General features: G+C 44.1%; 13 protein-coding genes across 16 annotated transcripts; 10 read left to right on the top strand and 3 right to left on the bottom strand.

Moving 5' to 3' along the window:
- The first annotated feature begins 16,147 nt into the window (after positions 1-16,147).
- On the top strand, positions 16,148-16,985 carry LOC121102942 (olfactory receptor 52H1-like). The gene is made up of 2 exons (XM_040631307.1): positions 16,148-16,226; positions 16,516-16,985. The coding sequence occupies exon 2, from the start codon at positions 16,530-16,532 to the stop codon at positions 16,983-16,985; it is 456 nt and encodes a 151-aa protein (XP_040487241.1). The 5' UTR covers positions 16,148-16,226; positions 16,516-16,529.
- Positions 16,986-36,692: 19,707 nt separating this feature from the next.
- Positions 36,693-37,745, top strand: LOC103680105 (olfactory receptor 52H1-like). Its single transcript, XM_008709642.2, has one exon. It carries the CDS (start codon positions 36,795-36,797, stop codon positions 37,743-37,745), a length of 951 nt encoding a protein of 316 aa, XP_008707864.2. The 5' UTR covers positions 36,693-36,794.
- An 8,563-nt stretch (positions 37,746-46,308) lies between these two features.
- LOC103680053 (olfactory receptor 52H1) lies at positions 46,309-50,628 on the top strand. Of its 3 annotated transcripts, XM_040630712.1 has the most exons (3): positions 46,309-46,557; positions 47,644-47,721; positions 48,011-50,628. In XM_040630712.1, exon 3 carries the CDS (start codon positions 48,025-48,027, stop codon positions 48,616-48,618), a length of 594 nt encoding a protein of 197 aa, XP_040486646.1. In that variant the 5' UTR covers positions 46,309-46,557; positions 47,644-47,721; positions 48,011-48,024; the 3' UTR covers positions 48,619-50,628. The 3 variants fall into 3 exon arrangements, with proteins under 3 accessions (XP_040486646.1, XP_040486645.1, XP_008707812.2); XM_040630711.1 differs by lacking the exon at positions 47,644-47,721; XM_008709590.2 differs by lacking the exons at positions 46,309-46,557; positions 47,644-47,721 and having other exon boundaries at positions 47,730-50,628.
- A 7,159-nt stretch (positions 50,629-57,787) lies between these two features.
- LOC103680107 (olfactory receptor 52Z1-like) lies at positions 57,788-58,801 on the top strand. The gene has a single exon (XM_008709643.1). The coding sequence runs from the start codon at positions 57,788-57,790 to the stop codon at positions 58,799-58,801; it is 1,014 nt and encodes a 337-aa protein (XP_008707865.1).
- Positions 58,802-60,805: 2,004 nt separating this feature from the next.
- Positions 60,806-66,607, top strand: LOC103680108 (olfactomedin-4). 2 transcript variants are annotated; one of them, XM_008709644.2, is made up of 7 exons: positions 60,806-60,975; positions 61,785-61,847; positions 62,094-62,246; positions 63,140-63,262; positions 63,445-63,598; positions 63,987-64,146; positions 65,698-66,607. In XM_008709644.2, the coding sequence occupies exons 1-7, from the start codon at positions 60,907-60,909 to the stop codon at positions 66,419-66,421; spliced, it is 1,446 nt and encodes a 481-aa protein (XP_008707866.1). In that variant the 5' UTR covers positions 60,806-60,906; the 3' UTR covers positions 66,422-66,607. The 2 variants fall into 2 exon arrangements, with proteins under 2 accessions (XP_008707866.1, XP_040486604.1); XM_040630670.1 differs by lacking the exon at positions 61,785-61,847.
- Positions 66,608-68,831: 2,224 nt separating this feature from the next.
- Positions 68,832-70,657, top strand: UBQLNL (ubiquilin like). The gene is given in 2 exon segments (XM_008709645.2): positions 68,832-70,215; positions 70,218-70,657. Coding segments are annotated over 2 exon segments (1,824 nt in total).
- A 4,498-nt stretch (positions 70,658-75,155) lies between these two features.
- Positions 75,156-77,146, top strand: UBQLN3 (ubiquilin 3). Its single transcript, XM_008709591.2, has one exon. The coding sequence runs from the start codon at positions 75,156-75,158 to the stop codon at positions 77,121-77,123; it is 1,968 nt and encodes a 655-aa protein (XP_008707813.2). The 3' UTR covers positions 77,124-77,146.
- Positions 77,147-87,725: 10,579 nt separating this feature from the next.
- On the top strand, positions 87,726-90,100 carry LOC103680055 (ubiquilin-3-like). The gene has a single exon (XM_008709592.1). The coding sequence runs from the start codon at positions 87,800-87,802 to the stop codon at positions 89,444-89,446; it is 1,647 nt and encodes a 548-aa protein (XP_008707814.1). The 5' UTR covers positions 87,726-87,799; the 3' UTR covers positions 89,447-90,100.
- A 3,311-nt stretch (positions 90,101-93,411) lies between these two features.
- On the bottom strand, positions 93,412-94,900 carry LOC103680056 (olfactory receptor 52D1-like). The gene has a single exon (XM_008709594.2). It carries the CDS (start codon positions 94,828-94,830, stop codon positions 93,832-93,834), a length of 999 nt encoding a protein of 332 aa, XP_008707816.2. The 5' UTR covers positions 94,831-94,900; the 3' UTR covers positions 93,412-93,831.
- A 12,455-nt stretch (positions 94,901-107,355) lies between these two features.
- On the bottom strand, positions 107,356-108,318 carry LOC103680057 (olfactory receptor 52D1-like). Its single transcript, XM_008709595.2, has one exon. The coding sequence runs from the start codon at positions 108,310-108,312 to the stop codon at positions 107,356-107,358; it is 957 nt and encodes a 318-aa protein (XP_008707817.1). The 5' UTR covers positions 108,313-108,318.
- Positions 108,319-113,017: 4,699 nt separating this feature from the next.
- On the bottom strand, positions 113,018-114,025 carry LOC103680058 (olfactory receptor 52D1). The gene has a single exon (XM_008709596.2). The coding sequence runs from the start codon at positions 113,972-113,974 to the stop codon at positions 113,018-113,020; it is 957 nt and encodes a 318-aa protein (XP_008707818.2). The 5' UTR covers positions 113,975-114,025.
- A 10,871-nt stretch (positions 114,026-124,896) lies between these two features.
- LOC103680110 (olfactory receptor 51I2-like) lies at positions 124,897-125,844 on the top strand. The gene has a single exon (XM_008709646.1). The coding sequence runs from the start codon at positions 124,897-124,899 to the stop codon at positions 125,842-125,844; it is 948 nt and encodes a 315-aa protein (XP_008707868.1).
- An 8,221-nt stretch (positions 125,845-134,065) lies between these two features.
- On the top strand, positions 134,066-135,010 carry LOC103680059 (olfactory receptor 51I2-like). The gene has a single exon (XM_008709597.2). The coding sequence runs from the start codon at positions 134,066-134,068 to the stop codon at positions 135,008-135,010; it is 945 nt and encodes a 314-aa protein (XP_008707819.2).
- The last annotated feature ends 7,189 nt before the right edge of the window (positions 135,011-142,199 follow it).

Raw genomic sequence — 142,199 nt, 5'->3', positions numbered from 1 at the left:
AGAGCGTGAAGTGAAGAAGGGCCATGCATACCGCCCCCAATGTTCATATAACAATGTTCCACAATAATAAGGTGTGGAAGGAAGCCAAGACCTCAACAGATGGCTGGATTATAGAAGATGTGATTAGGGGCACCTGGGTGGCCTGCGGTTAAGCATCTGCCTTCGGCTCCAGGGTGTGATCCGTAGTCCGGGATGCGGGCCCCACATCAGGCTCACCACTGCTGAGCCGCCTGCTTCCTCTCCCTCCCCTGCTGTGTTCCCTCTCTGCATGGCTGTCTCTGTCCAAAATAAATAAATAAAATCTTTAAAAAAAAAAAAGATCTTGATTCACATATATACAATGGAATATTGAATAGCCAACAGAAAGAAACGATTTTACAGCATGGATGGGACTGGAGGGTATCACTGGTAAAATGTCAAGCAGAGAAGAATAAATATCCATACAGATTTTCACTTTCATTTGTGGAACATAAGAGAAATAGAGGAAGATAGGTAGGAGAAGGAAGAGGGAAGAATGAAGGGGGCGGAAAAGAGAGAATGAATTATGGACACTGGACCTGGGAGGCGAGGTGTGAGGGCTTCAGAGAGGGTGGGCGAATGGGACAGGCAGGTGATGACTGTTAAAAGTGCGTATTATGGTGCACTGATTATTTATACCAAATAATAGAATCAATGGTTATTGTGCATCCAAAACTGGGGATCTTACTATTTAGCTAATAACAAAATAAAAATTAAAAAAATCAACTAATAACATGTCTGTGTAGTGATAGCATATCATAATAAAATAATAATTAAGATAAATTACAAAAACAAACAAAACAACCTCTATAACATAAAAACCTTAATATTTTTAGGAAATGTGGCTTTTTTTTTACATAGGCTAAATCTCCTTGAAATAATTTCTACAATCCTCTGCCAAAATCCTATGAGATGAATTCGATAATGTTTGCCTACACACGGTGAAAGATGATGTGAAAGCGGAGGCACAAAAGAAGTTAACTAATGTGCCAAAAAGCTGCATGACAAGTAAATGTTAGGAAGCTGGGAATAAGCACTCTGGGTATGTTCCATGACTCTCATGTGATACAAAGGAAGATTATCTATAAAGGTGTAGGCAAATGGCAGGTCCTACGATATCTATTTTTTAGCAGAAGGCGTAAAAATTACAAATTATGAGAGAAAAGCAGACCAAATCCCTTGTAGAACCTACAGACAAATGCTGTGTGTGCAAATCATACCACAAACACACGGTAACATAGAAGCATGAACTCCAGCTGCAGAACAGGTTGGTAATTGACAGAGGAATTGGGAGGGGTTGAGGCTGGTAAAGGTGGTCAAATGTACAAAATTTCAATTCTCAAAATAAATGAGTCCTGGGAATAGATCTATACGACATGGTAACTCAGGTTCAATGACATATTGTATATTTCGGCTACTACTAAAAAGAATAGATCTTCAAAAATTCTTATCACAAAAGAATTTGCAACTATGCACGGTGATATGTGTAAAAATGGGCGATCTTGTGAAGTAATAAGTACACACACAACAAGTTTAACATCCTAGTCCGATTACATACACCCAGCCTTTTTCCTCAAAGTATGATAACATCATCTTGAATAGCTATTTTGTTCCTGAAAGGGTCAGGTACCCTCTTCTAGGACTCCATCTTGAAGAACTGTAACTTACAGGATTGACTGGCCTGTTATTACCGTCTACTACCTAAACTAACCGTGTATTTTTCGCTGTGGTTCAGGACTATCAATTGTTCTAGTAATAACCTTATGAGCCCCTCCGGGGCGTGACTATCTCACCGCACCATTACTTATCCTGATTATCTTTGCATTCTTTGCTTTTTAAAGACCAGAATTCTGGAAGGTCAGCGATCTGCCATCGCCCACTCCTCTTACATATTTTTCTGTACGCTCATGACCTCTGTCATGTATGCAGAACTGAACTCTACAAAATTCTACAGAAACTAGTAAGTCCTTGGTCAGAGATGGAAAGGCACTAACTAGGTATATTTGTTTTTACATAATTTCATGATGTAACCTTGAGCTTTACCACAACACTGCTAATAAGCGTAACAATGTGATCTTTTCAAACTCAATGTCAAGAGATAGTTTTTCTAACTTTCTCCAAGCATATCTAATACCAACTCCTCTTTCAACAAGATAATCTTTCATTTTGCTTACGGAAATTTGAAAACATTGGATATGAAATCATGTAAGACAGTCATCACATCACATATATATGTATATACATATGGAAACACACACACATGTACTCTTTTTTTTTTTTCTTGTTATAATTGGAAAAATATCCCTTTGTATCTGGGCCCAAAAGCCAACCCATTCTCACTCTCTCAAATCACCCTATATTCTAATCATTCATTCACTTCTCGTCTTTGTGTCTTCCAACCTAGGTTTTAATTTCTATAAGCAGCATTTAAAAGCTAATTCAAAATGACTTTCAAATATTTTCCTATGATCTACGATGCTCCACCAAGAGACATGATTAGATATGTAGTTGTACCACACCACATTACCTGCTTCTCATGTCTACTCTGCTTGCAGCAGCCATAATCTCATTTCTGTCCTCACGCTCCACCAGCTTAGCTTGTGCTCCATTACCAATGAAGTCCAGTGTCCCACCCTGGTCCTTGCACAGGAGAACTTCTCAGCAGCGTCTGACACTGATCACTATCCCCTCCATCTGTGAGCTGTCTATCAAGGTTTTCACAACCTTTGGGTTTTTCTTCCAAATATCGCGTCTCCATCTCTGTCTTTGCCTGTTCTTCCCTATTCTACGATATCATCGCCTTGAAAGTCTAGGGCTCCCTCAGGCTCTGTAAGAAGCCCTGTTCTTCTCTTGCTTTTTCCTGGTCTAGCTCATCACTCCTAAAAGATCCAATTAGCCCCAGCTATAAGTGCGACATCTCCCAATTCTTTACACCTCTCTTTGCAACTTACGAGACACATATATTCCAACTCCTTTCTGGATAATATATGGATCTCATAAGGCACACCATATAATTTTCAACAATGAATCAAACTCCTACATATATCATCCTGAGCTGTTAGTTCATACTGTGTCCAACAATTCCAGGGTAAAAACATCCTTAAGTGGACTCAATAAGAAGCCACAGCTGAAGCTATATCTTCTAGATCCACCACTGTTTTTCTACTCAGGGAGATGTTTTATTTCTCACTCAGCAGTAAATATATTTGCACAGGCAGGAAGATATACCATATTCCACACAGTCTGGCTCTATCCAAACCTGGGTTCACTCCCACCTCTGGGAGTCCTCTTTGACTCCATTCACACATTCTAGGACTTCTTCTGGCATGAGTCTACGAGGTCCGGGGGGCACCTGGGCTGTGATTTCAACCACAGACTGAGACTCACCTCCTCATCTTCTTTGCCTAAGTCCCCATGGCTTCAAGCGAGCCCGTGTCCTCCTCTTCCTGCCCGTATGATCCTTCTCAGAGACTGCCACTTCGTTCTCCTCAGAGTGGCTACGGACAGTGTCCTGCCTCAGGCGAGGGACAAATATTCCCTCAGGAAGAGCAGAACGAGGAACATTCCATGCAGCTAGAAACGGTGACAAGGAAGGCAGAGTGGAAGAGTCAAGGGCGAACTCCAGGCAGCAGTTAATCCCACAGCTCACCATAGGTATGATTTAGGGAAACTGATCTAATGCTTTGGCGCATGGTTTTATTCAAGTTTGTGATCCCCATGCTCCCAGTGTGGAGGAATTGGGGGTGAGGAGGAAGCTTAGAAACACAACGTTTCTTTTCTTTTCTTTTCTTTTCTTTTACTGTTTTCTGCTATTTTCCTCTTTTCTTTTTCTTTTTCTTTCTTTTTTTGCCCTTTCAACTGATGGTTAAGAATCTAAGGCAGACTCTGAGGCCATAATCTGGAGGACAGACCTAGTTATTTAAAGAATGCTAAACTGTCTATGCCTTCTTCCTTTCCCTAAATAGGATAAGGGGCTGTGAGATAAATAAGAACAAAAATATTATGTAAGGGAAAAAATAAAATATATATGTAAAGCAGTTGCAGACTTCTGGACAGGTGGTGGAGTAGGAAGATTCTGAGCTCACATGTGCCCTCATAACCTAGACAACCAAAAATTATCAGTTTATAACTTCCCAGAAAATGACCCAAAAGACATGTAGATAGGAAACCCACAGTAATTAAGGGACACCATCAAGGGGTTTTGATCCAGCACTATGAGCTTGAACTGAAATATTTTCATAAAAGCCCATAATGAAAATGAATAATGAATACATGAACCCTACACCAGAAACACAGCAGCCCAAAGTATGTTAAATGAAATTTATTTATTATTGTTTTCGCATTTGTATTATTCCTGAAATAGTCCTGTGGACCTTTTTCCACTTCATTCTTGGTTCTTATTTCATAATCATTGACCATCCTGTGAATATACCTTAAAAGCAATAAAGAGAGGAAGGAATAGAGACTAAACTAATGATATTTGAAAGCAGAATGGTCCTAAAGGTTTGGAAGAAGCTTAAAAATGCATTTTCTTAAGGCTGAAGCTAAGAATAATTACGACAATTTAAACTAAGAACCTTCATCTTTTGCCACAGATGGAGCAGCTGGAAGAAAAAGCGGGTTGAATACAAGACTGCTCCAAATAAAATAGAGAAGGTGATTGTTTGATAAAGCTAATCACCACGTCTACCTAGTCCAAAGTAAATTTACCCTTTCACGATTTTCCTGAGCCAGGGAAGAGTGAGAAGAGAGTGAACATATCAGCCCCCAGTTCTCAACTTGGGCAGTCACACACGGCCCTCCAACACGGCTGTCCCTTGACATCACAAAGGTATTTCTCTGAAAGGTGTAGACAACACGTTTCCATCGAGGACAAAGAAATATGGATTTTTCCGGCTGGGATTGGAACCTCTAACGGGGCCGTTCACTGCTTGGTTCACTGTGGCATTACATCCGCGTGGGCTTTCAGGGAGGAAGCTTCTCAGAGTCCCAGACCCTGTCTTGGGGTGACTGATCTGAGCTGAAATTCGTGCCAGGGGGTCCAGAGCTCTACTATCTGCTGGGAGTTGGGATTAAAAGATGAGGAAGGGAGCATCCCAGCCTCACATCACTGCCCAGGCTGCTCAGTCCTGCTGCTCCCACTTGGCCATTCAGTAGTCAGTGCACAGACCTCATAGGACTCTGAAGGTGCTCAAGGAGGGCAAAAACCTGAGGGAGACAGGGTGTGAGTGTGGGAGTGATTTATAAGAGGTCTCTTCTCTGGCCATCAGGGGAGCACGGACTCTCGTCCCTGGTAGGATTGAGGCTCCACGAGTGCAGCTGTATTGCCGCCTGGTAGCAAAGAGGGATTGCCAGCAGAGGTCTGCAGAGGCCACATCTCTGCTGGCTCCTGGTCCCAGGTTTCCAACCTGATGCACTCCAGATCCCAGGAAAGGGAGACACTGAGCAGGAGGTCTCTGCAGAACCCTGGCTGGGGGCGCCTTTCCTCAGATGGAGGCGTTAGCCACATCCACAAATAATAAGGCAACCCCTAGACATGGACGAGTCCTCATTGCTTAGCATTGTTTTATCGCACTTAGCTGACACAGACAAAGCAGCGTGGTGCAGGAAGAGCCTGGGCTTATTGAATTCGTATACAGGCAGAACATGGGGTTGAATAGGTTCCGCTACCCAGACTGGAGCAGGGTCTTACTCTGCAGCCCCGTGTTTTTCCACTTTCTAGCCAAACCAAATCACGTAAGACCTTCTTCCCCAGGAGGTGGTGTGAAGACTAGAGCAGCAGTCTAGACACCAACAGGTCTCAGATAGGGAGAGCCAAGCCAACAGCTGCTCAAGAGGCGTGTGAAAGCACACGCAAAAGAGTCAACTTAGGGTTCCCCACTGTGGTTCTCACTCGAAACCTACTGGGGACTACAACCATCTGAGTAACTTCAATGGACCCTCCACATGGAACGTAATGGTTTCACACAACTCTCCCCTTTCTCGAAAATGACCACAGGCTCCACCATCGGGGTATAAGAGGATGTGGTAACACCAGATATTTAATCATGTCCCCACACTTGGTATTTGTTTTTAGACCTAGCACCATGAGTTCTGTTGTGTTGATACTGTCCTAGAAGACAAACTTGCGGCTTACAAAAAACAACAAAATGTTTACCATCATTGTTATCCTGTGTTTTAATATTCTGAATAGTCGATAATCTCTTCTCATGTCAGACTTTCCCTTGTGAAGTATGTGTGCGGATACACTGGAACTGAACATGTGAGGAAACGGATGTCCGTCGACCTGCAGACGAAAAAAACCAGCCACACTCTGCAAACGCCAAGCTGATTTATTCCAGGAGAGCTAAGTAAGGAGTCCACCTGCACTGCTGTTAGGTAGTCATGCCAGGCAGGCTGCCCATTTACAAGGACCCACGTCATCACACGTGCAAGGGAGTAGTTGGGGAGACAGAAATGACTCACCCAAGAACAACTAAGGGTGGCAAATATCTATTTTATTTTCATCATCATAATATAAATTCTCTGGTAAATACAACTCTGCACACTTTTAGAGAAACAGTATGTATATTTCTGCAAGTCCTTCATTTGTTTCCATCCTTTATCCGAGTAAACCTAATATAATCGTTTCATGCATACAGGCCACAATCATATGATATATAAGTTATGCGTTACATAGTTATTTAAATTTTCTTTTTCTAAGAATTTATTTGTCACCACAAACACAGCATATAGTTTTTGGAAATTAAAAAAAAAAAACTCTTCTTTATGCTATTAGTTTGGAAGAGCTTTTCTACGAGAAGCCTCTATGTAGTCCTGTGAGTGCTTGCCCACCTTGGTGAGTCAGTGCTATTCTTCAGCCGAGAAGAATGAACTATGGTGATAGCTTGGTGGATCTTGACTCACTTCTTGGATGTGTCCTCCCCCGGTTTACTTGGAGTAAAAATAATAAGAAGGCAACCTGAATACACCTCCCATATCATATTCTTGACTTTGGCTTTACTGGAAATAAATGCTTATATTTGTGTATCAATTTGTCTGACTCTTATGCCTATCACTCGATACTTTCAAGAGGAAGTAAAGAATGTGATAATTACATTAACTTTTGAATGTCGACAATAGCATCAAGTTATGAGATAGTTTACAGCGAAACCTCATCTGCTGCTGTTCAACCAGCTTCTAAATCTACCCAAGACAGTTTATGAATCCTCCTACTTCTCACTGCCCAGCACCCTACAAATCCCCTAAGACAGCTACATCATCCATCTTTAGAATGATTCCCTCCACATCAACCTAGATCAGGAGGCAAGCAGATTTTTTAAACCATACTTTCTCCATGAAACAAGACAATCCCTTAGGCTAGTAGGAGGTCCTGTCCTTATTGTAGGATCAACTGTTTTCTGTGGTCTTCTAGGTATCTTTCAGAAATGAGCACACCAAAAAGCTGTCCTTGCCTCTGAGGAGGCCCGGTTGGGTGTAGTAACTTCTTTTTGCTTCCTAACTTTTATCCATGCTACTAAAATTTGCAGAATGCGTACGATTAGCTGAGCAGTGTCTATGTAGGTGATATATTCCTTTTTGCCAACCTGAAGCTTTCTAATTGTAAGAAGCATGGTTGGTGTCATATACATATTGGTAGTGCCAATTTCTATGCACATTTTTGTTACCTAACCTATACTTTTGTGAAGCGAATACCTAAACTGAAATTATGACCTATAAATCATTTACATTTACATTTTAACATCCCCATATAGGATTCCAGAATGACAGATTCTGAGAGCATTAAATCTCCAACTGCCTTCTTTCTTCAAAAGAGAAGATCATTATAAATCCATTCATCACTCGTTTTTATACAGCCACGCCTTATCCGACATAATAGCATAATACAATTTGCCATTGGCTTATAAAAAATGAAACTTACAACCAGCGTGAGGGGTAAAACAGGATGATGGAGTGAGTAGCACTAAAATGAGAAGACACAACAAATGAATCCCCAAACACCTAAACAATGGCGGTGACATGTGAAATTCAGAAAGACAGGGTTTGAGAAGACGCACATTAGGTGAATACCTACTATACATAGGATACAGCTCTATAAACTCTGAGGATGGAAAAATAAACCCTTGTTCCCCTAATGAAATGGTTTTAATATACATAACTAATACTAAACGATGAATTTACATAAAAAGAAAAAAAGGTAATGGGATGTATACAACTTATATGTGACAAGCTAATGCTGATATTTGTATAAACATTTCTTTTACATACGATTGAGACCATGGAATGTAATCCGCTGGTCTCACGACCTGGGCTGAATGTTTGCAATAGTCTCATCACAAAAGAACCAATGGCAGCTGGGGGCACCAGACTTGACCAACTTCAAGAGAGAGAGAGACCTGAAACACAATATGTTTTCAACTTCCATAAACACTAAAGTAGAGGGGATTTTATTTTATTTTTAATTATTATTTATTTGCAAATCAGCCAATTTAGTTAACATCATACCAGCAGTATTAGTTTGGGGGTACCAAATTTAGTGATTCATCATTGCATATAACACCCAGTGCTATGACACATCAGAAGTGCCCTCCTTAATCCCCATCCTCAATTAGCCATCCACCCACTCCAGCAGCCTCAGTCAGGTCCACCATTACTCCTCCCTTATGGTTTGCCTCCCTCTCTATTTTCATCTTATTTTATTTTCCCTACCCTTACTCTGTGTCCATCTCTTTTCTTTCTTAAATTCCCACATATAAAGGTGAAATCCTGTGATATTTATCTCTCTCTGACTGACTTATTTCGCCAGCATAACCTTTTCCCAGGGAGGAGGTTACTAAATGACAACGATGAGCTCAGAGGTAAACAATGATGAGCTTCTCCTCCCAGATGAGAATGGCGGTGGTAAGTAGTAGAATATTAACCTATTAGCTAACATTAGATGGAGTATTTTTACGAAATCTGCATTACAGCACATTCCATCCCTATACTGGCCTCTTGGGTAGGAATGCAAACACTAGGTTCATCCCAGGGAGAGATCATATACGAACTCTCTCAGGATATCGAGCTACCAACAAAGAATAGTCGCAAGAAATAAATGAACCCATTGGAGAGAATACTGGAAACCTATAACCAACAGATCACTAGGCTTTAAAGATAGGTGGTGGAATGAGGTTTATTGCAGGAGGCAGATCCATAAGCACATTCTAGATGGTTAAGCTTTATAGAATATCACTATGCGTCATTGATGAATCATGAGCTGGTTTGACTCCACCACGATAAAAATGATTCGCACCTACCGGCCACCTCAGAATATATCTACTTGAATTCCTTCAGCTCTTGTAGCTGTCCATGTTCTCAACAGGATGGGAATAATCAGAAGAGAATAAAGAGGTACATCTTTACTGATATTCGTGAGCACATTACCAAGCTGGTACACTTTAGAACTTCTGGACCCCTCCTTTTTAGTGGTTAGTGAACTGGCAAACTAATTAAGATCACCAAAGCAGGAGAAAAACAGGCTCTGATCAATTCTACATATTTTCTTCCTACTGGAGTTGTTTTTCCTGTGAGGTTATTTCAAGTTGGAAGCCTCTGAACTGGGGATTGGCAGATTTGTCCACAGCTCCAGCTTTTTGACTACCTTGCTGTGTGCCACTTGGAAAAGAATCGCTCTGCAGGCTCACGGTCTGTCACTCCTCCTAGAATGAAGTTGGAATGATTCCAGTCCCACAGGACCTGGCCGCTCCTCCTGCTCCCTGCTCTTACTGTCCCCATCTGCTGTGCTCGGTTTTGACCTCTTCTGCCCACCCAGGCATGTCACATAATGTCCAACCGGGACCTTTTCTTTGTGCTACATCTCTCACCACTGTCCTGCGTCCCCACTTGTGTGCATCACTGTATTCACTTCCATTTCTCTATAAGGATTACATTACCCTTTAAAAAGTAAAAATTCGTTTTGTTTGTTTTTAAGTATTTTTAACTATATTATGTTAGTCACCATACATTTACATCCCTAAGTTTTTGATGTAAAGTTCGATGATTCATTACTTGTAGCACGCTTACCAGTGCACCATGCAATCATGTTTTCCCTCCTTTTTACCCATCACTGGTCTATCCCATTCCCCACCCACCTCTCCCCTCCTGAAGCCCACACTCAGTTTGTTTCTCAGAGTCCACAGTCTCTCATGCTTTTCCACTCTTCCCCCTTCTGATAACCCTCCTTTCTTTTTATCGTTCTTCTCTAGATCTTCTAGAATTTGTTTTCTTATTTCATATGAATCTCTCTCTCAGAATATGAGGCTCCATAGGAGCTCCTTGGCAGCCATCGTAACCTTATTAACCTTCACATATCCCAAATGCTAGAACCTTTTATTTGTAATACAATTGGATATTCAACAAATAATTCCAAATCAGTGGATAATGAAAAAGGTTTGTATTGGAACTTTGAATATTTCCTCAAAATCGACATATGCGGTGTTTGTCTCGATTGTAATCCTTGTGCAATCGAATTGCATCTTACCACGCGAGGACTTACTTGCCTATAGCGTTCCTCTGCTCATTTACCTATACTGCACTGACGTGTCTGGTAATTGATTCTCTCACAGTCCAGGAAACCACACTCTATGATAAGGGCCCACAGGCCCCTGGCCAAGTGGAGTTAAATGTTTACTTACTGTCCTGATGAACTGGTTAAGATCTCCCGAGGCCAAAATCCTCCTTGCCAAAGCTCACGCTCACTCAGTATCTCGAAGAGTCTGGCTTCCTTTCTCTTACAGCACCAGAGCCAAGCTAGCTGGGTTAAGAAATCTACATTTCTCCCCTCCTCATTGCAGCACTGCTGGTAGACCGCGCTGCTCACAGCGCTGGTACTGAAAGACTTCACCTTGTGTTTGGGGTAATGTACAATAAAACTACGAAGAGCAGACACCATAGATGTAATTAGTATTGAACTCATTACCATGCATTTCTTTAATCCATCTACAAATCCTAATAATGAATTATTAATTGGTATTTTCACTTTTGTGTCTCTTCTTCTGGGGTTTCTGCCTTACTTGACACACATTTTCTCTTGATAGTTGCAAATCTCAATTTTTCAAAATTTGTATCAAACTTTGTTCTTTAAGTAAGTCAATTCTCTGTTTTTACTTATAACTTCCCTAATCATATCCCTATGCAACTTTATATCCTACAAAAACAGTCATAAGAATTTTTTTTATACATTTGAACAATCTCACCTTCATACAGAGAAAATGCACATTTTCTGGTATGCAAAAACACCGTAAACAGGTCTTTCCACTGAATATTATAAACACTTCTTCTCTTGCATTATTATATAAAATAATGTTGCCTTTTCACTGTACGCTGAACATCATAATTCTGAGCAGCTTAACGAAGAGCGAGAGTATGACTTTATCTCTGGTGTCTGCTTGGTCTTTGCTCCATAGACCGCGGGGTTGATCACGGGTGGGATAACAACGTGAGGTTAGCATAAAGCATGATGTGGAAGTGGTGAAATATTGCGTCAAGCGATGGGCAGGGATGGAGAAAAAAAATAGGTGTGTAAACAGGGGATGTGCAGAACTGCTGGGAACCACAGGTCTGGGAGCCTTCTAGCGAGAGCATCCGGGAGGAGGCGGAAGGGAACCGCACAGAGGATGAAGGGTGGCAAAGGAAGCAACAATGAGAATCACATCTGAGATGACCGTCTTGATGGGAACACAAAGCCATACCAGATATTGATGGAATGTCGCACAGGCGAGCAGGGCAACACCCATGTGCTCCTGTGCGGTGTGCGGGATGATCGTGTCAGAAAGGCAGGTGTGTGGCAAGAATACAACTGGCAAGGTGATGCTGAAGCACCAGAGGAGATACTACCACAATCTTAATAAATGGTCTTGAAGATTGGGGAGAAAATAGTAGTGCATCTCAGAGGAGCAGATGGCCACGTAGCGGTCAAAAGCACATGGCGAGGTATGTCGCGAGTCCAGGATGAAAACTGTAGTGCAGAAAGAATAACTGGGTGAAACAACCAGGAAAACCGATTTTCTGGGGACCAGCCGAAGATGGTAAAGTTTTGGGGACACATAAATGGTGGATAAAGATCAGATCTGTCATAGGCTAGCATGGAAAGGAAGCGCCAACTGGATGTGAACAAAGCTCCGGCAATGAGGTGAGGATACGGAGTGCCGCGGTGTGGCCACAAGATAGACGCAAAGCAGAAGGGGATGCTGATCCAGGCGGTGGTACTGCTTGAGCCGGGGAGATGCCCAAAGGGTCAAGTCACCTGGTTGGAGCTGCTCCAGGGTTGTGCATGGCCCGTGTGGTCTGAGAATGGATTCTGTATCTGAAAAACAAAAATGCAGTGGTAACCAGCCCTCAGTAGAATTGTATGGTAATTCTTCCTCCCTCTCTTTCCTTCAAGGGTTGGATTTTCCTCTTTCCTCTCTTGCGAGAACAACCTCCTATGGTATTAAGGAACCCAACATTCACCATGTCTTTGAAAGCGATTCCATTAAAAATGAAAAAGAAAGATTCCTAGACATGACACTCTCTGGGCCTCATGCCTCAGGTGCCTGCAGATCTTTAACCACCAAGGTACTATTTCCATATAATAATGAGTGTTCCCTGGAATTCGAAAATGGTGGTTCCTATATAAGATACTTGAGTAGAGAGAAAAACAATCTAACCTCCTATACAGAGAAAGAAAGAAACTAAAAAGTGAGGTACAATTGGAAAAATAAGGGAATGTTAAAAATTATATGACTTCATGGGCGCCAATTGGCTCAGTTGTTTAAGCATCTACCTTCTGCCCAGGGCGTGATCCCAGAGTCCTGGGATCGAGGTCCACATCGCGAGCTCTTCCACTGGGAATGCTTCTTCCTCTCATTCCTGCTTGTGTTCCTTCTCATTTGTGACCCTCTACTCTCTCTGTCAAATAAATAAATAAAAATCTTTTAAAAAAATTATGACTTCTATTATAGTCCAGGCTTTTCCGCAAAGTATTAGCTCATTTAGAGACAGTCTTCTGAACAATATATTTTCTTTCCAACAAAGTAAGCTCAAGCTTTCAACACAGGGAAGCTAGGGAGTAGCAGGACAAGTGAGGGATCTCTGCAGGAACTCCAATCACTGAAGGTAGGACTGCTGAGGCCCACTTCTGTCTGGAAGGCAGGAGAGGATCAATCCTGCCCTCTTTGTCCATTGGGACCAGGCTCCAGGCCCTATTTCCCATGAGGCCCAGGTAGAAAATGAGAGGCTTTACACGTTTCCCCAGGGTCCCCCAACAGAATGTTTGTCACTTTGTGCTCAGGATTGATACACTTTTTCACTTGTTGAGCAGGTCAATATCCAAACTCAACTATTCCCAGCTTGTAAGCACCTTTTGGATAACACAGAGCTGCCTTCCCAGAGTCATGTCCACAGAGAACTCGGGCTTCCCGGCTTTGAAAACATGGACATGGTCTGAGATAATATTTTTATACTCCTATTTTTTTATAAGATCTGAAACTCTGAGACATAATCTTGCAGATCTCCATCTGCTGGATAATGGGAGGCGAAACCAAGATTCAGTCCATAACTAAATCTCCTTCATGGTGCCCTACCGAGTAATTGTCAGGATGCTGTGGGGATGCTAAGCGCAAGGGGCACAGGATTAGAAGTCAGGATGAAAGCTTCCAACAACTCAAGCACACATGTCCTGCCAATAACCCTATGCTACAGATAGCAATTTGCTCCTGATACTGCTGCAGCTGGCACCCTGGGATTTGCAAGACAGAATGTTCTCCTGAGACTGGTGTTTGTTGCCTCACCATGGAGAATAGTGTGAAAGTGGATATCACGTGGCTCAGACTCCAAACCCCCTCTTAACTAATGAATAGCCCAATCCTGGTTCAGTGTGCTTTTGACTACAAAAATATATATATTGATATTATTTACCTTTTAAAGGCAGCATATTTTAAGAGGGTTAACTCATATGTAAGCATGTTGTGGCTGACATTTGGCCGTGCCAGCTCAATTATCATAATAATGCAGCCAACTTCGCTTAACCGCTGTGCCACCCAGGCGCCCCTATACATCATCTTCTATCCCTGGCTTGAATTCAATCAACAATTGCTTTGGTTTTCATTCTCTTCATTTTATTTATTCTAGAAAAGTGTTTTCCTCACCTAAACGCCCTCCACTGTATGAATGGCATTGACTCCTGAAACAGACCAGACCTTTTCACAGATTGCCCCACATTCTGGATCTGTCTGACCCTGGAATGACAAGCCTCAGCGCAAACGTTCAGCCCGTGTGCCCGCGTGTGTGTGTGTGTAAAGGCTTGGGGTGGCTGTGCGAACATCTGTCGTGACTGAGTGCATGACACATCAACACTAGAGGAGACCCTTCCCCACACAGCTCTGGATCGGGGACGCCTGCAGACAAGCTGAAGAGCTGGGATTCAAGCGCCGGGTTCGGGCTCCTGATGCCAGCTGCTGTTTGAGGCACTGAGCAGCACACACGGGTGGGTTTTCACACGGAGGCTGAACAAGCAAATCACATCTGTACCGTTGGCGAGAGCTGAGTCCTAGCCTCCCCCCGTCTGCCTGCGAAGCAGGTCACTCAGCCCGAGAGCAGGAACACTCAGCAGATGGGGGCCGGACTGTGGCCACCTTCTGAACTCTGGATGTGTTCCCGGAGCCCAGAACCGAAGTCATGGAGACGCCGGAGGGGAGGCTTCTGTGGCTCCAAGAAGTGTTTGTACGTATAGATAAGGGAAGGCCAGAAAGGCAAGCAGAGAACATTCTGCTTCTGTTTTACCAAGAGCAGAAGAGTGGAGGGTGTAAGTGTTGGTCCAGCAGATGTGGGTCTGGGAGCTGGGTCTAAGAATGATTGACAATGTGGGGGCCGCAGGGGGCGGAGCGTGAGCTCTCTGGGTCAGGCGTCAGAGGTGGAGGCACGTGACCACCACAAGCTTCCTGTCAGTGCTGCGTGGCTGGTGACGCGTAGCTGAGAAATACCTTTCATGCGAACACACTGCCGGAGAAGGAAGAAGCTATGGGAAGTTCGTCTTTAACAGAGCCGCTCTCCAAGTAAACATTCTGGGGATTTACGCAAGAAATAGCAGTTCCAAAATCCAGTCATGACATATGTTCTTTCTATTTTTCATGTGCCTCTGAGGGTATGGTGTGTGTACAGTGTATGTGTGAGTGTCGGGGTGTGCACATGTGTGCATGTGTGTGCATGTATGTACGAAACAGAGAGACAGTGGAATGAAGAGTTTATGTTTGTGTACGATTAATTGTGGGTAAATACATGACGGTAAAACGTATGAGAGGATGTCTACTCCCCTTCAGTCGTACCGAGTATGTTTGAGATAGTACGTATCGGTGTATGTTTCTATCTTGGGATCTATGTCTGTATCTTGGGATCTAGTTGTCTAAGAGTATATACGTTCCCAAGGAAACAGTCTTTCTTTTGGGGAGCTGTATAGTGTATACGGTGCTTCAAAATGATGTTCTGTTTGTTTGCTTTTGTGGACCAACGGCTTGTGAGCTTCAGCTACGCAGAACTTTCCTAATTTACATTTGCACCTGTTATCCAGATAGTGTAGATTCCAGCTAGTGCTTCTTCACTGGATTAGGTTTCTGGATGGCAGTGAAGACTTGTTAACCTCTAAATCAAAGAGCTACAGGCACCGGGGAGCCAAAAAAATGGAACTCAATAACCAAGTAGATCTTAATCAACAATATCCATAAAGTCACATAAACTATAATCCACCAGACCATGAAAAAGTCTACACTGTACTTTTTAACTCATATCGGAGGTAAACTATATCATGAGAAGAGTGATTGCAGCCAGTCTGGAAGGCTGCCTGGGAAAGTTGTGTAAATCAGCAGAGGTGGCCAGAAGATAGAATATATTCTCTTGAGGTAGAATGACTCTATGTCTCAATGTATCTGAGACGATCCTGGTTTACATGCCAGTTGCCTGCAGTTGTTTTAATACCAGCCTATATTTTCTTCAACGGTGTTCTACTGTGGATAACTGATATGGTCTCCTTATGTTTAGGAGTCAATAATGACGAGTAGCTGGAAGTGAGAGTGACTCAAGTGTCCCTAACTCTATCCTCTACTACCCTCTGTTTTCAGGGCCTGGGACTTGTGTCATCGTGTTCTACCATGATCGTTTTCAACCTGAGCAATTACAACCCAGGCCCCTTCATTCTGGTGGGGATCCCAGGGCTGGAGCAATGCCATGTGTGGATTGGGATTCCCTTCTGTATCATCTATATTGTGGCCCTCGTGGGAAACTGTACCCTTCTCTACCTCATTGTGGTGGAGCGTAGCCTTCATGAACCCATGTTCTTCTTTCTCTCCATGCTGGCCATGACTGACCTCGTCTTATCCACATCTGGTGTTCCCAAAACACTCAGTATCTTTTGGCTCGGGGCTCGAGAAATCACATTCCCAGGGTGTCTCACACAAATGTTCTTCCTCCACTATACCTTTGTCCTAGATTCAGCCATCTTGATGGCCATGGCATTTGATCGTTATGTGGCCATCTGCTCTCCCCTGAGATACACCACTATCTTGACCCCCAAGACCATCAGCAAGATTGCAGTGGGCATCTCCTTTCGAAGCTTCTGCATCATCTTGCCCGTTGTATTCTTGCTCACACGCCTGCCTTTCTGCAGGACACGCATCATCCCGCACACGTACTGTGAGCACATAGGTGTTGCCCGGCTCGCCTGTGCGGACATCTCCATCAACATCTGGTATGGCTTTTGTGTTCCCATCATGACGGTCATCTCAGATGTGATTCTCATTGCTGTTTCCTACACCCTCATCCTCTGTGCGGTCTTCCGCCTCCCCTCCCGGGATGCTCGCCAGAAGGCCCTTGGCACCTGTGGTTCCCATGTCTGTGTCATCCTCATTTACTTCCTTCGCAATGTAGTGAGGATTGTAGCTAGGAGTCAGACAAATTGATAAACAAATATGAGTTTTACTTCTGGTAGTGCTAAATTCAAATATATACAGCTGTCTATTCAGGTTGGTTCTAACTGTTTTGTTTTATTTCCACATGCAAACTTGGAAAGAACATCCAAAGAGCAAGTTGGGATCCACAAAACAATCGCCCAGTTCATTTTGCTGAAAAAATCATTGAATCACTGATGTAGATATAACTGTATGTGGACATAAAGAAGCCTCTAGAAAAAGCTCTTCAAATTATCAATGGGAAAATAAGTTTTTAATTTAATAACTGTGTAGATTAAGTTTTGTAAGATAAAAGCAGATCTTAGAAATATACAATCTTAAATACATCATAGAACACAGAGGTCTCATTTCATGTCATTGAAAGTTGGCTTTAAAATGTATTAAATAAGTATTACTAATATAAACAAGAAACACATGAAAGACTTGTGAGAAATGTACACACTTTCTAAAAGTAGCATGGTGGAATGTTTAGATCAAGAACTTTTATAACATCTTGAAATTTTAGTGCATTCTGTAATTACGGCAAACACAAGTTAGCAGTGGAATATGGATTTAAGCCTCAGTATTAAAGGTGCAGATATATAACCCTCAAACAATGCCATGCTTCTGCATATATTTAAAATTTTCTTGTGTGTATGGAAGTAGACTTGCATCTTTTGTTAATTATCAAACATACACCGGTCTTGACGCTCAATGTTATTGTAGGCATAATTTGTGTTGAAGTGTATTTGTGTGTGTGTTTTTGTCGTGAGTAACAGAAACCTGCCTCTGAAAGGGTGCTTTTTTTTCTATTTTATGGATGGGCATGTATGTAGGATACTTTATTATCACTATGAATTATCATGTAGGATGCTTTTGGCTTCAGGTAACTGAACTGGAAACTCAAAACAGCTTAACAATAAATACTTCACCTGCTTCTCTCTTCCTGCTTCTTCTCCCATGCTTCCTTAACAAGAAGTTCAGGAAGGTAGGCTGCTGTTAAATCAAAAGTCCCAATATCTCACCAGATCCTGTATTTGTAGTCATCTTGGGTTCAGTAGATTTCTTACATCTATGATTGTTGCATTTCATCACTTTTTGGCAAAGTTTATTAACAAGAACAGAGAAAATGATTTCAAAGAAATTTCATCATTTTGAGAATATTTATTGAATCTTTTATTCGCACAGGTAAGCATTGCTCTGTCGTCATTATTTATCTTCAATACTCATTAGTAGCAACTTCAACCCAATTTATCTTCTTGGCAATTTATTAAATTCAATTGATCTTTCAATGAAAGAAACAGTCTGGATCCTGATTTCCTTGTGTGGATTCTTGTTTGATGGAAAAAAATAAATTCAACACATTCTATTCAATTTCCTATGGTGTTCAGTGATGTTAGATTTTCCAGAGTGCTCTAGATGATAGAGCCTTCATCACCCATTTTATTGATGATTTTTGCTTATTCTATGGAATATGCTTCTGCAACATTCTGTAGAAACTCTGATCTTTCAAACTCTAATCCTTGTATGTTTAGCTCTAAAACAAATCTACCATCTAGTGAATAAATACATTTGCATGAAAGTGGCAAGCCGTAGAATACCGAAGAAAGTCAAATACAGCAACCTGTCTTGTCTCCATTAGATATCCTTAAGAGGTGGGAACAAACAAAGTTTTTATTTTTGCACAAACACTAAAATGTCAACCCACGGTTCTAAACATCTCTAGTGTAGACCCTTTTTCACAATAAACCATTACATCTTCAAGGCACTACTTTTATTTTCATCAGTTTCTGTCCTATCACCACAAAGAGAATCCAATCTTGAATCATAACACATTAATTGTATGTAGTTCGATTCTTGCTACAGCACTCGCACATTATTACCTGGCAGCTGACTTACTTCCCTAAAAGACTTAGCGATGTGAGCTCCATAATCGTCGCAAAGCTCCTGCAGTTTTAACCGGTTCCCTATCACTGGTCCATCAGAACATACTTCTATGCCAAAATTAAAAGCTATGTAGACCTACATGTGTTGATATTGTATCCCCTCAGACTTCTATAACAGTTTTGAGTTAGTTGGGTTTTGTTAGCAACTTTGAAAGACTATTCTTCTTCATATCACTGCCATATTGATATCATCAATACAATAGTATAATTTCATGCTAGCACATTCGCTGATGCTTCGTCCGAAAGCGGAATTGAAATATACTTTGCCAGCTTGATTGTTCATAGCGAACTAGTTCATGTCTCCCTAACTACTCCCTTATGTGTGATTGCGACAGTCCTTTGTAAATGGTTGTCAGTTCCTCCTGGACCACGACGCCACCTACAGCAAAGTCAGGGTGGAGCTCTTCACTAGCTCTTGGGAATTAACAATCGCTCATAGTTTGCAGAGGGGTTTGCTCTGTCACTCCAGGTCAATTCTCGACAACTGCTCTCCCACGCGCCAGTTCCAATGTATCCACACACTGACATCAAAGGCGGGACCTTCCGAGAAGGTTGTAGGACAGTCAGGAATATTCAAAAATACTAGTTACAATAGTATAAGATTTTGTTGTTGTTTCTTTGTTGAGTCTGTACAATATTTCTGCGAGTTGTAAATTCAAAACAATTCTATTAGAATTATGAGGTCTGAAACCAAATTACAAACAAGTGAGAACATATTGTGGAATATGTTGTTATTATAAATCTCTTACGCCTCTACCTGGAATGGAAGGAATTGCTCAGAGGAGGAAAGCAGTAAACATACTAATGTGACTATAAGCTTCACTAGCTACCCCGATGTGGGTCAGAGGGCATCTGAGAGGGCCGAATTTGTCCTCAGCTGACTCTGGCAAGCCATTCACGCCCTTGAGTTAAATGTTGCAAATATCCCGGAGTCGAGGCACCCGCTGGTGCCTCAGGCTTGCTGCTCGGGTGCTCTTCAACCACCTCTGGGGGAAGGTCATAGATTTGTCATGTAGAAAGGAAAATTTAGTGTCAGGGAGTTGACCCTTGCTCCAGTCTGGTGTATGGAACCCTGATTCGACCATGTCACGCCCATTCAACAGCCTAGGCTCTTCCTACACCACGGCTCATGCTTATGTCAGACTAAGGCCGGGCGCATGGAAGCATAGGCAGTAATGAGAGACTGTCCATGTCACGGGAATTGGGTTTGTTATTTTGGGGTAAGATCGCCCATCTGAGTGTGTCTGCGCCCCAGCTCGGGGTTCATGCAGAGAACTCCTGCTTAGTGTCTTCCTTTCCGTGGGATCAGTGAGACATAGGTCATGGAAACCAAATGGGATGGGGAGTCAGCTGAGATGACTCCCGGACACTCGTTAATCCCCTCTATAACAGTGCAGCCTGACTGGTGGTTCTCAATCCACCAGGGACGCTTTGAGTCCGTGCCCCCTGATGCGCCAGAAAGACTCCATAAATCATACACCCACACCTCGTTTCCCACGTTGCTTGCCCTGGGGGCACCTTGAGCCCGTCGCAGGCGACTGTGTGCACTGGCCACTGAATGGGCCAGTGGAGCAGTGGGACTGGAGCAGCGTGTAGTGATGAGGCTGGATTGCCCTTCTCATCTTTAATCCCACCTCCCCAGCAGAGGGTAGAGCCTTCCCCTGACTCCTCTGGCAGCACGAATTTCCTCAGCCTCAGATCGCTCACCCAGTAAGATCAGCCTGGGACTCTGAGAAGCTCTCTCCCAAACTACTATGAATCGTTGAATACCAGCTATCGAAATCTAATGATGTTATATTTTGATCAACTAGACATTGTAATAAAAATAGTAAAAATAATGAAATATTTCACAAAATTGAAATATTAAAAATTTTGAAATATTGATAAATATTTATCAATATTTAAAATAACAACAACAACCTCTGTCCTATGCCCTAGCCTTGGATTATCCTATACAGAGCCAAGCACTAAAAGTGGACTACAATCCTTGTGGGATGGTTCTAGGAAGCACCTCTTTGTCCCGATAGAAAATGAGGCTCAGATTCCTTTTTCAAAGAAACCCGGGTGCCAGCTAGAGTGTGGTGGAGCCTGTGTGACTGGATGTGTAGAAGTGGTAGAGTTGTCACCATTCAAGCTTGTCACTGTCCCTGGGTCAGAAAAATGTGGAAGGTGCACTCCTATGGGCCCGGGAGGGGATTGAGAAGACACCACCACCACATTCTCTATTTCTGTTAGGAAGCAGTCTTACAGTCAACCTGGCTTTTAGCTCTTGTCAAGGGTACAGTTCCTTTTGGTAAGATCTGGATACTAATCGATATTTTTAAGCTTGTCTTTTAGCCTTGCTTTTCCATACTCAGCACCATTTTGGCTTTCAAATTCCATAGTTCAGTCCCTATCTCACAAAATTTTGGTTGTTTTGTTTTTTAAGATATAGGGAGGTTGGTCAGATTTATAAAATTGAGAGCCAAGAGTGCACGGAAAGGGACTCACATAGAATGTTTCAACAAATTACACAAAACTGCTGAAAATAATTATATCATTACCTAACATGTATGGGTATTCACTATGTTGCAGGCAGAATTGCTTTACGTGTATTTTTTTATTTATCCTTATATGATTCCTATGAAGTAGGTGCATTTTCATTCTACCCCAATTTTAGGAAAGCTAGAAATAAAGGCATAGAGGAGTTGATTCTTCTTGTGCAGTAAGATCCCACTAACTTTCGGAATCGTGGGTAGACTTTAGAGGTCTGAGCTCACTAATCAGTGGCCTCAGAGCAACTCTAGATCCTACTCCACGGTGCTGCGAAAGGGAGGTACATGGGAGACAAGAAAAGCACTTGTGCCTGGCCTCCCTTCACCTCCCACTTCTTCCATCTACTGGCTGGGGATCAAATTCTGATTAAACCAAGGTCCAAAGTGCTTAATCTTCCCAAATCATATTAAGAGTTGGACTGACCTTTGCCATGCTGGAGTTCAGTTTCACCTTCCACTCAGTGCCTTTTTTGTCACTGCTTCAGCTGTCATGGAATGTTCCTTGTTCTGCTCTTCCTGGAGGAATACTGGTCCCTCAAGCCCCTGAGCAAGTGACACCTGTCCGTGAGCCACCTCTGAGGAGACCAGGCTGAGCGCGGTGAGAAGGATCATTCGGGCAGGAAGAGGGAGGACACGAGCTCTGGCTTGGAAGCCATGGGGACTATCAGCAGATGGAGAGGTGAGTCCCAGTCTGTGGTTGTTCATGCAGCCTTTGGCCCCCCGGACCCCCCAGTGACTCATGCCAGGAAAGAAGTCTGGCAGTGTGAATGGAGTCAGAGGAGTGATCCCTCAGAGTGGGATGGATACCCAGGTCGATGAGCTGCGAATCTGTGTTGGTGCAAGAGGTATCTTCTCTGCCAGAAGATGACTGTTGTCGGCGAGAAACAGGTACAGACTCCAGGAGAGGAAACAAGTCCAGGACTGGATGCAGATGTGTTGTTCGGCCCAGCTGTGTGTGACCCTAGCTCCTTTCTGGGCATTGGTTTCCAGCATCTCCAGCAAGGGGCACAGAGGTGGGATGGCTTGTGTGCACAGGCAGGTAGGGGAGCAGCTCCAGGATCCGTGACCATGGCTCGGAGACAGTCTCCTGTTCAGGAGCCAGGGGGAGCAGAGATCTTACTGCCTACCTCCCTTGATGTCCCCTTGTGATCCCCTGACTCAGGAGAGGACTCAGAGCTGTGTGAGCCTGAGAGGCGAGGTCAGATTCGGAGAGCGAGGGAAGTGGAAGATGAGGAAGTCATGGTTCTGGCACCTTATTGAGTTGATACACAATGTTCTCTAAAATTAAGGGATGGTGAAGGTCAAATGCTGCGAGAAGTCCAGCAAGGGAATCAGTATGGAATGGAATAACTATTGGTAATGTTATAGCAAACGCTGCTTTAGTGGAAAGGTGAGGAGAGAAATGGAGATCGCATGGGTTAATGGGGTGAGTAGACATGAAGTCAGCGGCGTGGTGTAGACAGCTACATATCTAACTAAGTGAAGAGAGAAGGTATTGTTTTCTATAATTTAGACAAAAAATATCTGAGTATATTTTTAAATTGTTTTAAATGTTGGAAGAGCGAGTAGACATTTTTAAAAGCCTAGAAGTTGAAGACAAATGCACCAAGAGAAACAATGATAATGAAGATGGCAAGGAACTTGAGAGGGAGAGTATATGGGTTGGTTTGTGCCCTTTATGATACGAAAGTGGATAATTTTCCAATTATAATTAGAAATAAAAAGTGTGTGTGTGTGTGTATTCATACATGTGAGCGGATTGTCTCTCTTGATACTTATTGTACATCTAATCGTTTAACATTCTGTGTGAATTGAAGTACACAATTATCTGTTGAGAAAGAAGGGTGGGAGCTGGTGGATGTGCTTGGAGAAAAGTAGAAAAAAGTCATCCAGGGATATTGCGCTAATCATAGATCCAGAGTTAGGTCATTAGCAGTGTCGGCGCTTAAGGTCGATGATCGTGAGATTATGGGAACAAATACATACCTGGCTAAGTCGGTTCCATCTTGATCCAGAAAGCGTCTTATTAGTTGTTGAGTTCTAAGAGTTGAGTTTGAGAAGTACATGATGGAGTTCAGGTGGATGCGGGGAGCACATGAGTGTGTGAAGTGATTTTTTATGATGAATCAGAATTGAACCTCGAGAAGAGGAATGCAAAGACCTGGGTAATGAATGAAAAGTACCATGAAGTCACTGTCCTGGAGTGATCAGCGCTGTTGATAACCTAGGTGGTAACTCACCGAACCAATAACCGAAAAGCATGATACAATGGAGCGTTTCTAAATATGTGATTTGAGACTTGTAATTTATGCATCAAGATGCAGCCTGGAATCCGGGTACACAATTTCTTGAGTAACAAGATAAAGGCATCCAAGTGATGAGCATGCTAAGATTGAGGGAAGGATTTGGGGTAGGTGGATGAAGGGATGTGTAAACTTGCTGCAAAATGATCACCACAATATGTCAAGTTAAATCCATTACCACACAAGTGTGAATTTTTATCTTGTGATGGAACTAAGGAGCATATTCTCATAGCAAGTTTCAAAGAATCAATACAGTATTATTGATCAGAATCTCCATGCTGTATATTCTATCCCCAAGGACTCATTTATTTTGTACATTGAAATTCTTTCATTGACCACCTTTACCCAGTTCACTAAACCCCACCTCCACCTTGGCTCAGTCACCTCAACCTGTTCTTCTGATCTGAGTTCTTGCATGTCCACTTGTTGGGCTTGTGTTTGGTGGTTTTAGACTGCACACACAGTCATTCGTCTTGTGGAACCTATAACAGTATTGGTCTGTGTTCTCTTTAGGTGATTTAATTTATATCTTCTATTATACAGATATTATCTATAAAGCCATTTTAGCATACTTATAGAGAATTTCCTTTCACCATCAAGAGTCTATGAAAACTCCTGGGAGTTTTATTCCCAGTTCTCTAACATTTACTTGTCATACAGCACTTTGGCAGGTTCCTAACTTCTCTCGTGCTCTCCTGCTTTCTGCATCTTCGAAATGTAGGCAACATTATTACCTATCTCCCATAGGGTTTTTAGACGATGATTATAGAAGAGAAGTTTAGTATGACGTTTGGACGTGTATATCACTCGACGTTTTCCAAATAGTAGTACTGTGTTATAGAATTGTTGTTGCTTTTCTCTTGATCTGGGATTTAGAATAGATGTCAATTTAGATTCTTTTCCACTAGAGGTCCTCATGCTAATCATGAGCACACTTATAAGGATTCCCATTCTATTGGTAGAGGCTGGAGGCCTGAAGTTGCATATCCATTTTCCATACATGTTCTCCATTGGTGAGGCACCAAACATCAACCCTGCAGAGAACATCTCTGGTTTCAAAATCCCAGGTGCCATGCGTAGGGGTATCGAGAGTAATTGCAATTGGCATAGAGTTGCGCGCTGGACACACTGAGCCCCTTGTAACCAGGCCCTCTTCCGTGTTGGATGTAGCAGTGCGGTCCGCTACGAGCAATCACCTGGCGGCACCCGGCATGAAGGAGCTTAAAGCGGACTGAAATGATCTCTGGCTCCTTTGTCATCCAAGATGACATCTTGGGCAAAGATTTTCTCCAGAGTGTTAGATTCATAGCAAAACAATAAAAAGCAAATGAGGAAGCAAGAAAATACTTATCTCAGAAATGTATTCTAAATGAGATGATACTAGTGTATAAACCTAGCTCTCTGGCAGGAAGTCTGTCTATTAGTGAATATCACCTTATTTTCCCACTGTGCTACCCCACTTTTCTTCATTTCTTCTCTGTATGGTGGTTAGATTGAGGTTCTTTATCTACTCACATTTTGAATAGCAAGAAATTACATTGATCCAGGGACAACTTGAGTCATTGAAATGAGGAAAGATTTTGAGCCAGTATGAAGAAAATTCCAGAAGACACTGAGTGACTACTCAGGATACTGTGTCAAGTAATCTTCTTGAAGAGATGAAGTAGAGCTTTTCTAGCGCTGGGAGGTTCGCTCTTAGTAGGAGAGAGGAAGGAGTGAGAGCTGGCCTGCGGAAGAGGAGTGGAGGAAGAAATTACCACAGAATTGTGCGGGTTCATTACACGATTTGTTTTTCAGATGATCAAGAATCCATTCCTCAGACCACACGGGCCATGCACAACCTGAGCAGCTCCAACACAGGTGACTCCCACCCTTGGGCATCCCGCCTGGAGCAGTACACGTCTGGATCAGCATCCCTTCGCTTAACTATCTTGTGGCCACTGTAGACGCGGTATGGGATGTACTGTATGGTGACTAACATACTATAATAAAAAAATATTTAAAAACAAAGAAAACGAATTCTTTACTTTTAAAGGGTAATGTAACTCATAGAGAAATGAAGTGAATACAGTGATGCACACAAGTGGGGACGAGGACAGTGGCAGAGAGGACAGCACAGGCAAAGGTCCTGGGGCTGGACACAGTGTGACATGCCTGTGGGCAGAAGAGAGGTCAGTGTGTCCGGAGCACAGCGAGATGGGGATAGCAGAGCAGGGAGCAGGAGGAGCGTGGCCAGGTCCTGTGGGACTGGAATCATTCCAACTTCATTCTAGGAGGAGGACACTGCAGCCTGCAGAGCGATTTTTCCAAGGCACACAGCAAGGCAGTCATAAAAGCGGAGCTAGACTAGAATCTGCCAATCCCCAGTTCAGAGGTTTTCCAACTTGAAATAACCTCACAGGAAAACAACTCCAGAGGGAAGAAAAAATATGTAGGAATATCAGAGCCTGTTTTTCCTGCTTTGGTGAAGTCTAATTGGCTTAAGTTAAGCCCACTAACTACTAAAGGAGGGGTCTGTTCTATGTACCAGCTTGGTAAATGTGCTCACGAATATCAGAAGATGTGACTCCTTATTCTCTTCTGATTATTCCCATCCTGCTGAGAACATGGATTAGCCAAGAGCTGAAGGAATCTAAGTAGATATATTCTGAGGTGGTTTATAGGTGCGAACTCATTTCATCGTGGTGGGAGCTCAAACCCATCGTATTCACCAACACGCAGGGATGGCTCCCATGAAAGCTTAATGACCTAGAACAAGCAAGGGATCGTCTCCTGCACTGTGTCCCTTACCTTCTCCCACCCACCATCTTTAGCCCAGGGATCTGTTATTATATTTCCAGCATTCCTCTCCAATGGGGTTCATTTATTTCTGTGACTTATGGCCTCTTTGCTGGTAGCTCGATATCCTCGAGTTCGTATATGATCTTCCTGATGAATCCTAGTGTTTGCATTCCTACCCAAGAGGGCCAGTATTAGGATGAAACAAATAATGCAGATTGTAAAATACTCATCTAATGTTAGCTGTTAGGTTAATATTCTACTACTTACCACTGCCATTCTCATCTGGGAGGAGAAGCTCATCAGGGTGTTTAACTCCAAGCTCGTTATTGTCATGTAAAAGCCTCCCTCTGCTTTACCATTTCTGGAAGGAGAAAACAAGTTAAGCTCCGTGTTTCTCTTCCCTCAAGGTCAAATCTGGTGCCCCCAGCTGCCATTGGCTCTTTGTGGTGAGAATGGCTGCAAACATTCTGTTCCAGTGTCAGACCATGGATTACGTTCCATGTTCTGGTTGGATTTAAAAGAGAATAGTTATACAAGTAACAGCACTAACTTTTTTTCATATAAATTGTCTTATATCTTTTTCTTTTTGTGAATTCCTCATGCCTTATATTAGATATGATATATAAAAATCATTTCATTAGGGGAATTGAAGGGTTTTACCTTTCCATCCTCAGAATTTAGAGCTGTATCCTACAAATAGTAGGGATCCATGTATGTGTCTCTAAACCCTCTCTTCCAGAATTTCCACATGTGACCAATCTTTAGTTGTTTGTGATTCCACTCTTGTTGTCCCTTGTATTTTAAGTCTATTCCCTCCACTGTCCCATTTGCCTACAACTTACCGAGATATTTGCACAGGGTACCTAGACCTGATTGTGCCCCTGTGTTTCATTTTATAAGCCAATGACAACTAGAGGTAGTTATTGTGTTCAGGAGAATAACACAGGCCTTATAAAAATGAGTACTGGATTGGATTTATAATGTGTCTGTTAGAAGAAAGGAGGTAGTTGGAGATTTTATGCTTCGCCTACCATCTTGAACCTATATTATTAAAATAAATATGCAGTGCTTTATCTGTCATGATTTTAGTTCAGTAACATTCACAAAGTATGGGTTATAGGAAACAAAATGCATAGAAATTGGCAGTACTGATATGTAGCAAGTAATACCCATGCTGCTTACAATTAGAAAGCTTCTAGGTTGGCCAAAGGAATATATCACCTATGCAGATACTTCGTTCAGCTAATCTTATGTGTTGCAGTGAGTGGCATAGGATGTTAGGGAGGCACAAAAGAAGAATACTCAATCATTCCTCGGAGGCAAGGACAGCTTCCTGGCAAAGTTCATTTCTGTGATGGTCTAGAAGAATACAGATTTGAGCCTCATGAATAAGGCAATCAGGATCTGCCAGCCAGAGGGGATCGCCTGAGTCTAGGTGAGAAACTGTGTGTTTCTAAATTCTGCAAGTCATAGGTTGATGGAGGAATCATTCATAGTGATGATGGCATCGCTCAGGGGGGTTGTAAGGGTTAGACAGTGAGAAATAGGGGAACTCAAACTAGTCTTCAGTGGATGTAGGAAGCTGTTGGAATATCAGGAGACGAATTTTGTAAACTATCCCATAGGTTGATGCTATTGTTGGCACTTGAAAGTTAATAATTTGTCACACATTCTTTACTTCCTTTCGCAATGTAATTGAGGATGAGCATAGGAGTCAGACAAATTGATAAACAAATATGAGTTTTACTTCTGGTAGTGCTAAATTCAAGATATACAGCTGTCTATTCAGGTTGGATTCTTACTGTTTTGTTTTATTTCCACATGCAAACTTGGAAAGACACATCCAAGAGCAAGTTGGGATCCATAAAACAATCGCCCAAGTTCATTTTGCTGAAAAAAATCATTGAATCACTGATGTAGATATACTTGTATGTGGACATAAAGAAGCCTCTAGAAAAGCTCTTCTCAAATTATCAATGTGGAAGAATAAGTGTTTTTTTTTAATTTCCAATAACTGTAGATTAAGGTTTTTGTAAGATAAAAGAAATTCTTAGAAATATACAATCTTAAATAATCATAGAACACAGAGGTCTCATTTCCAGTCTTGTATTGAAAAGTCTAAAATGTATTAAATAAGTATTACTAATATAAACAAGAAAACACATGAAAGACTTGCAGAAATGTACACACTTTCTCAAAAGTGTGCGGGTCGGTGTTTGATGTTAAGAACTTTATAACATCTTGAAATTTTGGCATTCTGTAATTACGGTTAAACACGAAGTTAGCAGTGGAATAGTGAAAGCCTCGTATTAAAGGTCGATATATAACTTCAGAAGCAATGCCATGCTCTGCATATATTTAAAATTTTCAGTGTATGGAAAGAGCTTGCATCTTTCTTGTTAATTTATCAAACATACACTGGCTTGACGTCAATGTTATTTGTAGGCAATAATTTATGTTTAAGGTATTTTGTGTGTGTGTTTTTGTCATGCTAGTAACAGGGAAACCTGCCTCTGAAAGGTGTTTTTTTTTTTTTTTTATGGTGGATAAATGGTGGATACTTTATTATCACTATGAATATCATGTAGGATGCTTTTGGCTTCAGGTAACTGAACTGAAACTCAAAACAGCTTAAACAATAAATACTTCACCTGCTTCTCTCTTCCTGCTTCTTCTCCTGCTTCTCTTAACAAGAAGTTCAGAAGGTAGGCTGCTGTTAAATCAAAAGTCTCAATATCATCACCAGATCCTTATTTAGTCATCTTGGGTTCGTTAGATTTCTTACATCTATAGATTGTTGCATTTCATCACTTTTGGGAAAGTTTTATTAACAAGAACAGAGAAAAATGATTTCAAAGAAATTTCATCATTTTGAGAATATTTATTTGAATCTTTTATTCGCAGCAGGTAAGCATTGCTCTGTCGTCATTATTTATCTTCAATACTTCATTAGTAGTCAACTTCTAACAATTTATCTTCTGCATTTACATTAAATTCAATTGATCTTTCAATGAAAGAAATAGTCTGGATCCTTGATTTCCTCTGTGTGGATTTTGTTTGATGGAAAATAAAATTCAACACATTCTATTCAATTTCTATGGTGTTCAGTGATGAATTTTCCAGATGCCTAATATAGAGCTCATCACCCATTTTATTGATGATTTTTGTTATTCTATGGAATATGTCATAACATTCTGTAGAAACTCTGATCTTTCAAACTTCTAACTTGTATGTTTAGCTCTAAAACTCACCCACTAGTGATAAATACATTGCATGAAAGTAGCAAGCGTAAGAATACCGAAGAAAGTCAAATAAAATCTGTCTGTCCCATTCATATCCTTAAGAGGTGGGAACAAACAAAGTTTTTTATTTTGCACAAACACTAAAATGTCAACCCACGGTTCAAACATCTCAGTGGAACCTTTTCCCACAATAACCATTAATCTTCATCAGGCACTACTTTTATTTTCGATCAGTTTCTGTCCTATCACCACAAAGAGAATCATCTTGAATGTAACACATTAACTTGTATGCAGTTCCCGATTCTTGCTACAGCACTCACCACATTATTCCCTGCAGCTGACTTACGTTTCCTAACAAGACTTGCGATGTGAGCTCCATAATCTCGTCAGCTCCTGCACGTTTTAACGGTTCCTATCACTGTTCCATCAGAACATACTTCTATGCCAAAATTAAAACGTAGACTACATGTGTTGATATTGTATCCCTCAGACTTCTATAACAGTTTAGAGTTAGTTGGGTTTGTTAGCAACTTTTGAAAGACTATTCTTCTTCATATCACTGCCATATTGATATCACACATACATAAAATAATTTTCATGCTAGCAATATCTGTGCATTCGTCCAGCGGCAATGAAATATACTTTGCCAGCTTTAGTTGTTCTGTGAGCTGGTTCTGTCTCCCTAACTACTCCCTTGTACGTGTGATGCGATGCAGTCCTTGTAAAATGGGCAGCCTGCCTGGCACGGACGCCCACGAACAGCAGTGCAGGGTGGAGTCCTCACTTAGCTCTCTTGGGAATAAATCGTCATGTTTGCAGAGTGGGCTTGCTCTGTCTCCAGGTCATATCTCGACAACTGCTCTCACACGTCCAGTTCCAATGTATCCACACACACTCCACAAGGGACCCGAGAAGAGGTTGTAGGACAGTTCTAGAATATCAAAACACACGATTACAATAGTATAAGGATTTTGTTGTTGTTTTTTGATGAACTGTACGTTTGTTCTGTGAAAGTGTAATCACAAAACAATTCATTCGAATGAGGTCTGAAACCAAATACAAACCGTGGAGAACATATTGTGGAATATGTTGTTATTATACCCTCTTACGCTCCTCTACCTGGAATGGAAGGCATTGTCGAGAGGGGGAGAGTTGTGAAACTACTAATGTGTACTATAAGTTTCCACTAGCTACCCCATGTGGGTCCAGCAGGCATCTGAGAGAGCCAGAATTTGTCCTCAAGCTGACTCTGCAAGCCACACGCCCTTGAGCAATGTTGTGTCATTCTCCGGAGCTCAGGCACCCTGCTGGTGCTCCAGGCTTGCTGCTCTAGTCTTCACACCACCTCCTGGGGGAAGGTCTACGATTTGTCATTGTAGAAAGGAAAAACACAGTGTCAGGGGAGTTAGACCCTTGCTCCAGTCTGGGTAGTAGTGGAACCTATTCGACCCATGTCTGACCCATTCAACAGCCCAGGCTCTTCCCACCACGCTGCTTTGTCTGTATGTCGGGCTAAGGGGCAGAAACAAGGCTAAGTAATGAGGACTGTCCATGTCTAGGGGGAAGTTGGGTTTGTTATTTGTGGAGCGTGAAGCACGTCTCCATCTGAGTGTGCTGCGCCCCAGCCAGGGGTTCTGCAGAGACCTCCCTGCTCAGTGTCTTCCTTTCCTGGGATCTGAGTGCATCAGGCATGGAAACCTGGGGGTATCAGGGGAGTCAGCAGAGATGACTGCGGACCTCTGCTAATCCCTTATTAACAGTGCACAGCTGTGACTCGTGGGTTCTCAATCCCACCAGGGACGCAGAGTCCGTGCCCCCCTGATGGCCAGAGAAGACACCCATAAATCCTTCACACCCACACCTGCTCTCCCTCAGGCTTGCCCTGGGAGCACCTTCAGAGTCCGCAGGTCACAGTGCACTGACTACTGAATGGCCAAGTGGGAGCAGCAGGGACTGGAGCAGCGCTGGGTAGATGGAGGCTGGATGCCCCTTCCTCATCTTTAATCCCACCTCCCCAGCAGAGAGGTGAGAGCTTCTGACCCTCTGGCAGCACGAATTCCTCAGCCTAGATCAGTCACCCCCAAGACAGGGCCTGGGGACTCTGAGAAGCTCTCCTCCCCAACTAATGAATCGTTGAACACTACATCGAAAACTAATGATGTATTATATTTTGACTAACTGAACAAAATAAAAAAGAAAAAAATTGAAATATTTCAATTAAATTTGAAATATTAAAAATTTTGAAATATTGAAATATTTAATACTTAAATATTTAAAATAACAACAACAACCTCTTCTGCCTATGCCCTACCTGGATTTATCCCATAATGAGCCAAGCACTAAAAGTGCCAATCCTTGTGGGATGGTCTAGGAAGCCTCTTTGTCCCGATGGAAATGAGTTGCTCAGATTCTTTTTCAAAGAATAACCCGGGGTGCCAGCTAGAGTGTAGGTGGAGGCCAGTGTGACTGTTAAGTTTAAGAAGTGGGGTGAGTTGTCACCATTCGCTTGTCACTGTCCCTGGGTCAGAAAAATGTGGAAGGTGCACTTTGGGGCCCGGGAGCAGGGATTGAAGGACACCACCACCACATTCTCTATTTTGTTAGGAAGCAGTCTTACAGTCAACCTGCTTTTTTGGCTCCTTTGTCAAGGGCAGTTCCTTCTTTGGTCAGATCTGATACTAATCTGATACTTTAAGCTTGTCTTTTAGCCTTTGCTTTTCCCATACTCAGCACCATTTGGCTTTCAAATCTCCATAGTTCAGTCCCCATCTCACAAAATTTTGGTTGTTTTGTTTTTTTAAGATATAGGGAGGTTGGTCAGATTATAAAATTGAGAGCTAAGAGTGCACTGGAAAGGGACTCAATAGGAATGGTTTCAACAAATTACACAACTGCTGAAAATAATTATATCAATGTTATCTAACATGTATGGGTATTCACTATGTTGCAGGCAGAATTGCTTTACGTGTTTTTTTATTTATCCTTACATGATTCCTATGAAGTAGGTGCATTCATTCTTACCCCAATTTTAGGGAAAGGAAATAAAGGCATAGAGGAGTTGATTCTCTTGTGCAAAGTCCCACAGCTGGAATGTGGCAGAACTAGGGTCTGAACCTACATCATGTGGCCTCAGAGCCTGCTCTAGATCCTATCCACGGTGCTGAAAGGGAGAGTACAAGGGAACAAGAAAAACATTGTGCCTGGCCTCCCTCTCACTCCCACTTCCTCCACACTGAGCATGGGGATCACGAATTCTGATTAAACCAAGGGCCAAAGTGCTTAATCGCTTCCCTCCAAATCATACTACAGAGCTGGGACTGGACCCTTGCTGCCGGAGTTCAGTTCTTGACTCTTCCACTCTGCCTTCTCTCTTGTCACTGCTTCTAGCTGCATGGAATGTTCCTTGTTCTGCTCTTCCCTGGAGGGAATACTGGTCCCTCAAGCCCCTGAGGCAGGACACTGTCCGTGAGCCACTCTGAGGAGAACGAGGCAGTCTGAGAAGGATCACGGGGCAGGAAGAGGGAGGACACGGGCTCTGGCTTGGAAGCCATGGGGACGAGGCAGCAGATGGAGGGAGGTGAGTCTCAGTCTGTGGCTGGTTCATGCAGCTCTGTGTGCCCCCCGGACCCCCAGTGACTCATGCCAGGAAGAAGTCCTGCATGTGTGAATGGAGTCAGAAGGAGGACCCCTCAGAGTGGGAGTGGATACCCAGGTCAGATGAGCTGCCGAATCTGTGTGAATTGCAGAGTATCTTCTCCTGCCCAGAAGATGACTGCTGTCAAGTGAGAAACAAGGCAAGACTTCCAGGAGAGGAAACAGTCCAGGACTGGGATGCAGATGTTGTTCCTCGTCCCAGCTGTGTGTGACCGTAGTCTTTCTGGGCATTGGTTTCCAGATCACAGCAAGGGGCACAGAGAGTGGGATGGCTTTGTGTGCACAGGCAGGTAGGAGCAGCTCCAGGGATCCAGACCATGGCTCGGAGACAGTCTCCTGTTCAGGAGCTCAGGGAGAGCAGAGATCTTACTGCTACCTCCCTTGGGATGTCCCTTGTGATCCCCTGACTCAGAGAGGACTCAGAGCTGTGTGAGGCCTGGAGAAGAGGCGAGGGTCCAGGTGGAGAGCAGAGTGGACAGTGGAAGATGAGAAGTCATGGCTGTGCACCTTTATTGAGTTGATGACACAATGTTCTCTAAAATTGAAGGGATGGTGAATAGTGTCAAATGCTGCTGAGAAGTCCAGCAAGGAATCAGTATGGGAAATGGACACTATTGGTAATGTTAGCAAACGCTGCTTTGGTGGAAAGGTGAGGAGAGAAATGAGATTCGCATGGGTTAATGGGTGAGTAGGACATGAAAAGCACGTACGTGGTGTAGACAGCTACATATCTAACTATGAAGAGAGAAGGTAATTGTTTTTGAGTAATTTAGACAAGAAAATATCTGAGCATATTTTAATTGTTTAAATGTTGAAGGAGTAGACATTTTAAAAGCCTAAGTTGAAGACAAATGCACGAAAGAGAAACAATGATAATGAAGATGGCAAAGACTTGAGAGGGAGAAATGGGTTGGGTTTTGTGCCCAGATACGAAAGGGATAATTTTCCAATTATAACTAGAAATAAAAAAGTGTGTGTGTGTGTGTATTCATACATGTGACGTGATTGCTCTCTTACACTATTGTACATCTAATGGTTTCAACATTCTGTGTGAATTGAAGTAAACAATTATCTGTTGAGAAAGAAGGAGTGGGAGCTGGTGGATGTGCTTGGAGAAAAGTAGGAAAAAAGTCATCCAGGGATATTGCGCTGAACAAGATCCTGTTGTTAGGTCATTGGGCAGTGTCGTGGCGACGCTTAAGGTCGATGATCGTGAGATTATGGGAACAAATACATACCTGGCTAAGTCGGTTTCCATCTTGATCTGAAAGTCTTATTAGTTGTTGAGTCTAAGAGTTGAGTTTTGCAGAAGTACATGATGGAAGTTCAGTGGAGCAAAGGGGAGCACATATGTGTGAGAGAGTAGTCAACATGATGAATCAGAATTGAACCTCGATGAAGAGGAATGCAAAGACCTGGGGTAATGAATGAAAAGTACTGAAAAAGTCACTGTCCTGGAGGGATCAAGGCTGTTGATAACCTAATTGGTAATCACTGAACCACATAACCGAGCAGATACAATGGAGCGTCTCTAAATATGTGATTTTTGAGACTTGTAATTTACATCAAGATGCAGCCCTGGAATCCGGTACACAATTTTGAGTAACAAGATAAAGGCATCCGAGTGATGATATGCTAAGTTGAGGGAAGGATTGGGGTAGGCGAGTGGCAAGGATGGTAAACTTGCTGCAAAATGATCACCACAATATGTCAAGTTAACATCCATTACCACACAAGTGTGAATTTTTATCTTGTGATGGGAACTATGAAGGTATATTCTCATAGCAAGTTTCAAAGACACAATACAGTATTATTGATCAGAATCTCCATGCTGTACATTCTATCCCCAGGACTCATTTATTTTGTAATTGAAATTTTGTGCATTTGACCACCTTTACCCAGTTCACTAAACCCCACCTCCACCTCTGTCAGTCACCAACCTGTTCTCTGCATCTGAGTTCCATGCCTTGTCATTGTGTTTGTGGTTTTAGACTGCACACACAGCATTCGTCTGTGAGACCATACAGTATTGGTCTGTGTTCTCTTTAGGTGATTTAATTTTATATCTTCTATTATACAGATATTATCTATGTGCCATTTGCCATACTCTATAGAGAATTTCCTTTACCACACAAGAGTCTATGAAAACTCCTGGAGTTTTATTCCCAGCTCTAACATTTACTTGTCATACAGCCTTTGGCAGGTTACTTAACTTCTCTGTGCCTCCGTTTCTGCATCTTCGAAATGTAGGCAACATTATTACCTATCTCATAGGGTTTTTAAGATGATTATAGAAGAGGATTTTATGTAAAGACGTTTGGACTTGTATAGTATCGTGAACGTTTCCAAAATAGTAGTACTTGTGTTATAGAGATTGCTTGTTTGCTTTTCTCTTGATCTGGGATTTAGAATGAGTCAATTCTAGACTTCTTCCACTAGAGGTCCCTCTGTATTAATCATGAGCACACTTATAAAGGATTCCTCATTCAATGCGAAGAGGGGCTGGAGGCTGAGTTGCACATCCATTTCCATACTGTTCTCCATGGTGAGGCACCAAACATCAACCTCAGAGAACATTCTGGTTTGCAAATCCCAGGTGCTATAGCGTAAGGGGTATCGGGAGAGTAATTGCAATTGGCATAGGGTTAGTGCGCTGGACACACTGCAGCTCCCTGTATCCCAGGCCCCTTCTCAGTGCTTGGCATGTAGCAGTGTGTCCGCTGAGCAATCACCTGGCGGGGCACCTCGGCATGAAGGAGGCTTAGCTGTGGACTGGAATGATCTTGGCTCTGCCTGTCATCCAAGATGACATCTTGGGCAAGATTTTCTCTCAGAGTGTTAGATTCTATAGCAAAACAATAAAAAGCAAATGAGGAAGAAGAAAATACTTATCTCAGAAGATTATTCTAAATGAGATGATACTGTGTTTATAAAGCCTAGCCTCTGGCAGGAGTCTGTCATTGTGAATTATCACCTTATTTTCCCACTGTACCCCACTTTTCTTCATTTCTTTCTCTGTATGTGGTTAGATTGAGGTTCTTGCTACTCACATTAGAATAGCAAGAAATTACATTGATCCAGGGACACTTAGTCATTGAAATGGGAATAGCATTTTGAACAGTATGAAGAAAATTCCAGAAGCACTGAGTGACTACTACCAGGATACTGTGTCTAGGGAATCTTTCTTGAAGAGATGAGTAGAGCTTTTACTAGCGCTGGGAGGTTCGTTCTTAGCAGAGAGGAAGGAGGAGAGCTGGCCTGAAGGAGAGAGTGGAGGAAGAATTACCACAGAATTTACTCAGGTTCATTACACACGATTTGTTTTTCAGATACAGAATCCATTCCTCAGACCACACGGGCCATGCACAACCTGAGCAGCTCCAACACAGGTGACTTCACCCTTTTGGGCATCCCCGGCCTGGAGCAGTACCACGTCTGGATCAGCATCCCCTTCTGCTTTGTCTATCTTGTGGCCACTGTGGGCAACGGTATCCTTCTCTACCTCATTGCTGTGGAGCGGAGTCTTCATGCACCCATGTTCTTTTTCCTTTCCATGCTAGCCATGACAGATCTGATCTTGTCTACCACATGTGTCCCCAAAACCCTTACCATCTTCTGGCGTGGTCCCCAGAAAATCGGTTTTCCTGGTTGCCTCACCCAGTTATTCTTTCTGCACTACAGCTTTGTCCTGGACTCGGCGATACTCCTGGCCATGGCGTTTGACCGCTACGTGGCCATCTGTTCCCCTCTGAGATACACCATGATTCTGACCCCTGGGTCCACTGTCAAAATTGTCGTGGGAATTTCCCTCAGAAGTTTCTGTGTTATAGTTCCATGTGTTTTCCTTGCAAATCGTTTACCCTTCTGCAGGACACGCATCATCCCGCACACATACTGTGAGCACATAGGTGTTGCCCGGCTCGCCTGTGCGGACATCTCCGTCAACATCTGGTATGGCTTTTGTGTTCCCATCATGACGGTCATCTCAGATGTGATTCTCATTGCTGTCTCCTACACCCTCATCCTCTGTGCGGTCTTCCGCCTCCCGTCCCGGGATGCCCGCCACAAGGCCCTTGGCACCTGTGGTTCCCATGTCTGTGTCATCCTCATGTTCTATATACCAGCATTCTTCTCCATCCTTGCCCATCGCTTTGGCCACAATGTCCCTCGTACCTTTCACATCCTCTTCGCCAACCTCTATGTAGTCATCCCACCCGCACTCAATCCTATCGTCTATGGAGTAAAGACCAAGCAGATCCGGGACAAAGTCATTCTCCTGCTCTTTCCCCAGGTCCCAATGATACAGGCCTGAAGTCTGGGTGGGTAGGTTAGAGACTGACTGTAGCCAAGGGTCCAGAGAGGGGACAGAGGAAACAATTCCTTAAAATCAGAGATGTGGTTTGCCTTCTTTGTTATTTTAGGCAGAAGTTACTCAGGTATTTCCATTGTAAAAAAAAAAAATAAATAAATCTGAGTGTAGAAAATAGTATATATGAGTCTATTTATTTCTAGAAATGAAAATTTGGCAATTCCGTCTGATTGTCCTAAGGCAGTTACAAAACTGTTACTGAAAACAATAAAAAGATCAGCATCTCTTTTTTGTGATAAATGTGTGTCTAAGGAATCCAAATTATTTTTTTTTTCAGATTTATACTTTTTAGGAGTTTATATGTCACTGAAGATCAAGGAATTTTTATTGTGATGTCTCTGAGGTTTGGGACTTTCAATTTGCTTACTCTAATTAATTTCTTTCTTTTTTTTTTTTTAAGATTTTATTTATTTATTTGACAGAGACAGAGACAGACAGCGAGAGAGGGAACACAAGCAGGGGGAGTGGGAGAGGAAGAAGCAGGCTCATAGTGGAAGAGCCTGATGTGGGCCTCGATCCCATAACGCCGGGATCACGCCCTGAGCTGTAGGCAGGCGCTTAACCGTTGTGCCACCCAGGCGCCCCTACTCTAATTCATTTCTAGACAGGATCAAGCATGGGTCGTGACTTGTCATAGATGTATAAGGAATGTTTATCATTTAAATGAATGGCAAATCATCGTGAAATTTAAGTTGAGAGTGCAGGCATTTATTTTGGACAAAGGAAGAAGATAATCAGGAACCTAAAGCTCATTTTTCACTCAAGCTAGAAAAAGCCAAATGAAATGTGAGTGGTCAGAGTCCCCGAAGAATAAACGTAAAGATGATCCTAACTTCCTAGAGCCAATGAAAAGGAAAAGTACGCACAGACTAAGATGTGGGATTGAAACCTGGGCAGCTGGAAGTACTGGTGGTCCAAGTCTTCTCTTCCTTCTCGTATCTCAAAGGAGATGTCATCCAACGCTAACCATGTATCTTTATTTGTATGATTCATTCTCTCTTCAAACCCAACATGTCTATAATTGGGTCAGAGGGAGTCACTCAGTCACTAAATTCATCAAGGATTAACAATTTTTGGTGTTTCTCAGGTGTCAATGATAGTTGATGTCTGCTTTTCTCCTAGATCTAAGATGCCCGCAATGCCTATTGCTTCTTTCTATACAACTTCTTGCAGTCACCAGTGAGTGTGAGCACCCCCTGTCTCCCCATATTGGTCCCAACCCTCCTCACTTCCCTCCGAATGGGAACACCAGAGATCTACATGGTCTCTCTAACAATACTGCTTTCCCACCCCATTCACATGGGATTAGAGTCACCATTCTACAGTAAATCTCAACTAGAATTGTAATAAGAAAGATTGTTTTTGTGGACCCAGAGACCTTAGTTTGACTGTATGTTCTTTTCCCATGTGACAAGAGTCACATATATTTTTCTCGAAAATTATTTGTTGTATTTTGAACACCATAAATAAAAATACTATGGAGTATAAATAGAAGAGCCAGTGGAGGAAGAGAAAGAAAAAGTAGTGATAAAGATTTTTTAACAAAATAAGATAAGAAATAGGCTATGTGCTTTCCCTCTGTCATGAGTTTGTATTCTCTTACTGAACAAGGGTGAAGATTTAAGCTCAAGCCTGTGTGAGAGATAAGCATGATTAGTTCATAATTCATACAGCATATAAACTAGAAGACAGTAGGATGTTTAGAGAAGTTCAATTACTCCTGCCATGAAGAATCAGCTCACAGAGAGAAGGTACCAGTAATTAATCGTATTCTTACAAAATGTAGCTTCATGGGACTCTGAAAATGTCCCACATCCAGTGTAGAGCAGTAGAACATCCTAAATTTCCATTCAACAAAGGCTAAAAACTTTGCTGGGAATCAATATAATATAAATCTCCTTAGGTCTAGTGTAGTCTGAATATTCTAGCACATTTAGAGTACTGAGTGCATTCTAGGAAATGCTCCTTCCTTCCTTCCTTCCTTCCTTCCTTCCTTCCTTCCTTCCAGAATATTGACCAAATATTTGACAAACATTTCTGAAGCACTGTGTTAGGTACACTGTTTACCATGTTGAATAGAAATGAGTCTTATGCTCCTGGTGTTTGTAATTTACTGAGGGAGGAGAGCCTCAATCAAGTAAACAGACCAATGGACATGTAACTTCAGATTCTTAGGTTTTATGACACACAGAAACAAACAAAAATTAAAAAGCAGTACTCTTCGATACAGACTATCATCTAGAAAACAGCTTCAGCTTAGGTGTGCAGACCATCCTTCCTGGAAGAGATTACCTGTAACCACAGGGGACCACAACAAAGGAAACAGCTTCTGCTCAGCAAAGGAAATATCAACAGAATGAAAAAGCATCCTAAGGAATGGGAATAAATATTTGCAAACCATGTATATGTAACGGGGTTAATCTCTAATATATTTAAGTAATTCATACAACTCTATAGCAAAAATAATGATGATAGTTTGTTTAAAAATGTGCAAAGAACCTGAATAGGTTTTTTTTGCAAAGAAGAAGGCATACAAATGGTCAACAGGTACTAAGCATCAGGGAAAAGCAGAAACCACAACCATCACCCCATACCTGCTTTGATGGCTATTGTCTCACACCTGCTTTAATAGCTTTTTTTTTTTTTTTTTTTGAGAGAAAGAGAGAAAGGGGGGGGGGGGAAGGGGGAGAGGTGCAGAGAGAGAGAGAGAATCCCAAGTAGGCTCCACACCCAGCACAGAGCCTGACGCGGGGCTCAATCCTGCTGGTGGAGTGTCAATTATTACAGCCATTATGGAAATCAGTATGAAGGATCCTTAAACATTTAAAAATAGAATTACCATATGATCCAGCCATCTCATTTCTGGGTATATATCCAAAGGAAATGAAATCAGTATCTCAAAGGGCTATCTGCACTGCCATGTTCATAACGGCCTAGCATGGAAAGCACTTGTTTTCAACAATGGATGAAAGAATAAAGAAAATCTGATTTTACACAATGGAATATTATTCAGCCACAAGAAGAAAGGAAATCTTGCATTTGGCAACAACATGGATGAAATGCATTATGCTAAGTGAAATAAGCCAGACAGAGAGACAGATACTGTGTGGTATCATTTGTATGTAGAACCTTAAAGAAAAGCAAGCTCAGAACCAAAGAGTAGAATGATTGTTAGTGGGGGCTGGGTGGGGGGAACAAGGAGAAATGTTGGTCCAAGTGTCCAAACTTTCTTTTATAAGATGAATAAGTTCTGGAGATCTGATCTACGGCATGATGACTATCGTTAACAATACTGTATTGTTTACTTGAAATTTGCTAGGAGAGTAGAGCATAAGCATTCTCACCAGACACACACACACATTAAGACTAAGTCTGAGATGTTACAGATGTGTTAATCAGTCATTTTGCAATGTGTATCTAGGTCAGATATCACACTGTACACTTTAAATATATAGAATTATATATGCCAATTGTATTTCAATAAATCTGGAAAAAAGAAAAGTAAATATTTATGACTGTTTACTCCACTATGGATGAATAAACTCTACCATGCTTCTTTAAAAAAAGAAAAGAAGAAAGAAAGAAAAAGACCGAGGGATTAGTACATATAAAGACACAGAGCTAAAGAAAGGCTAAGTGTTAAAGGAAATGGAACCTGATTGGTGGTGGGGGGGGGGGTTAGGTAGATGAAACAGCAAAAGGTCATATTGAAGAAGATGCAAAAATCTAGATCGTTTTAAGGAGTTTAATATTCTAAGAATAATGGAAAGCCAGAGGAATTTTAGTTCAAACTGTATATTAAAACATTTCCCCTCAATCTATTGTTCTTGTTAGGGGGTTTGTGATAGTTTGGGGGTGGTGGACTCAGTGGTCACTCTATCGCCCTTAGGCAACTTTACCCCTCATGACGTGGGCAGCCTGCTTTAACCAAATAAAATCCCAACCCCTCAACTGCATGAAGGAAAGGCACAGTCAACTCCAGGTAGAGAGAAACCAATAAAATACCTTTCTGCAGGGCTTAGGAGTCTCCGGGGAAATAAATCTGATGTCATATTGTGCAAAAGAGCAAAATGGCAGTTGAAGTAACTGATAGGGGCCAAAATTAACATGTATAAAATATTCAAACAGGCATAAGAAAATTTCCACCTTACTCATTTAACCACTAAATCTTTTTAGAAAAGTAACAGGATTTCAAGTTAAACAAATTGGTATAGACGTGGTGGTGATTGAATTGTGGGGACTATCATTTTGACATAGTTGGTTAAGACTCCTGCATGGCCACCCTAGACAGAAGAGCCAGCTCACCTCCTCCATCATGCAAATAGAACCATAGTATTTGTGTGTAAAATAATAGTTTGTTGCTGTTATTTAAGTGGGTGTGAAGGGCAAGGGTGTAATTCAATTTTTAAAGGGGTAAATTATAAATATGGAGGGAAGGGGCACCAGAGCTCATCTCTATTTTAGTCCAGTGGAAGTCATTCATTAACTGATTTATCAGAAAACTATTAGCCCCAGCTATGGCAACATTAAGCCGTAAGTTCTATGTAACGTGATTGAACCATGTGTTCATACAAAAGTCATTCAAGTTTCCTATAACCATCTCTGTTCCATATAATCAACACAGGAAGACCGTTGTCTCCATAAAGGGACAGAATACACCAAAGGTGAGGATTGGAAATTTTCATGACTTAAATATGCCTCCTCTTGCTATAAAATACTGACCAAAAATTTCGACTTCTAGTACATCAAACAAAATATTATTGTGCACTTGACCATTACTTTCAATGACCTTGTGATATAGGATTTAAAGAGACAAGCACTGGAAATGAAATTATTTGTATTCTGCATCCAACTAGAAGGAAACATGCCCATGGATGAGACAAAGGCAAACAATTGGCAATTCTGGCGTCCCTATTCAGAGATGCTGGCTGTGCTGTCCCAGGGAAGGTGACCTGGCTGCTAGGTCTGGGGGATAAGAGCCTCTCAGAGACACACTGAGACCTGGCCTCCAAACTCCCACCAGTGTCAGCAGCACATCTAACAGACTTCCCCCAGGAAGGTACTTTATGATTCATACTGGTTTTACTGATAAAAATTATATTATGCTTCAGTTTGCTGTGAGTCCCCATTAAGGAAAATATGACAAAGATGGGGATGAAGATTAGTAAAACTACGGAAAGCTGCAGGAGCTAGGACTCAGAGTTGAGGAAAAAAACAGGATTTAAGACAGGGCAGACATGATCAGATTCACATGGTAGGAGGAGCAGTATGCAGACAGGAAATAATGGGAGGGAGACACAAGGGAAATAAGGTGAACCTTTAGGAAGCCATAGAGTGATGTAGGTAAGAAGTGAAGGTAACTAGGGGCGCCAGGGTGGCTCAGTCATTAAGCGTCTGCCTTCAGCTCAGGGCGTGATCCCAGGGTCCTGGGATCGAGCCCCGCATCGGGCTCCCTGCTCCACTGGGAGCCTGCTTCTTCCTCTCCCATTCCCCCTGCTTGTGTTCCCTCTCTCTGTCAAAATAAATAAATAAAATCTACGGAAAGAAAAGAAGAAGTGAAGGTAACTAAACAACAAAACAGAGAAGGATCTAAGTTGAGGACATGTTAAGAGAGAACAGCAATACATTTTTGTAAGAAGACCCTCAAATCCTCCTGAGTAGTGAGGTGACAATTGCTGAGCCTAAGAGCACTGCGACCATGTCCAGGGATGGGTGGGAGATGCAGTTTGGGACCTGATGGATTTCAAGTAAAAATGAGATGTTTAGCCAAAGATATTGCAATGCAGCAGCCACAGGATTGCCAAGAGGAACATACTGACTTAGGCCATCAAAGGAAAGAGCCTCCAGGATCTGTTCCACTCGTGCCCCAGTACAGACAGTGACAACCAACTTTCCCATTTTCCAGTTTTCATGCACACAGCCATATATGTACTAGTCCCGCAGGGGAAGAAAAGATCCACTATAGAGCCTATGGATGCAGAACCTGGGGCCCCACTTTGAACAGCAATAAAACACCCTGGCATGGGCCATGTGATCATTTTGAGAAATGTGTGGTGAGTCTCCACTGTGTTAGACGTTTTCACAAGCACTGGTCTATCTAATTTGTCAGCCCTTCTCTAATCTCAGGAGGTAGGTAGTATATTATCACCTTCCTGCAGAGAGTGGGTGCTTTGTCCACGCTCTTTATCGGAGGAGTGAGGGCATGAGCAGGAACCCTAGGTGATGTGCCGGGTGGGCAAGCACGCGGCTCTGTTCCCACAGGCACACCAGCTCGCGAGCAACGCAAAGTAAAAGTAAACACCCAGAGGCACCATCAACTCCCAGGCTTGGGCATGGTTAACATAAATTCCTCATGCTCTCCCCTTGAGAGTGAGAGGATGCCAGGGTCCCTCAAGCCCTCTCTATTTACCTCTTCCTCACGTGGAACACTGGCCGGAAATAATAAATGAGCGGGGAATTGATCCTCCCACCATCCCTTGCTTTCCCCTCCACTTATTTGTTTGTTTGCTGTGTCTGCCCTTCTTGCAGAGTTTCTGGCTGGCTGTCAGCACAACTGCTCTTCTTCCTGTGTGGCCCAATCCCCACAATTAGGTGAATGCTGGCTGTTTGAGCAGCGTGGCCTGAACCAGGATTTGGATAGAAACAGGGGGTGGCTGAACACTGAGGGCTCAGTCTCCAGGAGCATGCACTGAGGCTGTTACTTCTTTTCCTGAGCGATTCCCGCTTAGAAGCCCAGGTCATGGTTATGAGACTTGCACAGATTCCCCATCAAATGGATGAGAAAAGACTCAGACAGATACACAATTATACACCTGGGTTAAGCATGGCCAAGGTAACTGTTGGCTGCAAAGGTCTGGGTCAGGCATGTGAGAAGGACCCACTGCCCTGACCTAAAGAATGGGACTAAGTGTGAGGGTGTGTGGGTGTGTGGGTGTGCGGGTATGCGTGCATGTGGGTGTGTGCCTGGGCTGCTCCTGATGCTTGGATGCCCCTGTCTGTTCTGTTCTCTTCTTCACTGTGTGGTCTGACTGCAAAGGATGATACACATGATATCAAATGTGATCTCTAGAGAGAAGTGCAACCGTCCATGCTTACTATGTCCCAGGCACTGCACTAGGCAGTGGTTTGGGGCATGTCATATTTCGGCATAATAATAACCAAGAATTAGAGCTATCAGGCCCTTTTCAAAAATGTGGGACCGAAGGATTATATAATTCAAGCAAGCCCACCCACGTCCACACAGTGAGTAAATGGTGGAGCCTGGATGAAAATACTCGGCCATCTGGCTCCACAGCACATCCTGTGTGCCAGTATTTCATTGAGAGACTATGGGCACCTGTGTGTGTGTGTGTGTGTGTGTGTGTGTGTGTGTGTGTGTTTATCTACCATAACAGCATACACACATTTAATAAAAGGAATACTAATGCTTTATGTCATCCAATAATTAGTTCACGTTTAAATGCTCACAATTATACATCATCTTCTTTTTTTTTTAAAGATTTTATTTATTCGACAGAGATAGAGACAGCCAGCGAGAGAGGGAACACAAGCAGGGGGAGTGGGAGAGGAAGAAGCAGGCTCATAGCGGAGGAGCCTGATGTGGGGCTCGATCCCATCACGCCGGGATCACGCCCTGAGCCAAAGGCAGATGCTTAACCGCTGTGCCACCCAGGCGCCCCTATACATCATCTTCTATCCCTGGCTTGAATTCAATCAACAATTGCTTTGGTTTTCATTCTCTTCATTTTATTTATTCTAGAAAAGTGTTTTCCTCACCTAAACGCCCTCCACTGTATGAATGGCATTGACTCCTGAAACAGACCAGACCTTTTCACAGATTGCCCCACATTCTGGATCTGTCTGACCCTGGAATGACAAGCCTCAGCGCAAACGTTCAGCCCATGTGCCCACATGTGTGTGTGTAATGGCTTGGGGTGGCTGTGCGAACATCTGTCGTGACTGAGTGCATGACACATCAACACTAGAGGAGACCCTTCCCCACACAGCTCTGGATCGGGGACGCCTGCAGACAAGCTGAAGAGCTGGGATTCAAGCGCCGGGTTCGGGCTCCTGATGCCAGCTGCTGTTTGAGGCACTGAGCAGCACACACGGGTGGGTTTTCACACGGAGGCTGAACAAGCAAATCACATCTGTACCGTTGGCGAGAGCTGAGTCCTAGCCTCCCCCCGTCTGCCTGCGAAGCAGGTCACTCAGCCCGAGAGCAGGAACACTCAGCAGATGGGGGCCGGACTGTGGCCACCTTCTGAACTCTGGATGTGTTCCCGGAGCCCAGAACCGAAGTCATGGAGACGCTGGAGGGGAGGCTTCTGTGGCTCCAAGAAGTGTTTGTACGTATAGATAAGGGAAGGCCAGAAAGGCAAGCAGAGAACATTCTGCTTCTGTTTTACCAAGAGCAGAAGAGTGGAGGGTGTAAGTGTTGGTCCAGCAGATGTGGGTCTGGGAGCTGGGTCTAAGAATGATTGACAATGTGGGGGCCTCAGGGGGCGGAGCGTGAGCTCTCTGGGTCAGGCGTCAGAGGTGGAGGCACGTGACCACCACAAGCTTCCTGTCAGTGCTGCGTGGCTGGTGACGCGTAGCTGAGAAATACCTTTCATGCGAACACATTGCCCGAGAAGGAAGAAGCTATGGGAAGTTCGTCTTTAACAGAGCCGCTCTCCAAGTAAACATTCTGGGGATTTACGCAAGAAATAGCAGTTCCAAAATCCAATTGTGAAATATGTTTATACTTTTCTTGGTATGTGCATATGTTTGTATGATGTGGGCATGTGTGGAGTGTGTACGTGTGCGTGTATGGTGTGTGTGTGTGTGTGTGTGGTGCGCATGTGTGTGTAAGGTGTATGTGCAACACAGGGTGCTGGGGGAGTGTGTTTCGCAGGAGTATGGGTTGGTGAATCTATTATGGTAGAATGTGTGAGAGAATGTAAATGTGGATCAGAGGAGATGGTAAACACAAACGTGTGTGTGTGTATCTGAGAGAATAACTGTTGAAGGGTCTAAGTTTCTATCCACCAGAACGTGGGTTTGGGAGGGAACAGTCCTTTTGTGGACAGAAATCTCGACTAGAATTGTTAAGTCAAAATATTAATATAGTATACAGTTTTATAGTGTATAGGGTATTAGAAAAAAAAATTTTTTGGTGGGTAGGAACATGGACTCGTGAGCCTCATCTGTGTGGAACTTTTCTAATTTTTATTGAGGTTCCACATATTATCCAGCCTAGTGTAGGAACTCAGCCTGTGTTTGTTGAATTGACCAAATTTCTGGATGCTTACGTCATCCAAAAGTGTGTTTACGTCACAAATGTAAGATCTGTAGTCATCGGGGAGCGTTGAAAGAGCAAGTATGTATCCCGGAGTAAATTTTGATATCCCACATGACAGACCAAGCAGATCTTGTCAAGACCTTGTCAAGACTAAGCAGACAAAAAGGTCTATAAAGTCACAGAAACTATTAGCACCATGCGAAAGTCTACACTGTACTTTTTAACTCGTATCGGAGATGTACTCTGTCATGAGAAGAGTGATTGCAGCCAGTCTGGAAGGCTGCCTGGAAAAGTGTAAATCAGCAGAGGTGGCCAGAAGATAGAATATATTCTCTTGAGGTAGAATGACTCTATGTCTCAATGTATCTGAGACGATCCTGGTTTACATGCCAGTTGCCTGCAGTTGTTTTAATACCAGCCTATATTTTCTTCAACGGTGTTCTACTGTGGATAACTGATATGGTCTCCTTATGTTTAGGAGTCAATAATGACGAGTAGCTGGAAGTGACAGTGACTCAAGTGTCCCTAACTCTATCCTCTACTACCCTCTGTTTTCAGGGCCTAGGACTTCTGTCATCGTGTTCTACCATGATCGTTTTCAACCTGAGCAATTACAACCCAGGCCCCTTCATTCTGGTGGGGATCCCAGGGCTGGAGCAATGCCATGTGTGGATTGGGATTCCCTTCTGTATCATCTATATTGTGGCCCTCGTGGGAAACTGTACCCTTCTCTACCTCATTGTGGTGGAGCGTAGCCTTCATGAACCCATGTTCTTCTTTCTCTCCATGCTGGCCATGACTGACCTCGTCCTATCCACATCTGGTGTTCCTAAAACACTCAGTATCTTTTGGCTTGGGGCTCGAGAAATCACATTCCCAGGGTGTCTCACACAAATGTTCTTCCTCCACTATACCTTTGTCCTAGATTCAGCCATCTTGATGGCCATGGCATTTGATCGTTATGTGGCCATCTGCTCTCCCCTGAGATACGCCACTATCTTGACCCCCAAGACCATCAGCAAGATTGCAGTGGGCATCTCCTTTCGAAGCTTCTGCATCATCTTGCCAGATGTATTCTTGCTCACACGCCTGCCTTTCTGCAAGACACGCATCATCCCGCACACGTACTGTGAGCACATAGGTGTTGCCCGGCTCGCCTGTGCGGACATCTCCATCAATATCTGGTATGGCTTTTGTGTTCCCATCATGACGGTCATCTCAGATGTGATTCTCATTGCTGTTTCCTACACCCTTATCCTCTGTGCGGTCTTCCGCCTCCCCTCCCGGGATGCTCGCCAGAAGGCCCTTGGCACCTGTGGTTCCCATGTCTGTGTCATCCTCATGTTTTATACACCTGCCTTTTTCTCTATCCTTGCCCATCGCTTTGGACACAATGTCTCCCGCACTTTCCACATCATGTTTGCCAACCTCTACGTTGTTATCCCACCTGCACTCAACCCCGTTGTCTATGGAGTGAAGACCAAACAGATCAGAGATAAAGTCATACTTTTATTTTCAACCAAGCGTACATAATAATGTTCCAATGTGCTGTGGGAAAGCTAACATCATTTTATAGGGCATATTAATGTAGTAAGATTGAGAAAAAAATAATTCTATTTAAAGTGAGGTGCTTTTGCGTACCAGGAAAATGGTATGATCTCTATGAAGGATATTGTTCAATGTATAAAACATTCCTTGATGACCTGTTTTTTTTTTTTTTTTTTGTGGAATATGCAGAAGCCCAGGATATGACTGGGAAAAAGAGGCAAAAACAAAGAGCTGACTTAGTTTAAAAGGACAAAGCAATACAAATTTGGAAATTGAGATTTGCAGCTATGAGAGAAAAATGTGTGAAGTAAGGCAGAAACCCTGAAGAAGTGAGACTCAAAGTGAAAATATCAATGAAAAATGCATTATTAAGGGGATTTGTAGATGGATTGAAGAAATTTATGATAATATTCAATACTTATTCATTACGCATGTCTACAGTTTCCATTCATGTCCCCCAACACATGCAATTCTTCAGGGAAGTGCTATGAGCTATGCGGTACCAGCAGTGCTGCAATGAGGACAGAAGCATAGATTTCTCAATGCCAGTGTTTGTTACCCCTGGTGCTGGTGAGGAGTGAGGCTTCTAGACTCCAAGACGCATTGCAGAAGGGAGCCAAGCAGATGGTGTCAGGAGATCTCAAGGCAGTTCACTGGAACGGTAGAGTAGACATTTAATCTCACTGGCCAGGAGCCTGTGGGGCCCTTATCTATAGAGTGTGTCCCTGAGCTGGGAGAGAGAACCAACACCAGACACAGCAGTGCATTGCAGGGGAGATGAGCAGAGAAACGTTATAGGAAAGTAATGCATGCGTGGTAAGACACATCTAATTGCACAAAGATTTTACTGGAGACAACACTCTATATTGTTTTTGAAGAAAGATCCAGAGTTCTTACAAGAAACCTTTTTTTCTTCTTTCATGATTCATTGATTTGGAATTGTTTGTTGAGTATCTACTGTACTGTAACATGATTCTAAGCATTCAGGATATGGCGGGTAATAATAGAGAGACTCTACTCCACTTTTAGGGAGCTTATAATCTCAGGAGAGTGACACACGAGACACAAGAGAACAAAGTCTTTACTTTCAAAGGGTCACGTAACTGATAGGGAGATGAAGTGAATACAGTGATGCACACAAGTGGGGACAAGGACAGCACAGGCAAAGGTCCTGGGGCTGGACACAGCATGACATGATTGTGGACAGAACAGAGGTCAGTGTGTCTGGAGCACAGTGAGGTGGTGACAGCAGAGGAGGGAGGAGGAGGAGCGTAGCCAGGTCCTATGGGACTGGAATCATTCCAACTTCATTCTAAGAGGAGGACACTGAGCTTGCAGAATGAACATGAGTTTTCCAAAGCACAGAGCAAGGCAGTCATAATTGCGGAGCTAGAATAGAATCATAGGACACACAACGTCATCCCTATTATTGTATTCGAAGGCATAAAATAGAAGTATCACTAGAATAAACACAGGAAATAAATAAAAGACTTGCAGAAATGTACATATTGTTTCTTGAAAGTGTGTATAGTGGCGTTTACTGAACACTTATATTACATTGTGAAAGTTTGCCATTCTGCAATCGCAGCTAAATAAAAAAGTGTGAATTGAATAATGAAAGCCTCATAGTAAAAGCCTATATATGCTTTTGAAGCAATGCCATGCCGTGCATAACATATTTAAAGTTTTAACGTAGCAAATGAGCTTGGATCTTTCTTGTTAATTTATCTAACATAGTTTGGCTTGATGTCAATGGCACTTGTAGGCAATGATTCATGATTAAGCCTTTTTCTTTTGTTTATTGTTTGCTTAAGTTTTGCATTTCTACTGTTAGTAACTGGGGAATGTGTCTCCAAGGTCTATTAATCGTGATGGAAGACATGAATTTAAAGGCCATCATTTCATCATTTTCAAGTCATTTATGGTATTTTTCATTTAAAATCAGGCAAGCGGTGTCACCTGGGTGGCTCAATGGGTTAAGCATCTGACTCTTGGTTTCAGCTCAGGTCATGATCTCATGGCTGTGGAATCAAGTCCTGCATCAGGCTCTGTGGTCAGTGGAGAGTTGGCTTCAGGTTGTCTCTCCCTCTCTTACTCCCTCTCAGTCACTCTCCCTCAAATAAATAAATAGAATCTTAAAAAAAAAGTAAAAAAAAAATAAAATTAGGCAAATGATGTTGTATGTCCATTATTTACCTTCCATGATTTAGTAGGCACTTCCAGCAATTTTTCTTATATATGTACATTAAATTAAAAAGATCTTTCAATGAAAGAAATGGCGTAAGAATCCTTGAATTTCCTCTGCGTGGATTTTGTGTAATGGAAAACAATATCTCACACATTCTATTAAATTTGTATGCTGCTCAGTGATGAACATACAATTCTTTACTCATTTTATTGATGGCTTTGTTATTTTATGGCAGACATCATCACACTGACAGAAATTCTGATCTTCCAAACTTCTAACTTGAGTATTTACCTCTAAAATTCATCCACTAGTGAAACAATATGTGGCATGAGAGTATTAAGCATATTAAGAATACGAAAGATAGTCAAATAAAGAAATCTGGCTGCCCATTCATTTCATCAAGAGGAGAGACCATGGGGTGCATGTGTGTCTCAGCCAGTCAAGGGCCTGCCTTCAGCTCAGGTCATAGTCCCAGGGTCCCGGAACTGTGTCCTGCATCAGGATTCCTGCTCGTCAGGCAGTCTGCTTCTCCCACTGTTCTTCCTTCTGCTTCTGTTCTCTTTCTCTCTCTCTTTCAAATAAGTAAAAAAATAAGAAGAAGAAGAAGAAAAGAAAATTAAAAAGTTAAAAAAGATAAAAAAAGAGGTGAAATAAAAAAAGTTCTTTTATTTAGCACAAACACTTGAGTCCATGGTTCAAACATCTCTGTAGAATTTTCCGCACAATAACCATTAAACTTCATCAGGCAGTACTTTTTCTTTTCGATCAGTTTCTGTCCTGTCACCACAAAGAGAATCATCTTGAATGTAACACATTAACTTGTATGCAGTTCCCGATTCTTGCTACAGCACTCACCACATTATTCCCTGCAGCTGACTGACGTTTCCTAACAAGACTTGCGATGGAGCTCCTTAATCCTGTTAGATCCTACGGTGTTTATTGGTTCCTATCATTGTTCCATTAAAACGTACTTGTATACCAATCTTAAAATTTAGAATAAATGTGTTGATATTGTATCCCTCATACTTTTATACCTGCTCGGAGTTAGTTGGGCTTGTCAGTAACTTTTGAAAGACGAATTCTTATTCATATCCCTGCCATAGTTTTTTTTAAAGATTTTATTTATTTGACAGAGAGAGAGACAGCCAGCGAGAGAGGGAACACAAGCAGGGGGAGTGGGAGAGGAAGAAGCAGACTCCCAGTGGTGCAGGGAGCCCGATGAGGGGCTCAATCCCAGGACCCTGGGATCAGGCCCGGAACCGAAGGCAGATGCTTAATGACTGAGCCACCCAGGCGCCCCCATATCACTGCCATATTGATATCACACATACATAAAATAATTTTCATGCTAGCAATATCTGTGCATTCGTCCAGCGGCAATGAAATATACTTTGCCAGCTTTAGTTGTTCTGTGAGCTGGCTTCTGTCTCCCTAACTACTCCCTTGTACATGTGATGCGACGTGGTCCTTGTAAAATGGGCAGCCTTCCTGGCACGGACGCCCACGAACAGCAGTGCAGGGTGGATTCCTCACTTAGCTCTCTTGGGAATAAATCGTCATGTTTGCAGAGTGGGCTTGCCCTTTTTGTCTCCAGTCCATATCTCGACAACTGCTCTCACACGGCCAGTTCCAGTGTATCCACACACACTCCACAAGGAAATGCCGGACATGAGAAGACGTTACTGTGCTATTCTAGAATATTAAAACATTACTCTAAGGATTACTATACTATAAGGAGATTACTATACTATAAGGATATTTTTTTCGGTTTTATATTTGGAGAACCTGTTAAGTTTGTTCTGTGACAGTATAAACACAACAGAACTCATTTGAGTTAGGTCTAAAAACAGATACCAAGTGTGGGGGACATATTTGGAAATATCTGGTGTTACCACATCCTCTTATACCCCAATAAGTGGAAGCCTGGTCATTTTCGAGAAAGGGGAGAGTTGTGAAACTACTAATGTGTACTATAAGTTTCCGCTAGCTCCCGGATGTCAGTCCAGCAGGCATCTGAGCCAGAGTGTGTCCTCAAGCTGACTCTGCAAGCCACACGCCCTTGAGCAATGTTGTGTTATTATCCCGATCTCAGGCACCCTGCTGGTGCTCCAGGCTTGCTGCTCTAGTCTTCACACCACCTCCTGGGGGAAGGTCTACGATTTGTCATTGTAGAAAGGAAAAACACGGGGTCAGGAGAGTAAGACCCTTGCTCCAGTCTGGGTAGTAGTGGAACCTATTCAACCCCATGTCTGACCCATTTAACAGCCCAGGCTTTTCCCACCACGCTGCTTTGTCTGTATGTCGGGCTAAGGGGCAGAAACAAGGCTAAGTAATGAGGACTGTCCGTGTCTAGGGGGAAGTTGGGTTTGTTATTTGTGGAGTGTGAAGCACGTCTCCATCTGAGTGTGCTGCGCCCCAGCCAGGGGTTCTGCAGAGACCTCCCTGCTCAGTGTCTTCCTTTCCTGGGATCTGAGTGCGTCAGGCATGGAAACCTGGGGGGACCAGGGGAGTCACCAGAGATGACTGCAGACCTCTGCTAATCCCTTATTAACAGTGCACAGCTGTGTCTCGTGGGTTCTCAATCCCACCAGGGACGCAGAGTCCGTGCCCCCCTGATGGCCAGAGAAGACACCCATAAATCCTTCACACCCACACCTGCTCTCCCTCAGGCTTGCCCTGGGAGCACCTTCAGAGTCCGCAGGTCACAGTGCACTGACTACTGAATGGCCAAGTGGGAGCAGCAGGGACTGGAGCAGCCCTGGGTAGATGGAGGCTGGATGCCCCTTCCTCATCTTTAATCCCACCTCCCCAGCAGAGAGGTGAGAGCTTCTGACCCTCTGGCAGCATGAATTCCTCAGCCTAGATCAGTCACCCCCAAGACAGGGTCCGGGGACTCTGAGAAGCTCTCCTCCCTGTGCCCTACGTGGATGTATGCCACAGTGAGCCAAGCACTGAACGTCCTGCTAGAGGTTCCAATCCCCATGGGGTGGTCCAGTAGGCTTCTTTGTCCTGATGGAAATGTGTTGTTCACACCCTTTCTCAGAGAATGACTTTGGGGTGCTATGGAGAGCATAGGTGGAGACCAGCATGGCTGGTAAGTTTGAGAAGTGGGGTGAAGTGTCACCACTCGCTTGTCCCTGGTTTTGGGTCAGAACAATGTGGAAGGTTCAGGTTGGGGACCAGGAGCAGGGATTAAAAGACAATACCCCCACATTCTCTATTTCATTTGGAAGCAACCTTGTTTTTAATCCCCTTTTCTTGGCTCTGTTGTCATGGGATGTTTGTTCTTTCGTCTGATCAATTCTAATCTGATACTTTCAGCCTGACATTTAGCCCCTGGTTTTTTTACACATTCAGGACCACTGTGTTTCAATATTCTATAGTTCAGCTCCTATCTCATCTTTTTTGTTTTTAATATGTATTAAAGCTGGCTTGATCAGGTTAGGAAATTGAGAACTCGGGGTGCAGTGGAAAGGAACTCATTAGGAATGGGCTCAAGGAATAATACAAGTGTGAAAATCATAATTACAATTCTATGTAATATGCGTTGGGTATTTGCCGTATATCAGGCAATATTGCTTTATTCATTTTTTTATTGCTTTTTGGTGGAAAAAAGCATTTCATAATTCAATTCATATATTTTAGCCAAAAAATTGTTTTTGATGTGGACTCCTCTCTATGGGGAGCCTGTTCTACTGGCCTTCGGGTCGAACTCTGGGTTGATTCCAGTGATGTGACGGTTTCCTGATATCGCCACGGACTGCGGCCAGCTCAGGATCCTCCCACTCTGCCATCGTCCCCAAAGTCCCAGATAATCGGGAGTTTTGTTTACGTATGTTGTTTACATATGTTATTTTACTTATGCTTACAAGGTTCCTGTAATGTCGTTGCATTTATTCTTATCCCCAATTTAGGGAAAGGAAATAAAGGCATAGAGGAGTTGATTCTCTTGTGCAAAGTCCCACAGCTGGAATGTGGCAGAACTAGGGTCTGAACCTACATCATGTGGCCTCGGATCCCGCTCCAGATCGTAACCACTGTGCTGAAAGGGGGATTACAAGGGAACAAGAAGAATGGAACATTGTGCCTGGCTTCCCTCTCACTCCCACCTCCTCCACACTGAGCATGGGGATCACAAATTCTGATTAAACCAAGGGCCAAAGTGCTTAATCACTTCCCTCCAAATCATACTACAGAGCTGGGACTGGACCCTTGCTGCCGGAGTTCAGTTCTTGACTCTTCCACTCTGCCTTCTCTCTTGTCACTGCTTCTAGCTGCATGGAATGTTCCTTGTTCTGCTCTTCCCTGGAGGGAATACTGGTCCCTCAAGCCCCTGAGGCAGGACACTGTCCGTGAGCCACTCTGAGGAGAACGAGGCAGTCTGAGAAGGATCACAGGGCAGGAAGAGGGAGGACACGGGCTCTGGCTTGGAAGCCATGGGGACGAGGCAGCAGATGGAGGGAGGTGAGTCTCAGTCTGTGGCTGGTTCATGCAGCTCTGTGTGCCCCCCGGACCCCGAGTGACTCATGCTGGGAAGAAGTCCTGCATGCGTGAATGGAGTCAGAAGGAGGACCCCTCAGAGTGGGAGTGGATACCCAGGTCAGATGAGCTGCCGAATCTGTGTGAATGGCAGAGTGTCTTCTCCTGCCCAGAAGATGACTGCTGTCAAGTGAGAAACAAGGCAAGACTTCCAGGAGAGGAAACAGTCCAGGACTGGGATGCAGATGTTGTTCCTCGTCCCAGCTGTGTGTGACCCTAGCCTTTCTGGGCATTGGTTTCCAGATCACAGCAAGGGGCACAGAGAGTGGGATGGCTTTGCGTGCACGGGCAGGTAGGAGCAGCTCCAGGGATCCAGACCGTGGCTCGGAGACAGTCTCCTGTTCTGGAGCTCAGGGGGAGCAGAGATCTTACTGCTACCTCCCTCGGGATGTCCCTTGTGATCCCCTGACTCAGAGAGGACACGGAGCTGTGCGAGGCCTGGAGAAGGGGCGAGGGACCAGGGGAGAGAGGAGTGGGCCGTGGAAGATGAGAAGCAGCCCCTTGTGTATAGCCAGGCTCAGAGCAGACACTGAGGCGGAGTTTGGAGTTTGAGAGGAGGGTTCTCAGCGGCTTTCTCCTCCCTTCACTTAGCCTATGAGAAGGAGCAGAAGTGTGCACGGTGGGCATGGGCCATATGGGGTAGTTTCCCCTGGAATTTTGCCATAAGGAAATATGCTGGTAGGGCCCCCACCCTGAGTTCAGGGCTTTGCTGTGGGGCCCCAGCCTTTTACAGGTTATGTTTGCCCTGCGGTTTGGGGAGAAACATTTCCAGGCCTAAGGGAGTGACATCTTTCTTTCCTCGGAAAGGCTGGGTCTGTCTTGTTAATCCTGAAAGGACGTTCTCAGGGTCCAGAGGAGCCCAAGGGCCCCCATGCTGAGAGAGGTAAGACCAGACCCCATGATGTGGCAGAACCTTATTCTTCATAAGGACATTCTGGTTTCTAAACCAGTGAGACTTTAATTTGGGAAAGTCTAATCTAGTTTATTTACCTGCTTCTTCTCTCAGGAGTGAAAATGGGGGTGTGTGAGAGAAGGCCCAGGAGGCAATGCTGCAGAGAAGCCTGGAGCAGACCCAGAAATGCTCGATAGCCCCCCACCGCTCCCCTCTGCCACCGCAGGCCACCCTGTTCTCTGCTCCCATGCCCCAGGACCCTCCCTCCCCGGAAGAGCTTAGAATACCAAATGCAATGTCTCGTGAAGTTCATGGACACAAGCGTGGGCTTCAGGCAGAGACTGGAAAGCACGTTCTGGCTTCCGTCCTTTGTGTAGGCTGTTCCTCATCCACGTAAACCCAGGGAAGGAAAGCCTGTCCACCTCCACCGTGTGCACCTACACCGCCATCGAGGCACCTGGCCCCAGGCCCTTCCGCGGCTGCTCAACCTTGACGGTCTGCTGTGTTCTCTGGGTGATCAGAACTTTTCCAGGCCAGTCCCTCCAGACTCCATGGGTCTGTCCATGGACAAAGAACGGAAGGAAAAAGAGGCACAAAGCTGAGTGAGGGGATGAGAGTCCACACTGGTCAAAGAAGGAATTAATTTTCCCGACCCAGGTACTTCGAAGTATGATAATAGAACTGGAGGGAGGGATGTCAAAGCCATGGGCAGCTGGGACAAAATACTAGACAAAGTGAAAGGAATAGGCTGTTTGGGCGAGGAGGTGAGCTAGTCCAGGGGCATCTGGAAAAGGACTTTGGAAGAGGAGTTTTGTCTGAGCGTCGGTCAGTGGGTGAAAGAAAGAAGAGTGATTGCATCGCTCCAAACTTCTGACTTACAGTAATGGCGGGAGCACAGAGAACGTTGCTGGGACCAGGGATGGACGACACAAACAACATCCTTGGGGACAGGCCGTCAGGAGAAGCATGTTCTGATGCTCCCGTGTCCCTGGGCCGATGAGGGGAAGTTCCACCCAGAGAAGACCGTCAGAAGAGTGTGGTTTTCAGTCAGGTGAGTTTTGAGTTTTGTTTTTTTTAAGGATTTTGTGTATTTATTTGAGAGCCAGAGAGAGAGAGAATAGGAGTGGGGCGAGGGGCAGAGGGAGAAGCAGACTCCCCACTGAACAGGGTGCCTGACACTGGGCTGGATCCTGGGACCCCGGGATCATGACCTGAGCCGGAGGCAGATGCTTAACCAACGGAGCCACCCAGGTTCCCCAATTTAGTCAGATGAGTTTCGATTCAAATCCTAGTTGTATTTACCAGTTGTGTGTCGTGGAGTAAGTCTGTTGACCAGTCAGCCCCAAGTTCCTTCATTCATCAAATGGAAACGTTAGCTATTCCACAGAGGGCTAGAGAACCCATAGGTCAGCAAAAGCTGCAGCACCCACAACCCTGACCCTCATCCTCACCTGTGTAACGCCCCTGGAGAGCTGTCTGGCCCCTCACAGGCCTCATTCACACCCTGCAGGGACAGAACGCGGCAGAACCAGGACATGGGACTGGATCCCGCGCTGCCCGCTCTCAACCGGACTGTGCTTGGACCTGGGCCCTTTGTCCTGCTGGGGGTGCCGGGCCTGGAGGCCTTGCACACGTGGCTTTCGGTGCCTGTGTGCCTGCTGTACGTGGCTGCTGTGACAGGGAACGGCCTTCTGCTGGGGCTGGTGGCCGCTGACGAGACACTCCGGGCACCCATGTACCAGCTGCTGGGGCTTCTGGCAGCCGCTGACTTGGTCCTGGCCACATCCACGGTACCCAAAGCTCTGGCTGTGCTCTGGGGCCTGTCGCGGGAGATCTCCTTTGCGGCCTGCCTAGCCCAGCTCTTTGTCACCCACGTGACCTTCATCGCCGAGTCTTCGGTGCTCCTGGCCATGGCCGTGGACCGCTACGTGGCCATTTGCCAGCCTCTGCGCTACGGGGCATTGCTGACCCAGCGCGTGGTGGCCATAGTGGCTGTAGCCGCGGTGGCCCGTGGTGCCTATGTCATGGTACCCCCTGTGGCCCTGCTCCAAAGACTGCCTTACTGTGGGCAGCGGGAGCTCCCCCACACCTACTGTGAACACATGGGTGTGGCTCGGCTGGCCTGTGGCGACACGCGCCCCAACGTTTGGTATGGCTTGGCCACCACGCTGCTGTCCCCAGCCCTGGACTTAGGGCTCATCGCTGCTTCCTACGCCCTCATTCTCCGCGCTGTGTTTCGCCTGCCGTCCCACGGTGCCCGCTGCAAAGCCTTGGGCACCTGTGGGGCGCACGCCAGCGTCATCGCTCTCTTCTACACTCCCGCCCTCTTCTCTTTCCTGGCTCACCGTTTTGGCCGCCGCACGGTGCCCCGCCATATCCACATCCTCCTGGCCAACCTCTACGTGGTCGTGCCCCCGGCCCTTAATCCCGTGGTCTACGGAGTACGGACCCAGCAGATCGCTCAGAGGCTCAGGCGCTGGCTCGGGCTCTTCTGGGCCAGGGCAGTAAGGGATGTGGGCCCTGAGAAGGCCTCGCGTGGCACTGACTGAGCACCTGTTTGCTGAGACACGCGCCCTCCCATGGCCAAATACTGCTGCCCGAGCCCTCCGAGCGCGGCTCTAACCGAGGTGTCTTCATCATCTGCCAATAGGTGGCGCTCTGGTCACCCTAGCCCTGTTCCCTGCTCAGGGACAGAATGCACCCTGATCTCACCTAGCCTGGCCTGGACCTAGCGTGGCTAGACGTTCCCTATCCTTTCTAACTGTGCCTTAATCGCCACAGTTGCATCTCACACACATAGAACACGTTGGGTCTGGACTGCGGCAAACAAGGAGGCCCAGGACACGGTGTGGAGATCAGGATCTCATCTTTCTCCTTCGCTCAGCCAGCCAGCACCGGATTAGTGAGAAGTGGCTCTGCGTGGGGCCTTTTGTCCAGTGTGTGACGCTAAGCAGGAACTCCATGTTTGCTGAACGGGTGAAGACAGGTGGGGCTGAGGAAATGGCACAATGTGAATCAAAGAGAACAGAGCTCTGGAAACTGACACGAACTCTGACCTGGCTGATTCACACTGCCAATCTTGGAAGAGCTGCGGGCTCTGGGAGGGAAGGCAGTGGACCGCCCCATGCCGCCCACCTGAGCTATTTCCCTCTCTGCTCACGTGCAGAGCTTTCCCCGGCTTTCCCAACTGGTTCCACTTGCTAGTTTACTTGGCCTCACATAGGCAGAAGACCCCAGCTCCAGTTGTCATGCTTCGTACCCTTTGTTCTTGCACACTTCCTCCTCTCCACCCCTTCTTACATAAGGCTGTAGGAACACCCAGCTGGACAGTGATTCTGGAGAGGTTTCCTGCTCCATGTAGCTGAAGTCCCAACTCATTCCTCTCATACTTCCCTAACCTCTGTGGCTCCCTTGGACCTGTGGGTACAGCAAGGCCAGGCCAGAGGAGTTGAAGGAGAATGGATCCCAGCCTGGAGCAGGGAGTCAGAGGGTGAAAATCTGTAAAACAAGATGTGGGTATAATCTCTCATCAAGGATTGCCCCCACAGAGCCCAAGGCATGTCTTCCTGGGGTCATACATTCACTTTAGCTCCCCGGCCCTTTCCGTAGAAGGAGAAGTACACACTTCATATGCCTCTCTCTACTGGGTATTACGTGTCGGACAGGGGGCTCTAAAGGAGACGATGCATTAGCAAAGGACCTTTATGCGAAATGCCTATGATATCGGAATTGGGGGAGCAATGACAAGTAGGGAAATAATAAAAGATACAAATTTCTCGATGGAAAAATGAGGGAAAATGCAGTCTTCATCTGACATTCCCTTATTTGGGGGGTTTGAGACTCACCACTGCTTGGGAAGTACTCAAGAGACATAGTGGAAAAGGAAAGAACATTTTGGGTGGTCAGCCCCAGGAACACTGAGCGTTGACTCAGGAACCAACTCTTCCTTTTCTTTAGGGTACATCAGCCCAAAGGACTAGAGGCTTGACAAGATGTTGGAAGGGGGCTTTCTTGAACGACAGGCAGTGGAGGCTGCTGGCAGCAGGAGATCGATTTAGCAGATCCATCTGAATAGTGGGGTGGGATGGAAATGTTTAGGGTGCTTAGAACAGTGAAGAGGACAGACTTTTTGGTGTGGGGAGGGAACATAGCAGAGCAGGCCAGCACGAGGTGGCTGAAGCAGTCCCCCCAGGGATAGAGCTTGGCCCTCTTCCAAGGGCCCTTGGTTAAGTAAATGGCTCCTTCAGATGGATAGTTACATTTTCCTCTAGGGTATTCCTCCCTTGAAGTTGAGAGAAAGACCATACACCCTCCTGAAAGGGACCCATCCCAATGCCCCCCACAGCCTGTCTCAGGTTTGCATTATTCTGTTTGGACAGGAGGGCCCAGCAGGACAAGGACAGATCTCAGCCGGAGACAGAGAAGAGAGACCGTGTTTGTGTAAAAAAGTCCCTTCTACCCATATCCGGAAGCACAAGTGTATCACAGTCCTCTTTCCCCACGCCCCACCCTGTCCCTTCAAAACCGCTCTCACTTGCTCAGTCCTTTCAGATGTTGAAATCTATATCCCTCCTGCTGAGACCATTCACTGGTACCAGAAATAAAAGCCTAGGAGACCTCAAGGGTCTTGCTCCCCTCCTGTAGCAGAAGCAAGATGCAGCCTGCCTTGGCCCTCTGGTTGCCCTTACTGCCGCTCCTCCTGGTGCTTCCAGGACAGACTCAGGTACAGACTGAGGGTAGAGGGACCTCAAGCAGGTGGGCAGATGGCTCTGGGCTTTGGAGTGGCTTCCCTCACCACACTGATCTGTTTCTAGAAGTCCCAGGTTTTGAGAGAGAGTGAGGGTGGTGAGACCTAGAAATGTCTGGAAGGGGGGTGGGATACCGAAGCTGCTCTGATTGTTGCTGGGCTTAGGGTGAGAGAGGGAAAACAAGGATGGAGATGACAGAGGAGGATTTCTGGGCTCCACCCTGCTCTTCTTTGAGGCCTCACTTTCTGCAGAAATCTGCCACCCTCTTTCTGTGTGAAGAATGCTGTTGTGAGGGAGGCCCACCGGGGCTATTGTAGGCACGTGTCCTTTGCTTCATCATCCCCAGAAGCTATACCACTGGCTGCAGCTGCAGACTGAAAACATGCAAAATTAACTCCTAGGGCCAGGAAAGCTATGTGTGGGCATATTCAGAGAAGGACAGTAGTCACCCATCTTGATTCTTGAAGAATCTTTAAGAAACCCCAGCTGATTTTTTTTTTTAATTCTCAGAACCAGTGGTTTTCAAGTATAACATGAAGAATTGAAGTCATACGTTGTCCTGTCCTAGTGAGCACTCAATATCAGTCCAGACTCTGGCGCCTCATGGTGCTGTTCATATTCATCTCCTTTCCTTGACAATTTGGAGCTCTCTGTCCTGCCGTCTTCATGACAAAGTGAACTTGTGGGAATGTACTGAATCTCCAGAGTAGTGGTACCTCTAAATGGTGCCCCTACACGGGTCCCCTAAGGCTTCTTTTCAGATCGTCTTTCCTCTTTTCCACAGAACCTCCAGGAAGAGTCTACTCTAAGTTCTGTGAACTGCAACCAGAAGCAGCCAGTGTATGAGGTAGGGTGAGGATGGCCCCATCTGTAGGAGCTGGAAGGGGACTGTGCAATGTTCTGGGAAGTCAAGGGAAGGGTCACTCCAAGTCACAGCAGAAGGAGACTGAGACAGTCATGAAAAGCCTCCTGTGCAGAGAGCTCTTCTCAGACACCCCAGAGGAGGGTCAGCCCTTCTGCTTCATGTCCCTACGCAGCACACAGTGCTCCATGTGTCATCATGCTTAATGTGCCCATGGCCTTGCTTTTGCAGCTGGTGAAAAATGTGCCAGGTTCTGTGGATGAGAATGGCCTGTGCCATTGTGTAGTTCACCTGCCCAACAACCTCGCTCCCCTGAAGCAGCTGGAGCAGCTACAGGCTATAACCCAGGAGCTCATGCACAAGTACGAGCAGGAGCTCTCCAGGGTGAGTGCTGGGGCTGCGGGCTGGGGCTCCTGGATCCAGCATGAGATGAGCCAGGGTGGTAAAGAAATTGCGGAAGGAGGCATAGCCCTCTTCTTTGAGATGAATCCTGAGGATGAAGGAAGAATTAGGTATCGTTCTGGGAATCTCAGTGGCAGTCACAGTACAGGGAGGCTTGTGTACGATATGCTTCCTCCACTAACAGGACAATTCATGGGTACAGGTGCAGCGGGAGACGGACAGAGGTTATAGCAAAAGAAGAGGGAAGTGGGATGGCCAGTGCAAAGGAGACAGAAAAGAGTTGGAGTTGAGTTAAAATAGGGGCGATATCTGGAGAGACTTGTGGATCCGGCTGGTGAGCTTGGAGTCAACGCTCTAAGTAAATGTGAGTGAATGGAAATGTGGCACCCACCATGCGATGTGGGCAGTTGCTCTTTGGAATGGGCACTCATGGGGCCCTGGGGAAGGCTGATGGGAGAGGGCCAGGAAGCTGGGAGTCTGTGCATTCATTCACTCACCAAGACACTTGTGAGCGTGTGGCTATAACCAGGAAAGCGGGGAGAGAAGCTGGGCATCTGGGGGAAACAGTTTTTTTTCTTGCAGTGAAAAGAGGGACATGAGTGTCCTCAGCTGTGAGATGGAGTTGATACGAATGCTCACCCCAAGGGCTCTAATAGAACAAATGAAAGTGCCGGATCTGAGAGTATTTCGTTGGCTGTGTGGCATTTGAGGGCATGTGAATGGAAGAAAGAGCCACAGGTGTTGAAGTTTGGGGCACGGGCCTGTCCCTGGTCCCACACCCAAGTCAGTGAGTCCGCAGGCACCACTGAAGATCAGTCCTGGAAATGAACCTTGCCCTGAAGCCCAGAAATCCCATTGCCCTTGCTTCCTCCTAGGAGGCCCCAACCTACAGCCTGCTGCGCCTGGAGCTGGAGGGAGCACGGGAGTTGGTGACCCAGCTTACCGCCAAGGGAGGAGGTAGTGTGGCTGAGGACCTCCTTTCTCAACTCCAGAGCCAGGTACGTGGGTAGATTAGAGAATCCATCTCCCCTCCGTAGTCTCCTGTCTTATTTAATCTCATAAATGTGATGATTTCCAAAATCTCTGGGGAAAAAAGACACTGAGCTGAGTGATATGGGAGCCTCACTTCAGTTCTTAGGAACAGTCCATGACCCATATCCTTGGCATCTTGTTTCCATAGGTGGCAAATGCCAGCCTCTCACTCAAGCTTCTGGCTGACTCTGACCAGCGCAACCTACGTGCTTACCGCCAGGAGGTGGATGTCCTTGAGAGCCGGCTCATTGATTGTGAAAGGGAGAGGTGGCAAGAGGCCTCTGGTCCACCCCTGCCCCCTGGTGAGGTCTCAGTCTGAATTTCTTAAGATCTCATCTCCCTAAAGACAGGGAATGGGAATGGAGGTACTGAAGTTTGGGTACCAAAGGTCTTGACATAGAATAAATCTTTCTTTTCCTTGCATGGCGCATCACTAAGGCACGCAGACTGTGATAGGGACACGCTCACATACAGGCACACTAGCATACACAGATATATACAGACATCCCTATAATCAGTCATGTGCACTATCCTCTATTATGCAAGGTAACCTGCTTATACACCTGTGCACGCCCTCAAGGAGAAGGAAAGATGCTGAAATGCACACATGGCTATTAACACTTTCATTGTCCTCTCCCTGTGGGTTTGTGTTTCACTCCTGGTTTCTACCTTGCCTGCTCTCTTCTCTAGGTTCTTGTGCCCATGGAGGCCTCCAGAGAGTCAGCAGACCTCTTGTGGTGCAACTCAATTGGAGAGGCTTCTCCCACAAGGCAGGTGCCTGGGGTCGAGACTCGACACCCAATCCAGACTCTTCCCTCTATTGGGTGGCTCCTCTGAGTTCAGGGGACAGGTGAGCCGAGGATGGTTTCTCTTTTTTAACCAGGTTCATTCCAAATGTTTCCTACCCTACCGTAACAGGTTTGTTTCTTTGTGGCCCTAGCAGAGTTTCCTCTCTCCATTTTAGGTATGACCCTGGCAAACTTAGCCTAGGCCTGACAGGTTACATTGTAGAGCTGCTCTCAGGATTAAGGATGACTGAGATGGCCCTGAGCTCCTTCACAAACCCACTGTCTGAAATTTCTAATCCCATCTTAATCCAAACTGGTTCTATCTATAGCCTGATCTTATCTCAAGAGGAAACTCTTTTCCACCTGGCCCTCAGAATCCTAGCTTCTTCTTAGAAGTAGTTTAAAGGATGAACTTGGCCATACTTGAGACTTGGACTCAAATGGAGCTGAGTTTGAATCTCAGTTCTACCACGTAAGCTATGTGAGCTTGGAGAAATGCATTAACGTCTCGGACCCATTCTAGCTGCCTGGAAAGTGAGGATAGTTAAATTTTGAGAATATCATGTGAGATTTCACAGCAAAGTGAACAGCATAGTCCGTGCTGATAGACGCTTTTTAGATAAAAGGATTGCTAATGGAATCCACAAGTAGATGAAAGAGCCCTTCAATTACCTGGCAGCCTGGCTAGGCGGCTCGGCTAACACACAGGCAGGGAGCTTAAAGTCAGTCCACATAGGAGTATGAGAAAGATCCAACTGCATAGGAGATTATGGGAGGGAAGGATGAGCGTGGTTTGAAACTGTCACCAAAGAGCTCAGTGGAAGCTCATCTCAGACAGATCAGTGTTACTGATAACATTGCTCCCGATTCCTCCAGGTGCTTTATAGCTCGTGAAGTGTGTTAACATGACTTTGCATTTTAAATCATCTCAAAATCTCTGTGGGTAAGGCAGGACTTATGGACCAAGGTCAAGCAGTGACAACACTCTGAATTCAGGGATAATTTAAAGAACATTCCAAAGTCACCTCATGAGCATGTGTCTCCCCAAATCCAGCTCCAGAACTACGTCCTGCTGCAGTACACGCGTGTCTTAGGGGCAGGTGGAAGGCAGTGGAATCTAGGTACAGAAGAGTCTCCATAAAGTAGAAAAGTAAAATAGCTATCCCTTGTTGATTGCTCACTCGGCAATGAATAGTCTACTAACTGGTTATTAGGACCAGTCAGTCCTAATAGCAATGAAATAGACTCCTATGTTATTCTTTTTACAGATTTGAGTTATGAGCCAAGTGACTTTGAGCAAATTACGTAGTCTTTTTGAGACCGAGTCTCCTAGTCTGTGGGAATACAAGCTACCTTCTGGGGCTTTTGCTGGAATTAAATGAGATAAGCCACTCAGAGTTTCCACGAGGCATTGTTGAGTTGATGTCAATGTTATTTCTATTCCTGATTTTCTTACAGTTATGTTTTTGTCCCAGTATATTGTAAGTAAAGGAAGAGAGATTACAAATCAGTTCTGTTTGATTCCAAAGCTCCCACTATTAATTAGAACATTAGCCTGCTCATTTTTATCAGCATTGTGTATCCTGACGGTGCTGGTGTGGCGCTTGGCCTAGGTACTTTGACTACTACCGGCTGTACAAGTCCTATGATGACCTGGTGCTGATGAAGAACTACGTGGAGAGGTCAATGGGCTACGGCGATGGCAGCGGTAATACCGTGTACGAGAACTTCATGTATTTCAACTATTACGGCACACGTGACATTGCCAAGGTGAATCTCTCCTCCAACACTCTGCTGCTACGACGCCCGCTGCCCAGCGCCACCTACAACAACCGCTTCTCCTATGCTGGTGTGTCCTGGAAAGACATAGATTTTGCTGGTGATGAGAAGGGGCTGTGGGTGCTCTATGCCACTGAGGAGAGCAAGGGGAACCTGGTTGTGAGCCGTCTCAATACCAGCACCTTGGAAGTGGAGAAAACCTGGCGCACCAGCCAGTACAAGCCAGCCATGTCAGGAGCCTTCATGGCCTGTGGAGTGCTCTACGCCTTACGCCCCCTGAGCACCCGCCAAGAGGAGATCTTCTATGCTTTTGATACCACCACTGGGCGGGAGCGCCGTCTCAGCATCCTGCTGGATAAGATGCTGGAAACGCTTCATGGCATCAATTACTCCCCCTCGGATCACAAGCTCTATGTCTACAATGATGGCTACCTGATCAATTATGACCTCAGCTTCCTGACGCTGAAGCACAAGCAATCAAAACTACCAGCTGGAAAGTTCTCCTGGCTTCCTACCGTACCACATCCTGTCACACCCAAGAAAACTTCCAGGCCCTGACCCCCTGGGGCAGAGTACTGGGAGAATCATGTCTCCTTCTCATCCTCCAGATGGATCACCCCCCAAAATGGCCATCAGTCCTACTGAATGAGAAATGTTGATTATGTCTTTATTATTGATGATTCTTTATAATTGATAATTCTATAGAATGGATAACTCAATCTTCACATTAAAGTTCTTTTTAGTAATGGCCTAGGTGGATTTGATTGGGGTTTAACTGGGAAACTAACACTAACAAACACCTCTTTACTAGAATCCTAGAATTGTAGGAACTGCACTCTAATTTTTAAAACAAATCTATTCTGTGTTTTGAAAACCAGGAATCCAGCTCTGACAATTATAAAATTCCATGAACTAGGCTTAGGATGGTAAGTCTCAGGTTGAGAGCCTCTGGTCCCAGTGCAGAGACCCAGGGCAGCTGGTCATTAGAAGGGGTATAGAAGCCCGCTTTCTTATCTTCAGCCGCCTGCAGGTACCTGGGGAGAAAAGGGACAGCGTGTCGGTGTGAAAATCAATGGTTCCCTGTCCTGAATCGATCTCACTTTGAATGCAATTGAGAGAAGGCCTTAGCCTAAGTCCCATTCAAGGAAGTGAGCAGCGAATGGCTGAGCATGAGGAGGGTCTGACGGGGACTGAGCTGGTGGTCTAGACATTCTCAGTAGAGAACCTTTAGGTGTGACACAGGAAGTCCCCTGGCCAACTGTCTGTCATTTCTTTGCTCATCTTCAACACACTGAGAACATGGAGGCCCGGACACCCCACCTCTGTTACTTATCTATCCCCATGGTTTAACTCCCTTCCATGGGGTTGGATGGAATGTTCAAAATTTCAGACCCCAAAGTCCTCATAGTCACACAGAGGATACCAGAACACTTCATGCACACTGTCTCATGCTGATACTTGCACATATACGAACATTCACAAATATACATCCAAGCAGCCATATCGGTTCTTTCTCATATGTAGAATATTTCCATCTCCATAGATATAAGTACACATTTTAACATATCCACTAAGGGAAAGTTCATCTGCTGCCCAAATATAGATCAAGCACCATCCTCCAAACCTGCATGGAACTGAGAATCTGTTTTAGTTGCCTAAACCTGTTCTGTTAGGGATTTCACTACGAATCACCTCCGCCATCACCTCTTGAATTATAGACATCTCTCCCCCTAATGCTATGCCACAGAGGTGGGCACTGGAGACTGGGCTAAGACACTGAATCAAATATTTCTAAAAGTTCTGCTAAAATGACATGTAGAAAAGGCCAAGAGATAGGTGAATAAAAAATATTTTGCGAGGAAGGACTCACGTGCCTTTAATTGATATGTTCCTTAGGGAGCCTCCGCAGCTAGCCTTGCTGCTGCTTTTAGGATAGAGGAAAGCTTTCTCCACATGGGAGCACTGTCAGTTAAGTCCAGTATCCCTAAACCTAGAGCCGAAGAAAATTATGACCTAAATCATGACCTCCTCTTCCACTTGTGAACTTTGTCCTTGCTCCCTTTTCCTTTGTAAGGCCTCACTTTTTTGTGATCTCTAACGAAAGTAATAAGATCCTTCTTACAGGAAAGAATCTATTCTTACAGGTATGCAGTTTTATCCATGGCTTCAACAAACCCAACTTTCAACATAACAAGCCTGCCATCCCAACAGGGACCCACACACCACAGACAAGAACACATCTCACATAAACAATCTGGACTTTTTTTTTTAAGATTTTTAAAATTTTTAAAATTTATGTGACAGAGAGAGAGAGAGAGCAGAAGCGGGGAGAACAGAAGACAGAGGGAGAGGGAGAAGCAGGCTCCCCAATGAGCAGGGGCTCAATCTCCGGACCCTGGAATCATGACCTGAGCTGAAGGCAGACGTTGAACTGACTGAGCCACCCAGGCATTCCCATTTTTTTTTAAATAGTTCCATCCTGAGAACTTTGTCCTCCATTTTCTGGAAAATGACTTTATTTTATTTTATTATGGAGATCTGGTGATCCCACCCCACCCCCACACATATGTCTCCCTTCCCCAGCTGGTCCTGGCAGAGACTGTGAGACTAGAGTTGACATCACAATATCCCTTTTTTGAAGAGGTTATGGTCTTGGTGGGTGGGGCAGAAGGGAGGGGCAGCCCTGGGTGGAGTCATCTTTACTTAGTCCACCTAGTACCAAGTATGAGTCAGTAGCCACGACAGGCCTCAGCTGGGCCACATCTGGAGAAGTGGGGTGGGGGATGATATAACATCGCAAAATACCTGGCCCCAGCCTGGTCAGTCATCCCTCTCTGGGCAACAAGGAAACTAGCCTTTGGCCTAAGAATACAACACCTGAGACGAAGGCCTGCAGAAACATCCGTCTGCCCTCACCCCTTCTGCCCCAGCTTCTACCTGCTCACCATCTGCCTGCTCACTGAGGTCCATGCCGCATGTCATCTCTCGAACGCCCAGGATGGCCCAGAGTGGGCGTCCTTCTGGTTTGCCTGCAGACAAGAAAATCTCTTCAAGTGTCACCCGAGTGATAGTGAAGACAGCAGGCAAGCAGGAAGACTTTATGATAGCAGATGACACCTCAGTGAGGCAATTCAAGGAGAAGCTATCCACTCACTTTAAGTGCCAGGTGGACCAACTCGTGCTGGTCTTCATGGGCCGCCTTCTCAAAGACCATGACACACTGAGCCAGAGGGGCATCCTAGATGGCCACACCATTCACTTGGTCATCAAGTCCAAACGCAGCTCCAGATCCCTAGCCCATTCCTCCCGGAAGCTGCTGACCGAAGAGCCCTGCCACCGGGACAGAAACACCGAAGGAAACAGCAATGGAGTGTACCAACCTGCCGGTGTGAGTCACACCCCAGTGGAATCAGCCCTCCTCGTGGAGTCTGATGCACCCAAAACGCATACCCAGGATCTGGAAGTGGGTAGTCCAGAGTACATAGCACAGATGCTACAGAATCCTAGTATCCAGCAGCTCCTGTCTGACACAGACCTCATGAGACAGTTCATCTCAGAACACCCAGACATGCAACAACTGATGCAGCAGAACCCAGAAGTCTCCCACATCCTCGACAATTCTGAGATCCTATGGCAGACTCTGGAGCTGGCCAGAAACCTTGCTGTGATTCAAGAGATAATGCAGATCCAGCAACCTGAACAGAATCTTGAGCATCCACTGAGCCCACAGGCACACTTGGGCTTAGAGACAATGCCCGGTGGGGACAACGCCCTGGGTCAGAGTTATGTTGATTGCAATGACCAAATGCTCAACAGCTCACAAGATCCCTTTGGGGGCAATCCTTTCACAGCTCTCCTGGAAGGACAAGTTTTGGAACAAGTTCAATCCTCACCTCCATCTCCAACACCACCCCAGGAACGGCGGGACCAGCTCCCACAGCTCCCTACAACCCGAGTCATCTATACTAGTTCTCGTGGTTTATCCTCCATCACCTCAGCCAACGTCACCCCCAACAGGGTGAACCATACTCCCAGTGCCTATGCCACCACTATCTCCGCCACGTGCCGGAGTCACACCTGTCCCGTTCAGCAGCCGGCTGGGGTACCAGCCTTACCTAGCATAGAGCTCACCCAGCAGCCCCAGGCAGAGGATAAAGATGGCACCATCTCTCTAGATAGGTCTGACCAGAAATTAGAAGACGACCTCCAGGCTTCAGATGAGCAGATCAGCTCCCAGATCACAGGAAACATGATGCAGTTGCTTTTGAACAACCCGTACTTGGCAGCCCAGGTGATGTTGTTCATAAGTATGCCCCAGCTGAGTGAACAGTGTAGGCAGCAGCTGCCCGCATTCCCGACATGCTGATAGCCCTAGCCAACCCTAAAGCATCACAAGCAATATTGCAGATTGAGCAGGGTCTGCAGCTGTTGGCCACAGAGGCTCCTGTTGTTCTACCCTGGGTTGCACCCTACCTATGGGGCCTGGGTTGGCTTCCTGCCCCCAGCTGCAGCTACCCTGACACGGTGCCCTGGGCCTGGGATGTGCCAGATATTGCTGAACCCAAAGATCCTGAATGCTGCCACAAATCTGGAACCGTCCAGCAGAAGCTACAGTCCTTAGCTGAAGACCCTTCCCAACTTCCACAAGCCCCTGAGATTCGTTTCAGTCAGCAGATGGAGTCTCTCCAGGCCATGGGATTTGGGAACCACCATGCCAATCTGCAGGCACTCATCGCTACTGAGGGGGACACCAGTGCCGCTATTCGCAACCTCAGGAGATCCCAAGGATTCTAACCACCGTGCCTACTTATTTGCTTGTTACCTGCCTGCTGACCCATTTGACCACATCATCTGCCCCTTCCACCTCTTCTGATGCTTCCAGCCAGGAGAAGTCCTGGAACAGGAGAAACCAAACAATGTTTTCTCCACTGAATAATAGACCACTGGCCATGGGTAGAAGATCTGTCAATAAAATGGCTACTCCCACATGCCCACATCTGAGGTTTCGCTTTGTTTCTTCTGCAAAAAAGGAAACTATCTGTGAGTGATACCCCTGTCTCATCTACAATCCACACATGAGCACACACACACCATGTGCATATATTAATATAGAGAATCACGGTTGTGTACATAGACCCACAAACTCAGACATCATACCATGCTCACATACCCAAGGTCATGCATATGCTGTGCACACATACACGAGGTCACATAGCCAAAGGTTCACGTGTACAGGCACATACATTCAACACCCTGCACACACAGTCATGGGCATGCACAGCAACGCACAAATACCTAAGACATACGCAGACCCACGTGTAGGGGAAGACAGTCATAACGTAGCCATACAAAAGGAAAATTCCTGTAGATAGACACATAAGTAGTCATAAAGATTTCCTCAATTTCCCAAGTCCAAGTTGTTCCAGTTTGAAAGTGGAAGAAGAATGGCCTGGTGGGCTAGGGTAGGAGAAGTCCACATTTCAGCCAGGTCTCCGTAAGTCTTTATCCTCTTCAGGAATCTCCTCCTAACTGCCACTGTCAAACTCGTAGGACTTTGCTGACAGTCCTGTCAGTTTGCTGGACTGTCCCTATTCTCTCTTTAGCACAGAGAGATACAGTTGCTTACCCTGACTGCATATTCCCATCACCAAAACTCAGGCGTCCGGGGCGGGGGTGGGGGGCATGGCACCTTCCGAGAAAACACATCCTTCAGCATATCTAATGTCCATAGCTTGTGTTTTCTGTGCCTAGCAAAGGCCCCATCTCCTCCTCTTCCTGCCTCCCTAGGAGTATCCCAGCCAATTGGCATGTAAACTATTACATAAGTCAAATATTGTTTTAGGCATTGAAGAAATAGCAGTGGCCAAATAAAGTCAAATAAGCCAAATAATTTCATAAGTCAAATATTGTTTTAGGCATTGAAGAAATAGCAGTGGGCAAATAAAGTCAGATAAGTCAAATAATTTCATAAGTCAAATATTGTTTTAGGCATTGAAGAAATAGCAGTGGGCAAATTAAGTTCCTTTATTTAGGAGTTTACTTTTGTGGGCATAAGACTGTATTCTACTTAACCTATGAATAACTGCTATGAGGAAAAATGAAGCAGGCTAAGGTCTTCTACACACAGGGTAATCTGGGAAGGCCTCTCTGGAAAGGCAATAATTGATCAGAAATCAGAAGAAACTGGGAGAACTGAACACACACTCCCTTGGGAGAAATATGTTCCAGGCAGAGGAGGCTACCTAGGAGTAAAAGCGTGATGTGGGAATATTCTTGATGTGTTTGAGGAATAACAAGATGTTGTAGCTGGAGTGGAGTGAACTAAACAATGGGAGGAAAAACAGGACATCAGGAAGAACTTTGTAGGGTCTGGTAAGGACTCTGGATTTTACTATGAATGCAGTAGAAAATCCCTGCTGGATTTCGAGCAAACAATGCAGGTGTTTCAGGGCATGGGTCTGGCTGCCAAGTGGGAAAAGACTGTGCTAGAGGTTGAAGTGAAAGTGGGCCCACTAGTGAGGTAGTTCTTGAAATGGAGCAGGTGGGAGCTGGTTGTGGCTGGAGCAGTGGAGGTGGTGACGTGGACTCAGACTCTGGTCTGCAGAGGGTACCCACAGAAATCCGTGTGCTCCTCACAGACTACCCCTCCTCCAGCCCTGACACTGCCATCAGCAAGACTGAAGGAGGGTCCACAAAACTCCAAGCACACCTGCAGATCGACTGCCAGACTCCCACTTCCCCCTCAAACTAGCAGAAAGATAGGTCTCAAGAAAGAATTACATCTAAAATGGATTTTCCACTTTGCCATTAAGGTGTTTTCATCCAATCAATTCATCCTTTTTTTTTTTTTTAAGATTTTATTTATGTATTTGTTTGTTTGTTTATTTAGAGAGCTCCAGCAGGAAGAGGGCAGAAGGAGAGGGAGAGAGAGAACCCCCAGCGGACTGCGCACCATGGGGCTCCACTCGGGGCTTGAAGTGGGGCTTGACTCCAGGACCCTGAGATCATGACGTGAGCCAAAACCAAGGGTCAGATGCTTAACCAACTGAGCCACCCAGGAGTCCCTATCCAATCAATTAATCTACCTAGTTAAGCTTCATACCCTGTTTGCCTCACGTTACCTGAAAAGCTCAAACTCTGTTGTGTCATCTTTCTGATTCTTATCCCAATATGCTCCAAAAATCCCTCATGTGACCCAATTTTCCACTGGTCATCAATTCTCCAAACCTTTCCACCTACCATTTAGAACTCATAATTTAGCAACAGCAAAACCCTACTCTATCTCTAACCTTTCCCCTACATGATCCCCGCCTTTTCGCCATAACTGAAATCTGGTGATCCACTGACAGCCCGTACACTCTGTGCTCCATCCTGTTATGAATAAAGACCAAAATCAAGCTCTTGACTTGGCCACTGACCCCAGTCTCTCTAATTCATCTACTCAATGGCTTAGTCCTGCAATTATTTTCTCTCCCTTCTGCATCATTTGTCCCTCCTCATTGTGTTGTTCCCATCAGAATAAAAGCATGATGTAATATTCTCAGCTTAAGATAAAACAAAACAGAAGTTTCTCTATGCCCACATTTCCATGCAGCCATCATAACCTTTCTCTTAGGTACGAAACTCTTATTGAATCTACTTCATTTCCAACCCACTTTCTTTTAAACCCACTCGCTTTTAAACCCATCCAGTCAGATTTCTGCCCCCTCCACTCTTCCAAGCCTAGGCCCATCGCGGTCCCCATTCTCTTGTCAAACCCAGTGGTCAGTTCTCCGCCTGTATCTTCCTGACCTACCAGCATCATCGACACCACCAGTTACTCTCTCCTTTCTGAACTCTTCTTCCTTTGCTTTGTTCTCCCCCCTCCCCCTTTTCTCACTGGATGTTTCATTTCTTCTCAATTTCCTTTGTGGAACACATCTAATATTCCAGACATGTCAATATGTAGTGCCCCTGCCTTGGTCTTTTTACCTTTATCCTGTTACTATACTCACGAGTCTTATGATTCTAAATACTCTGCCATGCTGATGAACTGTAGACTCGCGGTAGGGAACTCCCTCCCTTCATGTCCATTTGGGTATAAAATAAACATCTCAAATGCATGTGACTCTGAATTCTGGGTTTTCTATTTAACAACTTTATTCCCTGGGGCACCTGGGTGGCTCAGTCAGTTGAGCGTCTGCGTTTGGTTCATGTCGTGATCCCAAGGGCCCTGGGACCGTGTCCTCTATCAGCTCCCTGCTCAGTGGGGAGCCTCCTTCCCCCTCTGTCTCCCTCTCTCTTTCTCTCTCAGTCTCTCATGAATAAATAAATAAAATCTTAAACACACACACACACACACCTTCATGCCCTGCTGTTGTTGTTTTTAATATCAGTAAATTGCCAATGCATTCTTTGGGTTCTTCTGGGGAATAACTAATATTTTTAAAAAGTGAAATAAAAACTGCATGTCGTTTTTGGCCTCTCTCTCATATTCTTGATCTTGCCCATCAGGAAGTCAATATGCTGAAGCTCTATACAAAATTCACGGCTAATGTTGAATCAAAGAGAAGACGGAAACATAGAATGCCAGGAAGAACAATTCAGGGTGCAGCTGAATTTGGGTCTTCACGGGAACAGAGGGGGCTAAGCCTTCCTAATTGCGCAATCCAAGGCTGATTCCCACGCACCACACACAGGTGTGCGGAAGTAGGGCTCTTGGCCTGTGATGGAAGGGTCAGCCCAGGCCCCTCACTGTGAAGAAGCCGTCAACGTAAAGGAAATAGAAGAGGTAAAGGGGGGTGGTGGAGTTCCTGGGGATACAGGGCACCTCGGAGAGATCTCAAGAATCCATTGTGTGAGGCTGTGATGTCAGTGCTGAGGTCACAGAGGTGACCTGATGGAGTGGGTTCCAGCCCAGAAGGCTTCAGGGGTGGCTGTTAGCAAGATGAGGGCGGTTTGGAGCCCTGTATAAGAGGAAGGACGGGGCCACAGCTGACTGGTATGTATGCCCCGACCCAGACCCTTCTTCCTGCCGTTGCCCTTCACTCACCAACCATAGACCTCTTTCTCAGGGCATCCAGTTTCCCTCTCCCGACCCAACACCACTCAGACCCATAATCCTCCACAAGCATCCCATCCCGAGGACCTCACTGCCCCTTCCACGCAGACTCCCTGTGCCCACACCCTGAGACCCCAAGCCCTCTTCCCGCTCACCTTTCCTACTTTCACCACTGCCTGAAAGGATGATCTTGGTACCCCATCCCCATCCCCCAGCTGTGTCCCCACAGACCTGGGCCTCCTGCTGCCCACCATGGCCAAAAGCGGAGAGGCCCTGCCACAGGGCAGCCCAGCACCGATCCAGGATCCCCACCTCATCAAGGTGACAGTGAAGACGCCCAAGGACAAGGAGGATTTCTCGGTGACAGACACTTGCACCATCCAGCAGCTGAAGGAAGAGATATCCGAGCGCTTTAAGGCCCACCCTGATCAGCTGGTCCTAATCTTTGCTGGCAAAATCCTCAAGGACCCTGACTCACTGGCACAGTGTGGAGTGCGAGATGGCCTCACTGTCCACCTGGTCATCAAGATGCAACGCCGTACCATGGGCACTGAGTGTCCGGCTGCTTCAGTCCCTGCCCCAGCCCCCAGCCCTGGGTCATTCCCTCAACCAAGCTCCATTTACCCAGCAGACGGGCCACCCACCTTTAGTTTAGGTGTTCTTACAGGCCTCAACGGGCTAGGCCTGACCTCTGGTAGTTTCTCTGACCAGCCAAGCTCACTGATGTGGCAGCATGTCTCTGTGCCCGAGTTTGTGGCTCAGATCATTGATGACCCTTTCATCCAGGGTCTGCTGTCCAATACAGGCCTAATGCGCCAGCTGGTTCTTGACAACCCCCATATGCAGCAGCTGGTCCAGCACAACCCCGAGATCGGGCATATTCTCAACAACCCTGAAATCATGCGGCAGACGCTGGAGTTTCTACGCAGCCCAGCCATGATGCAAGAGATGATGCGTAGCCAGGACCGGGCGCTCAGTAACCTGGAGAGCATCCCCGGTGGCTACAATGTGCTTCGTACCATGTACACAGACATTATGGACCCGATGCTTAATGCGGTACAGGAGCGGTTTGGTGGCAATCCCTTTGCTGCTGCCACTACTGCTAATGCCACCAGCAGCAGCAGCATACCTTCCAGGACAGAGAACTGTGACCCTCTCCCCAACCCCTGGGCTTCCACATATGGAAGCTCAGGAGGCAGGCGAGGCAGGCGTCCCGGGGACCAGGATGTATCTGAAACTAGAAACAGGGTTCCCAACATTCTGGGCAATATAGGGCTCTATGACTATCTTCAGCAATTACGTGAGACCCCCCAGTCCCTGGGAACCTATCTGCAAGGGACTTCATCCACCCTCAATCCGAGCCAAGAACCACCACCACCAGGAAATCGAACGCCCCCAACTTCGTCCTCCTCCCAGGAACGTGAGTCAGGCCAGCCTCTCCGCAAAGAGTCGGTAGCCATCAAGGGAAAGTCCTCTCGCCCATCATTCCTGAGATACCCCCCAGAGAGCAGTACTGGACAAGATGGAGGCCAAGGTGGTGCAGGGAATGGCTCCGCTGGCCACAGCACCAACATGCCTGACCTTGTCTTAGGGCTAGGGCGTGCTGCCGACAGGGCGCCGTTTGTCCCTTCGCCGCCGTCCCCCATGGCAGCTACCCCCGGGATGCCTGAGCATGCCTGGCTGCCCCCACCAGCTTACCCAAGGTCTCTGAGGCCTACCAGCACGAGCCAGGTCCCACCGTTGCAGGACGAGATGCGCCGGCAGCTGCCGGGGCTACTGCACCTTCAGGCCGCCGCGGCCAACCCTCGCGCCATGCACGCCCTGCTACAGATTCAGCAGGGTCTGCAGATCCTGGCTGCCGAAGCACCTCGCCTCCTCCTCTGGCTCATGCCTTGCCTAGCAGGGCTGGGAAGCGTGGCAGGCGGTGCAGAGCCTAGAGAGGGCGCCCTTATGCCCGAGGATGCCCCTCCGGCCCCCGCTCCTGAGGGTCCCCCAGCACAGGGCTCTGTGGAGCTGGGCCTCCATTCCACCCCTTTCCTCCAGCTGTTGCAAGCTCTAGCTGGCGCCAACCCCCAGCAGCCGCAGCCCGAGACGCACTTCCGGGCGCAGCTAGAGCAGCTGCGGGCGATGGGCTTTCTGAATCCCGAAGCCAATCTCCAGGCCCTCATAGCCACGGGGGGTGATGTGGATGCTGCCGTGGAGAAGTTGAGGCAGGCGTAGGAGCCCCAGTTGTTCAAGCCAGATCTTTCCCTCTGTGCCCTTTCCCCGTATCCCACTACCCGAACTCCCCCGTTCTTGAATGCAGCTGCACACTATGAACCAAATCCACTATGATGCCCTTTACTGTGGAGACAATGTTGTTCCAGAGCCAATGAGGAAGAATGAGAGCCAGAAACAGGGTGGGGGTGCTGCGAGTGACCCAACCACCCCTGCCACTGTACCATCTTGGGGCCCCAGTCTGAGCTCTGCTAATGCCTATCTTGAGATGCAATTACATCCAATCTCCAGTGTCTGCTGCTGCCTGAGTCCAGTTCTTTGTGGGCCAGGGGGGAAAGGGGACGGAGAGAAGCTGGTGATGAGACCTCTGTCTGCAGGGGTGGGATGGCTTGGAGGGTGAGCTTGAAGTTTTGAGGTTCAAAGAGTCGTGGAGAACAAACGAGGGTGAGCCGAGGCCTGCAGCTCCCCTGGTGTCCTTCCAGAGGTCCCCCAGATCTGCTGTCCTGTAGGAGCCACCCCCAGGTGCTGTGTTCCTTGGAGCGTTCCTAACAGCGGCCTGCCTGCAAAGCACGCACGGTTCATTCTTTCTATTGCCCCTGAGGACTACCCCACAGGTGGCTCTCACTTTCCGAATTTGAGGCTGATTCCTGAGTCGATAGGGAGCCCCAAGAATTCAGGCTGAGTTCTAAGATTCCCTAATCTCGCAAGGTTACACAAGTACTGTCCCTGGTGGACACAGTTTGTCCTGGATATTGTCTTTCTCGCAGCCGCCCGCTCAGAAATGGAGTATCCCCCTGCCCGCAGCGCTCTGCTAGTGGAGAGAGAGCCGATGTGAGACAGAGACGGGAGCCTCCTCCAGGAGGCGCTGGGCTGGGAGCCCAGAGCCCTCAAACTGTATGTGAAGACTACTCGTTACATAGAATGCAAGCTGTGAAAGGGGCTGCGAAGAGCGCGGGCTGTGGAGTAGCACACGGCCTGATCTTGTGTGGGGGGCCAGGGAGGCTTCCTGAGTACGCGCTCCGAGCTGCAATCTTAGAGTGGTAAGAACAAGGTTGGCAGACACGTGGCAGGAGAAGGGAGAGCGTCCCAGCGGAAGAGCCAGGAGGAACAAAGATGCGAAGGCAGGCAGTGTACGACACCAGGATGTGCCCTCGGCCTCTCCGACTAAAGTCGTGTTTGCACTCAAGGGTGCTGCCCCTGACCCGAGTACTTCCAGGATAAGAGTGATACGATTCATAAGTCAAGTGAGCAAACCGGCGTCACCCACGGGGGTAAACACTGGAGCAATGCACGAACATACGGGGCATAGTCACACTTAAATACACCCTGACACGGCACGGCTTTGTACAGGTGTTCGGGCCTACATGCGGAGCACGGTCTGTTGAAGGTGGATCTCAGAACTGACATGCAAACACAAACACTGATGTTATATTGCTGTCCCGGGAGGAAAAGGGGCTTTGAGGGAGGGGACCGCTGCAGTAAAAGTGGTCATGGCGTGTGCTTAAACATCAGAGACTCAGCGTCGGGTGTCCTTTTAGGAACTTGGAGGAGCAGGGCCCAGGACATGTGCACCAACCCGTCTTACCTTCAGCAACCAGCATGCCTCAGCTGCTTTGGGGGCAACTTTCTCCCACTGCTTTAGGTTTCAATCTCTAGGTGAAGCAGGAGGCTTCAAGCTCCCCTTCTACCGCCTCTTCCCTCCCCTCCGTGGGGAGGGCTGTCAAGATGAAAGGAACTGCTGTTTATAGTGGGCTAGGGAGGAAAGCAGGGGCAAGTCTTGCCTCTCTGTTTCCTGCAACCAATAAAGCAAGTGCTGTGGGGCTGCCTCTGACTGGGGACAGTGTGCCACGCAAACTCTAGTTTCAATCCTCCAAAGGCCAGGTATCTGAGAAAAAGCCTCGGGAAAGATTGCTTTCATTTGCCTTTCCTCCGGGCCAAAGGAGGCATGCGGGCTCATTTGAGGTAAACCCCAGGGCAGACAGCAGGTGGGAATCTGGGTCTAAGCAGGTGGGAATCGTGACTAGGGAGGACAGTGTCCACTGGATGTTTTCAGGCCGTGTTAGGAGAACCCTGGACAGTGGACCTGGGTGTGTGGCATCTTCGCTCTAGCCTCATTGGAGGCTGAACTCCTCAGCCGCATGTCTGGCTCCGAGGCAGTGTCCAGGAGAAGGGGGTTCCTGGGACAGGGAAGGTCACTGTCCTCCGCCTAGGGCTCCATCTAATGTAGGGCCTGGCCCAAGGGAAGCACTCAGTAAAGACTGAACGAAAGAAGGCTGAATGATGAGTGAGGAAGTGAGCAACCAAATGAGAAAGTGGTTAGAGAGACGACGCAGACGTGAACTGATGGACGGGGCTTGTGCTTGGGGAAATGGGGACTGGAGTTTGGGGAAGAGGGGATCCCGCAGGCGGATGTGACCAAAACAGCAGGCTTCTCCGGATGTCCCATTTGCTCCCTGCGGTGACTCTCACCCTCTGTGAGAGGTCTAAATCCAGGACCTGTGCCTGGAGAGGACGCACAGCAGGGCCTGCGTACGTGCAGGAGAGAAGCACGGTCAGTTTGCGTGATACTGGGTCTAGTGCCTCGCTCCTCGCAAAAAAAATGTACCCTTTCTTCAGACCAAGAGATTTGCTAGAAAGAAAAAAGAAAAAAGGAAGCAGCTGCAGCAACAGCACTGAAGTCTGTAATGCTGTACCTCGTAGCCAGCCAGGTAGCTGGACAAGGTAAGAGCAAGGCGTTATGCAAGCAACAGGAAGTGATTCTATGCACCTGTTCTCCTCCTCCTCCTCCTTCTCCTCCTTCTTCCTCTTCCTCTTCTTCTCCTAATAGCCCTGTCATAAATACACACACATTTTTTTCTAGGTATTTTAGGGTTTCACTACTTACATTTAACTTTAAATAATAATAACAAATGCCAGCCCTGTTCCAAGCTCTTTATACCTGAATCCACACAATAGTCCTCTAATGCAGGTCGTGTTACTATTCCCATCTTCCAGATGAGCAAAACTGAGGCATAGGGAGAGGGGAAAGTTCATGGCTTAACCTTGTACAGCTCTCGCATAGCAAAGGCAGGATTTGAAAATAGTCTATTCCAGAGTCCACACTCTTAACCACTGCCTTGGTCAAGTTAATTCATGCTTCAATCCATACCCACAAAAAGTAAAAAGGAGAGGGCTTTGTAGCATTTAATTGGGACCTTTGCCCCCCTGCAAATACCCACAGTGGACTGGAATATTTCCTTTGCCATTCCTTATGTTATTTATGGTATTTTTAAAAAAATTTAACTGACTAGTGCCGTGCTTCTTAAATTGTTTTAACTTTGAAATACTTAATGCCAAAATGTTCAATGCTTGACTCATTATTCCTTTGCAAAATACCATTGTTTAATTTTGTCTATTTATCTGCATCTACTTAAAGTAGACGTCAAACTTCAGAAAAGGCCAAATGAGATCTTGATTGGTTTTGCACTACATTTGTAAATTAGAGAGAACTGAGAAATTTACAATTGGCAGTCTTTCCTTTTAGAATAAGGAGTGTTTCATCTATGGCCATACCACCCTGAACGTGCCCGATCTCGTCTGATCTCGGAAGCTAAGCAGGGTCGGGCCTGGTTAGTACTTGGATGGGAGAATAAGGAATATTTCCATTCAAATTTCCTTTGTTTCTCTATAAGGAAGTGGTTTCTCCAACTGCTCATGAACAGAGGGGGAGGGATGGGAGTAAGCAAAATACATGAGGGGGATTAAGAGGTATAAACTTCCAGTCATAGAATAAATAAGTCACGGGAATGTCATATACAGCATAGGGAATATAGTTGTCATATTGTAATGACGTTTGGTGACATAATGCCTAAAATTGTCAAAGCACTATAATGCACACCTGAAACTAATAGGGTATAGTATGTCAATTGTACTTCAACGACAATAATAAAAGAACTGTGGTTTATTTTATTACTTTTTTTTAACTTCTTTTATTATATTAGTCCTACACATTTGGATTTATTTAAAAGTTACGTTTTTCTGGTTATTTTAGGTGAGATTTTTTTCCATTACATTTTCAGGGTGGATATGGTTGTGATGGAACTGTGCTACCACCAGTTACATTATAAATTCCTTTTTTTTTTTTTAAAGATTTTATTTATTTAGGGGGCGCCTGGGTGGCTCAGTCATTAAGCGTCTGCCTTCGGCTCAGGGTGTGATCCCAGGGTCCTGGGATCGAGCCCCACATCAGGCTCCTCCACTGGGAGCCTGCTTCTTCCTCTCCCACTCCCCCTGCCTATGTTCCCTCTCTCGCTGGCTGTCTCTCTCTCTGTCAAATAAATAAATAAAAGAGAGAGACAGCCAGCGAGAGAGAACATAGGCAAGGGGAGTAGGAGAGGAAGAATCAGGCTCCCAGGGAGCCTGAAGCCTGACGCGATTTATTTTGTCGATAAATATACACACACTACTGTAAATGTGTTTTCTCCTTCTTATGGTTCTCTTCATAACACTGTCTTCTCTCTAGCTCACTTCATGGTAAGAGTACAGAATGTAACGCACATAGCATACAGAGTGCGGGCTCATCCACTGTTTATGTTATCGCCGAGGCTTCCCGTCAGCAGAAGGCTATTGGTAGTTACATTTTTGGGGAATCAAAAGTTATACGTGGATTTTTTACTGCACAGGATCAGTGCCTCTAAACTCCGCATTGTTCCAGGGTCAACTGTGTGTATCAGATAATACAGAGAAGTAGATTAAGAAGTTAAAAACTAGCAATGCTAATACCACGGCGGTTGTCCTTCCAACATGTTACAAACCTGTGAATCTGTTGTACGTAATGTTTCATAACCTGGCTGTTTAACTTGATAATAAGTCAGGGAGCTTTTTTTCCAAGTTACAAAGGAGCCTTTTGCGACTCATTAGTTTAACCAATATTTCCTGAACACTTACTGTATGCCAGAAACTATGCCTCGTGCTGGAATTCAGTGGTGAACAAGATAGCTATGGTTTTTGCCCTAAGGTGCTCGCAATCTAGCGGCGATAAGAGACTTCCAACAAACAAACAGGAGATAGAAGTAATAGCTAACAGAGCACTGAGAACGAGGCCCCGTTCAATAAGCTTTGTGCCTATTAACTTTTAATTCTTGCAACCACCCTGGAGGTCGGTACTGTCATTAACCGATTTTACAGATAGGTAAAGGAAGCAGGGGAATGTTAAGTGTCTAATCCAAGGTTGCACAGCTCGGAAGTGGTGGAGTTGGAGCTGGGATTGGAACCTGTGTTTCTAGGGGCCGCACTCTTAATCTCTATTCTACTACAAAAACAATAATTGAATCATAATAAATTTCATGTGGGAAATAAAGCAGGTAATTGGCTAGTGCATTTAGGGGGAGGAGGTATATATTTTTAGAAGAGTGGTCGGAGTGTATCTCTCTGGAGGGAGTATTTCTGCAGAGACTTGAAGGGTAAGAGGGAGCCAGACATTCAGAGAGCTGGGGGAAGAATGTTCCAGGCAGGGGGGAAAGTGTAAAGAAGTTCCCTGAGTTAGGTTAGAGTTCAACACGTTTGAAGAAAAAGGAAAGAAGGCCAGTGTGTCCAGAGTAGTGAGAATGGGCGGGGGTGCGGGGGTGCTTCAAGGTGAGGTGGGAGAGACGGCGGGCAGGGTGGTGCAGGGCTCTGTTGCCTCCCACCGAGTGTGGAGTGATTTCTTGCTCCTCTCTGTGGAGCAGGAATGAGAGGCTGGCAGGGTGGAAACCAAGTCAAGACAGAAGATCTTGCCATCATCCAGGTAAGGGATGGTGTTGCCCCTTCTCAGACTGGGGTTCCCCACAAGGGCAAATGGCAAGAAGTGGACAACTGCAGAATTTTTGGAGCTAGAATTGACAAACCGTTCTGATAAGATCAGATGTGCAAGGTTAAGGGAAGGGAGGAATTGGGGTTCATTTACTCATTCAGCTAACATTAGTTGAACCCTCTCTCTCCGCCAGGTTCTGTGCTGGGTGCTGGAGACGGGGGGTGGTCTAGAGCACAAAGCCCAGCCTTTGTGAAGCCAGAGGAGAGGACGCAGACATACCCCATGATGGAATTTCAAGCAAAGGGAGAGGCTAAGAGACACAGAGTAAAGAGACAGGGATTGACAGGTGGCCTCTTCCGGGGTTGTGATCATCAAGCTCATGACTCCAGACAGCGTTGAAGCAGAGATGTGGTGAATAAAGCGACTGAGCAAACGAAAGTCAGGAGCACGAGTTCTGAGTTCCGAGACAAATGGGATGTCAGTTAAAAAGCAGCCACGAGCAGGGTGCGTTCCAGAATGTAAGAAGGCTGCTGGGTCTGGGGCAGGGTGCTCAGGAGGTGGGTCAGGCAGTCAGCCCGGAGCCAAATTAGCAGAGCGTTTTAGACTTGGGAAGGCATTTAGATTAATTCAAGTATCACAGGAAAACCTTTGGTGGTTTTGTGTAAAGAGATGAGGTTAATTGATCTGTATTTGCTACTGTGGGAGGTAGTGACTCTGTTGGACGGAGAGAGGAAGCAGGGACACCAGCTCGGAGGCTCCTGGAAATGTCAAGGTGGGGCACCTGAGTGGCTCAGTCGGTAAAGCATCCGGCTCTTGATCTCAGCTCAGGTCTCAATCTCAGGGTCGTGAGTTCAAGCCACACATTTGGCTCCACACTGGGTGGAGAGAGAGAGTTGAGGTGATCAGAGTCAGGACACATGTCGAAGAAAAAGCCCTGAATAGTTACTGATAAATTAAATGTGAAAAGAAAGGACTCAGGGGTGATTCCTGTGTTTCTGGCCTGAACAACTAAACGAATGACGGTCTGAGAAGGGAGAAGGGGCTGCAGGGAGTGGTAAGTGGAGATTCTGCTCTGACCTGGGCGGGCTTGCTTGTAAAACCGAGATAGGGAAGGTTATGGGAGAAACAGGTTTGTGGAGAGAGAGACAAGAGTTCATTCACTGTTCTATATGATTCCATTTATCATGACAACAAAGGATTCTCACATATGCTTGCTCCACATTCATCCTATTGTTGGGCATTTATTGAGGTGAGCAAAACATCACAAACTGTCATAACAATAAACCCGTGTCTGTGTCTTTCATTCAATCTCCCTTTCTCCCTCAACTCCCTCCCTCCCACCTTTCCTTTCTTCCTTCCTACATGTATTTTTTTTTTTTTATTGTTTACTGGCAACAGGGTTACAGTAGCAAATAGGATAAGATCCCTGTTCTCATGGAGTTTATATTCTACTGAAGGGACATGGAAACATAAATGAATAGTAAAGAAGAAATAATGACAGGGGCGCCTGGGTGGCGCAGTCGTTAAGCGTCTGCCTTCGGCTCAGGGTGTGATCCTGGAGTTCTGGATTCGAGCCCCACATCGGGCTCCTCTGCTAGGAGCCTGCTTCTTCCTTTCCCACTCCCCCTGCTTGTGTTCCCGTTCTCATTGGCTGTCTCTCTGTCAAATAAATAAATAAATAAATAAATAAATAAATGTTCTATGCAGATAATTAAAATAGACTGATAAGATACGGAATGGTTGGGAAGGGCTTTGTGAAGAGATGATTTGAAAGGTAAGAGGGTGAGCCCTGTAAAGATTAGGCAGACAAGCATTAAAGGCTTAGGGAACAGCGATTGCAATGACTTTAAGTATGGGAAGGCACTTGGCCTGTGTCAGATATAAAAGGGAGGCCAGTGTGGCCAAGGTTTGTAGAAAAGGAGAAAATCATCATCAGGAAGTCAAGGAGATGAGTAGGAGTCCGAACAGGGGAGGCTCTGTAGCTAGACAAGGAGTTTGGATTTTATTGCAAAAGCGATATGGAGGCGGTCTTTGCTACTCCCATCAGAGGGTCTTTTTCAGTTTAATTAAACTTATAAACTACACTTGGCTCAAACCTACTCAATGTATTATAGGAAGGAAATCACAGCTCACTAGCAGGTCAGAATCAGGCATTTCTCTTTTAATGGGAATCCTTACAGCACTTCCTGCTCAGTTAGCATGGCCACCAGGGGTCGTCTTCTCCCAGGTGACAATTTTGGTTAAAAAAAATCAAAACTCTCATTAGATCTTTCTGAAGCAAATTGCTGACAAGAAACAGTGAAACTGCATATGATACTGAACTTTTTGGGGCTCCTGGGTGGCTCAGTCAGCTAAGCGTCTGCCTTCAGCTGAGTCCCACATGGGGCTCCTTGCTCAGCGGGGAGCCTGCTTCTTCCTTTGCCCGCCGCTCCCCCTGCTCTCTCTGTCAAATAAATCTTAGAAAAAAATACTGAGCTTTTCATATAGCTTGATGTCTAATAAAAGTATTATCAGGATAAGAAAAATTAGCCAATCTCTGTGAAAAATATGGGAATGTAATATGTTTTCTGGAAATTAGATCTTATTATAATACACTTTAAATCAGGTGCATAAGGTCAGCATTTTACTGAATCTAGTTGGAGTCCTGGGTCTAACAGAAGATACCACACTCCCCTCCCCAGGCTGCTTGGAGTTATCTCCATTATCTGCAGCTAAACATGTCTCTGGGCATGCGGTCAACCCTGGCAGGCACATCTGTTCTCCGTGTGTCCCAGTCTAGTTAGGGGCCTGACCACAGGATGTGCCGAAGATCAGCAGTGACTCTGGTGTGGAAATCATACTCAGTATTTGACAAACGTCTGCTCTGTGTCAGATACTTTGGTTTGCACTTTATATGCTTTATCTCCTTAAATCTTCAAAACAAATCTGTGAAAAACTACCATTTTATAGGGGATGAAACCCTGGCTTAAAGGAGGTAAATGACTTGTTGAAGGTTATTAAGTGGTAGGAGTGGGACTTAAACCAGCGCTATTTTCCTCTTGAGAGTCCACGTTCCCCCTTTTTTGTCCTAAGTGGTAAGTTTTAAATTGATCCAACAAATAGCAAGTTGATTGTTTTATTTTATTTTCCAACTATAAAAGAAATATAGGTACAATGTCAAATATTCCAATGACGTTGGCTTCTCGGGCAGGATGAAGGGAGATTCTTGTGCTGAAGAACTCAGTGGACGGTGTGGGCAGGGCTCCTTCACTGAGACACAGTATGTGAACGGACTGGCAAGGGCTGTCAGTGGGTGCTTGGGAAGGAGACATGCCAGGTCTCCAGCCTGAAAGAGAGGAGAAAAGGCATGTTTCACCTCACAGGCTATGCAGGAGGAAAAAAAAAAAATCCCTGGAAACATGAGGTATGAGAAAGCGATTCTGGATAACTGTCCCCCAGAATGTTCTTCAACTCCTGTTACGTATTAATTTATTAGCTAATGAAAAGCCAGGAACTTTAGTTTGAAGATCCAGTTCTGCTGGCTGAAACTCAAAGAAAATTTCCCAGAGGAATTGGTTTTGTTAGTAATTTCCTTACGGTAGAAGTTTTTCTGAGATCTGGGCATTCCCAGGAAAGGCTCACTAGACGGCTTGCTGCCAGCCAGCCACGAGGCTCACTCTGTGAAGTCTCCTCAGACTGAGAAGGTCTTTTAAACTCAGGAATTACAACTTGTCAGAGTCTTGATATCGGTTGGATATAGGAGACACTGATTCAAACTAGTCCACGTGTAAGAATATATATCAAAATCTAGTTGTAGAGGGACCGCGTGTTCCCCACGTCCAGCAGAACGTTCGGAAGGTGGTATTGTAGACAGCCGAGTGCTAATTCTGTAGCCCTTGGAAATGCCAGAATCAGAAAAAGGGTCAAGGATATAATGGCAAAAGCCTGGCAGCCTGCTGTGTTCATCTTCACAGTAAAACAATACAATGGCTGCAGAGATTTGACAGACTTTACCTGGGGTCCCACCTGCCTGGAGTGGTCAAAACAGTGCCTTAGAGAATCATCATTTTTCTGCTTTTGCAGCTGAAATACGTCCGCTCCCAAGTGACGATTTTCCTCTTTGAATGGATCTTAAATCTAATCACTGTTAAGTCATAGAGACCTAGAGTAAAACTATTACTTTCTTAGAATTTATTTTGCCTCAGCTCTAATGCTGGAGAGTTGAGATCACAGTTTATGTCTTTGAGAGCGACTTAGTTCAGAAGTTCCTGGGGAACATGATGTTATTTTCCTTAGAACTGCGTCAGTAAGTTACTCAGCCCGGTGGCCTCGGAGACACAAGCTGCCCTCCAGCCCCCGCTGTGCCTGCACGGACTGACCGTACCCATCTTCCTTCTGTTCATAGGGAAACAAGGGAACTCGTGGCCTTGACTGGGCCACGGTCAGTACACAGCCGTTTAGTGAAAGACAGGTGGCTAGAAGCAGCACTTAGACCAGGGCCTTTCCTACTTTGCTATATTCGTTTACCAGTCTCAGGTGGTATGATTTTCAACAGTGAAATTGGCTGGTGCACAATAGGTTTCTAGAGAGAAATAGTTAATTTTTTTCCTATTGCTCTTTAAGTCAAGTTGTAAAGACAGCCCACCTCAGGCAGGTGGAAGAGACCTCTGCCCTTCCCCCATGCGGGTGTACTTCTCAACTGTGACCTCATCACTGACATCATATCCCTTAAGGCTGGCCCTGGCGAAGGACAGCCAACACCTCTATGGGAGCCAGGTGACCTTGAGGCTACATTAGGAAGTGGAGTCCGGGGGTCGTGGGTGAGTGGACCTCCCTCAACACCTGCTGGTCCCTGCACCCAGGTGTGCTTTCTGTAGCACCTGGGCTTCTACAGGCCCTCGGGCGGTCCTGCATTCTGCTCTTGAGGAGTATGGCCCGGGCTAGGGAAGAAGCAGGGGACAGCCGGCTGGTGTCTGGTAGGGAGCCGTCATCACGCATCATCAGAGTGTCTGTCAAGACCCCACAGGACTGCCAGGAATTTATGCTGGCGGAAAATAGCAGCGTCCACCACTTTAAGAAACAGATCTCCAAACGCCTGCACTGTGACACCAACCGTTTGGTGCTCATCTTCACTGGAAAGATCCTCCGGGATCAAGACATCCTGAGCCAGCGTGGCATCCTGGATGGCACTACGGTCCACTTGGTGGTGAGGACCCATCTGAAAGGAACGCTGCCTGGTCCCAGAACCCTGTCAGGCCCCACTGGCCACTGCACGCATCGTTCTGAACCCTCCACCTCGGAGAGTGCCGGGATGCTGGCCAGGCTGGGCCGGCTGGGCCGGCTGGCCCAGAGCTCACCCGATCTGGCTGACTTTCTTGGCCAGCTGGCTCAACTCCTAATGGCCGCACCTGAGTCAGTGGTGCAGCTCTTGGAGAGCCCTGTGGTTCAAGGCCTGGCAAATGAGAAACCAGCCAATGCCAGCCACGCTCCCGAATCCTCAAGGCTAGTACAGAAACCTGAGTCAGCTCTTAAGGCTCTGGAATCCTTGCAGAACCCAGCCCGGCAACAGGAGCTCCTGCAGGTCGATAAGCGGGGGCTGGAGGCATTGAAGGCAGTGCCAGGTGGTGACAATGCTATGCGTCCAGTCTGCTCTGATATCCAGCAGCTTTTGCTCTTCGCCCTGGCCCCGCTGGTTGCCTCCAAAGGCCACAACCCAGGTTCAGAGCTTTGCAAAGAGGAGGCAAGCCCTCACGTCAACACTGACCCTACCGCCATCCCCACAGCCTTGGCACCAGCCAGGCCATTGGTGCAGAAGGTCAGGGCAGGAGAAGTTACCCAGGCCAGGTGTGTGGCCTCCAATCAGGCCAATCCAGGATGTGGGACTGGCATGCCAGATGTAAACTCGGGCCAGGATCTTCTCTCCCAGGAGAGCCAGCAGCCTGCAGGGAGAGCCACTGTAACCAGTCAGCTGAGACCCTCGCCCTCTGCCTTGCGTAGGGCCTTGCACGTCCTGCAGAAGAATCCAACTCTGCTACACCCGTTGGCAGCTGGAAGCCCCCTGCGACATCGTATGCCGCTACTTCCCCTCCTGACCAACCCACGAGCCCTGCAGGCATTGATACAGATAGAAAAGGGCCTGCAGATACTGTCCAAGGAGGTGCCTGGGCTGGCACCTTGTTTGTGGGGTCCAGGTAGGCCACATGGGACTAGAGAACCCCCTGAAACCAGGGGTGGAGGGCAGGGTCAGAGAGCAGACTCTGTGCAGCCCACCTTGGCTGTTCTTCAGCTTCTCCAGGCATTGGCCAATGCCTGCTCCCAGTCCACACAATCCTCATTACCCTCATCCCTCCTCACTGAAGGCTGCTACCAGCAAGACCTGGAGCATCTGAAGGTTATGGGGTTTGCTAACCATGATGCCAATCTGCAGGCCCTCATGGCCGCGGGAGGAGACATTCACGCTGCCGTTGAGAGGCTGCTGGGGGTACCAGAGGCCCCGGTCCCTCCAGCTGATGCCTACAGCGCACCACCTCATGGAGAGGGAGGGGGAGGAAGGGGAAGGGGAGGGGAAGGGAAGTAGCATATTTTGAATTCCTCTTACTCAGATCACGTGCACACTTGAACAGCCCCCTCCCTCACTGCCCAAGGCTGTTCTACATTAAAAAGATTGCTTGGATCTCATGTGTGATGTCTATTTGGGGGTAGGTGGGTGAAGAGAATGTTGTTTGGGGGAGAGATTGATCGCGTTATGGGGTCTTGGAGCTGGGCTGCTCCCATCCTCAGAGTGTTTTCCAAATTTGAACGTGAGGTGGGGATGTCCTGAGTGTTTTCAGCAACCTGGTTCCCCACCAACATTGTCATCATCGTCACAAGCCACCTCCGTTCCAACTCCAGAGCGACTCTGAAGGAATCCTGGCTTTTGTTTCCCCAGGAAGCCACTCTCTCTTTCACCAAGTATCTCTGGCTTCAGGCCCAGTCTCTCCATATTACAGAGAGTCTGTCCAACCTCCCTAAGCTTGGGCTCTTTCTCTCCTACCTGCCCGTGTCAGGATCCTGCTCCGTGAGGTGAACCCCTACCACTTCTGAAGCCCCATCCTCTCCTCCTGGGCACGTTTTTTCCCTTTACCCTGTAAAATGCTTGACTTTGCTGCCCCATCAGCCACCGAACTTCTCTCTCCTTTCGTCTCTGAATTTCTGCAAAGTGGCCATGTCTCTCCATCTTCTGCAGGCAGGCACTTACCCCCAGGCTGGTGGAGAAGCTTTCTCAGAACTCTCTCATTCCTCATCTTCCCACTTTTTGTTTTTGTTTTTAATTTTGTACAAAATCTGATATACTAACCCCTCTTTCTTTAAGCTGCTTTATTTAATCCATATTCTTACCCATTTTTGGTTTTGTTTTGTTTCTGTGGAGTGGTGCTTCCTGAGAGTAAAGCTACACGGATTCTTTCTTTATTCATCTTTCAGGGTTTGACCATGTTCTTGGCTGTGGCTCTTCCTTCTGTGCTCGTAGTTCCTTCATCTCTGAGTCTATTTATACTTTCCGAGGCCTAGCAGCCTTCTTTTGGGTGTCACCGAGGAACCTCGGGCTCAGCATAGCCAGAGATAGCTCAGCATCTTTCCCTGGGCCCCATTCCGACTCTACATTCTGGGGTCCCTGTGTCTTAGTGAAAGTCCCCCTTTCATTCTCCATTCTCTTCTGTAAACTCTGATCCGTCAATGAGGGGATTCCCGTGCGCACCTGAACAGCCCCCTCCCTCACTGCCCAAGGCTGTTCTACATTAAAAAGATTGCTTGGATCTCATGTGTGACGTCGATTTGGGGGTAGGTGGGTGAAGAGAATGTTGTTTGGGGGAGAGATTGATCACGTTATGGGGTCTTGGAGCTGGGCTGCACCTATCCTCATACCCCTAATCTCAGAGTGTTTTCCAAATGTGAACGTGAGGCGGGGATGTCCGTGAAGTGTTCTCCAGAGGACCAGAGGCCGTATGACCCATACAGCAGGAGACCACCTAATGAAAGAGAGGTGGGAAGCATACTGGAGGCATTAGTTTTGGGAAACCAGGGACTGTAGATTCAGAGCCAGCTGACCCTGGGCTGAAAAACCACAGAATCTCATGCTTCCCGGGGCTGGGGAGGGTGGACTTCTCTGAGTTACACACCGTGACTTAATTGTTTTGTGACACCACAGGAATCTATTTACCTGAAGATTGTGGCAGTCAGGGACTGTGCGAAAAATACCTTTGGGACCGCATGACCCATCAATGATCCCAATACACAGTTTACTCCACTTCCCTGTGGCGCCAGGATGTTGGTCTGAATTTCTGAGATGAATGATGCACATTGGGTCCCAGGGAAGAGAGGGAGTCTGGGGGTGAAGTGGGAGTGATGGGCAGGGCAGTCTCCTGAGCTCCTAGAAGCATGCTTTCTCCTTTATCATGTGGGCTCCAATGGCCAGACACCTGAGTGAGATGGGAGATGTTGGCAATAGTGTTAGTAGTCTTCCTGGGGACTGGATCCTGTTACCTCCAGTCTTCTAGAAGGCCTACCGGCTTCTACACCTCACCCTCCCCTTCTAGGTACTGTTGCATTTTAGCCTCAGGATGATACAAGAGCCCAAACCAGAACTTTAGGGAGTGGAGCTTGGCATCAGGGCTGCAGAATCCTCCATCTGTCTGTTATTTGTGGTATATGAAACTTGGAATTTGGTCAATAAGGGGAAACCATGGGGAAGAACTGCCCTGTGCTGTGTCCACAGGGTATCAGTCTGGAGTATAGGCCACAGCTAGACCCCTATGCCACGGCATCAGCAGCTGTGTGATCCTGCATCCCTCCTCTTCTAGTCTCTGCTCCACCCCTTTGACCTTCCTCCTTGGAGCTCCTCTGAGGCCACAGACATAGCCGGAAGAGGAGAAGAGCCCAAGAGTTATGATGAATGGTTGATGACTTTGTGGGTGAGATAAGGGAGGACCAGGCGGCAAACTATGGGGCTTGTGGCCTAATATCAGACACATCATCTTCTCACTTGTGAACCTGACTTTCCTTACCAGTCCATCAAGTCCCTATAGCTCTAGGGTCTTGCAAATCTAGTCCACAGATGCGTGCATTTTATGTATTACTATGGGAGTCCAGAGTCCTGAATCCTGGCCCTGCATTTGACACTAACTTCCTGCGTTCCTGACCCCCACTCTCTTCCAGGAAAAATGTGAGTTTCATGGCAGGTAAGTAGTGTGAATGGTGAGCAGTTGCCTTTTGAGGGGGACCTTTTGATCAAATGAAGCCAGCATGTTAGGGGGAGCAGGTGTAAGACCCGCGAAGAAGCATTTCAAGAGCAGAACAGCAGTTCCCTTGCCCTTCTCCACCTTCAGCTTCTTTTTATATATTTTTCTCTATTCCTGAAGTCATTACATTACTGGGTCTCTTTACCATTTACTACCTCGAGGGACAAAGGGTCTGCACTTTTGTTGCTGCATGTCCGTGTAGGTTGGCACCCTCACACATACCGCATTCTGAGTAATGTTTGAGATAATGGCCCATATAGATGCATAACCTTGGGAAGATTAGCCTCTCTGAAGCACAGGCTCTTAATTTAAATTGCAGATAATAATCACATTTTGAATTATTGGGAGCAGTTACTGGGGACTTATTTGTGTATTTTATTTTATTTTTTATTTTTTATTTATTTATTTATTTTTATTTTTTATTTTTTTTTAAGATTTTATTTATTCATTTGACAGAGAGAGACAGCCAGCGAGAGAGGGAACACAAGCAGGGGGAGTGGGAGAGGAAGAAGCAGGCTCATAGCGGAGGAGCCTGATGTGGGGCTCGATCCCATAACGCCGGGATCACGCCCTGAGCCGAAGGCAGACGCTTAACTGCTGTGCCAACCAGGCGCCCCTTATTTGTGTATTTTAGAACTGAGGTTACTAGGACAAAGGAGGGCTATTAAAAAAAGCAATTTGGATTTTGAGCAAGCCTCCCTGAAACCTGAATGAGGGATAATTTTATGGCCAAAAGGAAAGGGACTTCCAAATGGAAGACCAGAGGAGGGATGGGAGAAAATACAGTTTTAATGAGCACTAGTTATATACCAAGCCCAATCTAAATATTTTAGAAATGTTGTATAACATACTTATCATAATAACCCTGTAAAGTAATGTAATGAAAAACAGTCCTAAATAAGTGATGAGTTGGCTAATAATTTTCAGAGTTTACATAACGTTCTCATATTTATTTATTGGTCATTTTACATGTAGTCACTATATTGAGTTTTCTACATTCATTACCTTACTTATTCCTAGAGACAGCATTAAGAGTTAGATATTAAAAAAAAAAGAGTCAGATATTAACATGATCCATTTGACAGTTGGCTAAACTGAGACGTCGGAAGATTGAGCACGCTCAAGGCTATAACACTAGTAAGCGGACGAAACAGGACTCAAACCCAGGTGCCCTAACTTGAGACTTTGTGCTCTCCATTGTTACCCAAAGCATTGGAAATCAGATGAAATTTACCTCAAATGTCCTTTTTTTTTTTTTTTTTTGGACTCACAGAAGAATATTCCCACTGTGAAGCCCAGACTCATTTAAGAAGAGGAATTGACTTGATCTTTAGTAAGTCACAGAAACATTTGTAGAAAAGAAAAAAATGTTAGGTGCATTCTACACTGACATACCAGACTACTGAGATTTCTCCAAGGCATGCTTATTCCTAATTGTAAAATATTCCCAAGGCTAAAAATACTATCATCTCTCCGAGCTCTTCAGAGTTACTCTGGAAGGTTCGGGATTATGGTACATTCAATATGATTTTTGATACCTACCTCCAATTCATCTGACCTTCTCTTTCCTTCCAGTGCTTCCTCTCATGTAAGACATTTCTGTTACATCAGAGGTCTCCATCCATGTAAATGCATCTAGACAGCTACCGTACCTTTATTTTCCTTGTCTCCAAACTGTGCTCAAATTTCACATTAAAATTTTCCCCAACTGAAGCAGTCTCAGCAGTCGACTCTGAATCTCCTTGGTCCTGGCCCCATAGATGACTGGATTGAGCACAGGAGGCACCAGCACATAGAGGTTCGCCAGAAAGATGTGCACATTCTTGGGGACTCGGTGCTGCCCAAAGCGGTGGGTGAGGAAGGAGAAGAAGGCGGGAATGTAGAAGACCAGGATGACTCCGAGGTGGGAGCCACAGGTACTCAGAGCCTTGTGCCTGGCATCTTGAGAAGGCAGGCGGAAGACAGCATGGAGGATAAAGCCATAGGAAATGGCAATGAGGATGCAATCCAGACCCATGGCCAGCAGAGCCACAGTCAGCCCGTAGACAATATTGACCGTGATGTTGGCACAGGCCAGGCGAGCGATGCCCATGTGCTCACAGTATGTGTGTGCCATGACATGGTGACCACAGTAAGGCAGTCGCCTCAGCAAGAAGATGAATGGGGAGACAATGGCCACACTACGGAAGATCCCAACAAGGCTAATCGTGCCTATGACAGTATGGTTGAGAATGGCTGTATATCTCAGTGGGTTGCAGATAGCCACATAGCGATCAAAGGCCATGGCAAGAAGAACCGAGGACTCCAGGGCATAGATAGAATGGACACAAAACATCTGTGCCAGGCATCCAGCAAAGGAAATCTCACCAGCATGGAACCACAAAATGGCCAGCATTTTGGGCACAGTGGTGGAGCTGAGAGCCAGGTCAGTGAGTGAGAGAAGGCACAGGAAAAGGTACATGGGAGCATGAAGAGCCCTGTCTGTCACAATGACCAGGATGAGGGCAGCATTCCCAGCTAGAGCTACCAGATACATGGCACAGAAGGGGATGGCAATCCAGACGTGGGCCCACTCCAGCCCTGGGATCCCCATCAGGAACAGAGTGGCTGGGAGGCTGTCATCACTGAGGTTGGAAGTTGACATTCTGCATGGAAATAAAGGGCTCAATCCAAGGTGTGATTGCATGACTGTCCTGTAACATCAAGTTCTTGGTTCGTTCTTTACATAAAATTATGACCCTTCTGTGAAACAATCTTTTTTAGGCTGAGAAAAATATTTGTCATTAACTTGTCAAGAATCTGAAAGACTCTATCACATATTGTCTACTCTTTTTTTCATTCTGCTAATTCCTGTACTTGTCAATCATGTTTTGAGGTCTATACTCCAAGCACCAAACTAACTATTGAAGCATCTTTGCAATCTGATCCTTCGTGTCTTACCTGCTTCACATGCTGCCCATCATTTATTAGCCTTTAGTCAACTCACAAGGGGGGATGTTCCTTGCCTCTTTAATTCATGCCTTTTGCCATGCCTAGGGAGTCTCCTGGCATTATTTTCTCCTTCTCTGTTTTCTAAGCTTCAGTGAAAGTTTTCTGCCTCCCAGAGCCATCCCTTTCTTCTGGTCCCTAATGGTCTTTTGGTTTGTTTTTCATCCTTCTACTACTTTACAAAATCCTATTGGCTGAGATTATGCCCTTATGCAATTGTAACCTCCACACTGACCATGCCTGTGTCTGGACCTAGACATTTTGATCGATGTTCACTCAAGACTCAATGTTCACTAAAGTCAATGGAACATAACATTGACTTTTGGACTTTATGAGATAATATTTTCTGTGTTTCTAATTATCTTCATAAATACACACTACATAACTTCATTTTGTATCTCCCCTGGAATGCCCAGAAAGAAGTTAGGCCACCTGAATACACTCATATATCACATGATTCAGCACCTACAGTGATTTGAGTATTCATCAGGGGATAATAGAAGAAAGAAAGAGACACACAAGATATTCTAGCTGGGAGACAGCAGTCTCTACTGCGGCAAAGACAGCCAGAGGTCCTGCACACCCATCAGTGTGATGGCTGAATACTGAGGCTAGATGAGTATGACAAGTGCTGACAGAGGCAGACCAAGGCAGAAAACGATTGTTCTGGGGTTGCTTACAATGAAGATATTCTGGAATGGGAATCTGTTTTTGCTCTGGAAGGCTAGCTGCATTTAAAAACATTCCCCTTTAGTGAACACGTTGTTTACTTAAAAGAAACCTGTATGGGGTTCTGAGAAACTTCAATTTTAGTCTTGATACTCTCACAAAGTTGATGTGTGACTTTGAGCAAATCTTCTACTTCTTTGGCCTGTCTTAATTTGGAAAAACCAATGACTCTATAGTCATTCTCTCTTTTCCAGCTGTTTCTTATGTGGCATTAGAATAATCCCACAACTTCTTTGGGTGTTTTTTTTTTTTTTCCCATCTCTAAATCTGAAATGGCATCATATGGCCTATTACCTTCACAGAGTTTATGGTTCAGCAAAAAGTAATATGTATGAGATAAAAATTTCAACACCCCAAATAATGACCCCCTTTATTTGCGAGCTTTTTATCTCCTAACACCCTTCTGGAGAAAATGGAGTGTGATAATCATTTGCACCCTTAATCAATGACAATGTCCAGAGAAGTAAGCTGATGTCATCCAGATCACAAAGCATGTTCATTGCAGAGCTGAAATTAGGGGTCCTGATTCAAGTTTCAAGTTTTACCTGACTCAAATGTCTATGACTATGACCAATATTTGATTTCCTATCTCTTTCAAACAAGGCATTTTGTCTAATATCAATTCATAAGGCTGCAAACAATTTTTTTTTTTGTTATCTGAATTCCAAATGTAAAAGAATTAGGGAGCCCTTCCTCTTCGTATTAAGACCTTTGCTGATGACACCAACTGGTCTTGGGATGGCCTTGACTACAGGGCAGATAGGCTTGGAAGTTGGGGGCAGAGAGCTGAAATCACTATCATCTTCCTTCCCTACTCTTCCCAAACTATTCATGACCCTTAAGGAAGATTTCAAGTGGTTATTTAAGATAATAGTTCCCTGTGACCATCTGGGATGTGACAGGCAATTACGCTTACAGCATAGTTGGATTTTTTTCCCCTAGGAAACAATGAGATGCGGATATTGAGGGAGTGCCATTCTGGTCCTTAATGGGGGCATCCTCTCAAAATTGGCCCAGGGTCTTGTCTTTGAGGTCCCCCTCTCTGACCTAGACCTCAATAATGTAAGTCTGTGTTCATTCACTGAACACGGTTATTGGGCAACCTGATTTGAAGAACGTACCTGTATGGTAGACACACACTTGCAGGGGGAGCCCGCTGAGGTTGGAGCTCTGTGAGAGGGTGTGCTGAGTGTGAGGCTGTGTGGGAGGGCGCTCGAGTGACAGCTTGTGCGGGAGGTGGGTATCTGAATGCACAGTGTTATTTAAGGAGGTGAAAGCTGTGCTTCAGGGCAGGCTCAGGTGGGTGTGGTGGGAGGGAGCAGAGGGGTCTGAATGTGCAATGTGGGTTGAAATGTCTCTGTTCTTTTGTCTGTTCCCTGTTTTCTGGGCTCAGTGATTGTCTTCAGCTCAGCTCTGTGTCCCAGCCTCCTCAGGTCAATGGCCTTGATCAGCAAGCTTATTTATTGCCTCCGTCTGTGATGCTCAGGAGTGTAAACCAAATTGGTCTCCTCCAGGGATTTGGTCTGTGACGCACATTGTGAGAGAGAGAATGAGAAGGAGGGCTGATGACATGAGGAAGAATTAGGAAAATCTTCCTTGATGACTTTTCTAGGAAAGAGGAAATGAAACAGCTGGTATATTTTGTTTTAGGTTTTTTTCTTCCCTTCTCATCTCTTTTTCTTTTCTTTTCTTATCTCCTTGCTTTCTTCTCTTTATTCTGTGTGTTTGCTGAACTCCTTATCACTTTGAATCCACCAGAGTTCTGTGCTCGCGGGCGGTCAACAGTGACTGCAAGCATGTGCATACGTCACTGCATCCTAAGCTTCTCTTACAAAATACAAATTCAAAGATAAAATGACCAAGAATTTCCTAATGATGACAGCAGAGTGTTACGGAAAGCACAAGGCCCTTCTGAACATGGGCACCTTGCAAGTGCAAGAAGCGGGACCTGGTAAGAAATGACACCCATACTCCAGGTAGATCCTCTCAGGTCCCTGAGCCAAAGATTTCCTGTCAAAGCACCTTCCAGATTTAACTGATCTTTATTCCATGACTTCAGAGTACTCTTCTCTCTTCCCTGCAAACACACTTCTCTCCCCTCAAATTCATTCAATCTAGTGGTCTTCAAAAACCTTATCTGGCTGTTTCCTAAAAGAATTTTCAAAACACTGTATTCCCCTTCCATAACTTTGTCATTAAAAGTTTAAAGAGTAGAAAAAGATGTGGGGCGCCTGGGTGGCACCACGGTTAAGCATCTGCCTTCAGCTCAGGGCATGATCCCGGCGTTATGGGATGGAGCCCCACATCAGGCTCCTCCTCTATGAGCCTGCTTCTTCCTCTCCCACTCCCCCCGCTTGTGTTCCCTCTCTCGCTGGCTGTCTCTATCTCTGTCGGATAAATAAATAAAATCTTTAAAAAAAAAAAAGAGTAGAAAAAGATGTAATTTCCAGTACATTGTGAATATTGACATTTAAAAATAAAACTCCTGTATAACAATTTTTAATTTTTCCTTTGTTAACTCTATGTCCTAGAATTTCCAACTCACCACTATCCATTTAAAAGTATATGAACAAGCATATATGAGAAACAAACTGCGGGCTTCAGAGGGGAGGGGGCGGGGGAATGGGATAGGCCGGTGATGGGTAGTAAGGAGGGCACGTATTGCATGGTGCACTGGGTGTTTACGCAACTAATGAATCATCGAACTTTACATCAGAAACCAGGGATGTACTGTATGGTGACTAACATAATATAATAAAAAAAACATTAAAATTAAAAAAAAAATAAAAGTATATGAACAAGCTTTTCTTAACTGTCAGAAATTTGAAATTATTGCCTTGTTTCTTTGAAGTTGGTCCATTTTCTCACACATATATTTTTTGTTTGAATATCTCATTATAACTCTTATGTACTAGTAATAATACAGGAATTATTTTGTTTCCTATCACACTAGACTCCAACGGTTAAACTGCTTTATTATAATAACTATTACAATTATACATTAATAAAAGTAATATGAAAATCTTTAAATTTTATAAATTGTAAACATAGCCTAATTTATTTTGGAAATATTATTCCTTAATGAGGTTGATGGAGCTTTTATTTTCCTCCAAGCTATCTCATGTATTCACAAGTCAATACTGATTCAATGAAGTGTGGTTCACACTTAATTTTTCTTAATTTTATTTTTATAAAAGTAAGCTCTGAGGACCTTTGTTTATGTAAGTACCTTAGTTGGGGGTGGATGGAGTTTTGTTTCTGCACTGTGGAAGGAAGCCATAATCGAGAGAAACTTCTGTAATCAACAATGGTCCTAAGAGCGGAGGATCTGACAAAGCAAAGTGCCCTCATAGCTGCGACTCAGACCTCTGAGGAGGGATTCCAGGCAGGTGGTGCTGGTACATCTGAAGGCCATAAGAAGGTTGGCTCAAAGTAAGGGGTGATTTTAAAATGTCACTTGTAACCTACTGTTTCTATTAGAATCAACTGCTATTGGCCATGAAAATAACAGATGCTTGGGTGACGCAGAACAGAACGTGCGGAGGATAAACAAACCCCCAATCCGGGACCCAGCCCTCTAATTGGCCTCTACTGCCCTCTACTGGCAGAGTCTAACAGCCAGCCAGTAGGTGGAGGACGTTTGTGGTCCCATCCTAGGCATCCCCAGGCTGAGCTCAGAAGGTTTTAATGCTGAGAGGCGATAGCTTAGCAATTAACACAGTATCTTACAGTTCACATGTGTACATACATGTGATATAACCTGATAGATATTTGGGGATTGAGGAAATATAAGTATAAAAATCAGATATAATTCCATCCATTTTGTTATATCTTACAATAATTTTAAAATTACTATTAAATTTAAAAGAAATGTTATATCACTAAGAAAACAGGAAACATTTCATAAGATTAAATAATTTTAGGATTGAACGTAACTCAAAAATATTTTATATAATTTGATAAAAATAGTTTTTGATTGAATAATGCTTAGCTTTTCTAATGCACATATTCTCTAAAACCAAACACATACATACACATGACATAATTTTTTTCATCTTTAAAAGTCACCTAGTGAATTTTGAAAAATATAGTAGTCCATTAAACATGTCAGTTATATTCAGGATTACTAAATGCAATAAATCACTTATTTGGGGTGATTTTTCTTTCTAGTTAACAACATAATCTAATGACAGATATTTAATTGCAATTGAAAAAAATGCCTTGAAGTTAAGCATGTGAAAAAAGCAATATTTACTGCTTGAATCTTTCTTTAATTTTCTTTCATGTAACTCCCTGTTAAGAAATTTGATTTCTTTAACTGTAGATCGGGGATGAAAGAGACAAAACCACTCCCACTACCCTGCCTATGTTTTTAATAATATATTTATATTCAGAACATACAAACATTGCCAAAATACTCAGCTCTAAAGCCACACATTTCTCTTAAAATCAATATGCCCAAGCAGTGAAAGCAAGCCTTAGTCCAGTATGTGGTGATTTAATTGCTCATTGAAGAGACTTTCTCAACCCAGCTCTTTATTGACGGATGGATGGATGAAGAAGATGCGGTGTGTATCTACAATGGAATATTACTCAGCCATCAAAAAGAATGAAATCTTGCCATTTGCAATGATGTGGATGGAACTAGAGGGTATTATACTAAGTGAAATGAATTGGTCAAAGAAAGATAAATATCATATGGTTTCACTCATATGCAGAATTTAAGAAATAAAGCAGATGAAAATAGAGGAAGGGAAGGAAAAATAAATAAGATGAAAACAGAGAGGGAGGCAAACCATAAGAGACTCTTAACCACAGGAAACAAACTGAGGGTGGCTGGAGAGGAGGTTGGTAGGGGGAAGGGGGAATTGGGTGATGGGCATTAAGGAGGGCACTTGATGTAAAGAGCCCTAGTGTATGCAACAGATGAATCACTAAATTCTACCTCTGAAACTAATAATACACTATATGTTAATTAAATTGAATTTAAATGTAAAAAATTAATTTAAAAAGAGACTTGTTTTAAATAAGGAATTAAAATTGTCCCTTTGCTTGTTGCCTAGAAGAGCGAGTGGACTGGATGCGAAAATTAGGCTTAAAGTATAAATGACACTTAAGATCACAGAATTTTTATAACTATGTAATCGTAATCCTAACAGGGCAAGAATCGTAAAGACTAATGATAAATCAGAGATTGTTTATCTGGCAGTTGAGGATTTGTTCTTACTTTAATGAGTAGTTCTCTGGTTCCTAACCTGGATAAATCTTACCATGTAGCCCCTAAGCTTCTATTTCTCCTGTTGTGGAATACTATTACTATTAATATTAATCTGCTGGGGCTGCCATGACAAAATGCCTTAGGATGGATAGTTTAAACAACAGCAATTTCTTTTCTCACCACTCTGGAGGCTGGAAAGTCCAAGTCAAAGATCTGTTAGGGTTCAATTTCTGGTGTGGACTCTCTTCCTGGCTTGCTGACAGCACTCTGCCTTCACTTGACCTTCTTTTCCTCTGAGCATGAGCAGGGAGAGAGAGCTTCTCCGGTCCCTCTCTTATATCAGACAAGAGCCCTACTTTTATGACCTCATTTAACTTTAATTACCTCCTAAAAATGCTGTCTTCGGGGCGCCTGGGTGGCACAGCGGTTAAGCGTCTGCCTTCGGCTCAGGGCGTGATCCCGGCATTATGGGATCGAGCCCCACATTAGGCTCCTCCGCTATAAGCCTGCTTCTTCCTCTCCCACTCCCCCTGCTTGTGTTCCCTCTCTCGCTGGCTGTCTCTATCTCTGTCTAATAAATAAATAAAATCTTTTAAAAAAAATGCTGTCTTCAAATACAGTTACATTGGTGATTAGAGCTTCAACATATGAATTTTGGGGGGAAGGGATACTATAAGTCCATAGCAAATACTGTGACAAAAATCATAAATATCCATGAACTAACACAATGTAAATTTCTGGGCTCAAGCAATTGTTCTGCTTGATCCGGTTAATTTCCTCTATTTTCCCCAGGAGGTATCATCTCAAGCATTCGTTGCACCTTTGGAGCTTACTCAGGATGTAGAATATTTAGGATTGGGTGGCTATTTAAAAGGATATAGGGAATTAATGAGAAAAATATGTTCAGAATGGCACTTGGTTTTTTGGTTTAGTCAGTGTGATAGTTAATTTTATGTGTCAATTTGACTGCTTCCCAGGATGCCTGGATAGTTGATTAAACGTCTTTTTGTTGTGTTTCTAAGAGTGTTTCTGGATATAAATAGCATTTGAATTGCTGGACTCAGTAAAGCAATTTGCATCCCCCAATATCTATGTGCATCATCCAATCCACTGAAGACATGAAAAGCAAAAAGCTGGAAGAAGAAAGACCTAGGCTTTTCCTGTCTTCACTTGAGACATCATCTTCTCTGGTCCTTGGTGTTCCTGATTTTCAGGCCTTCAGATCTGAATTAGAATCTGTACCATCAGCTGCTCTGGTTTGCAGGCCTTAAGATTTAGACAGCATTACACTACCAGCTTCCTTGGGTTTCCATTTTGGAGATGACAAATCATGGGACTTTTCAACCTCCATAATTACAAGAACATGTGTCAATTCCTTATAATAAATCCAACCTATAGCTAGCTAGCTAGCTCTCTACTATCTATCTACCCTATTGATTCTGCTTCTCCAGAAAAGCCTAAGTAATACTGACCAGCTACAAAAACTCCTGTCATTTATTGAGAAAGGGATACTAGTAAGAACAAGTTTACATTCGTATTTGGCACATGTTGGCTTTCAAATTTTAAGCCATAGCCAATTATAGATACCAAACTGTTAGTTGGAAAGTCATTATAACTAAAGATGTAGATTCAGGGGCGCCTGGGTGGCACAGCGGTTAAAGCGTCTGCCTTCGGCTCAGGGCGTGGTCCCGGCGTTCTGGGATCGAGCCCCACATCAGGCTCCTCCGCTGTGAGCCTGCTTCTTCCTCTCCCACTCCCCCTGCTTGTATTCCCTCTCTCGCTGGCTGTCTCTATCTCTGTCAAATAAATAAATAAAATCTTTAAAAAAAAAAAAGATGTAGATTCAAAATCTGATTTTTTCCCCAAGATCATCCAACAAGAATGCATAGAGTTAAAATTGAATCAGACTTAGAAAGGAACTGTGGAGCGAAAATAGGAGAATCATTTGTAAAGGCAACTGAAGAGAGGTGAACATGGAGATAAGCAGAGGACCAGGGAAGTGTGGCATTTAGTAATTCAAGAAAGGAGAAACAATCGATAAATAAGAAACAGTCAAATGTATCAATCTCTCAAGTTGAGAATCCAACATATTTAGTAATATTGAGGTCAGTGGTGACAGCGGAAGCCCAGTTTTATGGTATGACACTACTAAAACATTGTCCATTAGGGAGTGAATGAGTAAGAGGAAAGAGGACATAAAGGAATCAGATGGCAAATAAGCATGTCCTTGAGCAACTCATGGTACAGTGACCCACTCCAGGCTGTAATATACATACTTCTCCTTGTACTGCCCAAGAAATGGGAGAAGACTGAGTATTTCAGCCAAAAATCAGTGGGAAGAAAGTAGAGAGATGAATTATGACCGATTCCCGAGGATGATAAATGCCTGAGTCATTTCCCAATTTTTCAACAAAGGGTAGAGTGTATGCTTTGAAGAATTTAAGCAGGAATATTTGGATTTTAGAATGATCACTATGTCAGCCAAGGGAAGAAATTTATATATTCTGGCAGAGTTGGTGCAGGGAACAATGAGGAGGTTGCTTTGTAATTCAGATGATGAAAGTCTAAACCCAGGCAGATATGGTACAAATGAAGTGGCAGAAATGTTTGTAGAAAGGCAATGAAACTTGAAAATCAAATGGACATGGGGAGGAGAGTAAATAGTCGAAGAGGAGTGGAAGATTTTAAGCCAGGGCTGAGAATGACAATACATACCTTCACGAGAAAAATTACTGGAAGACAAATGAGCATTTGCCTGTCCTTCCTCTGTGAAGTCAGAATTTCCGTCCTCAGCCCTAACATTCTTGCCTGAGAACCCACAACTGACTGGAGACAAGTTCTCTGATTCTACCCTGTCTGTCCTTTCTTTGTCCCAAAAGGAGAGTAGCTGATGGTGAAGAGAAATAACATTTGTTGCACTCCTGCTGTCTTACAACCTTAGTAAATAATTTATATAATACAAAGAACTGCACAACGAGGAGGTTTTAAGATATTATCTCTTCTTAAGGATGAGGAAATTAAGGTTTAAATCGTGGTTTAGGTCAACATCATCAAACTGACAAGAGACTGACCAGGCATTCATAACAGGTTTGATCCAAAAACCATTTTCTCAAATATAACACACTTCCTCCCATTTTCCCAAGTGCATTTCTTGGCTCCCATGCCTGCCAGTAAAGACACAATATAGAGTATGGGGGTGACATCTGTGAAAAGAGCAGAGTACGGACCTTGGAAATTTTCCTCTTTCATTGAAACAATGAGAATTCTGGCAAAAAAATGGTTTGAATCAACTTTTTAAAAATTCTAGACATTAAACAAAGGCTTGCCTCTATCCATTCAGGGAAACTGTATTTAAGAAAAATGGTTGACTTTTTGTAGGACCAGCGGCTGTGTATCATTTTGGTTTGCCCTAAGCCATTCACCCGCTCCCCAGCCCCGCAGTAGCCTTAACAGTCAAAACCAGTAGCCCAGTGACGTCCAGAGGGAGCAGATAGGGGCTGGAATTCTTTCAAAATCTCCTTCCCACAAAACTGTCATTATTTGTCCTGTCTGATAGTTCCCCTGAAGACCACTCTTGCAAGGCTGTCTCTATTTGATCTCGTCCATGGCTCTTTTAGTGTAAACATTCTTTTTTCCTGTGGGTAAAAGCAATTACAAGCAATCAATTAACTTTGCAACTGCCTATGATAGTGCATAACCGTTGGGGAAAATAAGAAACTAACCAAAAAGGTAAAGAAGAAAAGCTTAAAAATGTGATATTATAGGAGCTTTGAATATTTTTGACATCCCTGAGGATATAGAAGGCCATGTGCATGTCTACGTCTCTGCACCTGCTGAGGGCTGTAGATATGACCAGAAAAGATCTGAGAGGGCCCTAAAGTCTCATCCCTGTCTCACCTTGAGGCTCTGCATGAGCAGGAAAAGGAAGGCTGACACAGGAAAAGGAAGTCCCACACCGAATGGCTGAGTGTTGAAGTTTTGCTCCAACATGCATATAGCACTCTGAGCAGAAACAAATACTTACTGTTTCCAGGTAGGTAAGAAAATCTCTTTCCAATTATTAACTGACCACTGAGCTAACTCAGCAAAGACTTCAGTGGCTACATATAGAAAAGAATTGATGTTACAGAATTAATTCAACAAATCACTAAGCAAATAGCAGTAGTAACAACAACAACAAAAACAAATTCTGGGGAAAGAGAATGTGATTCTCAGAGTTGCCACATTATGTTATTTAAAATGCTCCATTTTGCAGCGGTGTTTGGGTGGTTCAGTTGGTTAAGCATCTGCCTTTGGCTCAGGTCATGATCTCAGCGTCCTGGGATGGAGTCTGACATTGGGCTTCTTGCTCGGCAGGGAGCTGCTTCTCCCTATACCCCTCTTTAGCAGAGTCTGTGCAGAGAACAATTAAGAAGTTGCCTCTCCCTTTGCCCCTCTCCCCTGCTCCTGGCTGCATTCTGCTTCTCTCAAATAAATAAATAAAATCTTTAAAAATAAATAAATAAAATAAAATGTTCCGTTTTCAACAGGCTATATGACATGAAAAGAAAGAAAAAATTGTGGCCCATGCACAGGAAAAAAAAAATTATCAAGACAAACTGTAGGAAGCCAAAACAATGGACTTACTAAACCATGACTTTAAATAAGCTATTTCAAATATGCTCAAAGAACTGAAGGAAACTGTGGTAGTGGTGATATTAGTAAAGAAATAGAAATTATTTTTAAAAATCATATATGAATTCTGGAATTAAAAAGTACAATAATTGAAATTAAAAAATGTACTACTAGGTCTCAAGAGTACATTTGACTATACAGATGAAAGAAACAGCAAACATGAAGATTGGTCAATGGAGATTATTCAGTCTGAGTAACTGAAAGAAAAAAGAATGAAGGAAAGTGAGCAGAGCCTCAGAGACCTGTGAGACATCATCAGGAATGCCAATATATATGTATGAAAGTCTACAAAGGAACAGAGAGGAGGGAGAGAGAGAGACAGAGAGAGAGAGAAGGAACATCTGAAGAACTAACATTCAAAACTCTGAACTTAGGGGCATCTGGGTGGTGCAGTTGCTTAAGCATCAGACTCCTAGTTTTGGCTTCGGGTCATGATCTTGGGGTCATGACATCAATCCCCGCATCAGGCTCTGCACTCGGTGCAGAGTCTGCCTGAGATTCTCTCTCCCTCTGCTCCTCCTACTCATGCTCTCTCTCTCTAAATCAAATAAATAAATAAATAAATAAATAAATAAATAAATAAATAAATCTTTTAGAAAACTATTTGAATTTGACGAAAAGTATTAATTTACAGAAGCTCAACAATTTTCAAGTATGATAGATGTAAAAGTACACTTGGTAACCGAAGTCAACAAGCAACTATGTAGAAAGGCACTGGGACTCTGAACAGGTTTCTATAAATCCTTAATAAGGGATAAATTTGTGGCTAAAAGGAAATGAACCTCACAATCAGAGGAGTGGATGGTAATGGAAGAAAATATGGTTTTACTGAATGTTAATCATATGCCACACAATGCCTAAATTTATGCAGCAGTTATACAATACAGTAACCACAATAATGTGAGATGAGACAGTACAAAATATTCTTAGATGAGTTATAAACCGAAATAATAATGTTTTGAGAGGTTCTGTAACTTTTACATCTTACATTTATTTATTGAGCATTTTATGCTTCAGACACTGTTGTAAAATTTCTACAATCACTCAATAATTTATTTTACCCTCACCACAACCCCCAGAGTTAGATATTATTATTCTCATTTACACTTGACCACAGAATAGGCATAGAAAGATTTAGCAACATACTCAAACCACAAAACTAGTGAGCGGAGAAACCCGTGTTCAGCCCAGGCACTCTGATTATCCCACTTGTGTCTTCTGCTCTTATTCACTGCACAAAGCTTTGGAATTCATTTAAAAGCACTCCAAATGTTCTCTTTTTTGTTTGTTTTTCACTTCCTTTCCAAGAGAATATTTCCAACATGAAATGCAGTGAGAACTCTAGACAAGAATGTCTTTCTTCTTGGCAAATTATAGTCCCAATTGAGATGACAGAAAAAAATATAATCTTGTTCTGGGCAATTTAGAATTGCTCAAGGAGCACATTCACCATCATGTTCAACAGACACAATTTATCTGACCATTTCTTTTCCAGGGCTTCCGCCCATGTCTCACATAATAGGCTCCCATCCATGTACAAGCTTCTAGACAAGTAGCCTGCCCATTTAGCAGTCTTTATCATTTCCAAGTGCTGCTTGGAACTCATACTGAGCCCTTCCTCAAGTGAAGCAGTCTCAGCAGTCGGCTCCGAATCTCCTTTGTCCTGGCCCCATAGATGACTGGATTGAGCACAGGAGGCACCAGCACATAGAGGTTTGCCAGAAAGATGTGCACATTCTTGGGGACTCGGTTCTGGCCAAAGCGGTGGGTGAGGAAGGAGAAGAAGGCAGGAATGTAGAAGACCAGGATGACTCCGAGGTGGGAGCCACAGGTACTCAGAGCCTTGTGCCTGGCATCTTGAGATGGCAGGCGGAAGACAGCATGGAGGATAAAGCCATAGGAAATGGCAATGAGGATGCAATCCAGACCCATGGCCAGCAGAGCCACAGTCAGCCCGTAGACAATATTGACCGTGATGTTGGCACAGGCCAGGCGAGCGATGCCCATGTGCTCACAGTATGTGTGTGCCATGACATGGTGACCACAGTAAGGCAGTCGCCTCAGCAAGAAGATGAATGGGGAGACAATGGCCACACTACGGAGAAGCCCAGCAAGGCTAATCGTGCCTATGACAGTATGGTTGAGAATGGCTGTATATCTCAGTGGGTTGCAGATAGCCACATAGCGATCAAAGGCCATGGCAAGAAGAACCAAGGACTCCAGAGTATAGATAGAATGGACACAAAACATTTGTGCCAGGCATCCAGCAAAGGAAATCTCACCAGCATGGAACCACAAAATGGCCAGCATTTTGGGCACAGTGATGGAGCTGAGAGCCAGGTCAGTGAGTGAGAGAAGGCACAGGAAAAGGTACATGGGAGCATGAAGAGCCCTGTCTGTCACAATGACCAGGATGAGGGCAGCATTCCCAGCTAGAGCTACCAGATACATGGCACAGAAGGGGATGGCAATCCAGACGTGGGCCCACTCCAGCCCTGGGATCCCCGTCAGGAACAGAGTGGCTGGGAGGCTGTCATCACTGAGGTTGGAAGTTGACATTCTGCACAGAAGTAAAGGGCTCAATCCAAGCGGTCATGGTATGACTACCCTGTCACTTCAGGTCCTCGGTTCATTCACGTAAAATGATGACCGTTCTGTGAAACAGTCTTTTTTTAGGCTGAGAAACTTATTTGTTAGTAACTTGTCAAGAATCTTAAAGACTCTATCAGACATCCTAGTTGGGGGACACCAGTCCCTACGTTGGCAAAGCAGCTAGAGGTCCTGCAGGCTCATCAGCGTGATGGCTGAATTCTGAGGCTTGATGAACATGCAGACAGGGGCAGATCAAGGGATTGTCCTGGGGTTGTTCACAGTGAAGCTACTCTGGAAAGGGAACTTGTTTGTGCTGTGGAAGGCTAGGTACTATTTAAAAACATTCCCCGTTAGTAAACACCTTGTGTACTTAAAAGAAACTTGTGTGGGATTCTGAGAAACTTGAATTTTAGTCCTAATACACTAACAAAATTGATGGGTGACTTCGAGCAAATCTTCTACGTCTTTGGCCTGTCCTAATTCAGAAAAACCAATCACTCTGTAGTCATTCTCTCTTTTCCATCTGTGCCTTATGTGGTACTGGAATAATCCCACAACGTCTTGGGGCCTTCTCCCCCCCCCCCCCACCCCGCCATCTCTACATTTGAAATGGCATCATATGGTTTATTACCTTCACAAAGTTTATGGTTCTGCAAAAAATAATACATTTCATGAGATAAAAATTTCAACACCCTAAATAATTATACCCTTTTTTTGGCAAGCTTTTTATCTCCTAACACCCTTCCGGAGAAAATAGAGGGTGATAATCATTTGCACCGTTAATCAATGACAATGTTCAGAGAAGTAAGCTGATGTCATCCAGATCACAAAGCATGTTCATTGCAGAGCTGAAATTAGGGGTCCTGATTCATGTTTCAAGTTTTACTTGACCCAAATGTCCATGCATATGAACCATATCTGAATTCCAGTCTCTTTCAAACAAGGCATTTTGTCTAATATCAATTCATAAGGCTGCAAACACTTTTTTGTTATCTGAATTCCAAATGTAAAAGAATTAGGGAGCTCCTCCTCTTCGTATTAAGACCTTTGCTGATGACACCAACTGGTCTTGGGCTTGGCCTTGACACATGCCTTGCCTATAAGGCAGAGAGGCTTCGATGGTGGAGGGCAGAGAACTGGAATCACTACCAACTTCCCTTCCCTTCTCTTCCCAGCCTATTCTTGCCCCTTATGGAAGTTTTCAAGTGAAATTATAAGGCAGTAGTACTCTGTGACCATCTGGGATGTGAGGGCAGAAAACCCATGCTTAGAGCAGCGTTGGATTTTTTTCCCCTAGGAAACAATGAGGTATGGGTATTGAGGGAGTGCCACTCTGGTCCTTAATGGGGGCATCCTCTCAAAATTGGCCCAGGGTCTTGTCTTTGAGGTCCCCCTCTCTGACCTAGACCTCAATAATGTAAGTCTGTGTTCATTCACTGAACACAGTTATTGGGCAACCTGATTTGAAGAACGTACCTGTATGGTAGACACACACTTGCAGGGGGAGCCCGCTGAGGTTGGAGCTCTGTGAGAGGGTGTGCTGAGTGTGAGGCTGTGTGGGAGGGCGCTCGAGTGACAGCTTGTGCGGGAGGTGGGTATCTGAATGCACAGTGTTGTTTAAGGAGGTGAAAGCTGTGCTTCAGGGCAGGCTCAGGTGGGTGTGGTGGGAGGGAGCAGAGGGGTCTGAATGTGCAATGTGGGTTGAAATGTCTCTGTTCTTTTGTCTGTTCCCTGTTTTCTGGGCTCAGTGATTGTCTTCAGCTCAGCTCTGTGTCCCAGCCTCCTCTGGTCAATGGCCTTGATCAGCAAGCTTATTTATTGCCTCCATCTGTGATGTTCAGGAGTGTAAACCAAATTGGTCTCCTCCAGGGATTTGGTCTGTGACGCACATTTTGAGAGAGAGAATGAGAAGGAGGGCTGATGACATGAGGAAGAATTAGGAAAATCTTCCTTGATGACTTTTCTAGGAAAGAGGAAATGAAACAGCTGGTATATTTTGTTTTAGGTTTTTTCTTCCCTTCTCAACTCTTTCTCTTTTCCTTATTTCCTCCCTCTCTTCTCTTCTCTTTATTTCTGTGTTTCTCCTTGAATTCCATCTCACTGAGGATCCATAAGAATTCTGTGCTCCTGGGCAGCAAATAAGGTGGTGGGCACATGTGTACATCATTGTACTATAGGCTTCATGTATAAAACACGAGTCCAAAGATAAAATTATCAAGAATTTCACGATGATGTCTGTAGAGCGTTAAGGAAAGCACAAGGCCTTCTGAACATGGGAGCTATGCAAGTGCCCTGTTCATTTGCCATGAAGCCAGACCTGGTAAGAAATGACATCCATACTCTAGGTAGATCCCCTCAGACACCTGAACTTCAAGCATCCATCAGGTCCCTGCACGAGTGAGTCCCTCTGTCAAAACTCGTTCCAGGATTAATTCGTTTTTCTTCCATGACTTCAGAGTACTCTACTCTCTTCCCTTGTAACATACCGCTCTCCTCTCGAATTATTTCAGTTTAACGGTCTTTAGAAATTTTCTATTGTGATGGTGCCCAGCTGGCTCCATCGGTTAAGCACCCTGTTCTTGATTTTGGATCGGGTCATGATCTCAGGGTTTTGAGATTGAGCCCCTTGGTTGGCTCTGCACTGAGAGCACTGGCCTTGGAGTCTCCTTGGGATCCTCTCTCCCTCTCCCTCTGCCTCTGCCCCACCCCACCCCCACGTTCTCTCTCTCTTTGAAATAATAAATAAATAAATCTTAAAAAGAATAATTTTATATGGCAATTTCCTAAAAGAATTTTCAAAATATTATATCCCCCTTTCATAACTTTGAGTTGAGTCTAAGAATTATCATTAAAAGTTTAAAGAGTAGAAACAGTTTTAATTCGTAGTATGTTGTAAATATTGGCATTTAAAAATAGAAGTCCTATATCATAATTTTTAATTTATCCCATGGAGAGTCTATGCCCTAGAAATTTCCATCTCAGCCCTACTCATTTAAAGTATATGAGCAACAGTTTCTTACCTGTCAGAAATTTTAAATTATTGCCTTGTCTCTTTGAAGTTGGTCCACTATCCCACATGTGTATTTTTTTTAAAAAAATATTTTATTTATTTACCTGACAGATATAGAGACAGCCAGCGAGAGAGGGAACACAAGCAGGGGGAGTGGGAGAGGAAGAAACAGGCTCATAGTGGAGGAGCCTGATGTGGGGCTCGATCCCATAACGCCAGGATCACGCCCTGAGCCGAAGGCAGACGCTTTAACCGCGGTGCCACGCAGGCGCCCCCCACATGTGTATTTTTTGCTTGAATATCTCAGTATGATAACTCTTATATACTTGTAATAATACAAGGAATTATTTTACTTCCTTTAAGACTAGTTTCCAAATGTTAAAATGTTTCATTATAACAATTATTATAATCATACATTAATCAAAGCAATATGAAAACTTTCAAATTTTATAAATTATAGACATAAGCCTAATTTGCTTTGAAAATATTATTCCTTAATGAGGTTGATGGATGATACTTTTTTCCAAATTACCTCATGTATTCACAAGTCAATATTGAGTCAATGTAGTGGATTCGTATTTATTTATTTATTCTTAATTTTATTTTCATAAAAGTAAGCTCTAAGGACCCTTGTTTCTGTAAGCAACTTAGTCGGGAGTGGAGAGAGTTTTGTTTATATATATATATATATATATATGATTTTTGCTGAAAAACATTACTTTTTACATACAAAAACTTCAACAAATTCCAAGTATGATAAACTTAAAAAGACAGTTAACGGAAGTCAACAAAGGACTATCCGTAAAGGTACTGGAACTCTAATCAGGCTTCTATAATAACTTAATAAGGGATGAAATTATGCTAAATGGAAACGAACCTGATAATCAGAGGAGTGGAGAGTAAAGGGAGGAAATATGGTTTTATTGCACGCTAATCATATTCCCAACACTGTCTTTTAGACACCAGTTATAACAATTATGTGAGCTCAGATAATGCAAGACTTAGACAAGTTATAAAACTGAAATAGTAATGTTTTGAGAACTTACATAACTTTTACATCTTATATTTACTTATTTATTTAGCATTTTATGTTTCAGACAGTATTGTAAGATTTCTACATACATTCAGTAATTTGTCAATCCTCACCACAACCTCAAGAGTTAAATACTATCATTATCCCATTTACAGTCGACCAGAATAAGGAGAAAAGGATTTAGCAACATTCTTAAAGCACAAAACTAGTAAATGGAGGAGCCACCATTCAAACACAAGCACTTTGATTCCTGTTTTCATGCTCTTAGCCACTGCCCAAATTTTAGATTTCAGATTCAAATGCACACTGAATGTTCTTTTTGTTTCTCACCTCACTTCCCAGCAAAATATTGCAACTATGAGGTGCAGTGTGATTTCCAGACAGGAAAGCCTTTCTTCTTGGCAAATTTTAGTCCCTTCTGAGATGACAGAAAAAATATGATCTTGTTCGGGGCAATTTAGAATTGCCCACATTCACCATCATAATCAACATATCTAATTTATCTGATGGTTTCTCTTCCAGTGTTTCCTCCTGGGTCTCACATAATAGGCTCCCATCCATGTACAAGCTTCTAGACAAGTAGCCTGCCTGTTTAACAGTCTTTATCATTTCCAAGTGCTGCTTGGAACTCATACTGAGCCCTTCCTCAAGTGAAGCAGTCTCAGAAGTCGGCTCCGAATCTCCTTGGTCCTGGCCCCATAGATGATTGGATTGAGCACAGGAGGCACCAGCACATAGAGGTTCGCCAGAAATATGTGCACATTCTTGGGGACTCGGTTCTGGCCAAAGCGGTGGGTGAGGAAGGAGAAGAAGGCAGGAATGTAGAAGACCAGGATGACTCCGAGGTGGGAGCCACAGGTACTCAGAGCCTTGTGCCTGGCATCTTGAGATGGCAGGCGGAAGACAGCATGGAGGATAAAGCCATAGGAAATGGCAATGAGGATGCAATCCAGACCCACGGCCAGCAGAGCCACAGTCAGCCCGTAGACGATATTGACCGTGATGTTGGCACAGGCCAGGCGAGCGATGCCCATGTGCTCACAGTATGTGTGTGCCATGACATGGTGACCACAGTAAGGCAGTCGCCTCAGCAAGAAGATGAATGGGGAGACAACAGCTATACTCCGGAGTATGCCAGCAAGGCCAATTCTGCCTATGACAGTATGGTTGAGAATGGTTGTATATCTCAGTGGGTTGCAGATAGCCACATAGCGATCAAAGGCCATGGCAAGAAGAACCGAGGACTCCAGGGCATAGATAGAATGGACACAAAACATTTGTGCCAGGCATCCAGCAAAGGAAATCTCACCAGCATGGAACCACAAAATGGCTAATGTCTTAGGGACAGTGGTGGAGCTGAGAGCCAGGTCAGTGAGTGAGAGAAGGCACAGGAAAAGGTACATGGGAGCATGAAGAGCTCTGTCTGTCACAATGACCAGGATGAGGGCAGCATTCCCAGCCAGAGCTACCAGATACACGGCACAGAAGGGGATGGCAATCCAGACGTGGGCCCACTCCAGCCCTGGGATCCCCGTCAGGAACAGAGTGGCTGGGAGGCTGTCATCACTGAGGTTGGAAGTTGACATTCTGCATGGAAATAAAGGGCTCAGTCCAAGGTGTGATTGTATGACATCAGATCCTTGGTTCATTCTTATAAAATGATGACCTTCCTGTGAAACAATCTTGTTTAGTCTGAGAAAAACATACTGTTTTTAACTTGTTCCAAATATTAAAATACTGTATCACATATAATCCTTTTTTCATCTATTTCATATTGTCAAAATTCATGTACTGATTTCCACATTTCAAGCGCCAAGCATACCTAACAAAATCCTTTGTAGGATACCTGGACTCCTAAAAGTTAGTCCTAATCTGTCACAAAAATGTTGTAGAACCTTTAGAAAAATCTTTTCCCATTTCTGGAGAGTCTCCGAGTATGACGAACAATGAGTCTGGAATCCTAGTCACAGCCTTTCTACCTATTTAACATTGGATAAGTTTCACAATATTTTTGAGACTCAATTTTCCCATTTATAAGTTGGAAATGACAACACCCAGCTTCCTTATCTCACATTATTTTTTGTGGGTAGGAAAGAGTTAAGTATATGGGATTTAAATGTTTGGACACAAAAAATAATGTCCTCCCCATTTATGTAAGCTCTTTTTCCTATAGCCACGTTTTGGAGTCATATTGAGTATTATCTTTATTCTATGTCTGTTTTACCAAGGGGAAGCCCAATTTCAGGGAAATAAACTAATGCAACCCACATCACAACCCATGTTACTGTCAGACTGAAATTACATCTCAAGTTTGGTGTTTTCACCTCACTTAGCCTCGCTTATATGACCGATACTTGAATTCCTATCTTTTCCTTCACAGATACTCTAATATCAGGATCTAATGCTGCAATCACTTTACTCATTATCTGGGCTTCGAAGAGACAGATACTAGCGAAAGCCCCTCCTAGGTGCCTGGGGACTTCGAGTGATGGCCCCGGCCTCTGGAGGAAAAGAGCGTGAGTGGTGGAATGGAGGGCTGGAGTCACTGCCAGGGAGAGAACTCCTGTTCTCCCTTCCCAGCCTATTCTTTCCGGCAAAGGAAGATTTCCAAAGATTCCTGTAGGGAAGTTACTAGTTTGTGAGCCGCTCTGCCGTTCTATGTGGGTACCAGAAGGCCTAGGTCCAAACAAAGTTGTTTTCCAGGGGAACAAAGACGTGTGCTGGAGCAACACTCTGAGTGCAATGCGGGCATCCTTCCAAATTCGTCCCACTCAGCCTTGGCTCTGGGTCAGTATGAAGCCTTGGAGACCTAGACTTTAATAACTGAACTCTGAGTTCTTTCTTGGCACATTTTTTTTTCTGTAATCTGATTTCAAAAACATACCTGTGTCAAGCGACCTGAGCTCACAAGTTGAGCATGCTGAGGCCGGAGGTCTGTGACGGGGTCACCTGTGAGCATGCGGCCGCGTGGAGAGTGCGTGGTAGAGCGACAGCTTGTGCAGGGGATGCGCGTCTGAACGCAGTGGTTCCTTCAGGGATGTGAAAGCTGTGTTCTTGGGCAGGATGGATGGAGTGATCTGGAGGGTGATCGGGGCTGAGTGTGGAATCTGGGTTCAACAGTCTGATCCTCCCTCACTTCTGTGAGCTCACTGACTATCTTCAGCTTAGTTCTGAGTTCTAGCCTCCTCTGGTCAAAGAATTTGATAAGTGAGGTTATTTATTGACTCTCTCTGATGCTCAATTATGAAAACCCAAGGCTGTTTGCTCTAGAGATTTGATCCATGGTGCTCATTCTTAGGGAGACAATTGGGAGGGGTTGAAAAAAGAGGAAGAAATGAAGAAAGAACATTTTCCCTAGGGAATTTTCAAGGAAAGTGGAAATAAAATCTATTAAGTTTTATGTTTCTCTTCTCTTACTTCCCCTTTTCTTTCCTTTTCTTCTTTTTCTGCTTTCCCCCTTAATTGTGGTCTCTCTGAATTTCCAGGTATAGTGGCCCATGGTGTTCTGTGAACACCTGGCATCATGAATGCTATATGTAAATCGCGTGGTTAGAAACGACAGTGGGGAGGCCTAGGCTCCATTGTTACCCTTCATGAGTTCAAAAATAAGTTACTAAGAATTTTAAGAACATGGCAGTAGAATACTAAATCAAATACAGGACCCTTCTGAGCATAGGCATTATGCCACTGTATTGGTTTTACCCCCCCAGAGCTCGCCCTAGGAGTGAAGCCCTCAGTTCTCTAGCCAGATTCACTCAGATCCTTTGACATTACCCATCTATCAAGCCTTTGCAGAAAAGGTTCCTTCCATCAAAGCCTTCAGAGTGCTGCACTCTTTTCCCTTGTCCATGCGTGTCTCCTCTCATTTTTTAAATTAATTTATTTGAGAGAGAGAGAGAGAGAGAGAGAGAGAGCATGCACAAGAGAGTGGGGGAGGGGCAGAGGGAGAGGGAGAGAGAATCTCAAGCAGACTCCTTGCAAAGCAAGGAGATCACGTCCTGAACTGAAATCAAGAGTCAGACACTCAACCTACTGAGCCATCCAGGCACCCCTCCTCTCATGTTAATACAAACCAGGGATCTTCAAAATTTTTGCCTAGGTACTTTCCAAAAGAATTTTGCAACAGTATATACTCCGTCAAAAATGTTAAGTTGACATCAAAAAATTGTCATTTACTATTTAAATATTAAAAAAAGATACAATGTACAGTATAGTGTGAATATTGATGTTTTTAAGATAAAAATACCACATCAGTCTTTTAAGTGTATTCTATGGAATGTGCACAGCCTTGAAATTTTCTTCCCCCCCTTTTTTTTTATTATCTATTTAAAAATACATGAACAGGGTTTCCATAACTGTCATTTTTAGAGAGAGAGAGCATGAGTGGGGAGTGGGGGATGGGACAGAGGGAGAAGGAAAGAGAATTCAAAGCAGACTGCACACTAAGCATGGAGCCCAACAAGGGGCTCAGTCTCACGACCCTGAGATCACGACCGGAGCTGAAATCAAGAGTCAAACACTTCACCTACTGAGCCACCCAGGCTCCCCTGTAACTGTCATAAATTTAACATTATTGTTTTGTCTCTTCGAAGTTGGTCCATTTTCCTACATATTAATTTTTGTGCTTAAAAATCTTGTGATGATCACTCTTCCTTCCTTGCTTGCAATAAAAATTTATATGCAAATTGGAATTATTATTTTATTTTCTTCAATCAATAGGCTCTGAGTGTTAAAATGTTCTACAATTACAATTATTTTAAGTACACATTCATACAAGCAATAAAAAGAAACTTTAATTTCATAAATTATTACACATAAACCTATTTTTAATACAATGTTTTTAATAAGATTGATGGGGGTTTTCTTATTATTCCTTCAATGAATTTATATATTCAAAAATCAATATTGATGGTATGAGACAAGGTTCATCCTTAGTTATCTCCATATAATTTTTATAAAAGTTCTGGGAAATCTTGTTTTGAACTCAGTAGTTACGAGTGGAAGGAGTTTGAGTTGCTTGGTACACTGACTTAATAGAGACTCAGTGAGTGCTGGAATCAATTTCTGCTGTGAGAGAGGGGATTCTGCTTATAGAAGCTTAAAGGAGAGTGCCCACAGAGCTGGGGCCCAGACCTTCAAGAACGGGCCACCAGGAGCCGGCGCTGGTATGTGTAAGTTGTATGACAAGGCTGTTTGGAGGTAAGCGTGGAAAAAAACCACCACAGACTGGAACCAGCTCCTTTTATATGAATCAACTGCTATTGCCGAGGATAAACAGTTGCTTGGGTGACAATGACAGAAGCAGAAAGCTAACAGGAAAAGTAAACCCCTTCTTTGAGCTCCAGTCTGCATCTAATGGCTCCTATTGGCAGAGCCTAACAATATATTTAATTTTAGAGCTTTCCGAAACTGCCAAAATACTGTCATTTAAAGCTACCTATTATTCTTAGAATAAATATGCATAAGGCAGGGACAGCAAACCCTAGCTCGTATGTGGTGATGTAATTAATAAAGTGGCTTGCTCTGAGCCAGTTATTGAAATTAGCCCTCGACTCGTTGGTTAGGACCCAGAGAAGGACACAAGAAAGCATGAAATTGAATTTAAAATTTTTTTTTCAGATGACTGAATTTTTATAGCTAAATTTATAATCCTAATCCTAAGAAAGTTAAAATCAGTACCATAAAAATCAATCTCTTTCTATCAGAGATGGTTTTTCTGGCAATTTAGGCTTTGTTCCATTCAACTAGCTCCTTGTTATCTATCCTGAACCAATCTTATCAACTAGCTTCTCTGATGGTATCCCTAGGACTGCTTAATACTCTAGAAAAAAATCACCAATATCTGCAAATTAACACACTATGAATTTGCAGCCTCATACTTCAGCTTTACCAAGCAATTATTCTATTTGAAGCAGTTAATTTTCTCTATCATTCCCCTTAACTGCCATTTCCAACACCCACTGATCTCTTAGAACTTCCTGCACCACTTATGCTAAGCAGCTAAACTATTCAGAATTTGGTGACTACTTAAATAGATATGAAGAATGCATGAGAGAAAGGATGTGTGGAGTGATAGTCAGCTTTTCACCTTAGCTACCAAAGTCATGCCACTCATTGAGAAGAGGAATCTAAGAAGAAAAAAGTTTACATTCATATTTTGGGCATTTTGATTTTAAAGTTCTTATGAAACAGCAAATTAAAGGTGCAAAGTAGTCAGTTGGAAAACAAGAAATAAATTAGAGCAGGATATACAAATGAGTTAATTAGTTGTTTCAAAGATAGTGAAAATCTGATTTTTCTTTCAAGGTTCAGAGAAAGGACATAGAGTCAAAACAGAAGCTAGCTTAGAAAAGAACCATGGATAATGTTAATATTTAGGAGAGAATGGAGGGAAAGCCATTTGTAAAGGAAACTGAAGAGAGGCACCGAGATAGGTGGAGGACCTGGAAGGAGTGACATTACTGGTCTAAGAAAGGAGAAAAAAATCAAGAAAGAAGTGAAGTCAACTGAATCAGTCTCTGGACTGAGAGTCCATTGTATTTAGTAATGTGGAGGTCAGTGGTGACCTTGGAAGCATAGTTTTATGGTGTGACGTCACTAAAATATGGTCTGTTACGGAGTTAACGAGGAACAAGAAAGAAGAGACAGTGAGAAGAGGCGGTGGCCCATGAGCATGCCCGTTAGTAGGTCACAATGTATCCACTTTCCCTAAGCTGTAGAAAGTGGACCTCTCCTTATAAGACTTGAGGAATAGAAGGGATTGGATGTTTCAGCTAAAAAGCTAATAGGTCAGAAGTAGAGAGATGAGTTAAGACCAATACCTAAAGAATTATACATGCCTCTGTCATTGTTTAGCTTTTAAACTAAAAGAGATCTGTTTTGAAGAGCTTAAGCAGGAAGATTTGGGTTTATCACTCTGCCAATGGAGGGATGGAATGGCTGAGTGCTGGCAGATTTGGTGCAGGGGCCAACAGAAGTCTGTTCTGGGAATTCAGCTGTTGAAGGTCTACTCTTGGGCAGATATGGCAAAACAATTTGAAGAAATGTTACAAGATGTGACAACTAATCAGACAACACAGTTGAGACAAAATAGTTAATGATGCATAGAAATGTTCAGGCCGTGGCTGATACTGTCAGTGCCCTTAATAAGAACGCAGGGGAAGAAAATAGTGGACCTTTGCCTGTCTTTCCTCGTGAAAATAGAAAACCCCTTTTGGTTCTTACTGTCCGTTCCTGAGCACTCTCCAAAGTCCTGTTACTGACCGGAGACAGTGTCTCAGATTCCCATGCTGTCTGCTCTCTCTATTACAAATCTAGATTAATCTAGAAAGTATGGTACTCATGTAAGGGGTAAACATATAGTCTAACAGAAAAGAATGAACAGTTCACAAGTAAACCCATACATTTATGGTCAATGGATTTTCAACAATGGTATGAAGACTGTTTAATGGGTAAATAATAAGCTTTTCAACAAATGTTGCTGGGATAATTGGATATCCACATGAAAAAAAACTGGAGAGGGATCTGTCTCAATTTATATATAAAAATTAACTCAAAATTTAAAAAATTAACTCAAAATAGATAAAAAATCTTAATGTAAGGTGTAAAACTATTACACCTTTAGAAGAAAACTTAGGTGTATTAGACAATGGTTGTTTTGGTACAACACCAAAAGCACAAGCAACCAAAGACAAAATGGATAAATTGGACTTAATAAAAAACAAATGAGAAACAAACTGAGGGCTTCAGAGGGGAGCGAGGTGGAGGAATGGGATAGACTGGTGATGGGTAGTAAGGAGGGCACATATTGGATGGTGCACTGGGTGTTATACGCAACTAATGAATCATCGAACTTTATATCGGAAACCGGGGATGTACTGTATGGTGACTAACATAATATAATAACAAAAATTTAAAAAAAAATAAAATAAAAATAAAAAAAATCTTTTGTGCTTCTAAGGATAGTGTCATGAAAGTGGAAAGACAACCCACAAAATGGGAAACAAATAATTTGCACATCATATATCTGACAATAGTTTCATATCCAAAATATATAAAGATCTCCTACAACTCAACAACAAAAAGTCAAATGAACCAATTTTAAAAAGGGCAAATGATTTGAATAGACATCTTGGCAAAAACAGACATGCAAAGAGCCAACAAGCACATGAAAAGATGTTCAGTTTCATGAGTCATTTGGCAAATGCAAATCAAGATCACTATGAGATACCATTGCACACATATTAGGAAAACAAAACAGGAAATAACAAATATTAGCAAAGATGTGGAGTGTTCAGAATTCTCTAGCATTGCTGGTGAAATATAAATTGATGAAGCCACTTTGGAAAACCATTTGGCTTTTCTTCAAACAGTTGAACGTTGAGTTACGGAATGACTCAGCAGTTTTACTCCTGGGTATATACTCTAAAGAACTGAGGATGTATTTCCATACAAAAGCTTACACATTAATATTCAAAGAAGCATTATTTGTAGCCCCAAAATGAGACCAATTCAAATACCCATCAAGTGACCAATAGAAAAATGTGGTCTATGTAGACAATGGAAAATTATATCAGAAATGGAGCACTGATACATAATGAACCTTGAAAACATGATAAATGAAAGAAGCCAGACACAATCAGCAGCACATTTTATTACACTTAGATGAGATGTTCAGAAATAGTCATGTCCAAAGCAATAGAAGGTGAATGAGTTGTTGCCAGGGCGCTAGGGTAAGTGATGAAGCTTTTTTTCAGAGTCATGAAAACGTTCTGCACTTAGATATCAGTGATGATTGCACAACTTTGCAAATACACCAAAGATCACTGACTTGTACACTTAAAAACTGAATTTTACAGGGTGTGCATTATATGGTAATAGCAAAATTTTAGAATTTTAGAAAGGAAATCATAGAATCGTGTAATCTTTGAAACTTGTAAGTTCAACTGCCAGCTGTTTATGCGACACTACAGATGTGACACCATGCATAAAGCAGGTGCAAGCCCTAGGTTTGGTTAGGGGTCCTGAGAAGGGGGTCAGGGTTGTCTCCCAGATAGTCGCTAGTGGCCTTATGGGAAAGCCAGACATTTACAGGCATAGGATGACAGAGAATAGTTTCCATTTATTTTATCCTTTTTTTCCTTCTGTGTTCTCTGTTTTTGAGGGAGGTTGCATAGGGAAAGGCAAAGACAAGAAAGATAATCAAATATGAAAGAAAGGATAAACAGGGAAAAAGATAAAGATGGTAGTGATTAATAGGTATATGATGTATGTTCCAGGGTCACTGCTGGATAAACATTTTTATTAGGTTTTCTGAAAATGTTAAGTGAATAAACGAACAGTCTATGTTTGGACACAGCCCTGCCACTCAGTGGTATTATAACTTTGGAGCTGATTTAACCCACGGGCACTAATTTTTCTCATCCGTAAAATGGGAAGTGAACATTTCTGGCTCCTGGGTGGTTCAGTTGGTTAAGCATCTGCCTTCAGCTCAGGTCATTATCCCAGAGTTCTGGGATTGAGCCCAGAGTCAGGCTGCCTGCTCAGCGGGGAGCCTGCTTCTCCCTCTGCCTGCTACTCCCCCTGCTTGTGCTCTCTCTCTCTCTGCCAAGAAAATAAATAAAATCTTAAAAAAAAAAAAAAAAGTGAACATTTCTTTCTAAGTGTGGTTGTTAGAATAGAAAGAGACAAGACTCAGAAAGTTGTTGATGGAGTTTAGGAAACACTGTAAACACCCAGTATCGTTGATGATTGTTGCATTTCTATCACCTAAGACTCAAGCCAGCCCTACATTCTGGCTTCCCAAAGTCCCGTAAGAAGACAGTCCTGGAGTGGGGACTTGGTGTGGGGAAAGGAAACCCTGGAGCTGAAGATCTGGAAGAATGAGCTATATTCTTAGCTTCCCATTTACTAGCACTGGACCCCCTGGTGCTCACAATTCATCGTCTGCCAGAGCTGTCTTAAAACTCATATTTGAGAGAATCTCAGAAGCCATGAAGACATGGTGTGGGGACAGGTAAGCCGTGCTCAGCAGGAGGAGAGGAGGCATTACTTCGGCCTTGGCAAACAGGTCTGACTCACCCATGGGAATAGACAGCAAGCAGAGTCCACCGGGATTCTGCTGTGAGGAACGTAATCCCAGCAGGGTTTGACTGGGGCATATTAAGGGTTTACCATAGCGAGGCCCTCCACTGCTCAGAGCCTGACAGGCAGCTCCTATGAAATGTGGTGTGTGTAAGGTCTTCGACGGACTTGGCCTAGCTTGGGGAAAACACACCCCATCCTTGTGGAGCACTTGGGGCATCGCCCTGTGATGTTCTCAGTATTCTCAAGAGGTGTTCTTGGCCTTATTTCTCTTTTTTCTTCCTCTCCGTGTTTCATGGTCTGGTTACCGTCTTCCTAAAATTCCTTCTCTGGTCTGGCATTCCCCTTCCCTCACTTGACTCTCCCATTTCCATAGTATTTCTTCTATATTCTTTATCCCCTTCTCTTTGTCTCTTCCCTGCCCTTCGGTTCTTCTCTGTCTCTCTAGCATGTCTCTCTTCATCTTCTTGCCCACTTTCTGCTTTGCATGAGCACTGAGTAAACAAGGAACAGAGTAGAACATTCCGCTGAACTCTAACATCTCTAATTAGGACCGGAAGGAGGTGCTGACACTGACCTTTTGCAGCAGCGGGCTTTTACTCAAGACAATTCTAGACTTCCTAGAGTGGAACGTGTGCTGGGATGGAACGAAATCCAGGGGTGGGTGCTCAAGAAGGGAGTGACCCATGGTATCTCCTTAAGACCATCGCCTCTAAAACCCTCGGTCAGTTTCTTTGTGTGGTCCTAATGAGAGCTCATGACACCGTGCAGGGTTCCCAGGGCTTCTCTGGTTCATCCTCCTGCTTCTTCCAGTCCAGGGATGTGGCTCAGCAGCCCCACCCTTCGGCAGTAGTTCTCTGAAACTTTGTCCCAGACCCTTATCCCTCTAGCAGGGAATTTCTCCCTGATTTCTAATCTGGTTGGTCATTGGTATAATGCCGGCTTTATGGCAGAGAGAAAGCAAGTTTCCCCCCAAAGATACATAAAATAATAAATTACTCAGTGCTGAGTAATTTCATTCAAGTGTTAGGAACTAGCCATGAGAGGTACAGGGCCTCTAACACCCGAATTCCAAAACTAGGTTCCAAGGAGGTTTGGACATTATGACATATTCCTAAATGTAGCTCCCTCCCCAAAAGGTTGTTTCTGAAATTGCACAGTACAAGGAAGATGGCAAATGCGTAGATTACTCCTTTATCACCCCCCCTCACACCTCGTTGGGCTGGTTTAAGGCAGTGTTTCTCATTCTGTACTCCAGGGGAACTTGACAGACTCTGCGCTGAAAAACACTTGTCTGTTACAGAGATGAAAGAATGCTATTCTTGAACAACTCATAGAAAAAGTAAGGCAATGGAAAGAATGGTTTTAGCATTACAGTTTTTCTCTCTTAATAATTCTTAAGCTTTTGCAATTGACTTCTGCTTGTCTATACCATAAGCTATTATGCGATAACAAGTGTTTTAAAATACATATATTGAAGTTTAACATAAATACATTCAACGACTTTTGTGCTTTGGGAAAGCACAATGTACCATTTATTTTCCATCTAAACATGCTCTTAAAATAATAACTCTTAAATAATAACAATTATAGCAAGGCTTCTATAATGCTTACTGTGGGCAGGGCCTGTTTCAAGTCCAAGTTCTCTCTCTCGCCCTCTCTCTGTTTCTCTCTTTCGATCTTACATATGCCTGTATCCATACCCGTAGGGCAACTCTCTTTTATCCCTGTCTTAAAAGTAAAGAAACAGGGCAAGAGAGTTTAAGAAATTTACCTAATGTCACTGGAACTCAAACCCAGGATGTTTTGGTGCCATGCTCTTAATTAGTATTCTCCGATGCCTCTTGAGATATTCCAAATTTCCAGGGCTTCTGCATGGACACGTCCAGTGTGAAATGTGGGCTGTAGACCATGTAAGCACCTCAGGGTGGAGACTGGATTAGTGAAATCTGGTTCAAGCCATGTAACTACCTTCCAAGAAAACCTGGACCACTTCTCTTCCCTTTCTTGGATACTTGGTTCCTCATATGTCAGGACAGATGTAAGTGTGAACGTCTCGTGGGGAGTAGCTAAGATCATGGCTATGCAAGCTTAGGAATCTGGAGGAGAGCTGTGATAATGATTACATGGAAGTCATCCAGAGGGCTGCTGATGAAACTTAATGAGCTGGTCAACTACCCTGAAGAACTGCTAATCTACTCTTTTTCTGAAAGATGTCTAAGAAAGAAGTCTTTCTTTCAATGGTTAGCATTTCATGACTTCCGCCTCATCCTCACAGTGTATTTTAGGAATAAAATCTGTGTGTAATCACATTTAATAAATCTTTATGTTGCTTTTCCTTCCTAGGAACAACGGTAGTCTTAGACACAAGTTATAATTTCTCCAAAAAGTTGGATTGGCTGGTAACAAACGTCCCCAGCTTCTCATGGGTAACTTCACAGTCAATGCCTCTGATGCTCCCACCTTTATCCTGACGGGCTTCCCAGGAATGGAGGCCATGGAGTCCTGGCTATCCTTCCCTCTCCTTCTGCTCTACGCTGTCTCCATTGTGGGAAACGCCCTGATCCTTTTCATCGTTAAGGAGGAGCCTAGCTTGCACCAGCCCATGTACTACTTCTTGTCTCTCCTTTCAGTCAATGACTTGGGAGTGTCCTTTTCCACACTGCCGACTGTGCTGGCTGCCCTCTGCTTTCGTGCCCGGGTGATTTCCTTTAATGCCTGCTTGGCCCAAATGTTTTTCATCCACCTCTTCTCTTGGACAGAGTCTGGCATCCTTCTGGCTATGAGCTTCGATCGCTACGTGGCCATCTGCAACCCCCTGCGCTATGCTACAGTGCTCACTAATGCCCGCATTGTGGCAATGGGCCTGTGTACTGTCCTCCGAAGCTTTGCCCTCATCCTAGTCTTCCCGCTGCTGCTGCACAGGCTGCCCTTCTGCCACCCCCAGAACGTCCTCTCCCATGCCTACTGCCTTCACGTGGATATGATTAAGCTGGCGTGTACTGACGTCTCCCTCAATAGCCACTATGGGCTGTCCATTGTGCTATTCACCTTTGGCCTGGACTCTGCACTCATACTCATCTCCTATGTACTAATCTTGCGAGCAGTGCTTGCCATCGCCTCCCGAGAGGAGCGCATCAAGACACTGAACACGTGCGTGTCCCACATCCTAGCTGTGCTCGTCTTCTACGTGCCCATGGTGAGCGTGTCCATTGTGCATCGCTTTGGTGCTGGCCTGCCCCATGCTGTCCATATCCTCATGTCTATTCTCTACCTTTTTGTGCCTCCCATGCTCAATCCTATCATCTACTCCATTAAGACAAAGGAGATACGTCGCAGGCTCCTCAAGGTGCTCTTTAGGGTTAAGTCCTGAGTCTCTGGTAGAGCTAGACACTGTGGAAAATTTGGTGTTGGAGTTCTAACCATTCAGACAGAGAATGTTAGTGCTACACTCTAAAATATAGGATCAATGATCAGACATTTAGTCTGGTATATTGGGCCAATACCTGCCAGGACCATCTTGGGTCTTATTCATAAATCAACTATTTCAATGCCCTTTAGATAGAGAAAAATGGTCTCTTTTCAAGAATAACCCAAAGAATGTCAAACATCACTAGAGAGTGAGGTAATTTTCTGGAGGAGCAGGGAACTATCTTCAAGATACTTGGTGACGTGATACTTGGACTTCTGGTTATGGGCCCGCACACTTCTGAGAAAGACAAGGGCAAAGAGGAGTTAATTACGGCCTAGATATCACATCTTTACCAGTATGCAAGTTTAGCTCGGGTGATTGGTTTCTGACGTTGCCAGGAGTCAGAGTGCCCATCATGCTGTTTGAAAAATCAAATTTTAGAGTTTGACAGCTGTGATAGTTAATATTACATATAAACTTAGCTGAGCCACAAGGTTTCTAGATATTTGGTTAAACATTATTTCTGTCTGTATCTGTGAGGGTGTTTCTGGATGAGATTAGCAATTGAATTGGTAAACTGAGTAAAGAGTATTGCCTGCCCCAGTGTAGGTGGGCCTCATCCAATCCATTGAATGCCTGAATAAAAGTCCAAGTATGAAACAAAGAAATCTCTGTCTGATTGTCTTTAAGTAGGGACATTAGTCTTCTCTTGCCTTTGGTCTTAGGCTTGTCCTGAAACATATATTATTGGTGTTCCCGGTTCTCAGGTCTTTAAATCTGGACTGGAACTACACCATCAGTTCTCCTGGGTCTGGACTTCTGGGTCTCCATAACTGTGAGAGCCAATTCCTTATAATAAATATAATAAATCTCTTTATTCACACATCTTATTGGTTCTGTTTCTCTCGGAAGCCCTGACTAATCCAACAGCAACAGTATTTAAGTAGTCAAAATTAGACTTTAGGATTCCTGGTATGTTCTTTTCACACGGGAGATCCTGAAATATGCAGGCACTTGACTCTGCCAACCACCACTGAACTTGACAGCTCTATGCTTATCTCTCTGCCATGACCTTTCCCTCTATCTGCTTTCCCCTCATGGAATCTGAGCTCCATAAGCAGCAACTTTGTCAACCACTTTGTCCATCCACTTCAGACAGACTATAGGCCCTCCATTGAGATAATGCCTGATGACGCTAGAGCAATAATGAAAGAATAAGTGAAAAAATGAATGATTAAATAATGAATGAATAAGAGAAGAAAGTCATAAGTGAATAAATTAATGAATGAACATATGAACTAATAATATTTTTTTCTTTTTTTATTATTTTTTTATTTTTTAATAATAATTTTTTATTATGGGGACGCCTGGGTGGCACAGCAGTTAAGCGTCTGCCTTCGGCTCAGGGCGTGATCCCGGCCTTATGGGATCGAACCCCACATCAGGCTCCTCCGCTATGAGCCTGCTTCTTCCTCTCCCACTTCCCCTGCTTGTGTTCCCTCTCTCGCTGGCTGTCTCTATCTCTGTCAAATAAATAAATAAAATCTTTTTTAAAAAAGAAAGAAATTTCAATGGAATGCCAGCACTGTACCTGACCTTTAACATGTGGGCAAAGAAATATTTTTTTGAATCACTGTTGCTATTTAATGATCTTGGCTCTGTCACAAATATGACTTATGAAGTTATTGGCTTAATAAGTGGACAATATGCTTTCAGTGATAAATAGTTTTTCTTGCTCCTTTAAATCTGAAGGACTTTGAAACAACAATTTGGCTCATTTACATATCTGTGAAAAGCTGGAAACATATGGGCTATTTTCCACATCACATTCTAGAAATAAAAATACTCCGTGTTCTTCTCTTGCCCTAAGAAGTCTGCCTGGTCTACAAGAAGCTCAGTAGATGTTTGCCGTCTATGTCTTCTTCTAGTCAGTCCATTAAAGAGAATATTCGTGACTCTGCCTGGGTCTGTAACTTGCCAGTAGGAAGGTGAGTCTCAGACTGTGACCTAGTTTACTGATGAGAGCTGTGATTACACCAACACTCTCACCATCACAGGGCTCTGGTTATCCAGGACAGCAGATACATCTAATCTGAGCTCTTAGCTTCTTTAGTCTCTTCCTATGATGCAATTTCCACTGCTCGGGTAGTTGTATGGCTTCTTATTCCATTCTTTTATTTTTTATTATTTTTTAAAAGATTTATTTATTTTAGAGAGAGAGAGTGAGTGGCTGGGGGCAGAGGGAGAGAATCTCGAGCAGACTCCCTGCTGAGCAGAGAGCCCCATGTGGGCTCCACATCACGACCCCCGAGGTCATGAGCTGAGCTGAAACCAACAGTCGGACGCTCAACCTCCTGAGCCACCGAGGCGCCCATCTTATTCCATTCTTTCAGAACGACAACATGAATTGCACCTGACCTCTTTAAGCAAAACTGGAGTCACCTACTTATTATGGGCTGGAAGTAGGTCCAAGGGCCATCCAGTCTGTGCGTCCGCTTGAGTTGTTGGAAGCAAACGGCAGGATACTTAGTTTGTGGAACAGAGGGGAAGGCATTCTCCACCTTGGTGCCGGTTCGTGGAGGACCTCCTGGACGCACACGCTGGAGGAGTGTAGGGCATGGGAGGTATCAGTGGATGGGATCTGGGTCCTAGATGGGGTTATTCGACCGTCTGCCCTTCTGCAGTGATGGTAGAGCCTCGGGTGAGGTCCCACGGTCCCTTCTGTGCCCAACTCCCTCAGGTTCTACACAGCACAGCTCCCACTGCTTTTGAGAATATGTGGGGTGCTATACGTCGACCTCATAAAGTGCCTCCAGTGTCTGAAGTCCAACGAGCAGGTCGTGGAACTCCAGTCTGTAGTCAGTCAGTCAGTCAGAAGCACAGGTAACAACCCCGGCTTTCTATTGGCATCTGAAGCAAAGGGCAGTCTTATGGGGCTGAGCCTTCCACCTTGCCTCTAAGGCTATGTCTAGGTAGATAGCGTCAGAAGTGAGTTGAATTGTAGGACACCGAGCTAATGTCAGAGAATTGCTTGGATATTGGGGGAAACCATCCCCCACCCCACATACATGCAGTGCGATTGTTACCAAACATTTAGGGTGCTTAGCACGATGTATGGCACAGGAAGGTTCCTCTACAAACAGAGAAAAGAGAGAAAAACAGTACTGCATAGAAATGAAAAAGTGGTATGCAACTGAATAAAAATATCTTCCTAATATAAAGTGTGAAGAAGAAAGCCCCCCACCCCGAAACAAATATGGATGATGATGAAAAGAAGGATATGTGATCCAGGAAGTGGAATTCCAACCCCAAGAGAAGAGTAGGACAAACTCCTTCCTGCCATCTTCATAAGGGACGTGAGAAGCAACAGAACAGAGGCCTTCGGGGAGAAGTTACCAAGATTAAAAAGCACTTAATATCATGGAACATTACATCAAAAATTAATGATGTACTGTATGGTGACTAACATAACATACTAAAAAAATTTTTAAAAAACCATTTAATAATCAAATTCCACATATGAGTGAAATCATATGGTATTAACAGATGAACAAAGGGGAAGAGAAGGAAAAATAGAATAAGACAAAAACAAAGAGGGAGACAAACCATAAGAGACTGTTAACTCTAGGAAACAAACCAAGGGTTGCTGGAGAGGAGGAGGGTAGGGGGATGGGTAACTAGGCATTAAGGAGGGCTTGTGATGGGGTAAGTGCTGGGTGTTGTATGCCATTACTTTCCTTTAGGGAATGACAGAAATCCGTCATGCAGATCACTTCACTAGTGCTGATCAGGGGTTTCCTGATTGACTGGTTTAAGATTCCATTCCTGGAACAGCAATTCTATAACTAAGCCTCTATTTGGTGGTCACTTAACCTGAGGGACTCAATGTTGGGCATGTTGTCTTGTTTTTAACATTTCTTTCTCCTGCGTATAGCAATGGCATAAACACCCCTTTTCTCCAAATTTCTTGGACTCACAATTGAGACTATTTATTGTCTGGCTTTGATGGATTAATTTCTCACTAATTTCCAACTTATTTTTTAAGTCTCCTAAGCACTTCTGTCTCCCATTCTCCTCCCCAGTGTTGCTTTTCAAGCCCTCATACCTGTGCAGGTGTTGTCCCATCCACCAGAAATGATCCTTCTTTTGTTCCCTCCCTGTCCTCTCCCTTCTGCTTGAGACTCACTGTACTTGTTTTATTTTGTCGCTACAAGAAATTATCAAAACAGCGGCACCTGGGTGGCTCAGTCAGTTAAGGGTCTGCCTTTGGCTCAGGTCATGATCTCAGTGTCCTGGGACGGAGTCTCACATCGAGGTCCCTGCTCAGCTGGGGGTCAGCTTCTTTCTCTCCCTCTACCCCTCTCACCAGCTCCTGCTCTCTCTCTCTCTCTCTCTCTCTCATAAATAAAAGCTTTAAAAAAAAAAGAAAAAGAAAAAAAGAAATTATCACAAACAATAAGACAATAAAAATCTCTTATACCATAGTTTGTGTAGATCAGAAATCTAGAAACCCTAAATGTTTAGGGTCTCTCAAAGCAATCACAGTGATGGCAAGGCTGAGTTCCCTACTGAAGGGTTTGAGGAAGAAATTGCTCTGAAGCTCATTTAAGTTTTTGGTTGAATTCAGTTCCTCGTAAAAGTAGGACTCAAGTTTCAAGTTCCTTGCTGGCTATTAGATAGGGGCTAGTATTTGCTCCTAAACGCTGTCCACACTACTCTCATGCTATTCATTCAGGCGCCTCCAGTCATTGTGGGCAGAGCACCTCTCTCGTTCTGAATCTGACTCCTTCTGCCACATTTTTCTGATTCCAGCCTGAGAAAGTGCCCTACTTTTAAGGACTCATGTAAATCAATTGGGTCCAAATGAATTACCCAAAAGAAAAAAAAAATCCCTTACGGTCCATAATCTTAATTATATCTTCAAAGTCCTTTTTGCCATGAAATGTGCATATTCATAGGTACCAAACCTTTGTGGGGGGCATTCTGCCTACCACGTTCACTTAAATAATATTTGCTCATAATTTGAGAGTCAAGAGAGGCACCTGGAATCTTCTCTGACTATCCCAGAATTTGACAAGTTCCCCTTCTTTGCTCTGTCCTACCTTGTATCTTTTATCATCAGTCACTGAACTACACATAAGTGTTTCCTTAAAAGTCTCTCTAACTGGACTGTGAATTGTTATGCTTATTTATCTACTCATTCCCCAAGACTAAAATCATTACTACTGAATGAATGACTTGATTTATAATTATTTTTGTTAACATACACCTTATACCATAGACCTAAATTTAGGGTAAGAATTGTGACCTTGCTGTAAATGAAAAGACGGCATTTTTAATTTTATATAGGAAATTAAAGAGAAAGTATTATGACAAAGGGCGAGTAGCCATAGATTATTGAGAAATCCATGCATATTGATCAGGATTTGGGTGGTTTCCTGACCTTTTCCCATGACCATCAGTGTGACTGTGAGAAGGTGGGGGGGGGATTAGGTGACACAGTGAATCATTTGGTCTGACTCATCTATAAGAGGGAGTTTTGAAAAGTGACTGTATTTTGAGCCTGGTTAGTCCCAGACAATCATTAGGTTATCTGATGGCTTCTTTCTAAACCCAACTTCTTTGTCCTCCCACGAAAACAAAGGTAGATTTTCCATATTCCCAGCAGTGCGTGAGGACCTGATAGAAGCTCAAGGGACTTCCTGGGTGTGGCCTTATATTCTCAGGCCAGGGAGTTGGCAAAGGTAAGCGGGTGGGGGTTGGAGCAAAGCCTGCAGGGCCCCCACAGCTGCTCTTCCTTCCTTTGCACGTTCCGTGCGCGGAGCTCTGGCAGGTAGGTGAACGGGAGTGGCAGGCACTCCGGTCTCGAGCCTTACGACGCTCTTCCCCCGAGTGGCATAATAGGACCCTCGGAAGGAGGAAAGGCGGTCCTGAACTTGAGTCAGGCTGTTTTATTTCCGTACTTGCTCACCTTTATCACCTTCCCAGTTCTACATTTGCTGGCCGTTGCTCTTGTTCTCTCAAATCCTGCCACGCTTTCTGCTACAGACGTGACTTTCTCAGCAGGGTGATCCCATCGGGCTATACCTGGATATAGACCCCTTGATGTGAACAAGCACCCCCTCACTTTTCTCCAAATATCAGGTCTGAAGGGCATACGCAAAAAGACACTGGCTGCTTTGGAAGCCACTTGGCAGGACCTTACTTAGCACTAAGAGACCCTAAAATCAACCGAGGGCATCTGCATATTGCATGCAGAAACAAGCAAACATGTTCAGGAACAGTCTTCAGGCAGGGCAGACAAAGCAGTCCTAAGAATATGGAATGGAGGGGAAAACGCATCCTGTGAGGAAAGGTTACAGGAGTCCTGAGTCAGATGGAGGTTTGGCAAAGGTAGATAAACGGCTGGAGTTGATGGCAGAGAACAGCTCTAGAACTCAGAGTTGCAAAGTCCTGAAAGTTTTCACAACTGTCCGCTTTTGGATCTTCACAACCCCATCAGCTCAGTTTCTTAGCATCTCTAGTTTACAACAAAGAAACCAAACCCCAGATGGGATCAGTGACTCAGTGGGTCCGGCTCCTGTGTGCGACCTTGCACGAAGCACAAAAGGATCTCTAGAATGAACGAGAGTCAGGGCTGAGTTCTTGGAGCTGGCGAGTCAGGAGCAAAGATATAATTCACAAACCTATCATGCAGGCCAGGCAGAGAATTGGGCACAAAAGGAGACGTAAACTTATAGCTACGAGAGCTGTGGTAGGGAGACAAGTTACCTCTGCTGGCCGCGACCAGCAAGTCTTCACAGCAGAGGGCATCGCGGGTCCTGCGCCCTGGACGATGGATTGAATGGGCATATTCTCTCGTTCAGGGCAGCCTTTGGGAGCTGAGGGCTGCAGTTCTTACTTGGATAACAGCAAATAGATCAATTTGGATCCCTTGAGGTACAAGGAAGGGAATTTTAAGGATTGAGACCAGAGCTACTGATTTAGTACTGACTACAAAGGCCTTTCATTCTAGGCTAATGAGTTTGGATTCAATCCTTAGGTAATGAGGGAGCATTCAAGGCTTCTAATTGGAATAGTGCCATTTTCAGATCCTACCTTTTCAAAATGTTAGTTTAGTTCTACTCCATATTAAAACAGTCCTACTCCAGAATAAATGGAGAGAGGCATGAGGTTTATTAGGAGACTGTCATTAGGGCACGAGAATGTGATTGCTTGGGTCTGCAGGGGAGACTGCAGGTGGAAGAGAATGGATGAAGGTACTGACAGAGGCATCTTCAGGGTCAGTATTTTCCTTGGGTTTTACCTGGTTTAATGCAGTGGATAGGAAAGAAAGAATGATATTTGGATTTCGAGTCTCAATCTTAAGCATAACGGTAGTATTATACAAAGAGATGGAGAACATAGATAAGAAACAACTTCATGGAATAAATAAATGATTATCGATCCAGTGGCTTTCAGAAGTTAGGTGCCATTTGGTTCTGAAAGACATTATTAAGAACTCACTTTGAGTAAATCAAATTATCCAGGGAGAAAAGTGATGATATAAGTTAATTGGATAGAGAATGCAAATATGAGTGGGAAGAGGGGACCCTAGTACGTCTTGTTGAACATCTGGAAGGTTATCTCTATGGGTCGATATCTTTCCACCCGTTTGTCTTCTGTCCGGATGAATAGATAGAACAGACTACATAGGAGTAGGGAAGCTGGAGAGTCATAATAATGTAGTAAATGTTCAGTAGTGTGAGAGATTGGAAAGATGAAAAGTTTAGGGTTTGATGAATAAGTGAAATGCTCGGGAAGAGGGCAGAATAGTCAAGGAAGTAGTGACCAGGGTAGTTTTGTCTCAGGTCTTGAATAAATTGATGCCCAGATATTGATGAGAAAAGTTCATAGCTTCAAATATGAGAAGGAGCATTGTAGCAATAGACACAGGTATAAAGGAAGGCAATGTGACCTATTTAGCCAGCTGGTAAACTGAGAAAACTCAGACAAGTCCAGAGATCTAGGTGACAATGAGAGACAAGGATGAATGATTCGGTGAGCAAGATTGATTAACGCTATAAAGGGAAGGGGTTGGATGATACATGAAAGTCCCAAAGTATTAGGGCTAGGCCTTGAGTTAAACTCTGTTTGTCTCCCTTACAGGCTAATGGTCCTAGAATTAAGCAGCCGTGCCACCATGGGAGGTCAGCCCCACAACAGCTCAGAGTTGCCTCCCTTCACCCTGACAGGGCTCCCAGGGCTGGAGACCTCCCAACACTGGATGTTTCTGCTCCTTGGTGTCCTCTACATTGTCTCCATTGTGGGCAATGCCCTTATCCTTTTCATTATCAAGGAGGTACAGAGCTTGCATCAGCCCATGTACTACTTCCTGTCTCTGCTATCAGTTAATGACCTAGGTGTGTCCTTTTCTACACTGCCCACGGTGTTGGCCACATTTTGCTTCCACTTAAGAAAGATCAGCTTTGATTCTTGCATGGCTCAAATGTTCTTTATCCACCTCTTCTCCTTCACGGAGTCTGGAATTCTGCTCGTTATGAGCTTTGACCGCTACGTGGCCATCTGTAACCCATTGCGCTATGCCACCGTGCTCACTGACGCCCGAGTGGTGCACATGGGCATGGCTGTTATCATCCGCAGTTTCTGTATGGTTTTCCCACTGCCTTTCCTTCTGAAGAGGTTGCCCTTCTGCAAGGCCAATGTACTCTCCCATGCTTACTGCTTGCATCCAGATCTGATCCGCTTGCCCTGTGGTGACATCACCATCAATAATATTTTTGGTCAATTCATTGTCATCTCTAACTTTGGTCTGGATTCTGCACTCATTCTCCTCTCCTATGTCCTCATACTGCGCTCTGTACTTGCCATTGCATCCCGGGAGGAAAGACTTAAGACACTCAATACGTGTGTGTCACACATGTGTGCTGTGCTCATGTTCTATGTGCCCATGGTTGGCGTGTCCATGGCTGCTCGCTATGGGAGGCATGCCCCACAGTACGTGCACACACTCATGTCCCTTATCTATCTCTTTGTGCCTCCTATGCTCAACCCGGTCATCTTTTCCATCAAAACCAAAGAGATTCGTCAGAGGTTTTGCAAAATCCTACTGGGGACAAAGTTTTAAGCAGGAGACACGTTAAATTCCAAGATTCAGAGGATATTTATTGTTAGTCCACAAACTTGAGTTTTTAAAAACTGCTTTGACAAAGCTTTTTAAATTTCTCTTTAGTCACTGACCGATATTAGGATTTCTGCCTAACAATAGCTATGACCCAAATGAACAGGTTTTGCCAAGGTAAACTGGGTTATAATTTAGCAAAAACAAAGAAAACAAAACAAAATGTGCTCAGTTTCCCTTTTTTTAATCCAAAAATATCCATCGTCATAACATGTCCCTCATTTCAGCGTGATGTGTTTCTCTTATCTTTGCTGAAAGTGAATCAGCACAAAGGAAATTGCGTATTACCACGGAAACTCTGTCATAATGGGTACAAGAACTTGTTTCCCCAAGATTATGGCAATGGAAGTTCTATTTTTTAATTTTTTGAGGGATCTCCATACTGTTTTCCATAGTGGATGCACTATTTTACATGCCCACCAATAGTGTGCATGGGTCCAAATTTCTCTACATCCTTCCAACATGTGTTGTCTTTTTTTTTTTTTTAATAAAAGCTATTTTGGAAGGTGTGAGGTGATATCTCATTGTGGTTTCAATCTGCGTTTCCCTAATGAGGAGTGATGTTGAGCCATTGTATGTCTTGTTGACCATTTGTAATGTCTTCTTTGGAGAAATGCCTATGCTACTCCATACCTCATCTTAAAAATCAGGTTATTAGTTTTTGTGCTATTAAATTGTAGGAGTTCCTTATATATTATGGAGATTAACCCCTTATCAGATATATGGTCTGCAAGTATTTTCAAGGTGGCCTTTACACCTGATTGTTTCCTTTGCTATGCAGAAGCTTTTGAGTTCAGTGTAGTCCCAGGTGTTTACTTTTGTTTTTGTTACCTGTGCTTTGGCGGTCATAACCATAGGATCCAGTGATCTCACTTTTGGGTATTTATCCAAAAGAATTGAAATCAGGATATCTCAAAGAGATATTACCATGCCTGTGTTGCAGCACTATTTACAATAGCCAAGATGTGGAAACAACCTAACGTCCATCAACCAACGAATGCATAGAGAAAATGTGGCATAGACATAAAATGGAATACTGTTCATCCTTAAGAAGGAAATTCTGCACTATGTGACAGTGTGGAGGGAATTGAGGACATTACACTAAAGTGAAATAAGCCAGTCACAGAAAGACAAATACTGCATGATTCCACTTACATGAGTTACGGAAAATAGTCAAATTCATAGAATCAAAGAGTGGAATGGTGGTTGCCAGGGGCTTGGGAAAAGGGGAAATGACCAGTTATTAATTGATGGGCACAAAGTTGTAGTTAAGGAAGATGAATAAGCTGCAGAGATCTGCTGCGTGACATCGTACCCAGAGTCAACGATAATGTAGTGTGAACTTCAAAAATTTGTTAGAGAGTAGATCTCGTGTTAAGTGTTTAGGATTTTTAAAAATGATTATGCAGAAGAATATTAGTTAAAATGAAATATATATATTACCTATAGCTATGCATGTCACATTTGTTTCATACAACACACACTATTTACCAACTTTAAAGATGAAATAAATACTATTGCAATAGAAATTGTACTAAGTGATCTAGGTTTCAATACTAAAATTCAGTAAAGTGTATATTATAATATACATCATATATGTTCACATATATGTATGTATATATTTATACGAACAATAGAAATGCATATATTAACAAACAATAAAGAAACAATGAGAGTGGGAATACTACATAACAAAACATGAAACATATGCAATGATACATTCTGCCTAAATCCATAGTCTTATAAAATGTTAGTGGTATTTTTAATGACAGAAAAAGAGAGGAAGTTAAGAAATTAAGCATTCAATTTAAGACACAATAAAAGGATAAAATACTATATAAAATAATTTAAAAATGAAAATGTTAAAAGGACTGAAAGAAGGTGAACGGGAAAGATTGAAAAAAATCCAATAACCAATCTTTAACAAGCTCTCAAAATAGACCAACCTCTAAAAATCTAATGAAATGGAATATAAACTTAGGAATCATATGTAATACTGGATTAGAGGTATTTTTTAAATTACAGTAGCATGTTTTATAAGCAATCTGAAGTCTTGAATGAATCGGTATTTGAAGGAAAATTACAAAATGTAAATCCATGAAGACTTAACTGATAATTGAGGGAGAAATTAAAACTTAACGATCACACTCCCACCATCTCCAACATATTATACTGTAAGATCTTTTTCCTTGTTTTTCTCCCCACATTTCAAGAAACAGATCATGCTTTTTATATATCTGGTCATAAATAAAATTGGAAAGCTGTACAAAAGAGCACATGTAATCCCAATAAACAATACAGAAAAAAATGTATATCAGCAAACAGTCCTGTAGAGAAAACACACTAATGGAAACATATGTGTAAATACTGAAAGTTGTGAATACAATTAATAATGTAAACAAAGGATAATCAACATTATTCTAGGATTAAGAGAATGACTCATTTTTCAGAAATGCATCAATATAATTCATCATATTAATGAGTGGAATAATGAGAAAAATATGTAAGCAATAGTAGACTGCAGAAAGGGTAACTAATGAGACCAAAAATACAAAAAATATATAAAAATAAAACAAAATTTTTTTGGTATATTTTCTTAATGTGTTATATTGTACACTTTCCGGTTAAAATTTAAAAAATTTTTGCGATGCCATCACTTCCCATTTTGTGGGGGCATCTTTAACCAATGGAGTGAAACTTGAAATAGAAGCGACTATTTTACCTTCCCCTGTATCTGTAACTCAATACTAAATCCTGACAACTCTAGATTTTGATTTTTTCCAATCTTGGCCTCTACCTCACCACTGTCGCTACCTTGTTTTGGGCCTTCATTATCGTCCCTCACTTCGCTTGGCAGTATCTTCCAAACTGATCTCATTGTTCATTGATCTTTTCTCTCATTTTCTCACACTGCAGCTAGAATGATCTTCCTAAAGACTCTATCTGCTTAGAAAACCCCCAGCCTTCAATGGCTCTTACTCTCTACAGGTAAAGTCCAAAAGCCTTAACATGTCTCTTAACAATACCACTACTGTATTTCTTATATCTTATTACCTAAGCATTCCCACCCCCCAAACAATGTTATTTTGCTCTAGCCGTATGGAACTACGTGTGATTCCCGAACCAACAGGCTGCTTTATGCCTCTGGACCTTTGTTCTGAGAACCTTCACTTGGACAATCTTGTCCATTTTTGCCTGTTTGGAAACTACATATGATTCTAATTGTTTATCAAAAATAGGTAGTAGACAGATATCATGGGCCAGAGAGTGGTTCAGCTTTTGAGTTATCTGCTCTGTGTAACGTTTTAAGGAATTCCTTTACTACCTGCCTTCCGGCTACCTGGTCCTCTCCCCTCCAATAGTGGTAAAACAGAGGTTTTATTATTTTTATGCTTCTCATGCATTTCTGTAGAATTACACCACAGCAGCTAGATATCATTTTGTACTACTCCGTATGTAACTTACTATTTGAATCATAAGTTTCTTGAAAGTATGAATTGTTTAATATTAGAAAGAATGTGAATTTTGTGCAAGGCAGATCATGGCCTTAGAAAAATCCCAACGTCTCTGAACCTCAACTTACTCATCTGTAAATTACTACCAAAATAACAAGACTATATTTTTATAAAGTTGAGAGATAATGTTTGCAAGATGATAGATACATTGCTTGGCATATAATAAAGTACTCAATAAGGAAAAATCTTACATTTATAATAACCAAATTACTCTCAGAGCTTAACCTTCTGCAAATTGTACAGATTTCAATAAATACTTATGGATTGGATAAATAAGTGAATGCAACCATATTATTATTATTTGCCAAGGATGTAATTTGTGGATTAAGAAAACACAAAGATCTGAAAAGAAAAATTACTAAAAATTGAAAAAATTTGCCAAATATATAATACCAAATAATAGTATTTGTATATTTGCCAAATATATAATGCCAAATAATAGACACTTGGTGAAAGCAATTTCAAAAACAGCAAATATTTTAATTCAACTCTCAAACAATTTCTCTCACTAATATTTTAATGAACTATGTTAGGGAACAAAACTTCATATATGATTGATGAGTTTAAAAACAAACTTGAGGGGCGTCTGGGTGGCATAGTCCTTTAAGTGAGCTACTCTTGATTTCTGCTGGGTCATGACTCGCAGCTGTGAGATGGAACCCCAGGTTGGGCTACGTGCTGGGGTGGAGCCTGTTTAAGTTTCTCTCTCCCTCTCCTTCTTCCCCCCAACAAAATAAAATAAAATAAACTTGAATAGACACAAAAGTATGTGTCTAGGTGGAAAGGTCAAACAAATACTGAAGGTGACATTTCTTCCCAATTCAATTTACTTAATTCTGAGTATTCTGGGGAATACAACAACATGATTTTAAAGCGAATTTAGATTTCTTACACAATGGAGACTACTTTCTGTAAAGTTTTTTTAAAAGTGGAAAACGGGGGTGGGGGTGGGGACGCCTGGGTGGCTTAGTAGGTTAAGTGTCTGCGTTGGGTTCAGGTCATGATCCTGGAATCCCAGGATCAAGCCGGCCTGGGGCTCCCTGCTCCCTGCTTCTCCTTCTCCCTCTGCCCCCCTCCCCCAGCTCCTGCTCTCTCTCTCAGATAAGTAAGTAAGTAAATATATAAATAAATAAACAAAATCTTTTTAAAAAGTGGGAAATGGACAGGAATAAAGTAGACTTTCCAAATGTTAAAACATGAAGGAAAGGGGCACCTGGGTGGCTCAGCCGTTAAGTGTCTGCTTTCTGCTCAGGTCATGATCCCGGGGTCTTGGGATCGAGCCCTACATGGGGCTCCCTGCTCAGCGGGGAGCCTGCTTCTCCCTCTCCCACTCCCCCTGCTTGTGTTCCCTCTCTCGTTGGCTGTGTCTCTCTCTGTCAAATAAATAAATAAAATCTTAAAAAAAAAAATCTTAGAAAGCTGTACTACTTGAAATAGAAGCTATGGCTGCGACACCAGATTTCTAGCACAGGACAGTGTGGAAGAAAGATTAAGCCACTGTAAAGCACTATTTCGAATTAAACATCTTATCAAATAGAATTTATAGCATGCTGACACTTTTTTTCTTGGTCAAAACACTGGCATAATATTGCTGTTAAACATTCACACATTTGCATAGAAAAAAGTATTTGGAAGGAATAATAAATTGTATTAGTAGTTGTCTCTGTTTAGTGAAAACTAGGAAGCCTTATTTTTCTAATTATCTGTATCTTCTACTTTGCTATAAAACATACATGTTATGTTTTTAGTAAAATGAGGGAGAGAGGAGAGAAAGATGCAGACAGGTGAAATTAATGTGAGAGTCCCACGAAGGTGTGGAACCTCCCAGGGGCAGAGTCCGAGCCCAGGTGCCCCCTGCTGGTTCCCCACAGAAGTGCTTTTCCAATGCTCCGCTCTGCTCATCTCGAGGGATAAGCATTTCCTTTTCCTAGGGGAGCCATTCCTTTCCAGATGTGGCTACGGGCCTGGCCGTGGAAGGCCCACGTCGTCACTACCTACCGAGGAGGCAGACTTGGGCCGGAGAGACTCAACCCACTTGGTGCACACCCGGAACACGTGGAACTTCCACTCTCCGTACCCCACCTCACCTGATGCCTGAGCGAACCAGAACACTTACTCCGTGGCCAAAGGATCACATGAGATCATCAGTTTAAAAGGAATGACAGAATATTTGGAGGCTATGGGTGTAAAACTGACCAACATGTCCTCTCTTGCTCTCTTTGTGTTTACTTTCAAGAAATAGACATTTATTCTCATATTCTAGATCTCCATTGGAGCCATGTATGATTTTTATATATAGAAATGCCTATGCATTTGTTAGTTATTTAAAATATTTTATATATATTTAATACATATTAATGTAATGTTTATTACTTAAAATATATTATATGTAATATATATAATTTTTAGGATAGATAGTTTTTAGTGTTTTCTTCACTGCTGTAATTTTCTATGTGTAGTCTGCCTACTGAAAAATCCAGTATTGATTTTAGGCATAATAAAAGACATTCATCAGGTTTTCTGTCAGGATTAAATGAGCCAGTCTATATCAAATAACCTAGCATGGTCCCAGACACTTGGTGAAAGCTCACAACATACCAGTTATTCTTCTGTCCCTCACCAACCCTGGTAATGAGAGACAGCATGGACAGTGGGGATAGACTTTGGGTCTGAATCAGGAAAACTCTGCTCAAGTTCTGACTCTATAACAATTTCTCTGTGCATGACAGCAAGCCTCTTCCCTCTTAGAGCCTCCATTTCTTCATTGCAGAAGTTTGGGTGTGACACAAGATGGCCAAAGACTCTTGTAGTTTAAGAACTTTGATTAGTGTCTTAGGAATCAATGTGTCCTCACAGCCCTCAGAAGCTCCAGAGCTCAATGGTTATCCCATCTTCTATTCAAATTCTTTCCTGGCAGATGAAAAATTGACAAGTCATCACAATAGTTCTAGTTTCATAAGCACTTAGCATGTGATATTAAGAGTCATAGTCAACTGGACCTATAGGCATTTGTACTGGAATTTTACAAATGAGGAATTAGGCACTTGAACCAATTAAATATATATATATTTTTTAAAGAACACTCAGACAGGGAAGAAGGTAGTTTTGAATCTAAATCTAGATGTTGGGCGACAAACTGTCCCAGTACGCAGGACTGAGGGGTTTTCCCCATGCAGGATTTTCTGTGCTAAAACCAGTATAGTTCCAGGCACACCAAGATGATCACTCTATTTGCTGACAATAGATCATTAGGTTTTTAGTGGTTATGCTATTTTGCTTCTTGAAATCTTTTTGGGTTGTAGGATAGTTAGTACAAGGAGCTCTACTTTGGGAATCAGTGAGAGTCGGAGGATCTGGGATAGAATCCAGCTGTTTTTGGCTTACTGAATGGGTTCCTTCTGGGCTTCAGTTCCTCTTCTCTAAAATAAAGAGCAACACAGTTCTGTCTCTTAATTTCTTTGAAACCTCTAAGGGGGAGTGATTCCAGGGCACAGTGGGACCATCCCCTCAAGTGTTTTTTGAGTTGTCCACTGCCCCAGCCACCTCTGAGCCCCAGGACTAACTGGGCCCTGGGGACTCTTAAGAGGCAGCTTTATAGAGAAAGCCTGGAAGGTTGTATG

The sequence above is a fragment of the Ursus maritimus genome, unplaced genomic scaffold (genome assembly GCF_017311325.1).
Source record: "Ursus maritimus isolate PB19 unplaced genomic scaffold, ASM1731132v1 scaffold_16, whole genome shotgun sequence".
NCBI classification, from domain to species: Eukaryota; Metazoa; Chordata; class Mammalia; order Carnivora; family Ursidae; genus Ursus; species Ursus maritimus.
The sequence above is the reverse complement of the archived record's forward strand: the minus strand, read 5'-3'. Positions and strand labels throughout refer to the sequence as shown.

What these genes read in the sequence shown, in the direction of transcription:
- LOC121102942 (XM_040631307.1), top strand. Translation starts at nt 16,530, where the DNA reads ATGGCCATGGCATTTGATCGTTATGTGGCCATCTGCTCTCCCCTGAGA.
- LOC103680105 (XM_008709642.2), top strand. Translation starts at nt 36,795, where the DNA reads ATGCACAACCTGAGCAGCTCCAACACAGGTGACTTCACCCTTTTGGGC.
- LOC103680053 (XM_008709590.2), top strand. Translation starts at nt 47,854, where the DNA reads ATGTTCTTCTTTCTCTCCATGCTGGCCATGACTGACCTCGTCCTATCC.
- LOC103680107 (XM_008709643.1), top strand. Translation starts at nt 57,788, where the DNA reads ATGGGACTGGATCCCGCGCTGCCCGCTCTCAACCGGACTGTGCTTGGA.
- LOC103680108 (XM_008709644.2), top strand. Translation starts at nt 60,907, where the DNA reads ATGCAGCCTGCCTTGGCCCTCTGGTTGCCCTTACTGCCGCTCCTCCTG. An exon ending in ACGAGCAGGAGCTCTCCAGG is followed by an intron (nt 62,247 to 63,139) that starts GTGAGTGCTGGG and finishes GCTTCCTCCTAG; the next exon opens with GAGGCCCCAACCTACAGCCT. An exon ending in TTTCTCAACTCCAGAGCCAG is followed by an intron (nt 63,263 to 63,444) that starts GTACGTGGGTAG and finishes TTGTTTCCATAG; the next exon opens with GTGGCAAATGCCAGCCTCTC.
- UBQLN3 (XM_008709591.2), top strand. Translation starts at nt 75,156, where the DNA reads ATGGCCAAAAGCGGAGAGGCCCTGCCACAGGGCAGCCCAGCACCGATC.
- LOC103680055 (XM_008709592.1), top strand. Translation starts at nt 87,800, where the DNA reads ATGGCCCGGGCTAGGGAAGAAGCAGGGGACAGCCGGCTGGTGTCTGGT.
- LOC103680056 (XM_008709594.2), bottom strand. Translation starts at nt 94,830, where the DNA reads ATGCAATCACACCTTGGATTGAGCCCTTTATTTCCATGCAGAATGTCA.
- LOC103680057 (XM_008709595.2), bottom strand. Translation starts at nt 108,312, where the DNA reads ATGTCAACTTCCAACCTCAGTGATGACAGCCTCCCAGCCACTCTGTTC.
- LOC103680058 (XM_008709596.2), bottom strand. Translation starts at nt 113,974, where the DNA reads ATGTCAACTTCCAACCTCAGTGATGACAGCCTCCCAGCCACTCTGTTC.
- LOC103680110 (XM_008709646.1), top strand. Translation starts at nt 124,897, where the DNA reads ATGGGTAACTTCACAGTCAATGCCTCTGATGCTCCCACCTTTATCCTG.
- LOC103680059 (XM_008709597.2), top strand. Translation starts at nt 134,066, where the DNA reads ATGGGAGGTCAGCCCCACAACAGCTCAGAGTTGCCTCCCTTCACCCTG.